Consider the following 144,179-nt stretch of genomic DNA (forward strand, 5'->3'; position numbering starts at 1 on the left):
AGTTACGATTCTAATTTTTCTAAAACCGGTTGCTATAGTTCGATTCTTAATTTACTCTAAAACTAAACAAATTCAATTCATGTACAACCTAGTAGAATATGCAGGAGGAAGAGAAGTAAATTTGTGTGTGAGATAGTTAGTCAGGCAAACATATTGTCAAGCAGGTGGTGTGCCTAATTTGGCTATATCCATACGTATAGAAGAAATACAAATCATGATGTCAGTATATCCATGACAAAGAAAAAGAAGCAAAAAAAAATATTAAATTACATACACCAGAATGTAGAGATTTTGCAGGTAACCCTGAGTATCAACCTAAAAACTTATAAAAGAAAAAAAAAATTAAGAGAAGAGACAACTTCAACAGACTGAGAGTATTGCCTATTGCAGACTGTCTTCGCTTGCACCAAATGACAAGCCGTCCTAGACAGCCAGGTCGGGTGTTAGACTCATGAACGAGACCCACCCACCTACTTACTTTGGAGGAAGCAATAGCTTGGTAAAGAGTAATGCTAGGAACCCTAAATGTTTGCGTCCCACATTCATATGAGGCATTGGATAGAATATTTAGTGAAATATTTTGGATCCCTATGTTTGATTGAAAGATTTAAGAAGAGATTTAGAAAGAAAAAAGAAAAAGATGTGTCAAATTAAATAAAGTATAAATATATTTTATTTTACTGTTATTGTTTATTTTACTATTTTTATTGTCTTAATTTTTGCTTTGTACTATCTTGCTTCTTTCTTGCTTCCGCCTTTTCTTTCTTGTTTCTTTTGTTATCTAGAAAAGTCAATTACTTTTTATAAAGACATCATCTTTCATCACCTGTCCATAGTCATCAAACCCATTCATGACCGAGTCAATGCTAGTAAAATCATTTACCATTCTTCATACATACACAATATTGTATCCATGGATGAATAGGGTCTCCCTTTTCTCTTTTGTGACCTTCCCAATCACAAGATTCAATATAGTTATTATGATTATATGGATGCCTGGTTTAAGATCCTTTTCCACCAAAATGAGTCATACAGTCACTTCTGGTTCTTCTTTTTTGACCATAAATTCAAGTCAGAATTTCCTTCATGGTTTCTGAGATGGTTGTCTCAACATGGTGTCATTCCAAAAATTATTCCTACTAATTTAATGAAACAAGTCAATTATTTCTCTTCAGTTTATAAATTAAGTCAACATAAAAGTCAATTCCCTATATTGCTCCATTTTATGTCCAAATATAAAGTCCCTTGGATATTTAAATGGCAATACAATATTTCCAGCAACCTAGTCAATCGCCAGCATTTTGTCAAATAGTGGGATGCCTTTAAACTCCAACGCATTATTGAGCAGGTCCAGCAAGAATTTCCAATCAATATTCATGTTCCTATTCTTGCAATGGTTAAATCTTCTTAGTAGAAGCCAACTGCTTCAGTCACTCAAGGAAGCCCACTTCCTTCTACCACAGTCAGACTTGGAAGCCCAACAGTCAGTTCTGGGCCTTCAAAATCCAAGTCATCCAAGTCAAAGCCCAAGTCAAAACCTAAGTCCAAGACCAATAATGAAGAACTTATTTAGATTGCAAAGTTACTATTGGCCCAAGCCAAGTCACAAGATGAAGATGATGCTTTAGATGGATCAGCCTCATTCGAAACCTCTACTAGTCATGATCAATATGGTCCACAATTTCAAGATGCTCAAGACCTATATGCCTAAAACAGTCATTGGATTCCATATATACATCAGTTTCAGTCACTACTCTTACTTTGAGAAAAGCTGTTGATATATATATTGATTCTTTTGATATATATATATATATATTGATTCTCCATCAGTTAACTATGCAGTCAAGAGAGAGAGAGAGAGAGCAAAAGGAGTTAAAAGTAAACAGTTTTCCATCAGTCACCAAAAGTTGCCCACACCAAATTAAGCCAAATTAGGAACTTAATTCCCAAACTAGGCCTAGTTTGGACGGAATTTCCAAACTAGGCTAAAACGCTATTACAAACCACGCTTTTCACTGTTTCTAGGACCCTCCCGCGAAAAATTTGTGAAATAGTAAAAGCGTGGTTACAAACCACGCTTTTAACAAAAAAAAAATTCTTCAGAAAATGTGATTAGGAACCGCACTTTTAATTAAATCATAAAAACGTGTTTTGAAAACACGTTTTCACTGTTGCACTCACTTTTCATTTTCATTCTCACACTCACACTCACACACACACACACACTCTCTCTCTCTCTCTCTCTCACACACACACACACACACATACACACACACCCACAACACTCACATTTTTTTAATATATATAAATTTTATTTTATAAATTTGGGACCAATATTAAATATATATAATAATAATTTATAATAGCAAATAATAATCAACTATATAATTTTTATAATTTTTGTAAATATAAATCATTTTTATATAACTTTTATTTTTTGAGTGGTTAAAAATAATTTTTTATAAATTAAATTGAAACAACCATACGTATATATATATAACCTGCCTAAAACTTAAAAGGATAATTATTTTTTACCCTTAAGTGATAGTTATTTTTTATTTTTTATTTCTTAAGCAAATTAATTTTTAATTTTTTTAAAAAAATTCTAAAAATCAAACCATACATAGCCTAAAAATCTTTTGATAAGTCATTTCTTACGTTGGTAACTTATTTAATTATTTGTTAATTTTACGACATTTTTACCATCTGAGGCATGTTTGATAACCATTTCGTTTTCAGTTTTCAATTTATATTTACAAAAATTTTTAAAACTATCATAAAAACTTGTTTGATAATTTTTTTGATTTGTAAATGGTTGTCTCAATTTGTAAATTTGAGGAAAAAAACGTAAATTCAAAAAATGAGTTTATATTGGTTTTTAAATAAAAATTTAAAAATTTTACTAATAAAATTTGTTTTCAATTAATTTTATTTGAAAAAAAGATTTTATTTACAAACTAATGTAAACTCATTTTTTGAATTTATTTGAAAAAAAAAATTGAAAAAAAAATTTTGTTAGTAAAATTTGTAAATTTTTGTTTAAAAACCAACATAAACTCATTTTTTGAATTTATGTTTTTTGTCAAATTTACAAATTGAGACAACCATTTATAAACAAAAAAAATTATCAAACAAGTTTTTATGATAGTTTTTAAAATTTTTGTAAATATAAATTGAAAACTGAAAACGAAATGGTTACCAAACATGTCTTAGATGGTAAAAATATCGTAAAATTAACAAATAATTAAATAAGTTAGCAACGTAAAAAATGACTTACCAAAAGATTTTTAGGCTATGTATGGTTTGATTTGTAGAATTTTTTTTAAAAAATTAAAAATTAATTTGGTTAAGAAATAAAAAATAAAAAATAATTATCATTTAAGGGTAAAAAATAATTATCATTTTAACTTTTGGGCAGGTTATATACATACGTATGGTTATTTCAATTTAATTTGTAAAAAATTATTTCTAACCACTCAAAAAATAAAAATTATATAAAAATGATTTATATTTACAAAAATTATAAAAATTATATGGTTGATTATTATTTGCTATTATAAATTATTATTATATATATTTAATATTGGTCCCAAATTTATAAAATAAAATTTATATATATTAAAAAAATGTGAGTGTGGTGGGTGTGTGTGTATGAGAGAGAGAGAGAGAGAGAGAGAGAGAGAGAGAGAGAGAGAGAGAGAGAGTGAGTGTGTGTGTGTGAGTGTGAGAATAAAAATGAAGAGTGAGTACAACAGTGAAAACGTGTTTTCAAAATACGTTTTTATGATTTAATTAAAAGCGCAGTTCCTAATCACGTTTTCTTAAAAGAAATTTTTTTTGTTAAAAACGTGGTTTGTAAACACGCTTTTACTATTTCACAAATTTTTCGCGGGAGGGTCCTAGAATTAGTGAAAACGTGGTTTGTAATAGTGCTTTAGCCTAGTTTGGGAATTCCGTCCAAACTAAGCCTAGTTTGGGAATTAAGTTTCTAATTTGGCTTAATTTGGAAAAAGCCCCGCACCTATGTGCCTCTTACTATCCAGCTTTTGAAGTCACAAGCTTCACAGTAAAACCTCTTACTTTCCAACTTTTGAAGTCACAAGCCTCATAGTCATCTGCTTAGCTTATAAAAGAGCTTCTCTAGTTTGGGAGAAGGCAAAATTTTTAAGAATTGAGAATTCACCTGCTTTTCACTCTCTTGCTTTTCACTCTCAAAAAATTGTGTTCAAGTTATATTTTGAAGTTAGGCTTTCAAGTTATTTCCAATAGACAATTTACGATTGTAAGTTAGTTTTATTTCAGTTATTTATCTTTTAATTTTTGTTACTGTTATTGTTTATTTTAGTATTTTTATTGTTTTAATTTATGCTTTATCCTGTCTTACTTCTGCCTTTTCTTTCTTGCTTCCGCTCTTTCTTTGGTATCAGAGCCAAGTTGATTGATGATAGTTAACTGTTTAGTTCTTTCTGTTTAATTCTTCTCATTTCTTTCTCTGTAATTTAATATTGCAATTTCTTCTTCTAATGATTTGTCTTTAGCTTTTAATTCTTTAATTGCTAATTTAATTTGGTGAATTTTGTTTCTATAAATCTTGTAAGGTTACTTCTTTATGATGAGCTTTTTTAAATCTTTCTAAAGTAGAAGTTTAACTGATAATTGGTTTATACGCAAAAATATTAGGTAATCCATTAATAATTTTTTCTTTCAAAAATGATTTAGTATAATCATCTCTAAGTATAACTCTAGAAGTAGAGATATCTTTATCCTAACAAAAATCACTTAATAAAAGATAAGTTAAATGATTATGTTGATCATGAATATGAGAATAAATATTAATTAATGCTTAATTATGATAAATATTAAAATATTAATACTTTCAAATTTACTTGTTTTTATGTCTTCATCAAATATAAAGAAGTCATTTTCATCAAACTCAATGTAACATTTTTCCTTAAACAACCCTCCCTCTATCAATTGTATTAGTTTGTGTACTTACGTAGGTATGTATGTATGTATGTATGTAGGTTGTTGTTAGGAAAGGAGGAAAGTCGGTTTGGGGGTTGCTGCGAGGTTGCATTCGCCTTCTTCCCCCATTTCACGAATAGCCTCTCATCTAATTTCATTAAAAGCTGTTGAAATTCAGCATTACCATTCAATTTCTTTTCTTCAATGAAATCCTCGGTCTTTCTTATTGCCGATGTTGTACAAGTGGAATTAATCGCTCTTCCACAAACTTATTTTTTATTTTATTTGGCCACATAAAAGAAGAAGAAATAGGTTTTTTTTTTCTTCCGTTTTTATTGGAAATTTGAGAGAAAGAGAGGAAAGGAAAGGAGAGAAAGAGAGAGCGAGCGAGGGAGATTGTGTTGGATTGAATGCCATAGAGAGAGAGAGAGAGAGAGGGAGAGAGAGTGTGTGGAAGATCGTTATGATAAAGAGGCAAAGCCTGCGTTCATCGTTATTATCATTGTTTGATCCGCAGCAGCACCGTAGTCGCTGCCGCCGCCATCGCTTGGGGGTTCGTAGTTTAATGGCTGCCGCCTCTTCACTGTTTCAAGGCGGAAACGATCCATTATTATTAATGCTATCCAAGAGATTGCAAGCCCAAGCCCATGCCCTCCTACATCACCATCATCGCAACCAACACTATCATTCTTATGCTTCTTCCTCCTCCTCCGCCTCCTCAAACCTAATTGGCCGCTTTCCTTTTCCTTCTTCTTCTGTCGGAGGAGGAGGAGGAGCTACGTTGCTACTAAATGGAAGATGTGTCAATGGGGGCCTGACTCTCAAGGGTTGCTCCTCCTCCGACAGTTGGGACTACATCCGCAAAAAAAGGATTGACGACAACAGCAGCAACAACAATCATCATCATCGTCATCATCATCATCAAAACCATAACAATGCATTTCAGAATGCTCAGGCATTTGCTCCGAGCCTGCCACAGCTAGTTCGTGATTCCGGGATTGGATTAGAAGAAGATGAATGCGATGCTGCTGCTAGATTTGCATCATGTGACCCTCGTAGCCCCCTTGGTTTCCCAGATCAACCATTCCCTGCCAAAATTGTTGTTGCTGTTGACGTGGACGAGGGTATCTCTACTGTGTGCATACATACATACATACATACATACATGCATACTCTTTCGATCTCTTCTTTACCATCCCCACCCCCCATTCATTCTCTTTAAAATTGCATTCTCGATTAATTTACGCCATTTCATTTCAAATGATCAACAATGTTTCAATATGATTAAAGGATTTGCACCCTCACTGATATACCTAGGTAATGAATCCACTTGCACACTCAATTCCTTGCCTGGATCATGCTTTTATAATCTCCCAGTGATCCTAGCCAGCCTTTTTTGTTGACAAGTACACTATTTTTTCGCACTCACAATCACAATTCAATTTCACAAGCAATTTATCATCTTCTCTTCTTGTCTCGGTTGCTATTTGCATCAAGTCTGGAACCCATTGATTTAGGTTTTATGAGGGTCGCTTGTGCATACTTTTTTTTTTTTTTTTTTTTTTTTTTTTTTTTTGGGTCTTAAAAATTTACCTCTTGATGTACTGCAGTTTCTTGTGAATGCTTCTCATTCTCCATTCAACCTCACTAAGATTTTCATGCTGACGCACATTTATCTCACGTTTCTTTGGCATGCAGTTCTCGGAAACTTTGTATCAGCTCTAAATAGGTTTATTGCGGATCGTTACTCTTTGAATCACTCAGTCTCAGAGTACCACGTCTATGAGTTCTTCAAGGTATATTATCCGCTGGCCTTAATATGGTTCATCTGTGAAAGTGAATTACCAAAATGTTAGTTATATTGCAATTGTTTTATGATTTTCTTATTCTTTAACTCGTAGCATTTACAAGCAGTGCCTCAAATCCACTATGGAGCAAGTTGCTTTCTATATCCGTTCTTTGCATTATATGTATTTTTCCCTTATTTTCTTGTTCTGTCTTTTCCTTCCTGACAAGGCCAATAAAATTTGCTTGAATTTAGCATTACAAATATTTCATATGCTGTTTTCCTTCTTCAGTGAAGCTCCTTGCTTCAATCTCCATTCATTCAGCATGATTTCGTTACCAACAACCAGTGGTTGAATGTGTCATGCAATGGTGCGAGAGTTTTGTAAAGAACATCTCAACTTAGAGCATAAGTCTTGAGTAAAACATGAAGATCTTTTATTCTTGGATCAAGACTACCATGGGTTTCTATTCTTTTCCTTCTTGTAAAATAAAGCTTCTCTTAACTCTCTCAAATGCTACTAGGGTCATGTGTGTCCTCTAGTAGATGCAAAAGCCACTTATTTATGTTTTGGAAAAAATAAAACAACCTGACGACCCTCCACATGACCACTTAAGCGGCTTTCTAGTGCACTTTGAGTGGAGCTCTCAGCATCTGTGTGTGCACCAGTGGCCTTTCGCGCACATTTTGGGTGGGTTTCTCTGTACTTCTACAGACGATCCTTTGCTTGAACGGCATTTTGGGTGCTGTTTCAAGTGGACCTCTTTGGATCTTGGCAGCCTTGCAGGTCTATAAGTTGTGTGCTCGAGCCGGTTCCTAAGGATTTTTATGAATTTTCAAGGCAAATATTTTAAATATAAAAGCAGGCTAAATTTGTCCATTTGAAAAACTGTGCCCCATGTCTAATGCAAGCTCATGCAATTGAAGTGAAGTTTTGCACAAACCTTGAACTAGTCTTCAATAGATATCTTCACAATACTAAAGTTAACCTTACAACCGTGCCCCCAAAAAATACACATATTTAACAATTTGTCTCATGGATATTGCGAATGTAATTTATCCTATAACAATCTCCCCTCTTTAGCATTTTTCTGACAAAACTCTATTACCAATAATGAAACCCAAAATATTCATACTAAGAGTAATAGCTAGCCTACGATCCCCACAAAAACTGATCTAACCAGACTCGTTGTTTGGATCAACTGGGAGAAACTGGATTAACTTGTAACCTTGTATCTAACACTCAACAAAACACGTCATGAAATGCATTAGATTTTTGTTAAGAACTATAAAGTAGTAAATAATAAAACATCCTGCATAAAGAGAGATAAGTATGTAAAGAACTAAGATAAAGCATGAAATAGCTAGACAATATTTGTTGATAAAAAAAAAAAAAAATAGCTATACAATATCAAACATGACGTGAATTAGAGCAAAAAATCCTTAAACAACAGATAGCCATGAACATGGCATCTATATTCTAAGTTCTCTCACCCTTTTTGTCACGAGATGTAAAATGGGAACAAATCTAACCAAAATAGAAACTAAAAAAACAAAAACAAATCTCTTCAGTTTTAGTATTTTCGTCATTTGGTCACTGACGGTCCATACTTCACATGTACACCAATCTTGTCTGAAGCCAATCAAGATGTGTGTCTAGGACATGAAGATACTCCAGAACTATCATATGTTTTCAGAACTCTATCAAATATGACGAGATCTGTTGCATCTGGACCTGGTATTGTTGCTAGTGGTGGTATGGTAGTGCGTGTTGAGGAGGAAGATCCTTATTGGAGTGAGGATGAAAATCAGAACTCTGAGACACTGTTGAGTATAAATGGGCCTAGAAAACTTGCCCATGGACGTAGAAGTAGACATGTGAACCTCATGGAGCATATCCAAGCTAGTAATGAATGACCCAAAAGGTAAGCAGCCAGTACTTTGTGGGTGAGAGAAGTTTACATAGATAAGAGCATCAACAATAGAATAGCCGTTCCATCCATTTGACTATTGTAGTTAGTCTTAGCTGTCAAAATCTGACTCTAGCGGCCTCGTGCCAGACTTGCTAAACTAACTTTGAGCTACAGTACCTCGCCAGGGGAGGCGGGGCACTGTTCAATAACTTCTTACTTTTTTATTAGTTTATTCATCTCTTGTACGCTCATTGGTGTCCTGTTTGTGGGAGGGATGTTATATGTCATGGAATTTGGGGGAAGGGTGCTATATATCATCAAAATATTTCACTCAAACAAACTCTTCACTATTTTTATTTATTTGTTTATTTATATATAGTTAGTCCTACATATACATGAATTTTATAGCATGAATACACATATAGAGGTGAAATAAATCAGGTGATAAATAGCATTTTCCAAAAAAAAACATGAGTGTTGCTATATGTCATCGGATTATTTCACCAAACTCTTTACCTCCTATTTTTTTTGTGCTGAACTCTTTACCGCCTATGTGGTATGGTAAATGTGACTATTTTTAAAATATATACGTTGTAAGAATTTATGTATTATTGATTGATTGATTTATTGATGTATTTACAATTCCTATATATAGAAGAAAATGTGGTAGTAGGTGTAGGAGTGAAGTGGAGGTGGTAGGTGGAGTGTGTGGTAGTGGAGGTGGTAGGTGGAGTGTAAATTCTAACAGCCCCCGCAAACTCAAGGAGGATAGAAACTAACCAACTTGAGTTTGAAGAGAGGAACAAAATAAGAAAATACATAAAAATAATAAAAAAAAAAGATAGGAGACACTGTATGGTCGTGTCAGACCGTTAGTGAAGGCACTGAATGGTGGTGTCATAACGTGGTAGAGGACACTGGATGGTGGTGTCATAACGTTGTAGAGGACACTGTATGGTGGTGTCATAACATTGTAGAGGACACTGTATGGTGGTGTCATAACGTTGTAGAGGACACTGTATGCTAACCGGAATCAATGTCGGGACAGTTTATGGGGTCTTGTCGGACCGTTGGAGAAGCTAACCGGAATCAAATGTCGGGACAGGTTATGGGGTCATGCCGGACCGTTGTAAAAGGCTAACCGGAATCAAATGTCGGGACAGTTTATAGGTTCATGTCGGACCGTTGGAGAAGTTGCACCCTCAAAAGGTGTGCCCAATTTTGTCAAAAGGCGTGCCATCAAAAGGCGTGCCCAATCCATAAAAAGGTGTGCCGGACATGATGGCGAGGCACGTGGGCGCCTTGGCTTGCGCGCCCGTTTGTCGGCTGGTGGCAAGAGGCGCGCGATGCGCGTGGCTGCCTTGGCTATTTAACCAAGGTTGATGCTGAGGCTGAGGCAGAGAAAAGCTGCGAAAAACCTCTGAAAAAAAAACTCTTCTTCGTTTTGCTGAGAGAGATAGTCTGTAACACTCTGTTGCCCAGAAAAATGGCCTCGTCCTCGTCTTCCCGTGGACTGCTCACCCTCTTTCCCGACCTCAACGAGTCAACAAGAGAGAGAACTGGTGCGGTGGCACTGGAACCTCAACCAAGCGCCCCGGAGTTTACTCCGTTGAATTTTCCGATGCGGTCTGTGGAGCAAAGAATGGCAGTGCAGTCGGATGTGGAGGCCAATCAGTATACTTTGAAGTCATGTGTGGAAACCATGACGGCGGTCACAAACTTGTCGAACCGGCTGCAGAGTAGGACAAATGAGGTGCAGCATTTAAACGCCCAACTGGCTCTGCTCCAACGCATGTATAAGGATGCGCGAGCAGAGATAAGTGTGCTTAAGACAGAAAACAAGGAGCTGAAGCGGAAGGCCACCGTGATGTTCCGATTTGGAGGTCCACCATATGCTGCAGTGGAGGAGTATGGGGGAGTGAACGTGCTCGGCGGCGTGGAAAACACGGAGGCAGCACCGTCAAGGGCCGCGCAGGACGGAGACAAGAAGAAGAGACCGGCGGTAGAGTAGAGAAGAAAAAATGCCACTGGTTTGGTTTGTTGTTGTGGTTTTTTTTTTTTTGTTTTTTTTGTTTTTTTTGTTTGTTTTTTTTTTTTTTGTTTTGTTTTTTTTTTTTTTTTGTGTAAAATTGTGATCGGGGTGATCCCTGAGATGAATAAAAGATGGGTTGTTGTGCAAATTTGAAATGTTGGTGTTGTGTTTTTTTTTTTTTTTTTTTTTTTTTTTGTGGGAAGAATAATAAGAATAATAAAAAAAAATAATAAGAAAAAGGTATTAATGGGAAAGCATGCGCTGGTGGGTGGAATAAAAAAAATGGGTGGAATAAGGAATCATAAAGTGCATGTGGGGCGGTGGGTTGGAAAGTAAAAAAAGAGAGAGAGAAAGTGGGGGACAAAAGTGGATGTAAATAGGAAAAAGAAAAAGAAAGGAAAAAAAAAGAGGGTTTAAAGTTTGGGTCCACAAATATAAATAAATTTGGTGGAAGCTGCTGCTTAATGTGGCCAGGGTTAATGATCCACCAGTTAGAAATTCACAGGAAACTTTCATGATGGAAATGCGTGCAGCTAGAATGGTTCAGGCAGCTGACTCATTACTTAAGTTGGTGTCGGAGTTGAAACAGACAGCAATCTTTTCTGGTTTTGCATCCCTCAACGACCATGTAGACCAAAGAATAGATGAATTTAACCAACAGGCGGAGAAAACAGATCACATGTTGGCTAGAATTGGAGAGGAGGCAGCTGCTAGCCTGAAGGAGCTTGAGTCGCATTACTATTCCTCTGCACAGAGGAGAAGCCAACTCACACAGCTATGAAGAAGGGCAGTGTATTTCTTGCTTCACTTAGTCTCGAAGTCAATTTCTATTGTGGAAGGATTCAAAGTTTCTAATCACCGTTCTTCATCAAGCAACAAGAATCCTGTGTTTCTTTTTGTGCTGCTGTGTCTCTCTTTCTGTGTAGAGAGAGAGATGCATGCCGAGAGGAAGAAGAGGTGCCGAGAGGGACTTTGAAGGAAGGACGAGGTAGATCCCGTGCTTGTGATCGACGGGGAAGGGTTTGGATCGGACGACGGAGGCGAAGATATTCAGTCCCTTCGGATGGAAGCTGAGTCGGCTGGGGAAGAAGCTGCATCTGCTTTGGAGCAGCTCCACGAGGCTTCGGTGGTGTTCATCGCCATGAGAGAGAGAAGAGACCCTCCTCCCGCAAAGTAATGGTGTGTGTTGGTAGCGGCGGCACGGTGCTTCTACGGAGGAGGAGCACGACTTGCTGACTGAGGAGCTAGATGAGGTTGATGATTAAACTGATGAGGGTGTTTTACGGTGGCAGATGTGGGGCTTCTGCGGCTGCTGAGTGAAGGTAGGTGTAGAGGTCCGGCGGGCGGCCAAGGCGAGACTGCCGCCCGCCGGTGAAGCAGAATGACTAGGTTGTTAACCTTACTCTGATACCATGTAAGAATTTATGTATTATTGATTGATTGATTTATTGATGTATTTACAATTCCTATATATAGAAGAAAATATGGTAGTAGGTGTAGGAGTGAAGTGGAGGTGGTAGGTGGAGTGTGTGGTAGTGGAGGTGGTAGGTGGAGTGTAAATTCTAACATACGTGCTATGAAGCACAGGTTCTCCAAAAATGGTGCCGTACAAGTATCGCGTACGTATTAGGTGAAATACGTACCGGGTACTTTTTATACATTCTTTGGCAATTGGGTACTCCATGAGTACATGAGTACACCAAGCTATGGGACATTGGGGGGATACATTTAATAGAGAGTTTTTATTTACTAGAAATTGCAAATCCTTTACTTGATGTGCCAGAGATGAAAGATGTATTATTCAAAAGTTGATGGAAGTGAAAATTAAAGTTTCAAATTTTTAAATTTTGCTTATCCTGCTTTTGGAATGAAACTTTGTTTTGTAATTTCTCCAATTTAATGGCATTAAAATAACTTATAGACTTTGCTTTGGTATTGGTATTGGTATTGTTGAACTATGATTTCTCTTTTGGTTTTATAATTTCTCTTTTTAATTTTGGTATTGAACTTTGATTTGTAGATTGAATCTCAAACTATAAATTATAAAAAATAAAAAATTTATTGACGTACTCCAACCGTACCCGTATTCTATTTTTTTTAGATCTTGTCGTATTGACGTACCTGTATTGTACCCGCACCCGCACCTGCGCTTTATAGCGTGTCTCCCACATGTCGTGTCCTGTATCTTTTAAAAATTATCATGTCAAAATGTTCGCATCGTGTTGCATGCTCGTGTCTGTGCTTCTTAGCTCTTGATAGCCTTAAGGATGTCCCAAGCTTTGTTAACAATTTCACAATTTGATATTCTGCTAAACTAACAAGTGTGACAGTACAAAATATAGCCTTAAGTGCCTTAGAGTTATGGCCCATGTTGTCTAGATCAGTCTTATCGCATTGTGTCTAAAGTTTAGGTTTTTGTTCACTAGATATGGTATCAATGATAGTGGGAGGCTGATAACCATATTTAATAGATAATCAAACGTGAACCATCAACAGATTTGAGGAATGCCCTCGCACAAGCTTTCCAGTATATAATTATACCCACTAAATAAAGGAGGTCTAATAATCAATCGGCTTCCTTTTGGCGAGGCTAACCATCAAAATGGATAGAATCCACTCAGGTGATTAAACAAACCTAATGAGCAACCAAAGCTCCAAACTTTGATCACTTATTAAGTTATTACCAATTCCAAATTTGTGATTAACCAATCATGGCATCCACACACAAATAGCATAAAGATAAAAAAGAAAGAGGTGATTTAGTATGGAAACCTCAAGGAAAACTCTCACCAAGGCAACAACCACAGACAAACCATCCCCAACAATATCCACTATGAAATCAGGGTTACAAGGCTCTAGACAAAAGGAATTACAACCCCCATCTGTTTCACCTAACTTTTCAAGTCTTTCGCAAAGTTCCTCACTTACTCCACTCCATGTGACTTTGGTCCACTCAAACTTTCTTGATTCGATAGCGAACCATGAAGCTCTTTGTTCTCTGTTCAATATAGATCCGTTACTAATGGCTAGTGGTTGAATGTGTTATGCAATGGTGACAGTTTTTGTAAAGAAGATCTCAATCAAGAGCTAAGTGTTCAGTAAAACATGAAGGTCTTTTGTTTTTAGATCAAGACTAACATGGGTTTCCAAATGTTTCCTTTAAGAAAAAGAAAAATAAAGCTACTCAAACTCTCTCAAAAGATGCGAGGTTCTTGTGTCCCCAATGGATGCGAAAACAGAGTTTATGTAAGTTTTGGAAAATAGGAAACAATAACCTAGTGAACCTCTTGTCTTCCTTTTGGGCTGCAATGTCTTCTTCTTTCAAGGGGATACCTTTTGCTTTTTCATTTTTAGAGATTGACGGACCGTATTTGACTTGTAATTTTTTGTTTTTTTCTTTTTTGGTGGACTTCTTGTCTGCCATGGTCCTTGTGTACCTCGTTTTGTTTTTAATCAATAAATGTTCTTGTTTCCAATAGAGCGCGGCCTGTTGAGTGCCCTTTCAGGTTGATGTCTCTGGAGTCTGGACTTCACAATCCTCCCTTCAAGTGGTCTTCCAGGTTCTGTTTTACGCGGTTCACTGTAGATCTCTACATGACTATGTGCAGTACACTTGAGCGGGCTAGATGTGCACTCAAGTGGGTCATCATACTTTTTTTTTTATGATTTTTCAAGGGGGAGTTTTTAAATATAAAATAGTTAAATATGTGCATTCAAAAAATTGCGTCGTGTCTGATGCAAGTTTTCGTGCAATTTATCTTTTGGTGTAATGGAGCAATGTCTTGCACAAACTGTGAACCAGTCTACCATCAGTATTGTTAACAACTGAAAACCTACTTGACCTAGCTTTAGCTTGACTGGTTTTGAGATTTAAGCCCTTCTGTTTGGGCTACAGTTGAGCACTGGGGACCCAGAAATCTTGTGAAGAGGGGTCTTAATTATACTACAAAATTTATTTTATTACATCCTTACCAAAGTTTTGTTTACTAAAATATTCATTTTTATAAACATAAAAATTGACGATTTTAAATTCACAAATAAAATTTTCAATCAATATTGAATTGACATTTACAAAACAAAAAATATCAATATAGGATAAAGTACTTTTTACAAATTGTACAAAATAAAAAAGATCAAAATATGATGACATGTAAGTACTTTTTTTAGATTGATCATAGGCACATTGGGCTGTAACACCAATTGGAGTCATAACTTAATACCACTTTGGTTGTAACCAAAGCCAACACAATGAGTCACATCATAATGGAACGTTACCAATTTTGATTTAATAATTTTGTTGGCCCCACCACGACAATGTTTCATGACCAACATCAATTTAGATCTTAACTTGCATGTGGTATACATGGGTATTGTAGCATTACCCTAGCTAAAAGGCTTCAAACAAATAGGGACTTCAGAGAAGACAAAAAATTTCGGGATGGGTTTTTCTTACGAGTTATAGACACAAGCAAATGAATTAAGGGCGTTGATTTTTTACATGTTTTTTTTTTAACAAACAAATTGGGTTATTTTTTTTACATGTCGTTTTTCTTTTTCTTTTTTTCTTTTTCTTTCTTTTCCCGCATTGTAGTCAAGGGTGTTGATTTTTCTTGTGTCATTGTGTGAAGGAAGTGATTTCCTCTCGTGACACTTGCATTGGCTGGTATTCTAGCCATGCCAAGTATGATTGACTTGAATATTTTCTAAGGTTTAGACTGTCGGTTAAGGTGCCAAATTTGTTGGCAAAGCTAATAAATTAAAAGGTAAATTACGCCTTCATCCCCTAAAGTAAGAAGCTTTTCTCATTTTGGTCCTTAAACTATCAAATTCTTCCCACTTTGGTTCAAATTCTAACGACGGTTATATACTTCTGTGACTGGAATAGAGCAATTATAATTTGTTAAAATCCACCTACTCTCCACCTACTTCACCCACTTAAACCTACTCCACTAAACCTAACCCACTACACCACTACCACCTCACCTACTCCACTAAACCTAACCAACTACACCACTACCACCTCCACTTCACCTACTCCTTACCTACTACACACTCACCCTCTTCTATATATAGGAATCATGAATCATTGTAATAGAAATCAATATATCAATCAATAATAATACATACAATTATTCTCTCTCTTTCTCTATACATTATTTCTTACATGGTATCAGAGCTGGTTTAAAACCTAGTATTTTCGCTTTCCCGGCGGGCGGCAACCTCACCTTAGCCGCCCGCCGGACCTCAACCTATTCCGCTGATAAAATCAACAAAGATTTGTGCAACTGTAGTCATGTGTGAGGCTGATGGAGAAGAATTCTTCACCTCATATGACGAGACAGTCTGGAACTGGAAACACTGCAACATTCTGCTCTGGAATTCTGCAGCAGCTAGATTATAGCTTGGTTGAGTGCCAAGCTTTGGTTCTTCCACCCACTCTTGAACTTGCCCAGCAAAGTGTGAAGGTTCATGCTTGTGTTGGAGGGACTAGTGTGCGCGAAGATCAGCGCATTCTCTCCAGTGGGGTTCATGTTGTTGTTGGTACTCCTGGTCGTGTGTTTGACATGTTGCGGAGACAATCACTTCGCCCTGTTTACATCAAAATGTTTGTCTTGGATGAAGCTGATGAAATGCTGTCACGAGGTTTTTAAAAATCAGATCTATGATATTTTCCAGTTGCTGCCACCCAAAATCCAGGTTGGGGTGTTCTCAGTTGCTGCCACCCAAAATCCAGGTTGGGGTGTTCTCTGCCACAATGCCACCAGAGGCTCTTGAAATCACCAGGAAATTCATGAATAAGCCTGGAAAGAGAAAAAGCTCATGCTAGGATTTGCGAAGTGATTCGCTGCAGGAATTTTGGCTTTGGATGAAACCCTTACCATACTCCACTCATTCTCTCCAACTGTTCTAACTTTTTATTTTTATTATTATTATTATTATATAAAATAATCAATGCACTCATGTTCCCCACTAACAGTGTCCACTTTTGACCCAAACCATTTTCAATCCATCATTTCTCCTTCACCTTTTGCACCCCACTCACCGACTCTCTCTCCACTTTATCACATGGGTTTGTCCCTCTCTCTCCTCCATTTGATTTCAAAAATCACTTATTTTTATTTATTTTTTCCAAGTCACTTTTCCTCTTTTTTAAATACCCCACTTTATTTTGAAACAATCGCACTGATGTTTTTCATATAATCCATCTATAAATATTTTTTATCTATTTTCTTTCTCCCTTGTTTTCTTTCATTTTATTTTTATTTTTTCAACAAAACACTCCAAAAAAAAAAAAAAAAAAAAAAAAACAACAACAACAACAACATTTTACAAACTTGTCATTTCTTCATGCCGGGGATCAACCCCGATCAGCATTTTACACCATAAAAAAAAAAAATAAAAAATAAAAAAATAAAAAAAAAAAAAAAAAAAACACAAAACAAAACAAAACACAACCAACACAAATCGGAACAGTGGGATTTTTCTTCTCGCCTATTCTGCCGGTCTTTTCTTCTTGCCACCGTCTTGGGCGGCCCTTGCCGGTGTTGCCTCCGTGTTTCCCACTCCACTGGGCATGATCACTACTCCATGCTCCTCCACTGCAGCATATGGCGGCCCTCCAAATCGGAACATAAAACTGGCCTTCCGCTTCAGCTCCTTGTTTTCCGCCTTTAGCACACTTATCTCTGCTCGCGCATCCTTATACATGCGTTGGAGCAGAGCTAGTTGGGCGTTTAACTGCTGCACCTCATTTGTCCTACTCTGCAGCCGGTTCAACAAATTTGTAACCGCAGTCATGGTTTCCACACATGACTTCAAGGTATACTGATTGGCCTCCACATCCGACTGCACCGCCATTTTTTGCTCCACCGACCGCATCGGAAAGTTCAACGGAGCAAAACCAGAGGTGTTTGGTTGAGGTTCACGGGCCACCGCACCTGTTATCTCTCCTGTTGACTCGTTGAGGTCGGGAAAGAGAGTGAGCAGACCACGGGAAGATGAGGCCATGTTCTGGGTAGCTGAACGGGAAGAAGAGGCCATGTTTTTTGGGTTGCTGAGTGTTTCCGAGAAGGGTTGGATACAGAGTATTTACATATTGTTTCAGAATGACAAGTTCAGAGGTTTCAGTCTGGTTTGGTTTCCTCCGCCTCCGCATTGGTTTATATTGACACTGACGACGCGGCCGACACGCCGCTCTGTCGCTCACGTGCCTCGCCGCGTCTCCGGCTCACCTTTTGATGGCTCGACGCTTTCTGTCGGGCACGACTTTTGATGAAGTGGGCGCGCCTTTTGAGGGCGCAACTTTTGATAGCACGTCTTTTCATGGATTGGGCACGCCTTTTGATGGCACGCCTTTTTTGAAAAATTAGGCACACCTTTTGAGGGTGCGACTTTTTAAGGGTCCGACAAGACTCTGTAAACTGTCCCGACATTGATTCCGGTTAGCTCCTTCATGGGTCCGACAAGACTCTGTAAACTGTCCCGACATTGATTCCGGTTAGCTCCTTTATGGGTCCGACAAGACTCTGTAAACTGTCCCGACATTGATTCCGGTTAGTTTCTACAAGGGTCCAGCAAGACTCCATAAACTGTCTTCTACAATGGTCCGACATGACCCCATAAACTGTCTTCTACATCGGTCTGACACCGCCATCCAGTGTCCTCTACACCGTTATGACACCACCATACAGTGTCCTCTACATGGTTATGACACCCCCATACAGTGTCCTCTACAACGTTATGACACCACCATCCAGTGTCTTCACCAATGGTCTGCCACGACCATACAGTGTCTCTTATGCTCTTTTATTTTTATGTATTTTCTTGTTTTGTTACTCTCTCCAAACTCAAGTTGGTTAGTTCCTATCCCCCTTGAGTTTGCGGGGGGCTGTTAAAATCCACCTACTCTCCACCTACTTCACCCACTTAAACCTACTCCACTAAACCTAACCCACTACACCACTACCACCTCACCTACTCCACTAAACCTAACCCACTACACCACTACCACCTCACCTACTCCACTAAATCTAACCAACTACACCACTACCACCTCCACTTCACCTACTCCTTACCTACTACACACTCACCCTCTTCTATATATAGGAATCATGAATCATTGTAATAGAAATCAATATATCAATCAATAATAATACATACAATTATTCTCTCTCTTTCTCTATACATTATTTCTCTATACATTATTTCTTACATAATTTTACCCCTCCTAAGTTTTTGGTCTTTTCACAGCTTGGTCCCTAACAACACCCACCCGACGGTTATATACTTCTGTGACTGGAATAGAGCAATTATAATTTTACCCCTCCTAAGTTTTTGGTCTTTTCACAGCTTGGCCCCTAACAACACCCCCCCTCCCCCCCGCGGGATCACAACACAAAATAAATAAATAAAAAGAAAAAATAAAGTTCTCCCAATCTCAACTTGCCACATCATCCACTAAAATGTTACCTCATAACAATTGAACCTTCGCTTTGCTTTTCTTTCCCATCTTCTTTCCTCCGTTATGCACCTTCCCACTCCCATAACTGACCAGTTTCCCACCCCACCCCACCCTCACAATGACCACTAGCCTCCACACTTTAATTTGCAGCATCTTTACTTCTTGACTGACTGACGCGTATCCATTGTAATTTTTCATGTTTGTCCTTACGATATGAAGTTGGCTTTTGGAATTGGGTGGGTTTGAGGTGGGGACCAAAGCGACAAAACTTAAGTCTTAGGGACTAAAATGAGAAAATTTTGAAAATCCAAAACTGCCCCGTTATGGTAACAGGAGTTGATAATTGGACCAAAAGTGAGAAACAACAAATAGTTTAGGGACCAAAGTGGGAGAATCTTTACTTTAAGGACCAAAGCCAGAAATGGCCTATACTTTGGGGGGTGAAATTATAATTTACCCTAAACTAAAATTAATTAAAATTTATTACATTTTCTCTTCATCCCATTCCCACTTTTCTTTTATTTTGGGCTTTGGGTATATTGATTTTATTTTTATGTAATCTGAATTATTTATTTTTGTCTTTGTTGCAGATATGGAACTGCTCCCGTGATGAAGGTATTACTTGTCTGTTTTTCTTTGAGTGATTCACTGAACAAAGAGACCATTTATCTTCTTGAAAAAAGCTTCTTCTATGATAATACATTAGACTTCACTGGCAAAAAGGCGAAGTATATGAAAAAATAATGTTCATAAAATGGTTTTGTTTTGTCTTGTACCTTTCTGAGTTAATTAATAATAAAAGAATTTTCTGTTTTCTATATGTTGTATATGTATATCTTGAGCTGAAGATCAGAGGTAATCAGTCTGTAACAGAGTTTAAAATGAGGAGACGGTTACTCTTTGTTAGAAATAATGTATAGAGAAAGAGAGAGAATAAATTGTATGTATTATTATTGATTGATTTTCTGTCTATTACAAATGGTTCCTTATATAGATGTAGGTGTAGTGGATGGTAGTAGTGGTGTAGTGGGTTAGGTTTAGTGGAATAGGTGAGGTGGTAGTGGTGTAGTGGGTTAGGTTTAGTGGAGTAGGTGAGGTGGTAGTGGTGGTAGGTGATGGTAAATTCTAACAGCCCCCCGCAAACTCAAGGAGGATAGAAACTAACCAACTTGAGTTTGAAGAGAGAAACAAAACAAGAAAATACATAAAAAATAAAAAAGGATAGGAGACACTGTATGGTCGTGTCAGACCGTTGGTGAAGACACTGAATGGTTGTGTCATAACGGTGTAGAGGACACTGTATGGGGGTGTCATAACCATGTAGAGGACAGTTTATCGGGTCATGTCGGACTGGTGTAGCAGACAGTTTACGGGGTCATGTCGGACCGTTGTAGCAGACACTATTGTGACAGTTGTGGTGACAGTTTACGGAGTCTTGCTGGACCCTTGTAGAAACTAACCGGAATCTATGTCGGGACAGTTTACAAAGTCTTGTCGGACCCATGAAGGAGCTAACCGGAATCAATGAGTCTTGTCGGACCCTTGTAGAAACTAACCGGAATCGATGTCGGGACAGTTTACAGAGTCTTGTCGGACCCTTGTAGAAACTAACCGGAATCTATGTCGGGACAGTTTACAGAGTCTTGTCGGACCCATAAAGGAGCTAACCGGAATCAATGTCGGGACAGTTTACAGAGTCTTGTCGGACCCTTAAAAAGTCGCACCCTCAAAAGGTGTGCCTAATCTTTCAAAAGGCGTGCCATCAAAAGGCGTGCCCAATCCATAAAAAGGCGTGCCATCAAAAGGCGTGCCCAATCCATAAAAAGGTGTGCCGGACATGATGGCGAGGCACGTGGGCGCCTTGGCTTGCATGCCTGTTTGTCGGCTGGTGGTAAGAGGCGCGCGATGCGCGTGGCTGCCTCAGCTATAAGACAGAGGCTGAGGCTGAGGCTGAGGCAAAAAACCTGCGAGAGATATTCTGAGAGAGATTTCTGAGAGAGATTCTGTAACACTCTGTTTTCTAGAAAATGGCTTCATCGTCTTCCCGCGGGCTGCTCACCCTCTTTCCCGACCTCAACGAGTCAACGAGAGAGATAACTGGTGCGGTGACACTGGAACCTCAACCAAGCGCCCCGGAGTTTGCTCCGTTGAACTTTCCGATGCGGTCTGCGGAGCAAAGAATGGCAGTGCAAACGGATGTGGAGGCCAATCAGTATACATTGAAGTCCTGTGTTGAAACTATGACTGCGGTGACAAACTTGTCGAACCGGCTGCAGAGTAGGGCAAATGAGGTGCAGCAGTTAAACTCCCAGCTGGCTCTGCTCCAACGCATGTATAAGGATGCGCGAGCAGAGATAAGTGTGCTAAAGGCGGAAAATAAGGAGCTGAAGCGGAAGGCCACCGTGATGTTCCGTTTTGGAGGTCCGCCATATGCTGCAGTGGAGGAGCAGGGAGTAGTGATCATGCCCAGTGGAGTGGGAAACACGGAGGCAATACCGGCAAGGGCCGCCCAGGACGGAGGCAAGAAGAAAAGACCGGCGGCAGAGTAGAGAAGAAAAAATCCCGTCTGTGGATGTGTTGTTTGTTTTTTTTTTTTTTTTTTTTTTTTTTTTTTTGTGTGTAAAATTGGGATCGGGGTTGATCCCAGAGAGGAATAAAATATGGTTTGTTGTGTAAATTGGTAAATTGTTTTTTTTTTTTTTTTTTTTTTTTTTGGAAAGATATATAATAATAATAATAATAATAATAATAATACAAAGAATGGGTCAAAGTGGGAGGGTGTGAAGAAATGTTATTGTAGAGGATGGTGGAAGACATGGGTGGAAAGATATTAAAATAAAAAATATATATATATATATATATATAATATATAAAAGCAATGCCTTCCATCTGTACAAAAGCAGTGATGTCGGCAAGCGTGGAAGGAGAAGAAAGCAAGTGCAGTAAACCGGCAGTGGAGGTGAGTGTGCAACACGTGAGTTGCACGGAGGATGCAGCTGTATTGCTGGCATTGTCAGCGGCCGTTGATCTAAGCATCGATGCTTGCAAGCTTTTCTCTCAAAAGCTCAGAAAAGAACTGTGCCAGTCACATGATTTGCTCAGCTGATCATGACTTGAATGTGAATTTCTCTATCATTTTCAAAAAAGTAGTGCCTTCCACCTCATAAGCACTGCTTATATATATATATATATAATATATAAAAGTAGTGCCTTCTATCTTTACACAAGCAGTGCCTTCCACCTCATAAGCACTTACGTCGGAGCTCTATTAGCTTGCGGTATAACCTTTGTGGGTTCAAATTTCTTTGCAATCTTTCCTGCCCGTGGAGGCTCGCAAGGACACGGCAGCGCTATGAACTTTGGCAGCCGATCTTCGGGCATCAACACCGGCAAGCTTTAGTTCCGGTCTTGCTTTGGGGAAGAGAAACCAAAAAAGAAAGAAAGAAACAATGCTTGTTTTAGATGTGTGTGTTTGAGGCAGCGGAGTGAAGGTATGTGTAGAGGTCCGGCGGACGGCTAAGGTGAGGTTGCCGCCCGCCGGGGAAGCAAAAAATAGTAGGTTCTAAACCTGCTCTGATAGAAACTAACCAACTTGAGTTTGAAGAGAGAAACAAAACAAGAAAATACATAAAAAATAAAAAGGATAGGAGACACTGTATGGTCGTGTCAGACCGTTGGTGAAGACACTGAATGGTTGTGTCATAACGGTGTAGAGGACACTGTATGGGGGTGTCATAACCATGTAGAGGACAGTTTATCGGGTCATGTCGGACCGGTGTAGCAGACAGTTTACGGGGTCATGTCGGACTGTTGTAGCAGACACTATTGTGACAGTTGTGGTGACAGTTTACGGAGTCTTGCTGGACCCTTGTAGAAACTAACCGGAATCTATGTCGGGACAGTTTACAAAGTCTTGTCCCGACATCGATTCCGGTTAGTTTCTACAAGGGTCCGACAAGACTCATTGATTCCGGTTAGCTGTATGTATTATTATTGATTGATTTTCTGTCTATTACAAATGGTTCCTTATATAGATGTAGGTGTAGTGGATGGTAGTAGTGGTGTAGTGGGTTAGGTTTAGTGGAATAGGTGAGGTGGTAGTGGTGTAGTGGGTTAGGTTTAGTGGAGTAGGTGAGGTGGTAGTGGTGGTAGGTGATGGTAAATTCTAACACTCTTCATGTTTCTTGCATTTGAAGAAAGAATGATGTTACAAATTTTGTTGGCATTTCCAATTAAAACTAAAAATTGGTGCTCAAGGGCTACTCTAGTTACATTAATGCCTTTCCTCTGTATTTGGAGTTTGGGTAGTTTGATCAACTATAACACTAAAAGGGTAACATGTTCCTGGTGGATTCAGTACTTAAATGCATGCTCCTACAAAAAAAAAAAAAAGAAAAAGATTTGGCTTGTTGTTGCCTCTCTGGAGAAGAGGAAGCAGAGTATTGTTTATTTTATTTTATTTGGACGCTAGATGTTTTCTATTGCAATTTTTAAGGTTGGGGCAATGGCACAGCTGATTAGATGTTTCCTCCATTGCAAACCATTCCTATTTTAGCTATTGGTATTGCGCAAAATTTTACCAAATAGTGCAGCAGAGCTTCTTTATGGTCATATATGGCGGATAACATCAAAATTTTGTTGTTCTGTGGCAGCTGATACCCGTGTTCATGAGTTCTTTAAGACGTCTTATTTCAAGACAGGGATTCATCCAATTCCAGGTGCTCGGCAGGCTCTCCAGAAGTTATCAAGATTTTGTAATTTATCAGTGGTGACGTACGTATGCCATTGATATTTGTTTTGACAAATGTTACTCTTATGCTGAGCGCTGAATAATTGATTAGGTCTTTATAGGTCCCGCCAGAATGCAATCAGAGACCACACGATCGAGTGGATTGAGAAGCATTACAAAGGGTTGTTCCAAGAGATTCACTTTGGAAACCACTTTGCTTTGGAAGGGCAGTCTAGACCTAAATCTGATATTTGCAGGTATATATATGCCCATTATTTTTCTTTGAGACATGCTAGTTATCATTGGATTTACTTCACCATTTTATCTCACCTCCTATGTGTGAAAAATCACATAGGAGGTGAAGAGCTTAGTCATGGTTATCTTTGTTCTGCCAGGTCATTAGGAGCAAAGGTTTTGATTGATGATAACCCTAGATATGCCATGGAGTGTGCTGAAGTTGGAATTAGGGTTCTACTTTTTGATTATGAGAATTCATACCCTTGGTGCAAGATAGAGTCTGTTAATCAACATCCCTTGGTCACTAAAGTGAACAGTTGGGAAGAGGTGGAGCATCAATTAGTTTCCTGGATTGTTTCATGAAAGTTTTTATCCCATAACTGGTTCAGAACTCACCATCACAGCATATATTGATTTGATTGGGTGAAAATGCTACACATGGTATTTTATGAAGTAGTGCTCCAAGGGAAGCCAAATAGGATAGGATTTTAGATTATAATGGTAGCAGTAATATGCAAATGTGAGTGAGAGAATGTTTTTCTTTTATCTACTCTCTCTCTCTCTCAATATATATATATATATATATATTCTCTGGCCCCACCCTTTTTTTTTTTTTTTTTTTTTTTTTTTTTTTTTTTTTTTGTTGTTGTGGAGGTTCATGAAGGGAAAAGGGCTTGCTTTCTGTATTTGTCAAATTGTCGTTAGAGCACCAACGTAATTTATTTCATGGTTTCATTTTGGATCACACAACCCCAACTTAATCTGAAATGCTTTTCTTTTGGTTGTATGGATTACATTATCGTACTGATTTTAGTACTTGGTTTCATTGTATTTTCTGTTATGCCAAATTACTTGACATTTTGGTTTCTTGTTGCCACTGTTCGTGTAAACAAAATTGCCCAAGAAGGCAATCCATACGGCAAATTAATCACCCGCCACTAAACTACTTCCTAAAATACCATGGGTAAGATTTATCAGAGCGTGTTTTGGGATTTGGCTTTTTTTAAGTGGTTTTTTATTTTTTATTTTTTATTTTTTATTTTTATGAGGTGAAGAAAAAAACAGAAGGTAAATGCTTTTAGAAATGATTTTTTAGAAATTTTTTTAGTTGTATAAAAATCATAGAAGATTGATGTGATATTTTAACTTCTTGCCTAAAATTCTTATTGTACACTTGTTTTGGTTGTATTGAAAATAATAATAATAATAATAATAATAATAATAATTGAGAGGGTATGCGTTTTTCTACGCTATTATGTTAAAGTCGCCTCCTTGACTTTGTTACTTTATGTTCTAATAATAAAATTTTATAAAAATACAAAAAAAATTCAGTTGTGTAACCTTCGCTACTAGCCAATTTTTTTTTTAATATTGTTAAAGTGGTATTAATTTAAATGATCTCTCTATCTGTTTTTGTTGTCATTAACGGAAGAAAAATATTTTTATTAGTTGTATCAGGTTTACATACAAAAACACCCTAAAAAACCACCCCCACACTCTTAACTCTCACCAATTAGCCATTCATCACCCTTTCATGCCACCAATTAGCCATCCTGCTATTACCCGCCTTCACCTACCCAAATACCCCCTCCCCTCCTTTCCATGCTATCGTCTTCTCCTACCTCCCCTTCCTTAGTGTGACACACCGGCAATGCAGAAGCCTTGTCAAGATATGCAAGTGTGTGTGGCGCTAGTTAACTCTCTTCACTAACCCGCCAATAATGCTCAAAAAGTTTGCAAAGACAAGCAAACACAATATTAATTAAGTTGATGAGCCACAAGATTGGAGACAAGCCACAAAATAGCAATCAACAAGCTAGAATTAAAGTAAACAACAATTGAAAGGCTTTACACAATTTAAAGACGAAATGAACTTTTCATTACTCAAAAGAAGGCATTACAATAGTTGAACAATGCACTAAAAGTGCTACAAAAGTTGCCTTACCATAAGCTAGGTTGGGGTACATTAAAGGCACAAGTGGTTTGGTTCAACACTTAGGTACCCCCTCCTTATATATAGCTTGTTAAGCCTTTTTTTAGCTGGTAGGAGGAAACATCTACTATGTTTGAGGAGTCATAATGGATTTTTAAAAATTCTACAAAAATAGAAAGATTACAACTCTTGGTCCCAAAACACCTTTAATACTAAGGTATTTACATAAAAATTTACAAGACAAAAAAGATTACATTTGACCCTCTAAAAGTTGGCCTAAAGTTGCTACTTGGTGGCTAGGTTGCTTCATGGCATGTCTTGGACTATCTTGCACTATGCCTTGGGCCTTTGCTTGCACTTGCACCAACAACTTCTTAAGCATGTCTTTGGCTCTCCAAAAGGCACAAATGTGTGTGGCTTCAAGGTGTTGACCCTTGGATGGGCGCACCTTGACACTTGGCCATTGCCTCTCTTTCCCTTCTCTTTCCACATCCACTGCAATTTCCGCCCTATCCCTTTCACCCTCCCTGACCAAAATAGATCACCCAAATCAAGTCCTCTCCCTTGATTTTAATTCATACTATTTGTGTGTGTGAGAGAGAAAGAGTGCCTCTCTTTCCCTTCTCTTCTTACATCCACTGCAATTTCCACCCTATGTCTTTTATTAGGAGTGATTGCGGATTGAGTTGGGTCTGATCAAGTGACATCTCATCCGTCATCAGTTTTAAATTAGGTGGATTAAAGAAAATCAATCTACATCCGTCTACCGGTTTGACGGACGCGGATTGAGCGGCGGTGAGAGTTAGCAAATGGATGTGATTGGTTTGACGGTTTGGACTTTACAAATTTTGAGCATTTTTTTGAATTATAATTCATAATTTTCACAATCTCAAATAACTAATAATCTGAAAAAATATGTATTATTTGTCTATAATAGACCGTGACAACGCATATATATATATTTTTTATTTTCATAAAAATATATATTTTAGTAATACTATTCTATGTTGTTACTTGTTAGTAGTTTTTTTTTTTTTTTTAAACTTATCTATGGGTATGCAAAGATAATATTTCATTCGCATTGCATTCGTCTGTTAAAGGACACGCATTCGCTCAAAATCAATCGAGTTGGGTCAATCCAGTCAATTGGACGGGTTGAACGGATCTACAGTCACCCTTGCCATTCGCCCTTCCTGACCACAACAAATCACCCAAATCAAGTCCTCTCCCTCGATTTTTATTAATACTGTATGTGTGTGAGAGAAAGAGAGCTCCTTTGATTTTAATTCATACCATCTGAGAGAGAGAGAGAGAGAGAGAGAGAGAGAGAAAGAGAGAGAGAGAGAGAGAGAGAGAGAGAGAGAGAGGAACCGTCAATTTGAAGAATTGGATAGAGGACGTGGACTGTAGTTAGCCCCTGTATTCTAATCCTGTTGTTGATCGTCATATTCTAAAGAGATTTTCAATTCTTTCGTCATTGATTATCATCACCCATTCGATAGTCAACATTACATACAATTTTTATCCCTTTGACATAGACTCAATCATCACCATCCCTTCAACGGGTGAGGGAGGTGACTGAGGAAAGGAGAAGAGCAAAGAGGTGGTGGCATGCTAAACGGGAGAGATATAAGAGGCAAGTATGATCAAATGTAGTAAGGTGCATGGTGGGGTTGATGACAAGTGGTTCTAAATTAGAACTTCTAATATGGTCGATGGTTGATAAGGTGGGGTGGGTTATGATCCAGTGTGACTAAATTCACAATTAGAATTTACACAAAGTTGAAAGAGTGAAAAAGATAGCGCTATGAACATTTTAAAGAAAAAAAAAATAATCTCAAAAGACAAAATAACACAAATGAATGGATGGCTTAGATTGATACTATATTAAAAGTGCCAGATTTAATATAAAAAATAAAAAATTCAAAGTCTGATAACCCATAGGAAGCGTGGTGGGCCCATAATCCACAGGTTTTAAGATCGGAATCTGGCTCTGATACTATGTAAAAATTCTGAATGAAATAATATGTATATTCCATTGTATTTGTAATACAAGAATACATCTGTTTATATAACAAGTCGAACCCTAAAGCCGAAAAGAAAACTAGAATATTTACTAAATTCCGAATATGTACAAAATATATACTATCATATATACATAAATCCAAATATTCTCACAACCAGGGTCAAACCTAGGAAGTCTTTATGTAAAGTTTTTTTTTTTTCAAACTTTATTAATTATCACACAGTAGGTGAATCATACAATATGATAGGGGATGCCAATACCATCAAAATTGTTGTAGATTTTAAAGGACAAGTAACCCATTTTTTCAGTTTTTGTGCCTTCTATTTCTTATCTTATTTTGGATCATAAATTTGTATAAAAACTTGTGGAGAGCAAAGAGCAAGAAACAGAAGCGGAAAAGTGACAAAAATCCTCTTATTTTTCCTCTTACAAACCCGTACTCAAATTCAAGATGCAATTATGGTTTTAAAGTTTGGTGTTCATATAAGGAGGATAAATCCATATATTAGAGTGCTGCTAACAGCACCCAATTATTACTTTGGACCCCCCACTTCTTTCATTTTTTTTTATTTCAATAATAACCTCAAATGAAATTAGTAAAAAGAATATGAATGCAACTGGACACCTTATCTCACAATTAAACCCTCCACCCAATCATAACTTAGGGTTTTGAGAACACCCACCTCCATCACCACCAACATACTTCAAAACCTACACAATCACAATACCCAATTTGTGCAAGCTTCTTCGGCAACAACGACAACAAGTATTCTCCAAAAAAACTTAGGTGGCTCGTACTTATCTGACAATAGCAATGAGTAAAATTTTTTGGGACAACCCCAATACCGTGAAAGGAATAGAATATCACAATTAGCTCAGAGGTGGTTCACAGCTTGGATCAGGTTCGAAGCTTAGAGAACGTTAACCTTGTAATGGTGAGTTTTTTCAAACACACCGAAAAAATTAATGAAAATGGTTCGACGTTTTTTCGATACTGAACTCTCAAACATATGCCAAAAAAAATGGCAACACAGAGCTAAATTAGAGGCAGTAATTTGGCAAGGTCTAACCGAACTAATTCCATTTATTTGGAAGTTCAATGTTGAATAGAGTTAGGAACAAATCTAATTTTGGTTCCATGAGGTCCAATGGCGAGGTCAACAGTAACCGATCGACATCAGAGAGTGATGAGAAAGATCAACGGTGCAGTGAGTTCGACAGTGAGACATCGATTTTCATATGGTTTTGGGAGGGGTGGACTGTTAGGGTTTTGGGAAATTGAAGGGTTTTTAGGAGGGAGTGTGCATTTTGGTAGGTGTAGTGTTTTTAGAATGATAGTTTTGGTTATGTGGGATGTCCTTAGAAATTTTTTCAATTTTGAATTTTGTAGGTAAGAATTCAAAGAAATAGGGGTCCAAAGTATTAATAGAGGTATTATTAGCAGCACGCATATATTATATCATGTTTGGAGTGCTCTTCCAAATCCCTACTCAGTTTTAGTCCAAAAAGTACTTCTTTATCCATGTAGGGAGTGGGAAGGCCTTGATCATGATTTGCTTCATCTTAGATGCAGGTTTTTAGAGTAACTGACAACCAGAGTCCTCTTCGTTGCCATGTTAGTCAAAGTTAATGATTTTACACCTGCACCAATTCATATGTAACTTTAATCACACCATCACTATCACTTTTATTAGATATCACAACCATATTCATCTTTAGAATGAATATATAGACCAGTATGAAATGTGCATATCTACACAGTATGATATAAAAAGCAATCCAAGTCAATCGATCTTCTCCAGCAACTTGATCCCATAAGCCTGTAAGATATCTAGTGCTGCAAACATGAATAAATAGTCAAGAAATGAAATATGAAATGAAGGATAGTTCCAAAGTAACCTTCGCTAAATTGTAGTTACTTAACGACAATGTTATGACAATAAATGAAAGCACAAAGAATGGCATGCCATTAAATGATTGACAATTTTCACCAGAGATAGCTCATGTGTGTTTATTGTATGTATCTAGAAAGTGTTGTTGGAAGTGCAATATATAACACCCATGTGTTGGCCTATGTTTTATGGCAAATATACCATGGATTGAAATGTTGGGAAAAATCCCCACACTAAAAAGGGCGGAAGCCATGGAATTGGACATAATTGTCTATTATAAACCAATAGAATCAGACACAAACAAGTGAATTGCAATTACCTGGCACATAAACTTCAGGCTCAATGGGCCTTAAGACACCCTTTGTCTTGATCTTGTTTGCAAGTAAGAGCTGTGACAATTGAAGTAACATAAATATAGTTCCAGCAATGATTCAGATCTTGGTGTGAAAAAAAAACACGGATATGAAACAAGTGGATACCAGAGCTCCAATGGCTGCTGGAACCCCAACGGTGAAAGCCATAGCAGTGGTTGTTTTCCCATCCTTAGTCCTCCCAAATTCCAGTAGAGTGGCGTGATGGTTCTCTGCAGGTTGGCCATCTGGGAAGTCTACCTCCACTTCATGGTGCAAAAGCACCATGTCCTGACCACAAAACATGGTAAAGTAAAATTTTCAAACATTGAGCTAAAAGATATTGCATATATATACCCGAACATGCTTTGTTCATCTAGCTTTGTTTACATGCAGGTGCTGACAAATGTTGCCGCCATCCCTCTCCTTCCGCCCACCCGATTGGCCCATCGGCCACCACTCACCATCGACACCCCTAGCCCTTTGGCAGCCACCGCCACTCCTAGCCCCTCCCCTGGCCTTTTTCTCCCCCCTCCCCTTCTCTCTTGTTGTCGCAGTGGTGGGGGAGGCCAGTTACGATAGTGGGGCTGGGTCATGGTGGTGGGGGTTGGACAAGGCTGGCAGTGCTGGGTCGTGGTGGTGGGGGTTGGATGGGGAGGAGGGACCGATCGTGTTGGAAGGGTGGCTGGGGGACTGGGTCATGGTGGTGTAAGTGTGGGGTTGCAGTGAAGGGGGCCTGGGTGGATGGGTTGTGGTGGTGGAAGGGCAAGAGGGAGCTGGGTCAGTGTAGAACAAGGCTGGTCACAGTGGTGGTTCTGGCTGTCAGAGGTGGTGGTGGTGTGGAGTTAGGATTTGAAATGTTAGGGGTTGTAAAGAGAGGATAGGAGGCTAGGAACGAGGATATATTAGGAATTATGAAGGGTGTATGAGATAAAATGATGATTTTGAAGTTTGGAGGATGGTGTAATAAGAAAATGGGTGTAAGGAGATAAAATGGTTGTGTAAATAGAAGCTCCCAAACACTTCATTGATTAAATCAGGGAGAGGAAGACGAGTGAGTCAAAGCTATTGGATAATGTACAAATGATGATGTAAGAAATAATGTATAGAGAAAGAGAGAGAATAAATTGTATGTATTATTATTGATTGATATATTGATATCTATTACAATGATTCATGATTCCTATATATAGAAGAGGGTGAGTGTGTAGTAGGTAAGGAGTAGGTGAAGTGGAGGTGGTAGTGGTGTAGTGGGTTAGGTTTAGTGGAGTAGGTGAGGTGGTAGTGGTGTAGTGGGTTAGGTTTAGTGGAGTAGGTTTAAGTGGGTGAAGTAGGTGGAGAGTAGGTGGATTTTAACAGCCCCCCGCAAACTCAAGGGGGATAGGAACTAACCAACTTGAGTTTGGAGAGAGTAACAAAACAAGAAAATACATAAAAATAAAAGAGGATAAGAGACACTGTATGGTCGTGTCAGACCATTGGTGAAGACACTGGATGGTGGTGTCATAACGTTGTAGAGGACACTGTATGGGGGTGTCATAACCATGTAGAGGACACTGTATGGTGGTGTCATAACTGTGTAGAGGACACTGGATGGCGGTGTCAGACCGATGTAGAAGACAGTTTATGGGGTCATGTCGGACCGTTGTAGCAGACACTGTGTGGTTGTGTCAGACCGATGTAGAAGACAGTTTATGGGGTCATGTCGGACCGATGTAGAAGACAGTTTACGGGGTCATGTCGGACCGTTGTAACAGACACTGTTGTGACAGTGGTTGTGACAGTTTACGGAGTCTTGCTGGACCCTTGTAGAAACTAACCGGAATCAATGTCGGGACAGTTTACAGAGTCTTGTCGGACCCTTTGAAGGAGCGAACCGGAATCAATGTCGGGACAGTTTACTGAGTCTTGTCGGACCCTTGAAGGAGCTAACCGGAATCAATGTCGGGACAGTTTACAGAGTCTTGTCGGACCCTTGAAGGAGCTAACCGGAATCAATGTCGGGACAGTTTATAGAGTCTTGTCGGACCCTTGAAGGAGCTAACCGGAATCAATGTCGGGACAGTTTACAGAGTCTTGTCGGACCCATAAAGGAGCTAACCGGAATCAATGTCGGGACAGTTTTACAGAGTCTTGTCGGACCCATGAAGGAGCTAACCGGAATCAATGTCGGGACAGTTTACAGAGTCTTGTCGGACCCTTTGAAAGTCGCACCCTCAAAAGGTGTGCCCAATCTTTCAAAAGGCGTGCCATCAAAAGGCGTGCCCAATTCATAAAAAGGCGTGCCATCAAAAGGCGAGCCCAAGTCATAAAAAGATGTGCCGGACATGATGGCGAGGCACGTGAGTGCCTTGACTGGCGCGCCCGTTTGTCGTCTGGCGTCAAGTGGCGCGCGATACGCGTGGCTGCCTCGCTATTTAACCAAGGTTGATGCTGAGGCTGAGGCTGAGGCAGACAAAAAAACTTCTGAAAATCCTCTGAAAACAACTCTTCCTTTGCTGAGAAAGAAACTCTGTAATACTCTGTAACCAACCCGTCTCTGAAACACTCAGCAACATGGCCTCTTCTTCCCGTCCAGCTACCCAGAACATGGCCTCCTCTTCCCGTGGTCTGCTCACGCTCTTTCCAGAACTGAACGAGTCCACAAGAGAAATAACTGGTGCGGTGGCCAGTGAACCTCAACCAAACACCTCGGGTTTTGCTCCGTTGAACTTTCCGATGCGGTCGGTGGAGCAAAAAATGGCGGTGCAGTCGGATGTGGAGGCCAATCAGTATACCTTGAAGTCATGTGTGGAAACCATGACTGCGGTTACAAATTTGTCGAACCGGCTGCAGAGTAGGACAAATGAGGTGCAGCAGTTAAACGCCCAACTGGCTCTGCTCCAACGCATGTATAAGGATGCGCGAGCAGAGATAAGTGTGCTAAAGGCGGAAAACAAGGAGCTGAAGCGGAAGGCCAGTTTTATGTTCCGATTTGGAGGGCCGCCATATGCTGCAGTGGAGGAGCAGGGAGTAGTGATCATGCCCAGTGGAGTGGGAAACACGGAGGCAACACCGGCAAGGGCCGCCCAAGACGGTGGCAAGAAGAAAAGACCGGCGGAATAGGCGAGAAGAAAAATCCCACTGTTCCGATTTGTGTTGGTTGTGTTTTGTTTTGTTTTGTGTTTTTTTATTTTTATTTTTATTTTTATTTTTATGGTGTAAAATGCTGATCGGGGTTGATCCCCGGCATGAAGAAATGACAAGTTTGTAAAATGTTGTTTTTTTTTTTTTTTTTTTTTTTTGTTTTTGTTTTGGGAGTGTTTTGTTGAAAAAATAAAAATAAAATGAAAGAAAACAAGGGAGAAAGAAAATAGATAAAAAATATTTATAGATGGATTATATGAAAAACATCAGTGCGATTGTTTCAAAATAAAGTGGGGTATTTAAAAAAGAGGAAAAGTGACTTGGAAAAAATAAATAAAAATAAGTGATTTTTGAAATCAAATGGAGGAGAGAGAGGGACAAACCCATGTGATAAAGTGGAGAGAGAGTCGGTGAGTGGGGTGTAAAAGGTGAAGGAGAAATGATGGATTGAAAATGGTTTGGGTCAAAAGTGGACACTGTTAGTGGGGAACATGAGTGCATTGATTATTTGATATAATAATAATAATAAAAATAAAAAATTAGAACAGTTGGAGAGAATGAGTGGAGTATGGTAAGGGTTTCATCCAAAGCCAAAATTCCTGCAGCGAATCACTTCGCAAATCCTAGCATGAGCTTTTTCTCTTTCCAGGCTTATTCATGAATTTCCTGGTGATTTCAAGAGCCTCTGGTGGCATTGTGGCAGAGAACACCCCAACCTGGATTTTGGGTGGCAGCAACTGGAAAATATCATAGATCTGATTTTTTAAAAACCTCGTGACAGCATTTCATCAGCTTCATCCAAGACAAACATTTTGATGTAAACAGGGCGAAGTGATTGTCTCCGCAACATGTCAAACACACGACCAGGAGTACCAACAACAACATGAACCCCACTGGAGAGAATGCGCTGATCTTCGCGCACACTAGTCCCTCCAACACAAGCATGAACCTTCACACTTTGCTGGGCAAGTTCAAGAGTGGGTGGAAGAACCAAAGCTTGGCACTCAACCAAGCTATAATCTAGCTGCTGCAGAATTCCAGAGCAGAATGTTGCAGTGTTTCCAGTTCCAGACTGTCTCGTCATATGAGGTGAAGAATTCTTCTCCATCAGCCTCACACATGACTACAGTTGCACAAATCTTTGTTGATTTTATCAGCGGAATAGGTTGAGGTCCGGCGGGCGGCTAAGGTGAGGTTGCCGCCCGCCGGGGAAGCGAAAATACTAGGTTTTAAACCAGCTCTGATACCATGTAAGAAATAATGTATAGAGAAAGAGAGAGAATAAATTGTATGTATTATTATTGATTGATATATTGATATCTATTACAATGATTCATGATTCCTATATATAGAAGAGGGTGAGTGTGTAGTAGGTAAGGAGTAGGTGAAGTGGAGGTGGTAGTGGTGTAGTGGGTTAGGTTTAGTGGAGTAGGTGAGGTGGTAGTGGTGTAGTGGGTTAGGTTTAGTGGAGTAGGTTTAAGTGGGTGAAGTAGGTGGAGAGTAGGTGGATTTTAACAGATGAAACTACCTGTTCATTGCTGCAGTATGCTAGCCTCTCTTCCATGCGGAGACAGGTAACATCAAATGCACTTTGACAGGATACAGGAATTTTAGTCTCCTCATGAAATCCCAAAAATCTGATCCAACATGAATCAAGAATTCTAGCAACTCAATTTTACATTCATTATAGCATAAAGAGAAGTAATGATTGACAAATACATAAAAAAATGAAATATTTTAAGACTTGAGAATGTTCTGAATATTAACACCCAATGGAACCATTGCATCTTACATGATGGTTTTGGCTGTCATCGCTGCCATTCCCTGCTCTTTGCAAAGTCCAAGTGCAATAACTCTTTCCATGACATCCTTCTCTCCCATCACAGTTCCTGCCAAATTCTGACTTTGAATACTGAGAAGTTCAAGCAGGAATGATACATATGTGGGTCTAATTTCATTTTTAAGCATTGGGTGAGCTTCTGTGTTAAAGAAACCAATTCTCGCCATTGTCCCCATTATTTCACCAAATCCTGCACATAAAATCGGCTGGTAAGTTGAATACATTTAGATGCCATCAAAATTGAAAATAATGAGAATGTAGCGAGCCCAAAAAGTCAACACTTCCGTATACCTAGAAACCATTTATATTTTTTGGTTTCCAAAGAATTATTTTCTTTTTCATTTTGCTTGTCTAGGTTACTAAGCTCCAGAAGAAAAAACCAAAAAAAAAAAAAAACACAAACTTTTGAATGCAAATGCCACTATTCACAATGATGCCAAATATCATGTTTATAAACCTTAGTCTCAAGAATAATGTAATTGAGAGTTCAATCAAACATCTTGCCTTCATAACGGAGGGTTCCACGAAATATGGTTAATGCTTCGTGTCCAATTCCATATAGGTCACCATAAACCAAAGAATTGCGATTTGGAATACACTCCAATGCAAAAGCTGGAAGATCAGGCATCCGGAATCTCACAGCTGAATCATAGAGATCATTCCCTGCAAGTTTATACCATTTCTGAAACATTTACAATTTTTTTTCCAGATAAAACAAAATATAATTCTTCCATGACAAATATAGTGGTCTTATTAGAAGCAACTAACTCGAATTACATGAAACTACAAAAGAACCCTTTCCTGTTTGTTAGTTTTGTTATGTTCTTTTTGGTTTTTAGTTGTTTTGTTAAACACAAAAACAAAAACAAAAACAAAAACTTGCTTGGTGTACAAAAATGATTTGAAAAAAATGAAAACAAAAATGGTTAATTACACGGACTTCCCTTGAGATTAACAATAAAGGTAAAATTACTCGTGTCCCTTTATAAAACCAAAATTTCATGATGCTATTTGTGACAAAAATAAAAACAAATCAACTTGAGTTAATTACATTGATCTCCCCTGAGGTTTTTGACAATTACAGGGACCTCCCTTTTGATTTCTTAAATTACATTGCCCTCCTTGTCAGAGTTGTCAACAACAAATGTTGACAGAAAATATACTACATTTTTATTCTTATACATATTTCGTTACACCTTTTTTTGAAAACATCATTTTTTGTTTCCAAAATTTGAATATTTTGGAATCAATTTCACTTTTTTTTAACACAAAAACAATTTACCAAACAAGTTTTCATTTACAATTTCCAAAAAAAAAAAAATGAAAATGAAAATGGAAGCATTTCCAAACGAGGCATCAGTGAGTGGTTCATATTATCCACATTGTGAGGGTGATAAAAATAAACGTGAGTAACCAACATACATATTGGTGGCATGAGCGTAACAAAATTATGAAAAGAATTAAACTCAGCACTTGTATAATTAGATCCCATCTCTTTTCAGATTTGTAACTTGTCCATGATTATTGGCAACTCACCATCGACATGTACAGTTACTCCATGAGATCTGTAGGTGGCTGGATTGCGTCCAGATCGGATAGCTCCTGCTGGATTCCAGCTGAAATAGTTTTTTAATAATAAGCTTAGTATCTGCCTGCTTCATTATGCTGTAGGACTTAAAGGTGAAACCAAAAACTCAATAATTCAGGAAGTAAGTTGAGGAACAGCTAGATATCATTGTCTACATGAGAAAACAACTCTGCCACTAAAGAATATTGCATTCATGAAACAGATACACAAATGAAATGGCAACCATTCAGAATTGTAGTAGATGACAATAACAATATGTATGCTGCTAATAACAGGTTCTATTGGAATCGTCAATTGTATTTCAATCATTAACATCGAAGGAGGGACATCATTTCCATTTTATAATAGAAAGGTAGGCACACTTTGATCAAGAGTTTTAACAAGATAGTACCCTATCCCAGCTCAACATGAAATTTACTGTTGAATTTCATTTAGAGATCTAGTGATACTCTCATTAGTTTTGGGAAATTCATAATTTGTGGACTTCAAGACATACCTGAATTTATAAGCTAAAGGGTTATTTGCAGCTGCTGGGGAAGGGAGGCCCCCACAATAAGAAGTAAAAGATCGAATTCTCCCCCTCCTGACATGTGCTTGGTTGATTATTTTCATTGCCATCATATGATCTGAAGCATCCAATTGGGAACTATTGATCACGACAAAGTTTTAGTAATGAAATTGCCAAGTTATGCCTTTCCAACAGTGACATTTTCCATCATACACAAATATTTGATAAGGATGGACACTGTTATACTGAAAACAATGACGAATCTTTTAACTTAACAAGATGAGACAAAAATGGTGGAAAAAAATACCCTGTTTATTGTAACGGCAGTTCTAATTTCAAAATACTGACCACCCTCAGCCCCCCTTCACCTTAAAGTGTGATGCTCTTTGTGGGGGTTAAAATTGCGGCTATGACTAGAAACATTATTCAGTAAAATATTCTGTGTATTACGAGGTAATAGAAAGTATAACAGCTAAACTTGTTCAAACCATTTCTACAAACTAGGCAATTCATCAAGCAATTTAACAACACTAAAGCTTGATTTATATGAACTTAAGGAAAGCTTTGATTGAACATAGCATATAGACAAAATATATATATTCTTTTTGAATAACATATTTCTTTTCTTAATGCCTTATAACTTGAGGTTAAATAATATTTCAAATAGATTTTAGGGCAAGGAACTGTCTGAAAGAACAAACATTGAGATCTATTTACTTCAACAGTCAATTTAGAGTTATAAAAAGAGAGAAATAAGTCTTTGTGAGGCTTTTGTTACATTTGATTGACGACAGGAAGCATCCATTTTTTATTTATTTATTTATTTATTTATTTTTATTTTGGATAAATAAACCAGAGGAAGCATCCATAAATTCAATAAACATCCAGAGGAATTCTGAAGAAGCCAATAGATAATCTTTAGCACACATTTGGACTTCAGAAAACTTTTAAGTAATAATATTTTATTTTTATGAAAATAGTAACTGAAAAACTCTTATTATTATTATTATTATTATTATGTGTCCAATATAAATGAAAAAAATATATATATATATATAAGATTGACTCTTAAAAAGTTCAAAAAATATTGGAAGTTAAATCAAGGAAGATAGAAATATGTGTGTCATTAAAGTTCTATGGTATCAAAATTGACTATAATTTCTCACCAACAAAAAGAAAATGGTCAGCATGTTACGTATGTTGATATTCTGTGATTTTCATGAAAACAACTGGAGAAGAGATAAGTTCATTTCCAATCAAATTTTCCATACATCAGGACTCAAGGTAAAGCCCATATCTATTTGTCTTCTTCATGATGATATGGATACCTATATACACAGAGTCTCCATGGCGCACTCCACCCACCCAGTATCTACAATATAGTTTTACACGATGAAACAAATCAGAAGTAAATGCTAGATAGGACTGTGGATGTATGTTTGAAATCAAATAGATTGAGATAAGTATGAAGAAGAGTTGATATGGAAAATGTTATATCAGTAAATAGCATAGTTGTCAAATCGGGATTTGAATCGTGAATTGAAATGGCCTTGTACCGAATCACAAATCGTGAATTGGAAAGATTCAGTCTTTTTTGCTAAATTACTTGAAAAAATATATCTACACACTTAGATGTTAAATATATCTTATGAATATGAAATATTTAAACTTAAATCAATAAAAATGTTGTTTTGAATGATGATAATGTGGTTTAATAGGCAAGAAGTTACCAAAGGTTCCTATGTAAGATCACCGTCGTACTTTTTCCCTTTTTTAGACATTTCTTATCAACCATTCTTAATAAAGACCGTAAATAAAGATAAACTCTCAATTTCCAAAGCAACAATAATTTAACAGCGATTTTAATATTTGGATAATAAGAATACATACTTTTTTTAAATAACAATGACCAAATAATAAGAAAACATTATTTAGAATCTTTTATTTTAAAGTCTAAAATCTTTTAAAATGTATAACTGACTTCACTCATGTAATATGCAACTATATTTAATTTAATAAAATAGTACTAGATAATTAATGGTGTAAGTTACATTAATCTTAAACATCTTTAGAAAATATATTATGATTATTTAAAGGAAAAAAATAAGAATAAAGGTTAAAAGCACGTTGGGTTTGATTGAATCTGATTGAATCCAATTAAAAACTCTATGATCATTAAAATAACAACAAATCATGTATATATATATATATATTGGTTATTTTGGTACTAGACGCTTAAAAGTTGTATTATGTCATTTTCAATAAAAACGTAGAGAAAGAAAATATGTCGGACTCAATAGTTTCAAGAATTGCATGAATCGTAAAAAGTTGATCGAATTGTGAATTGTGTGATTCACTATAGATTCACTTTCAAAATAGATTCACCCATAGATTCGTAATGATTTTGCAAAATTTGAGAATCGAATCTCAAATCGTAAGATTCTGATAACACAGATAAATAGAACTAAATTAAAGAGTGACGTCCAAGGGATACCAAAGTCACCAGCAGTGCTTTTTAAGGCGAAAAGCGAACTGACGTGACATGGCCTCCTAAGGCCTAAGTGTGAGGAGAGGCAAGGTGAGGGCTTCACCGAATCAAGGCCAACACTAAGGATATTTTTTAAAAAATAAATAATCTAGACAAAAACTTCAATATTTTCAATAACCATGATGCATCCAACATTCCAAATACTAAATATTCATTAAAAAACTTAAAACATCCAATAAATCCAATATCCAAATATCATATATTCATTAAAAAAAAAAACATAAAACATCTAACAAATTCAACATCCCAAATATCAAAATCCAACAAAAACACAAAACATTCAGAACACATTTCTTGAATTCATACTTTAAAGAGATTTGAATACATACAATATTGCTCACATTTTTTTAAAATCTCTGTTTTATGCAGCAAAAACTTGTCCAGAAACACAGCAAATGTCTTGGATATAACTTACCTATGCCTGGGTCCAAGCCCATCTCACCAAGAATAGTAATACCAGCATTCTTTGCCACTCCATCTAGCTTTGACATGGAATCATCAACATAGCTAGCAGTGACGAGATGTTTCCCAAGCTGCATTGAGAGACATGATCGTAGCATGTTCTTAGTAGGATAGAGAAAATGAGAAAAGCAATAAAGAACCCCCTAATTTTAGTGTTAATATTTCAATTTAGTTTTTAGTGTTAATATTTCAATTTAGTATATGTAGTAAGTACATGACCACACATCTATTTCTGTTGCCTACAGCTAGCACCTTTTGTTCAAGTTTGCCTATCTGTCTTTCGACTCTTTCCCACATTGCCTTTTTTAAATCACCTTGTCATTCATACTGTAGGCTAATATTGGCCGAATCACGTTAAACCTTTGTGTTATTTCTTTTCTCTTTTATATCTCTATTATCTCTCCATATTCAACTTTATTGCCTTATTATAAAATTCAACTTGGTATCAGAGCCTACTGAACCCTAGGCATGTTTCTCTATGGACTGCTTTCTCACTTTACATTTTTTTGTTATCAAGGTGTTTTTCCTCTTCCTTGTGCTGACAACTAGTTTGTTGATGTGGTAAGCAAACTTTGTGATGTTTACTTATTTTGGGACTGCTGGTGTGCTCGGTAGCATTATTCTGTGATACGCCGAGTTTTCCAGCTACTTCTCTACCCGTTTAGGGTCCCTGTATTGATGTGGTAAGCACATATTTGGTTCTTTTTTATTTTGGGACTACCGGTGTATGCGGTAGCATTCTTTTGGGACGCCGTTTTTTTCGACCTTTCTGTTTGTGGTGATTTCAAGTTTATTCGGCCTTGTTGCTTTCTCTCTCTCCGTTGGTTTCTCTTGTTGCCATCATAACTGATTCAATGCACGTTTCTCTGTTGCAAGATGTTAATTTCTTGAATATGTTATTTGAAGTTGTCATTGAAAGGAGCTATTGCAATTGTTGTTGTCTTTCGAAAACTTCATTGTAGTTGTTTGTAATGATCATCCTATTTTTGATTTCAAGTTAGATATTTCACTTCAACCGTCCCGTGTTCTAACTTGAGGGGGAGTATTGGAAATAATATTATATTGTCAAAGATATCAAAATATATGGAAGATATTAGAATATATGGAGATCCCATGATTTGTGCATATTATAATTCTTTTGTATCTTTGATTTATTTCAAACTTTAACTGAAGGGATTTGATTCTATCTCCCACTCTATATATATGGTGTATCATGTAAACAAGAGTATCAAGTTGTGTGAATGAAATATGAAGCCCATAAGGTTGTGTGTGTGGATGTAGGCCAATATTGGCTGAACCACGTCAAACCTTATGAAGTATGGGTGTAAGTACGGGTATGGGTACGGGTACGGATACGGATACGGATACGGCAAATTCTTAAAAAAGTAGAGTACGGGTGCGATTGGGGTATGTCAAATATATTTTTTTTTAAAATTTGTAGATAAACATCCAACATACAATTCAAAGTTTCAATAGTAAAACTAAAAATAGAACAGCTTGTCTAAAAAGTTATATAATTCTTTCTTCTTTTTTTTTGATTGTCTAAAATACGATGCAAAAGAGAGCAAAATCATGACTCGTGGGTAAAGGGTGTTGGAAATAAATTATTTTCAAAATTGAAAGAAGAATAATAAAGGTTGCAACAAATTCTAGCAGTTACAAAAAAATAAAAAAATAAAATCACCTCACCGTACCCCGTGCCATACCCACGACGTACTCATGCCGTACCCAAACATATTTGTCGTACTCGACATGTATTTGACATACCCGGTACTTGTACTGCCGTACCGATACGCGTACCCTCACCCGGTACTCGTACAACACCATTTTTGGAGTGCCCATGCTTCATATAGGTTAAACCTTTGTGTTCTTTCTTTTCTCTTTTCTGTCCCTATTATCTCTCCATATTCAACTTTATTGCCTTGTTACAAAATGCAACTCATACCACACACCTCAATTACCCTGTGGGCTTACTCAACAGACATGTACCCAATTATCCTAACATACCATGTTTCCAGCAAGCTACATATATAAATCTATATCACTATGGAAAGAGAATTGGACTAAAGACTTGCCAGTGATCACCCAGCGGTGAAATTAGACTGCTCATTCAAATAAAAATTGTTGTGAAATTAGGCCCAAAGCTCTTATATCACTTGTTTGTGCATGAGGAACAATAATAAATTTATGTAGGTTGTATTAGCAGCAAAAACAATATGGAAAAATAAAACAGAAAAGCAAATACAAAAGTAAAAATTTGCAAGGTCAACCCACTAAGGGGGCAATGTTCTTAGACCAAACTCAGTTTTTAATTAATTTGATTACAACTATGAATGTGCTACACCCCAAATGTTGGATCTTTTCTTTATCAGAAGAATTTCTAGTCAACCAAACTCTCTCTCTGATCAACCAAGTTTGATCAATATAAAATTTTCCTTAATTGGTTAACCCAAGATGTCTATTAACATTACTTAATTGTTCCCAGCAATGTTAATCACATACTTCATTCTCATCATTCATTCATTTAGAAATTAGCATATTCAATTGTACATTCATCTAATAAATTCAAAGCATGTAAATTAAATTGCAGATAAATTAAAGAAATGAACTTGTGCCTACATTCAATCTCAGCCTTCCTTGCATGTGTTACCCACTATATCAAATGGGTTTCCCTTAGGTTCACCCAAAACAGTTCCAACACCTTCAGATTTTCCCTAGGACAACCTAAAATCTTTACAATGTTCAGAGTCACAAACACAAGAATAGTGTTTTGTTGGCTCAACCCAAAACCAACGACCACAAAAAAACGAAACCTCCCACATCCAATTGAAAAGTCCAACTCACACTTCTCTTTAAAATCCAGATATTAAGGAGAGAGAAACTGGAGTCTTATAATCAACACAGATGGGGCAACTCCATGTGATGTAGGACACATTGCAACACAACCTCCTAGACTACAACATACAGTAACCGGACAAATGGCACACCAATCACAAGCCCAACTAAGCTTTAATACCAAATTGAAAAGCCCAGCTGACACTTCTCTTTAAAACCCAAGTATTAAAGAGAGAGAAACTAGAGCCTTATAACCAGCACAAATGGGGCAACTCCAGGTGATGTGGGACACATTCCAACACTTAACTAAGTTTCTTGCCAAGAGCCTAGGGTGTCTCAATGTGAGAATAGAGTATAGCGGTAGTAGGTGGCAATAGTTTTTACAAACAAGAATGCATAACACTAGGATGAGAAATTATACTTCCAACAAGAAATTCCAGGCTTCAAAAGAAGCAAGCTCTCCACACTAGGGTGCAATGATTATCTCTCAAGTTCATACTTACATAAGGAGGATACCTACCTTGAAGAGTTGTGATTGAGAGTGTATAAAAAGTGTATAGGCACTTTGAGAGTTTTTCTCATAAAAAATACCAAGTGACGTTTCCTTGTTATTTATACTTTCCCAAGAAAATGACTAGTTATTCAAAAATTTCCAAGCATAGGCTGATCCACTGTGAGCCTTGGTCAGCCCACAAACTAAGTGAAAGTTCGACAAAGATCTCAGCAGGTCAGCAAATCCCCATTGCAGAGTGATCCATACTACATACGTCAATGTAGGTCGGCCCAAACTATTTGTTGGGCCAACCCATGTGTGGGTTTGATAGACAGCCTAAAACTTGGACCCAACCTATTCAACCAACCTATTTGGCTGATCGCCAGTGACCTAACACCCTAGGTCAACCAGCCTCCACGGATGGTTGACCAAGATGATCCTGACCTTGTCCAAAGCAAACTTTATACCAATGATGCTCTCCCATGGCATCTTCTATGCTAATGAAGATCGCCCATAGCATCCATGCTTCAAAAGTTCTAAGGTTCTAAGGCTTGTCCAACTTGCTTTCCAAATGGTAATCGTTTGGTTTGGGCTCTACCTAAGGTGCATATTACATAGTCGTGAAATCACCAACCTATGATAGTCCTAGTAATAACAACTTCCATTAGAATAAGATAGTACAAGTAAATGGATTTTTTTTTCCAAAACCTCACCAAAAAGGTGTCTAGCCCCAAAACACCAAAAGTGAGTAGAAAAACCCAAAACCAAAATATGCACCTCTTACCTTGGGCTGCTGTAGCAATAGTAAAAACTTGAGAGAAGGGATATAGCCTATAGGAGAGGAGAGAAGGAAAAGACGAGAAGGATGATAGAAAAGAAGCAAGAAGAGAAGCGGAGAGAAAAGGAAGATTTTAGAGAAAATAAATGAAACTGCTGACAAACAGGCATTGGATATAAGGGCATAATCAATTATGCCCAAAAACAAATAAGATTCATTGCAATCAAGCGCTATATATAGGCCATGTTTGGACATATATCCGATGATGACATGTGTTAGACACAGATATGGCACTCTAGTAGGTAAGGAATAGGGTTCTCCCCCCCCCCCCCCCCCCCCCCCCCAACAAGAAGAAACTCCAAATGGAAATCTGGCAAACTTTGGAAATTGAAACAATTTTGAACGAAAATTCTTGAAAATTGCTCATCTACTACCCACTAAGAAAACCAAAGATGTATTTAGGATGTTGTTAATCTTATATAATTTGCATAAACCCTAACATTATTGCATCATTTTAGAGGACACTGTGCTCAAAATTTGAAATGGTATCTATCATTCTCAAGTTCATGGGCAGTCAAATGGCACTATTGAGAACCAAAATAACTCCAAGAAGAATATTTTAGCAATTATTCAGTTATCTAAAATTATTGGGTCAAACTGTCCTATATATCTCATTCCATTCAGTGCACATTTTTTAAGGATAGAGATTGCTAAAGTTGAATGGTGGAGAATGGAATGGAATTCATTGAAGAAATAGGGTTGAGTAATTAATTTTGATATCATTTATATTTTGGGATTTTTTTTTTTTTTTGGGGGGGGGGGGGGGGGTTTAACTTTTTCATTAGGGTTTCCTGATGCAATATGTTTATTTAGAGTTGATTAATAGAATTGTGAGTTTAAGGCTGTGGCCTTTTGTGTTTCTTCCTCTATTCCCTTTTGGATCAATTCTCCAAATCTTCTGCCTTTCGATAAATTGACTAATTGGATGAATTTCTTAATAGTCGTTTGACATCACTGAAGGTTGCACTCACCACAATAGGCTTGTGCAATAAAAGTTGTGGAAATCAATTACTACTGCATAAAGAATTTTGAAAAGAAGTGACACACTATTTCTCTGTTATTTTTCATGGTGTCTAATAGAAGAGAAAGGTATAGTGTTCATGAAAGTTATGCAGGGAAGCTTCAAGTGCAACCTGTTATTCTCTTGATTGCTCAGGCGTTTAAAAGTAGTGTAGTTGAATCTATGAAAAGGCAGTCTAATGGTGGAAGAATGTTGTAAACCTTGAAAAGGCAGTCTAAACGATTGTGTTTAGATGCATAAAAATGGGGTTGATTTCTGCAAATCCTGGAAAAAATTAATCTCTTTCCACTAAATCAGATGTTAATTCATGTACCATTTCTATCAATCACAAATCCAGTAATTTGTTGTAAGGATTTATCAGAGTCTGCATTGACTATGTTTATTGTGTATACAGCCTTAGGTTTGTTGGTGTGAAGCGAAGTCCCACATAGCTTGTGTACAAAGGGGATGTGTAGTGTATAAGCATGAAGGCATCCTAACTTCACAATCTAGCTTTTTGGGTTGAGTTAGGGTGCCTCGGTGGTATTTATCTTAGGCTGCAATTAGAGTGAGTTACTGACAAAAGTGAAATACATGATGGAAGAGTGTAATACCTCAATACATGCATGTGCTATGATGTTGTGGCAACTAGAAGGCAATAAACTGATAACCACCTCAACCTGCATCAGGCCAAGAAAATAGATTCACAATTTAAGATCACGATCAAGTCTGCCTGACCTTAAACACGATTGTTGAGAAAGGAGCAAATAGTTGACATTCAAGTATAATTAACAGAACTATTTGAACTTTAGTTTTCCCATGTTGGATAAACATCAGTGTCATAGGTGGGCATCAAGTGAGTTTCTGAGATCATAGGTGACACCAGTATGCCTGCACCTATGTCAGCATCCTTCTTCTAGAGGTTGATTGAGATCTTTACATGAGTTTTGTCCAAGGCATTAGTGAAAGCGATTGCTGATAGATTTTCCTATCTGATATATGCCATGCAAAATACATACCTGCGAAATGTACTCACAAAGACTTCCATGATCCATTATATCAAGTTGTACTGCTGTGGCATTTGGAATACCTTCAGTTATCTGCATTTGGTACCCTACTAACAGTGAGAATTTTTTAATATAACCAATGGACAGATGTTGGGTTAGTCAAATTACGCGTAACCACATACACAAACAAACACAAATTTATGTATAGATGATTACCATTACAAGAAGAAAATATGCATATACATATATCATAATAATACTAGAACCAGCAGTAATACTAGTATTACTGATAATCATAGTAACAACAACAACTATATTTGTAGTTGTTAATTCTTAATAGTAATATTACTATAGTAGACAATGTTGTTAACAGCATTGTTCTGCATTAACAAGAAAAAAAATGAAAAGCCCAGTTCACACTTCTCTTTAAAATCCAAGTATTAAAAGGAGGGAAACTATAGCCTTATAACCAACACAGATAGGAAAACTCCAGGTGATGTGGGACACATTCCAACACACCCTCTTGGACCACAACTTACAGTAGTCGGACAAACGGCACACCAATCACAGACCCAATCAAGCTCTGATACCAAATTGAAAAGCCCAGCCCAATCCACACTTCTCCTTAAAATCTAGGTGTTAAGGAGAGGGAAACTAGAGCCTTATAACTAGCACAGATGGGGCAACTCCAGGCGATGTGGGATACATTTCAACAAAGTGAAAAGCAAAGCCCACACTTCTCCTTAAAACCCTGTGTTAATGAGAGGGAAATTAGAGTCTTATAACCAGCACAGATAGGGCAATTCCAGGCGATATGGGACACATTCTAATACACCCTCCTGGACCACAACATACAGTAGCTGGACAAACGGCACACCAATCACAGGCCCAACCAAGCTTTGATACCAAATTGAAAAGCACAACCCACACTTCTCCTTAAAACCTCAATCACAGGTCCAACCAAGCTCTGATACCAAACTAAAAAGCCCAATCCACACTTTTCCTTAAAACCCAGGTGTTAAGGAGAGGAAAACTAGAGCTTTATAACCAATACAGATGGGGTAACTCCAGGCGATGTGAGACACATTCCAACAAAAAATACTACTAATAGAATTATCATTATAGTACAAAATTTTGTATAAGATACTATGTCTCTCAAGCTAATTTTAGAAAGATAGCCGTTGGCTTCTAAAGTAAATATGCAGCTTTTATTCTCTTGACTGTTTTATGTGACATAGCTAATACAGTAGTTCAAAAAAGAATTAAACATTCTCTTTTATGCAATACCTAAATTTATTACATTAGATGGATCCCCTAGCCTGGTGGTTTATTAACAAATGGATGAGAATTGAACTTGACTGTTAATCAAAAAATGACAGATGATATGTTAAACAGAATTGCATTGGCTTAAAATGCTTATGATATGTTCAAGTGTACCTCTTCTGCATCTTTTAGGTAAAGAGATGCAACAATAACGTGAACATCATTCTGCTCTTCCAAGTCAGCTTCCATGTATGTTTTTAACCATTGTTGAGATGAAATGCTTCCAATTGATGTTAAGAGTTCGGCAGCTGGTCGACAGACCCGGCCCGCGCCAAGAATTAGGACTACAGTTCTCTTTTTTGTATCGCATCTCTTCTCCTTATGAGTTCTACCAACCTTTAATGATATTGCATTCAGTTCTTTCCTTTGAAATCCATAATTTTCACTAGGATTGGCAATAGAAGTCAAAGAATCAATAATTTGATCCAGAACTGCACTATCATCTGCACCAACCTGTCCATAACAAAAAGAGCACTAATGATAAGATGTTGGAGGCACCTGGAATTATAATGAAAACCACAATTACACATGATTTGAAACATCAATAAAAAGAAATATAATAGGGCTCTAAACTTCATTTCAAATCAAAATGAATTGTGTCAAATATGGATGAGATCTGCTTTGAAAGTTTTGAAGTCAATCTATGGTGAGATAAATAACATACAGTCTACTTGGTCAAAGTTATAATCAAACCATACCACAGGATCTATGGTTTTAGCAGTGACTGGTAGATGTTATCTAACAACTTGTTGATTCTATGCATTCCTTTCCAGGTCACGTAAATAGAATGCTGCCAATATTTTCATGTGTTCCTCCAGAATTAAAGCCTCAATTTCATGTTTGATCTGGCTAACTTAAGTTGAATTTTGTAATGAGGCAATAAGGTTGAATATAGAGAGATAATAGAGACAGAAAAAAGAAAAGTAAGAACACAAAGGTTTAACATGGTTCAGCCAATATTGGCTTACATCTACACACGCAAAGCCCTAAAGGGATACATCTTTCATTCACTCAACTTAATACTCTTGTTTACATGATTCACCATATATATAGAATGAAAGATACAATCAAATCCCTTCAGTTAAGGAATTGACATAAACCAAAGATATAAAAAATCATAATAAGAACAAATCATGGGATCTCAATATATTCTGATATCTTCTAATATCTTTGACAATATAATATTATCTGCAACACTCCCCCTTAAGTTGGAACACGGAACAGTTAAAGTGAAGTGTCCAACTTTTGAAAATATAATGATCATTACAAACAACTACAATGAAGTTGCCGAAGGACAACAACAATTGTAATCACTCCCTTTAATGACAACTTCAAAGAACATAGGCAAGGAATCAGCACCTTGCAACAAAGAAACGTGCATGGAATCAGTCACAACGGCAGCAAGAGAAATCAACCGAGAGAGAGAAAGAAACAAGGCTGAGACAACGACAAATCACCACAAACAAAAAAACTGCAAAAGCAACGTCCCACAAAGAATGCTACGGAACACACCAGTGTTCCAAAAACAAAAAAGAACCAAATATGTGCTTGCCACATCAACATAGGGATCCTAAAAGAGTAGAGTAGTAGTCGGAAAACTTGGCATATCATAGAACAATGCTACCAAACACACCGATAGTCCCAAAATAAGTAAAAGTCACAAAGTTTGCTTACCACATCAGCAAACTATTGGTCAACTTAAGAGAGAAAAACACCTTGATAACAAAAAAAAAGTGGAGTAAGAAAGCACTCCAGAGAGAAACAAGCCTAGGGTTTGGTAGGCTTTGATACCAAGTTAAATTTTGTTATAAGGCAATAAGGTTGAATATAGAGAGATAATAGAGACAGAAAAAAGAAAAGTAAGAACACAAAGGTTTAACGTGGTTTGGCCAATATTGGCCTACATCCACACACACAAAGCCTTAAAGGGCTACATCTTTCATTCACTCAACTTATACTCTTGTTTACATAATACACCATACAATCAAATCCCTTCAATTAAGTGGTTGCAATAAATCAAAGATACAAAAAATCATAATAAAAATAAATCATGGGATCTCCATATATTCTGATGTCTTCTATATCTTCTAATATCTTTGATAATATAATATTATCTCCAACAACTTATAGGGATGGCAATTTTACCCGCAAAGTCAAGGACCCACCCCCACCTTATTAGGATGAGGATGGGACATTTGATACTGCAGTAGAGACAGGGGTGGGGCTAAGAAGATTAAACCATATTAGGTTTGGAATGGCCAGGATTTGACCACCCTGGCTTAACCCCACCCTGAGTAGGATGCTTCAAAAACTTTTAATCCTTTATTTATCATATACAAACAACAATCTTTTTCCATGTCTTCCCATTTGGTAGTATATAAACACTTCTATTATGTGTTACAAAATCAATGTGGGACGGGAAGCATGAAGGAATAGATCCTTGGTGAAGAATACAATGTATAATCAATTAATCCCACATCAGTTGGATACTAAGCCTCGTGGCATCCCACATGTTATTAGGGTAAGGTTCATGCACTATTGTGTGAAGAAAATCTTTGAATCCCATGAGATAGTGAGCTATGATTGCCGCCAAGCTAAGTAGTAAGGTTACGACACGGATACGTCAACATGTCAATTTTCAAAAAAATGCAGCACACAATATGCTTGACACACATTAAAATTTATATTTGTATAATTTATTATATGTCAAATATATGAAAAAAAGGCAACATAATAGTTACAAATATATGAAAAAATGAAACATAACACTAACTAAAATTAAAGAGTCATATATTTCATAATTTAAACATCAAGATATCAATTACGAAAAAATCGCAATCTAAAGAATGCAAAATAATTGTAGAACATTGAAATATAAAATAATGTATCATCTTATAAATGTTTCAAAACATATTTAAAGTACATAAGTTGCATTTTGAAGAATATAGAACAACGTTTCTATGAAGAGATTCATCAAATAGGTCATGTTCGGATAGTTCAAAAAGTGTCGCCAAAGTATCCGAGAAGTGTATGTAAAGAACAATATGAATTTATAGTTCAATTAAGACTTGTTGAAGAAGCGTCAAACACGCTTTTTAAAAGTGTCCGTAGGGTGTCGTATCCGGCATGGGTGTTTGACACGACACACCTCCGCCATAGAAGTGTCCATGCTTCTTAGCCACCAAGTAAAAAAGAACGTCTCATTACTGTTTAACAAAGCAAAGTTGTGGATGTCCTTGTGTATCATGTGACATATGGTGTGCTATGTGGCACATGGATTTAATAATAAAGATATTTATGCATGTCATATGTGTACATTTTGATGTTTAATGATAAAATTTGGAACACTTAAAACCCGTTGGAAACCAACCCTGGCCCTCTATATATTTTAGGTTGACTTTGTTAGGTTCTTGTAGACCGCGCATCATTACTCCTTGAACTTGTTTTTATCAAGAACAAAAAGAGAAATATTATTATAAAAAAAAAAATGTACAAAAATAGAAGGACAAGAAGTCTACCAAAAAGAGAGAATTTTTTAAAATATGAATCACATAACAAATCTTTCCGCAAATCCTCTTTGTATCCTCAAATTTGTTTTAAAAATCCTTGCATTCCTTTCGAATCAAATCTCCCAAAATATAGCTAAAGTGATGCAATCCTAAGGAACTTGCAGCTTTCTTTTTAGAGCCAAATAATCCCTTATAATCAATCAAAAGCATCTGTATGCAAGAGGGAGGAGCCACCCACTCCAGATCCACCATATGAAATAAGTTACACCACAATGATGAAGCCACAGGGTAATGCAAAAAAAGATGGTCAATGCTCTCTTCATTCCTTCTACACTAAATACATCATTGTGCAAGCAAAAAGTAATTTGATCTCCTTTTTTGAAACCAATCATTAGTATTAATTTATTATGAGCTAAGGATCATATTAACACTTTAATCTTAAGCGGAACATAAGCATTCCAAATCACTTTTTGAGGAGGAAAAAGAGGAACATTAGGATTATCATTTAGCTCATGGAATAAAGACTTGCAATAAACAAACCCGAGGAATGAATGGATCACATTCTTTTATCTATCATATCCCTTCTCAAAGAAACAACATGAAGAATAGTTAACTAGGCTGCCAACAAACTAGTTATGAATAAAGAAAGAAATACATTAAATGAATCTCTCTCTCTCTCCACAAACAAAAGTCAGAAAACGCGAATTATATACTCAAGCAATTGCTAGCATGGATCACCACAGAAATTTTGCATCAAAAAATACAATATAGAGACATTGGTGCATTGACATGAATAATATTCTAACCAGCTAACTGCAACAAACCTGGTATAACCACAATATAAAAGTTGATTGTTGATACATTCATGAATTTAACACCCCTTAAAATTAATGCTTAAAAAAATCAGTAAAGAAAATACGAAACATGCAATTAAATTAGGGGTACACTAAGAATGTTGTGTATAGAAGGATCCTGGTTAAGTTGAAAGGAAAGTTTTATAGGATATTTGTAAGACCTGTTGCGTTGTATGGTACAAAAGGTTAAGAAATCAAGAAATATGTTCAAAAGATTTGTGTAGAAGAAATGAGAATGTTGTAGAAAATTTAATGTATAAAGAGAAATAGAGAATTGTATTATTGATTGATCTAATGTTGTATATATTACAATGATTCATGATTCCTATATATAGAAGAGGGTGAAGAGAAATAGAGAATTGTATTATTGATTGATCTAATGTTGTATATATTACAATGATTCATGATTCCTATATATAGAAGAGGGTGAGTGTGTAGTAGGTAAGGAGTAGGTGAAGTGGAGGTGGTAGTGGTGTAGTGGGTTAGGTTTAGTGGAGTAGGTGAGGTGGTAGTGGTGTAATGGGTTAGGTTTAGTGGAGTAGGTGAGGTGGTAGTGGTGTAGTGGGTTAGGTTTAGTGGAGTAGGTTTAAGTGGGTGGAGAGTAGATGAATTTTAACAGCCCCCCGCAAACTCAAGGGGGATAGGAACTAACCAACTTGAGTTTGGAGAGAGTAACAAAACAAGAAAATACATAAAAATAAAAGAGGATAAGAGACACTGTATGGTCGTGTCAGACCATTGGTGAAGACACTGGATGGTGGTGTCATAACGTTGTAGAGGACACTGTATGGGGGTGTCATAACCATGTAGAGGACATTGTATGGTGGTGTCATAACGGTGTAGAGGACACTGGATGGCGGTGTCAGACCGATGTAGAAGACAGTTTATGGGGTCATGTCGGACCGTTGTAGCAGACACTGTGTGGTCGTGTCAAACCGATGTAGAAGACAGTTGATGGGGTCATGTCGGACCGATGTAGAAGACAGTTTACGGGGTCATGTCGGACCGTTGTAACAGACACTGTTCTGACAGTTGTTGTGACAGTTTACAGAGTCTTGCTGGACCCTTGTAGAAACTAACCGGAATCAATGTCGGGACAGTTTATAGAGTTTTGTCGGACCCATGAAGGAGCTAACCGGAATCAATGTCGGGACAGTTTACAGAGTCTTGTCGGACCCCTAAAAAGTCGCACCCTCAAAAGGTGTGCCCAATCTTTCAAAAGGCGTGCCATCAAAAGGCGTGCCCAATCCATAAAAAGACGTGCCATCAAAATGCGTGCCCAATCCATAAAAAGACGTGCCATCAAAAGTTGCGCCCTCAAAAGGCGCGCCCACTTCATCAAAAGTCGTGCCCGACAGAAAGCGTCGAGCCATCAAAAGGTGAGCCGGAGACGCGGCGAGGCACGTGAGCGACAGAGTGGCGTGTCGGCCGCGTCGTCAGTGTCGATATAAACCAATGCGGAGGCTGTGCTTGAGGCTGAAGCGAAGACAAAAAAATCTGGGAAAAAACTTCTGAAAAACTCTTCATTTTCTGAGAGAGATATTCGTTTTTCTGAGAGATTGCCTCTAAGAGCTGCAAATCTTGAAACACTCCCCTTCCGAACATTATCAGTCTGAAATTGCTATTTCGCTGAAACACTCAGCAACCCAAAAACATGGCCTCTTCTTCCCGTCCAGCTACCCAGAACATGGCCTCTTCTTCCCGTGGTCTGCTTACTCTCTTTCCCGACCTCAACGAGTCCACAAGAGAGATAACCGGTGCGGTTGCCCTTGAACCTCAACCAAACGCCCCTGAGTTTGCTCCGTTGACCTTTCCTATGCGGTCTGTGGAGCAAAGAATGGCAGCGCAATCAGATATTGAGGCGAATCAGTATACTTTGAAGTCATGTGTGGAAACCATGACTGCGGTCACAAACTTGTCGCACCGGCTGCAGAGTAGGACAAATGAGGTGCAGCAGTTAAACGCCCAACTGGCTCTGCTCCAACGCATGTATAAGGATGCGCGAGCAGAGTTAAGTGTGCTAAAGGCGGAAAATAAGGAGCTGAAGCGGAAGGCCACCGTGATGTTCCGATTTGGAGGTCCACCGTATGCTGTAGTGGAGGAGCAGGGAGGAGGCAACTTGCTTGGTGGTCTAGGAAGCACGGAGGCAACACCGTCAAGGGCCGCTCAGGACGGAGGCAAAAAGAAAAGACCGGCGGCAGAGTAGAGAAGAAATGAGGTCGGTGGGTGGCCGTCTGCAGCAAAGAAAACAAAGCTTTTGGTGTTGTGTGGTGGTTTGTTGTTGTTGTTGTTGTTGTTGTTTTTTTTTTTTTTTTTTTTTTTTTTTGTGTAAAATTGTGATCGGGGTTGATCCCTGAGATGAATAAAATATGGTTTGGTGTGCAAAGCTATATGGTATGAATGGAATTTGAAAAAGATTAAAAAAAATGTGAAAGAAAAATAAAGAAAGAAATAATAAAAATATATTTGAAATCAAAAATGAAAGATGGGGGAAATAAGGAAAGTGGTTTGGAAAAAATAAATAAAAATAATGGAGTTTGAAATCAAACGGAGGAGAGATGATGTTTTTTTTTTTTTTTTTTTTAATATAATATAATAAAAAGAGATATATATATATATATAAAAAATAAAGAAAGTGGGGAACAAGAGTGTAATGAAAAGAAAAAAGTATAGGTTGGAGAATCTGAGCATCGTGGGTCACATGGGTGAGTGTGTTGATGAGGATGGATTTCACCAATCAAAAAGAAATGAGAGAAAGACCCTCTGAGAGAGAGAGAGCGTTGCAAAGACGAAAACAGGGGGTTATGTGTAACACCAACAACACAAACATCTCTAGGCTTTATTGAATCTGCTGCCGCTGCTGGAGCCATGATGATATATGACAATCAATATCTCTCTGATTGCGATACGGCAGAATCAACAACAGTGAAGAGTGATGAGAGGTCCGGAATTGAGTTTGGGCCACCACTGGATTTTGGGTGCTTGTTTGGCTTGTTGGAAAGTTTCTGCTTGAGCTCAGAAAGCAATGTTTGATTTTCTTGGTTGAGAAGTTGGGCTTTCTTCCTAAGCCTCTCATTCTCTTGCATTATGTAACAGTTCTGCAAGTACAGCTCTGAGTTCAGCCTTTCCATCACTGTGAATACTAAACTTTTTCAACACTGCTGTAATAGCCCTTATTAAAGGTTGGTTAGGAGGAGGAGGTTTGGCCGAGGAAGCTTTGGGGGAGTGAAGGCATGTGTAGAGGTCCGGCGGGCGGCCAAGGCGAGGCTGCCGCCCGCCGGTGAAGCAGAATTACTAGCTTCTTAACCTTGCTCTGATACCATGTAGAAAATTTAATGTATAAAGAGAAATAGAGAATTGTATTATTGATTGATCTAATGTTGTATATATTACAATGATTCATGATTCCTATATATAGAAGAGGGTGAGTGTGTAGTAGGTAAGGAGTAGGTGAAGTGGAGGTGGTAGTGGTGTAGTGGGTTAGGTTTAGTGGAGTAGGTGAGGTGGTAGTGGTGTAATGGGTTAGGTTTAGTGGAGTAGGTGAGGTGGTAGTGGTGTAGTGGGTTAGGTTTAGTGGAGTAGGTTTAAGTGGGTGGAGAGTAGATGAATTTTAACAAATGTCTATCTGCCATCAGAAGTAGAGCGGCCATCGATTGATGAATTGAGAAAGATAGGACCGGGGATTCCATTAAATAGAGAAAGCTATCGATGGTCACATTGGGATGTGGCAAGAACAAATGTTGTTACAAGAAAATAAAATAAAGAATGTGTAATGGGGGAATTAAAAGTGTCACTAACTGAAGAAAAAATAAGGCGAAGTTATTTGTGATGGTATGGCCATGTGTAACATAAACCAATTGATGCATCCGTACAAAAAAGTGTAAATAGAGGAAGGCCAAGGAGTACATGGTTTGATCTAAAAGTGATATTCAATATGAAGAAAAATCACTTCCAAGCATCAATGGTTTTATATGTAATATCTATCTAAGTGAATTCCTAACATTCTCTTTTGTATGCCCTTTTTTGTCTGTTGAATTGCGTAGGACCCTGTTCAAATTTAAGATGATGTAGTTGCCCTATTTTGCAGACAAGATCCAGAGTTCATGGGAGGGTCACAAGGTAGAAAGGCATTTTGGTTTCATTTTAATCAGAAAGTGAAAACCTTTACAAGAGGAAATCAAGTGGTGGAATTATGAAGAACTTAGAAAGTATCTGTTTAGAAAAATGAAAATTTTGTGGACACCAAGAAGCTGGACATAAAAGAAGGATTAGAGGATTTGTATCCTAAGAGGCAGCAAGCAAAGAGAGGGAAACAGATATTTGTAAACTTGCCAAAAATGGAAGATATTAGTTAGTACTAGAAATTAAAGGAGTTGTGGCAGAGGGAAATAGTACCACTAAGTTCTTCCATCGAGTGGCTGTGGCTCAAATGAGACCCAACCAAACTGGTCAGGTTTGCATTGAGCAGGTAGAGAGGTTTTAGAAAAGATTAAAAATGACATCTTGGAGTTCTATAAGGCTTATACTAAGAAATGGAGAAGCCATGGCCAAGATTAGACATATTGGAATTTAGTACCACAAATGATGATGATAAAGACCAGTTAGAAAGGCCATTTTTAGAGGAAATTAGAAAGGCTTTAGGATCTCCTAATAGGATGACTAGTTATTGTGTATTCTTCTCTGGGATGAGTGAACAAAAAAAAAATTATCAAAAAGATTTGGTTTCCATGAAGGAGACAATTTCGTAAGTATTTGGAATACTTTTGATCACCACCAAGATCACAGCAGAGGATTGTCAGTCCCTTGATGATAGAGTAATTAAAAGGGTTCATTAATGGGAAAATAAAGATTTATCATAAGCTAGAAGGACTCAATTGGTAAACTCTTCTTTTCTCCATCCAAGTACATTGGAATTCACTGTTTATATTACCCATCAAGGTAATTAGGAAGGTTAACCTTGAGGCCCTTTTATGGAATAGTGTGAAAAGCACAGGTGCAAAAATAGCTTGGGATGATGTTTGCCTACCCCAAAATGAAGGGCTTGAAAACAGTTAGAAGAAATAATTGAGAGAAGAAGATGAAAAACAATATACAATGTTGAGAGAGAGACCCCAAAAGAATAATTAGGGTTAACTCTCATAAACACTCTTAACATGTATTGTCGGTACTATGATGTGGATGTTCATGTGTGTCCATATGTAATATTTTCCTTTTGGTCCCAATATCAAACTAAGCTAGAAGATTACTTACTTCAAGATCTGAATAAGACATAGCATCTGCACTTTGACCCACTTGACAATTAATTAAGTGAAAGGAGCCACCTGCAGCTTCGATAATATCCAAAGCCTCATTTATCAGAAATTGATCAAACAGATGACCACTCAAAGATACCTGTCAGTTTAAAAAATCAGCAAGGTTGAACAGGAAGAACTAGAATGATGGCTAATAATGATTGTAATTTGCATTACAATTGAAATCCTCACTAACGTAATTTACACATTAATAGCAGGTTATGTAGGTATGATAAGGAGAATCATACCAATAGATTGTATTTCTTCTTATTAGAGTGACAGCTTGCACGAGTTTTTGATAAATCTCTGCATATTAAGAGAGTAAAATCCACATCCATTAGTTAACACAGAACAGACGCATATTGGGTAAACTGATTCAATAACCCTCTACAGAAAATAAAAATTTAGGGCTTCAGTTGCCAAAATCGAAGCCCCAAAAACAGGTCACACAAACGTAATAATACAACTACATTAGCCCACAACAATTATACCAATTACCAACTATTCAAACTGAACCAAATAATGACAAAAGAGAAAATATAAGACTAAATATAGAACTCAACTCAAATCAACTAGTGCTTTACATGCGCTTGGGCTCGAGCACCTAAGTTGCCAGGGCTAATGCTCGACAGGTGCTTGACATGGGCTTGAGTGTCGTAGGTGCAACTGAGGTCTATTATATGACCATTTTGGTCTTGAACAAAGATCTTCTCATCTTTTCTTATCACTTATGACAATTATAGCAGCTTAAGATGCATTTTCTCTCTCTAGAATAGTTCTATGCTTGATCATCAAGACTCAGTTGATGAGTCTCATATGTTCTTCAATTTTAGAGTTCATAATTATAAGTTTGATTCAATGGTAAAACCTTAGCCTAATAACCTTGAGGTTACGGGTTTAAGTCTCGGGACAACCACTTTGTGTACTATTTATACTAAAGGTTAGGTGTGTATCCAATTTTTCCCCTCCCAACCACACATTAATGTGTACTATTTAGGCGTTGTTTTTTTTATGATGACTTTGATTCAATTAATTCATCTCAATTGAGTTTTCACAAAAACCTCCACACTACTCTTCATATCCTTACGACACCACGTCTGCGTTGAGCAACAGAATCATTGGGGATGGAGATTGGAGCTTCATGGTGATTGTTGAATCAACAGAGCTTGACTTGTCAAGGCCTCTTTGGAGTGGAAATCAAGCTTTTTGAAACTCGTGGCGGGCTCAATTGTAGATAAACTAGGGCAAGATGTTGTAAATCCTTTAATTATGTGTTAAAATTTACCATCACCTACCACACACTTACTATCACCTACCACACACTCACCTACTACACTCACCTACTCCTCACCTGCCACCACCTACTCCACTACACCTACATCTATATAAGGAACCATTTGTAATAGACAGATAGAACATTATATCAATCAATAATACAATTTCTCTATTTCTCTTTATACATTAAATTTCTACATGGTATCAGAGCAGGTTTAGAACCTAGTATTTTCGCTTCACCGGCGGGCGGCAACCTCACCTTAGCCGTCCGCCGGACTTCAACCTATTCCGCTTATTTTCTACACATACCTGCCATCACGCAAACTGAAGAGCTTAGTCAACTTCCTCAATTTTGGGACCAGCACCACTACCACCAGCAGGAGGAGCATCATCATCATCCATAGCAGCACCACCGGCACCCTGGTACATCTTGGCAATGATGGGGTTGCAGATGCCTTCCAGCTCCTTCATCTTGTCCTCAAACTTTCTTCTTGTGGTCCTCATCCTCAGCCTTGTATTTTTCGGCCTCTTGTACCATCTTCTCGATCACTGTAACTATGCTGTCAACAGCTACTTTCAGAAGAAGAGTCAAGTTACTGGCAGCTGTGATTTCACAGGCACTGCCACCACCACTCAGACCCTCACTAGCTCAACTTCTGGATGTGTTTATCCCAGCTCTGCAGGGAGTAGCACCACCCCATCAACAAGCACAACTCCATCCACAACCACAACTACTCCCTCCTCTATATTTGGCCTGGGCCCCACAGGAAGTGGCACCAGCATTACCAACACTGACAGCAAGGCCAGTGTGACCCTCCACCAAAACAAACACTTGTTTTTCTGCTCTTTAGCTCTAACCCTTTTGTTCTCAGGCCCTATCTTTTTTAGGCTTTGAAAGATTATTGGGGTTATTGATGTGAGGGGGGTACGATGTGTGGATGATATTCTGCCGTGACAGCTCGAGCAAAGCATGTGATATTCTGTTCCCCACTCCTCTTTCTTTTCTTTTCTTTTCTTTATTTTCCACTTTCAAACCCTTTATTTTTTTATTCTCTTTGATCACCCACGGGTAGGACCTTTACACCCAGCAGATTCTCCCCTTTCTTTTCTTTTCTTTATTTTCCACTTTCAAACCCTTTATTTTTTTATTCTCTTTGATCACCCCCATGTCTGACCAAACACCACTCTTCTTTTATTTCACACTTTTCTTTTATTTTAAGATATATATATATATATATATATTATTATAATCTATTTCTCCTCTCCCTACTTTTATTTTATTTCATTTTATTTTTTTTTCTATCTTTTTTTTTTCCATCAATATTTCATTATTATACCACTCGTTAGTGAGCATCACCCTTTTTCCATTATCTTATTATTATTTTTTTTTTATATTCCACAAAAAAAAAAAAAAAAAAACCATTTACCAATTTGCACAACAAACCATATTTTATTCATCTCAGGGGGTCACCCCGATCCACATTTTACACCACAACCAAAAAAAAAAAAAAAAAAAAAAAAACCACACAAGATCACCATCACAACAACAACAGATTTGTTTTCTTTTCTGCAGACGGCCACCCACCGACCTACTCTGCCGCCGGTCTCTTCTTTTTGCCTCCGTCCTGGGCGGTCCTTGACGGTGCTGCCTCCGTGTTTCCCACTCCACTGGGCACGATCACTAACCCCTGCTCCTCCACTGCAGCATATGGTGGACCTCCAAATCGGAACATCACGGTGGTCTTCCGTTTCAGCTCCTTGTTTTCCGCCTTTAGCACACTTATCTCTGCTCGCGCATCCTTATACATGCGTTGGAGCAGAGCCAGTTGGGCGTTTAACTGCTGCACCTCATTTGTCCTACTCTGCAGCCGGTTCGACAAATTTGTAACCGCAGTCATGGTTTCCACACATGACTTCAATGTATACTGATTGGCCTCCACATCCGACTGCACTGCCATTCTTTGCTCCACCGACCGCATCGGAAAGTTCAACGGAGCAAACTCCGGGGCGCTTGGTTGAGGTTCCAGTGCCACCGCACCAGTTATCTCTCTTGTTGACTCGTTGAGGTCGGGAAAGAGAGTGAGCAGACCACGGGAAGATGAAGCCATGTTCTGGGTAGCTGAACGGGAAGAAGAGGCCATGTTTTTTGGGTTGCTGAGTGTTTCCGAGAAGGGTTGGATACAGAGTATTTACAGATTGTTACAGAATGGCAACAGAGTGTTCCAGAATCTCTTTCTCAGAAATGGAAGAGTTTTTTCAAAGGATTTTCGGCGGTTTCAGACTGGTTTGCACAGCCTCCGCCTCAACCTTGGTTAAATAGCCGAGGCCGACACGCCACTCTGTCGCTCACGTGCCTCGCCGCGTCTCCGGCTCACCTTTTGATGGCTCGACACTTTCTGTCAGGCACGCCTTTTGATGAAGTGGGCGCGCCTTTTGAGGGCGCGACTTTTGAGGGCTCACTATATATCTCCATATATATATATATTTGGGCAGCTTATATACACCATCCTACAGTGTATTTTTTAAGGGTCCGACAAGACTCTGTAAACTGTCCCGACATTGATTCCGGTTAGCTCCTTCAAGGGTCCGACAAGACTCTGTAAACTGTCCCGACATTGATTCCGGTTAGTTTCTACAAGGGTCCGACAAGACTCTGTAAACTGTCCCGACATTGATTCCGGTTAGTTTCTACAAGGGTCCAGCAAGACTCCGTAAACTGTCACAACATTGTCTGCTACAACAGTCCGACATGACCCCATAAACTGTCTTCTACATCGGTCTGACACCCCCATACAGTGTCCTCTACAACGTTATGACACCACCATACAGTGTCCTCTACCACGTTATGACACCACCTTTCAGTGTCTTCACCAACGGTCTGACACGACCATACCGTGTCTCCTATCCTCTTTTATTTTTATGTATTTTCTTGTTTTGTTACTCTCTCCAAACTCAAGTTGGTTAGTTTCTATCATCCTTGAGTTTGCGGGGGGCTGTTAAAATTTACCATCACCTACCACACACTTACTATCACCTACCACACACTCACCTACTACACTCACCTACTCCTCACCTGCCACCACCTACTCCACTACACCTACATCTATATAAGGAACCATTTGTAATAGACAGATAGAACATTATATCAATCAATAATACAATTTCTCTATTTCTCTTTATACATTAAATTTCTACATTATGCCTTGTAACTATTTGAGTCAATAGTAAATTATTATCGGAGGTTGGATTGGAATTGTGATTTTCGTCCCGTAGGACAGTTTTCGCATAGGGTTTCCACAGTAACTCTTGAGTTTTGAGATTTGATTGCTCTCTATTGGATTGGATTGATAGAGTTGTTGGTTGAATTGCTCAATTGATGAATTGTTAGATTGATTGATCATGCTGGAACTATGTTATTGATTGATCATGATGGAACTGTGTTAAGTGTAACGCAGCATAGTTAATAAAAAATGTATTTACTATAGGCTACAACCAAAAAAGTTCATTTCCTTCTGAGGTAGGTAAATATATTTATCTTTAACGAAAAACTAAATCATGTTAATATATTCAAAATAAATAAGTAAATATATAAATAAAAGGAAAAGCAAACAGAGAAACCACACTTATCTTCTGCATCAATCCTCAAGATTAAGCACAACTAACTTCAACAGCATTTAACAAAAATAGGTTATCTCTTTCCTTCTCCCAAAGATAAAATACTAAAAGCAAGAACTGAAAGTTCTGAAGACACCCAGAGTTTTATGTGCCTGATACTTAACAACCAGCATAACCAAATCCAATTTCATTCCACAGAACTTATGGGAGTGACTCTATCCCTTAACCCCCTATCTCCATTCCCTATCCCCCTACCACTTCTCTGCAACTTCAAACTTTTACATGGGCAACTTTGATTGTTAAATGTGAATTTTATTTCTATCTATTCTCTTACACTAAAAATTGTTGAAGATAAGATTATCTTGTTAAAGATATTAGAATATACAAAGATCCCATGATTTGTGCTTATCATGATTTTTTATATCTTTGATTTATTGCAACCACTTAACTGAAGGGATTTGATTGTGTCTCCCATTCTATATATGGTGTATCATGTAAACAAGAATATCAAGTTGAGAGAATGAAAGATGTAGCCCATAGGGCTTTGTGTATGTGGATGTATGCCAATATTGGTCAAACCACGTTAAACCTTAGTGTTCTTTTTTTTTTTCTTTTTTCTATCTCTATTATCTCTCCATATTCAATCTTATTGCCTTATTACAAAATTCAACTTGGTATCAAAGCCTACCAAACCCTAGGCATGTTTCTCTAGAGTGCTTTCTTTCTCACTCCACATTTTTTGTTATCAAGGTGTTTTTCCCTCTTCCTTGAGTTGACCACTGATTTGTCGATGTGGTAAGCAAACTCTGTAATGTTTACTTGTTTCGGGGCTACCAGTGTGTCCGATATCATTATTTTGTGATATACCCGGCCTGTTTGTTTTCATTATTCTCGTTTACCTTGAGTAACCCTTTAGAGTTGTTGCTGATGTAGTAGGCAATGGTTTCGCTTTTTTCGGATATACGGGGCTACCGGTATGTTCAATACATTCTTTGTGGGACACTGCTTCTCCAACAATCTTGTTTGTTTTGTAATACGTCGTTCTTCCGACCTTTCTGTTTGTGGTAATTTGTCATTGTTTCGGTCTTGTTACTTTCTCTCTCTCAGTTGGTTTCTTTTGCTGCCATCATGACTAATTCCATGCATATTTCTCTATTACATGATGTTGATTCCTTACCTATGTTCTCCGAAGTTGTCATTGAGAGGAGTTATTACAATTATTGTCGTTTTTCAACAACTTAATTGTCGTTTTTCAATTTAATTATTGTGATGATCATTTTATTTTTGAGTTTAAGTTGGACACTTCACTTCAACCATTCTGCGTTCCAACTTGAGGGGAGTGTTGAAGATAAGATTATATTGGTAAAGATAGCAGAATATATAGAGATCCTATGATTTGTTCTTATTATGATTTTTTGTATCTTTGATTTGTTTCAACCCTTTAACTGAAGGAATTTGATTATATGTCCCACAATACATATGACATGACATGTAAACAAAAATATCAAGTTGAGTGAATTAAAGATGTAGCCCATAGGGTTTTGTGTGTGTTGATGTAGGCTCATATTGGTTGAATCACGTTAAACCTTTGTATTCTTTCTTTTATCTTTCATGTCTCTATTATCTGTCCATATTCAACCTTATTGCCTCATTACAAAATTTAACTAAAATGCTGTCGTAACTGTTAAAATGTTTTATCCAAATTTAAAATGTCATTTTTTTTTTTTGGCTTTGATTTGAGTTTAAAGCTTCAACCCTTTACACCTCTAACACTTAGCCAAGCATAAAGATAGTTCAAATAAATTTTATTTTGAAAAAAAAGTCAAACAGTACGAACAACTTACTCTGTGTCGGAGTTTCTCATTCGAGGAATATATTCATACAATGAAGTAAGGGCCCCTCCATGTGTTATACAAGCTCTCCCTAAGTGTGCAGGTAACTCTTCAATTTCTCTCACAGAAGCCAAACTGCCAATAAATTGGGATAGGATATCTCCAAAATATTGGGAAGCCTTCCTCACCATTAACAACATGTTAGATGTATAATTTTTAATTAAATTTTAGAAAGCATTAAAACACCTAAGGCATATAATATATATATAGATATATATTGTTTGATAAACAGAGTTCAAGGGCCACACCTCTTTCGCAAACTCAGTTGGGAGAATGTCAACAGCCAAACATATGAGACCATTTCCGTCCATGTCATGATGGTATGAATTATTAAAGGGATCATATCTACAAGAGATGATTTACTAGATTACCAAACAAGCCTTACATGTACTAAGATTTGTAGTTAGAAACACCATTGAAAGTGTATAAAACATGGCCAACATCAACAAATTCTCAGCAATATGAAAAAGCACATGATGCAGTTTGTAGGATGAAAGAAATGCTCATGACTCAAAAGATGAGATGGCATACATGCTATAAAAATAGCCTTATTCATTTCCTTATTGATGATACATAACAGCAAAATCAGACAGGCCATTGTTTGGTGCAATGATAGAAGCTCAAGCTGCCATGAGTGAGAGTGTAGGTTTGAGTCCGCAGGCAAATGCTTTTTGCAAATAATGAAAGATTAGCTATGTACTCAGTCCACCTCTCTCAGCACCCACATTTGTGGTACCAATAATTGGTAATGGCCTCTTAAAATTTCAGATAGAATCTGCTCTCTTTTTTTTTGGGATAAATAAAAAGCAACTTTTATTAGAAAAACGAGCATCAAGACGATGCTAACAAATACCACTGGAACTACATTCCAGACAAATAAAGAATCAACTAAATCCAAGAAATAAAATAAATCCGGCCCCACCCTCCCCAACACTCAACTAGACAACACCACCAAAAACTTATTCTTCAAACAAGGCACTGACACCTATAACCCTTGAAAAATCCGTCGATTACGCTCCAACCAAACCAGTCACATTAAACACAAAGGCGCCAAATTCCAAGCCTTCTGACACCTCTTCCCACCCAACCCCCCATCCAACTACACAACACCTCCTTCACAATTTCCTGCTGCACCCAATCCAAACCAAACACTGCAAAAATCAAACCCCAAAGTTAAAAGGCCACAGGACAATGAAGCAGTAGATGCGAGATGGATTCCACATCCTAACAACCCATAACACACCAATTGACCAAAATCTGATGATGTCAAATCAAATTATCCAAAGTCAAAATGCTGTCACACACAATCATCCACACAAAAAATGCCACTTTAGATGGCACACCAATAACCCAGACACTCCGCCACGGAAATGAGCGGTCCATAAGTCCCACCTGGACATGATTAAAAGAGGACACTAAGAAAACTCCTTTAGCACCTTATAACACCATCTCAATCCATCCTCCCCCAACCCCACCGCTTGAATGCCATACAGTAAAGCTAATAAATCCACCAATTGAGCAACCTCCTAATCAAAAACCTGCCTCAGAAACCTCACATCCCACACCACCATCACATCTTGAAAAGACATACAACGCTACCACAGCATCCTTATTTATCGCAAGACGAACATCAGAGGGAACAAAACCGCCAAAGTTTGATCACCACACCACATATCCTTCCAAAACGGCATCCGCTCACCCCTGCCCACCCGCTAACTAACCCACCACCAAAACTCCCTCATAACTAGCCAAATACCTTTCCACAAATCGCTTCCATGTGCGACCCTCACCTCATCAAAACACCAACCATCCCACCCAAACACAGAATCTGTCATAACCAAACTACGTAGGGCTGTTCAACATTTAAGCTCACTTGATAAATAACAATTTGCATAACTGAGTTCAGTGTTCAAATAGCAATTTGAGCCCCAAAAAGAGTAAGGCCAAGTTTGGGTACTTCCAAAAAAGCTAAAAAGTCAAAAAGTTACTCAAAAAGTTAAAAAGTTAACACTATTCATCAAAAGTCAACAATTACGGCTGCACAACTCCCAATTCAAATTTTTCCCTACAAATCAATTTTTACAATTTTTTATTACACATTTTTCAATAAAAAGTCAAAAAGTTAACCCAAACATCCATATTTTCAACCTCAATTTTTTAGTCCAAAAAGACGAAAAGTGCACTTTTTTAGTCTTCCCAAACTTGGCCTAAGTGTTATAGATGTAGAAACTTACATAATTAAATGTCAACCAACAATATAATACCTGAAGAAAGGTGAGTCAATTAATGTAGTTTGGTTAACAAACTCTATTGAGCCTCCAATATCACAAGTTATATCAGAGATTCCAACAAGTGGACATCCTTTCCTCATTAGATCTTGCAACTGCTTGGTAGTCAACAACCGAGGAAATCTTTCCTCCCAATACATGCAATTGACTGCAGACAAAAGTTCAAATACTTATGGCTATTTGTCATTGAAGTTTCAAAAGCACTGAGAAGAGAAAAATGTCATGGAGCTTAGCCACTTAACTTCCTAGTGGTGTTAAGTACAATAAAGACATAGAAAAAATGACAGAATACAATAGGAACACATTTATACCACCTTCTAAATGTTCACATGAGTTTAAAATTATATTTTGCATAATTTTGGAAATGTCATCACAGTTGGTAAACAAGCCAATAAGGCCATGATAAATTAGATATCTTATCATTCATTGGCCTACTAGTTTGGCGATGGTTCCTAAACCCCTACATTAAAAGTGTTAGGTTGCTATCTCTTGTCATTATCATATAGCGGCACTAGTAGTAAATGTTGAGAAGCATTTCTTTAATGTTCAGATATGTTGAGAAGTGTTTCCAAACCCCAACATTAAAAGAGTTAGGTTGCTTCTCAACTCTCCTCTTAGTGTATGGCTAAGAAGCATAGACACATCTAAGAAGGTAACATGTCATATCTGACACCGACACGACACAACCAGACACTCATCAAACACTTCCCAATACTTAGACAACATAAAAACACATTATAAGTTCAAATGAAAAAATTTAGAATCCAATGATAAAATAAAAACATCGTAAATTTATACATGTTTTCCTCTTTTAGACTTTAAAAATTATTATATTTGACTTAATATTTATAGATATGACATATAATACTTATTTATCCTTATATATGACATATAATAAATATATAAGATTATATAATTTGCATGTGTCCCCCACATGTTGTGTCCTACATATTTTGAAAATTTGCAAGTTGGCGTGTCCGTGATGTGTCACATGTCTGTGTTCATGGTTCTTAGGTGTATGGGTAGCAATAATTAATTCATCATTACCTTTCCTCTAAGAGCATTGCCCTAAATTGGTCCAATAAACTTGGTGTGTTGTGAGGGTGAAGTGGCCATTCACACACTCTTACCTAACTTCTCATGCTTTATAGCCTAAATTTTACCACTTAACCAAACCAAGAAATGACTCCCATCATTAATGGCTCCCATCATTACATACCTTGCTTCAATTTATTTTTAAAGAAAGAAGTAATGACAATAGATTATAGCAAGAAGTATAAAATTTTCTTTAACAATGTATGTCCTTAGCCAACCAGAATATGATAAATCCACCATTTAGTTTCCTTTCTCACTCTACAAGGTGAGATTCATTATCAAGACAAGCCAAACAGAACACCTCAAAAGAATATCAGCAGAAAATTGACAGCACACTCCAAGAATAAATGAAGCTTACTGATGGTGCAGCCCTTAACTGCCTGGAATCCAATTATTGGATTTAAAAGCCTAGGGTAAAACCCATGGACCCAAAGATCTTTTGGTCTAATAAATGTCATTGGTAGATTATTATTATTATTGGTGTTTAGTTTAATTATATAATTATTAGAAAGATATTCTTATTTTGTTTCCAAATAATAAGAAAGATAGTTTCCTATTTTGACTAGGGTTGATAGCATATATATGCTACGGTTTACAGTGTAATAATCAGCTTGGAGATGAAAAATATTGAGAGTGTTTAGGCTGTGGCCATATGTGAGTTTTTCTCCTCCTTCCCTACTGTCTTCTACATCACTTACTGCTTGGTACTGTTATTCTGCCACCTTCCGAACCCTTTCTCGGCATTGCCGCCACCCCCAAACACTTCCCCGTCACTTCCACCACCCTTAATCCTTACCCAGCTAACTGTTCTGGGCCACCACTTACTAGTGGGAACATTGACTGCAACAGTTTCTAGGACACTTTCATCAGCTTGGTCACACAGACTCTCTCTCTCTCTCTCTCTCTCTCTCTCCAATGTATAATAGTTATTTAGATGGAAATAAGGTAGCAAAAAAACTCCAAGGAAGTGTGAGGAAGTTATCAATAATTATTTATAAAGATTGTTCACAAAATCTTTTGGTACAGCAGAGCAGTGGGTTGAAGTACAATTGCAATGTAAATGCTACAAAACACTAAAGGTAGACTAGCAAGAACAAAATTATGTGAATATGGTGTTGAGTTATATGTCAATTAAGAGGAAAGTCAAGTAGATAGAAAGGAAGAGAAAGAAGAATTATGTAGAATCAGCTTTCCTTTCTCAAGGATAAGCCATGTATATATATTTATATCTATAGTGGAGTATAGGTTACCAAACCAAACCAAGCTAAGCCTTAAGTCCCATCAAATGGGTTTGTCTAAGTGGAGTATAGGTTACAGGTATAAAAATAAAAATCTCATACATAAGTCATGTTGGAAATAGGAAATAGTGATATTATAATTATGGTAGTGTTGGAATTAGGAAATAGTGATATTGTAATTATGGTAGTGTATATGAAATCTATGATTGTGTCAATCATAGATTTAATACCTTTTTTATCTTCGTTTCCTATTTTGTTCATTTCCTATTTTGTAATATTATTTCATTATAAATACAAGGCTCTACCTCATTCATAGATAAGCCAAAACAATTATTTTCATCTTTTTTGGTATCAGAGCCAAAACACATAAACCCTAGACCACTCTTCATCCCTGGTGGCCCCTATTTTTCACTACCCAGCAGTTTCTTCACCTTCTTTCTTCTTCCTCTAGCAGCCAATAGACCTCCTCTCCCCTCTAGACGACCCGACAGCCTAACCCACCACTTTTAGACCACCCGAAACCACTTACCCACCCTCCTATACCCCTTTGCAGGACTGTATTACACCTATCGAGGGCCTTGCTGTTGCCAACAAGGTCTCATCCTAGCCTAGAGTACTTTGACCATGTCTCCCTCTAGCCTAGATTGGTTCGACACCCTCTTTAGGGTGGTCTGAACCCTTTTTCTCCCTTTTACAGGGTGTAGTGCTGATACTTTAAGCACTTTTTTGTACCTCTTTTTTTCATTTTTTCTTTGTGGGCTACCATGTTTATTCGGTAGCATTTAGCCATTGAGTTTTTTCCGGCTTTTCTGGTTGTTTACTCAAACTGTGTTGCTGTATTGTTATCTATTTCAACCCTCATCATCTCCCCATGGATAACTCATCTTCTATCATTCCTACTGAGGTATCTACTGCGGTTTCCACCAAACCTAAGCCTGATCCAAGTACTTTTTTTTCTCTTTCCCATCACACTCCTATTCATCGTATTACGAGTGTAGTGTTGAATGGGAAAAAAATTGTTGCTTGGAGCCGTTTCCTTAAACTCTACCTTGGGGGAAAGGTAAAAGCCCATTGGCTTTTATCTACTACTACCCCGCCAGCTGCGACAGACCCTACACATGCTCAGTGGGATATCGATAACTGCACTATATTGGGATGGATGTTCAATTCCATGGAAGATCGGATTTATCATATGTTCCTCTATTGCGATACAGTTCCAAGTTTGTGGCAGGCATTGTCATAGATGTACGCTCATGCTCACAATGATGCATGTATCTTCGAGCTTTACCAAGATATAGCTCGTGCCTCTCAATCCTCTCTTGGCCTTTCTGTAGCTGAATTCTTTGGATATCTTCAGGTTCGTTGGGAGGAACTTGCTCAATATGAGCATTTAACTGACCTTCCGCCAGAAACCACCTCCCTTGTGTCTAAGAGGCTTGCCCGACAACACACTTATCAGTTTCTCGTGGGTTTAAACTCTGAATTTGAATATCTTCAAATTCAGATTCTAAACACATCACCCGTGCCATCTCTTTATGAGGCTTTTGCCATTATTGACAGTGATGAGCGTCGCTAGCGATTAGTTCAGCCTAGTGTTCCTCAGTACCTCCAGTTTTAGCAGATCAGATGGCTCTTGCTGCGAGTTCTGGTTCTCAGAGTTCCACCGGTTCTGTTACTTGTCATCATTGTGGTGCGCCTGGACATGTCAAAGCCTGTTGCTTCAAACTTCATCCTGAGTTGAGGCAACGCCCTTCCCGTCCTCGTGGTCCTGCTACACCTGGTTCTGGCTTTGCTAGCACCATTGTTTTAGTCCTACTTCTGAACCTCCTAATGTCCCTAATCTACAACAGTTACAAACTCAGATTGGTCAGTTTCAGGCCCAACTTGGGTCTCTCACCACTGGTTCTCTTAGTCCATCATTCTCTATTGCCACCCTTGCTACAGGTACTTCTACTGCCTTCCATGTTCAGTCTACTAGTCCTTCATGGATTCTAGGGCTAATGACTGGTGAGTTTTCTTTTATTTCCTCTCATGCACCCACCATTGCTGCCCAATCTGTGTGACTTGCTGATGGTTCTTGCTCTTCTATCCAACATAAGGGTGTTGTGTCTTTATCCCCTAATAGCACATTATCTTCTGTGTTGCATGTTCCCAAGTTTGCTTATAATCTCTTATCTATTAGTCGTCTTGCCAAAACCTTTAATTGCGCCATCATCTTCTTACCTTCTTCGTGTCTTTTATAGGACCTCAGTTCGAAGAGGATTTTTGGCAGGGGATATGAGCGCAATGGGCTATACAACTTTGGGGATCCACCTGACCAGCCTTCTTCGACTTTAACCAGTTTTCAAGTGTCTATTTTGCCTGCTTCTATATCTTGTGTTTTTTCTATTCAAACTTTAGAGTTGTAGTACGCCTGGGTCATGTTAACTTTCAATATTTATGTCAACTTTTCCCGTTATTAAATAAAGCTTGCAAGGATTCTAAATTTCATAGTGTTACTTGTGAGTTGTCTAAACATATCCATACTAGTTATATATCACATATGACACATGCCCCTAGTGCTTTTGACCTTATTCATTCTGATGTTTGGGGTCCCTCTCCTATTCCTACTTTTTCAGGTCATTGTTATTATGTAACTTTTATTGATGGTCACACTAGGTGCACTTGGGTCTATTTACTTCGCTGCAAGTCTGATGTGTTCCCCATCTTTGTTCAGTTTTTGCAAATGGTTAAGACACAATTTCGTACCATTGTTAGGAACATCCGCTCTGATAATTGTGGGGAATACATCTCCAATGAGTTTCGTTCTCACCTTAATCGAATGGGTATTCTTCAACAACTTACATGTCCTTGGACCCCTAAACAAAATGGTGTGGCTAAACGTAAAAACCATTAAATTATGTCTGTCGTGCGTTGTCTTCTTCCTGGTATGAGTGTGCCCAAGTCTAATTGGCACATAGCCGTTCTTACTGTTGTCTATCTCATTAATATGACACCTAGTTGTGTGTTACATAGCCTTACTCCATTCCATATTCTTATGCCTAATACTACCCTTTTTCCTCTTTTGCCTCGTGTTTTTGGGCGTACATGTTTTGTTCAGGACTGGCGTCCCACTCGCACTAAGTTAGATGACAAGTCTATTCATTGTGTCGTTGTGAAGACGGTGTTGAGTTATATGTCAATTAAGAGGAAAGTCAAGTACATAAAAAGGAAGAGAAAGAAGAATTGTGTAGAATCAGCTTTCCTTTCTCACGGATAGGCCATGTATATATATATATAGTGGAGTTTAGGTTATAGATATAAAAATAAAAATCTCATACATAAGTCGTTGATCCATGATTCGTCATGAGCCTCTAATTATTCTAATTCCAACAGAGAACACACGTACAAGCAAAGTGTAGGTGCCATCATGACCAAAAACATTTTGGTTTTATACAAAGGAGTTTAACTTATAATTTCGGGCTCACAGGTGCAGAAAATTAGATTAATGTTGTCTATAGAATAAGTTCTAACTCAAAAAACACCAACCATGTTAAATATTGTTTCTGTTCAGCAGAAGTTAGTAAATAAATGGATACTATTCCAAATTCTACTTACCATAAAAAAATATTATAAATTCTACCCATACCATGGTTTGCTTTCGTTAATCCAAAATTAACTACAAAATGCAAGTAGCATCATAAGTGCACTAGTGACTGGTAAACTGGAAAAAAATGCAAATGGCCAGCCATATCTCCAGTAAAATATATCTTCAACTTACTTTGTCTAATTAAATGGTAGACAAAAATAACAATTTTCACATTGTCAGATTGAATATCAATGAACAGCATAACTACGAAATACCTATAACAGATGCATAGGGAGCTATTTTTTCATGGAAAATGGGGCTGTAGTGCTCTGGATGTGCATAGTAGTCAACCTGAAATAGGATACGATATTCAGGGTTAGCAAACTTTGCATAAAGCTATCTCAAATAGGATTAAGGCATTGCTGATCTTAGTTTCAACTGAACTTGAATATTTCTGATCAAGCAAAAAGAAAATCACATCAACCTTATGTATTAAAATTTAAAAGCAGTATATTTTGAGACCAAAACAAGATAGCAAAAACTGTACTAAGACTAGTACAATGACTGTTGACTTCAAAGTCTTCACTGAAATCTAGCAATAAAAGATTCTTCTCTAGAGAAACATGACAAACTCAATTTCTTCCACATATCATACACACATTAGAGGTGTTCAAAGTTGACTCATGCCAAGAACTATAGTTATTGAGCAGAGATTGAGAGTTCAAACAATATTAGAAAACCAGTTTTGGATCTATGCCTACGAGGTCAGAAAATGAAGCCATTTATTTATAAATAAGTTATGTTATAGGAAAAAGAGGATTCTTGACTTCTTTTTTTTCTAATGTGAAAGAGGAGACTAATAGAGAATTACACAGAAAAGAAGAAAAATATTCATACGATTTTTGTGGCCTTAGAAAAAACTAATGACCATTCCCTACAAATAAGTGGACCTTGGGAGGGAAAAAATAGATAAATAAAAAAGAAAGATGTAAAGAAGAAGCTTTGAAATGACAAAACAGAGTGTTGAATGTTTTGATGTTAATACCAGATCCTTCTAACTGGTGAGAGGAGAAACCTGTCATTAATATCAACAGTTTCTAAAGAATGTTCATGTATTTAAATTCCATAATATCGGCCTATGCTTGTCCTCCGCAAGAATTGCCACCTCCTATTGTCATTATTCCCCACCATCAGTCTGATTGATATATATATATATATATATATATAAGTATTTTGAAGCTGGTATTATAAACAATGTAATTCTCATTATTACTACTACATGGTGAATCACGCAGACCTTTCCGGTTAGTTGTTCATCACCAAATAAATGCTGGGATTTCCATGTGTATCTAGGTGTCCATTACCCTTTTGTGCGTGGTCATTTTCAATGGTTTTTATAATTGCTGCTGTCTCAATTTTGGCATTCCATCAGACACATAAAAGATGAACTACAGTTGTTTCTTAACATAAGAAATTCACAAATCATCTACTACATGACAAATGTAATGGTATCAATTTAATTAAGCACAAATAAGTCAAAGCTTAGCATATAAAAATAAGTTCACATACTTTGTCAAAAAGTTTTGTAGGATCTTTAGGTTCAACTATGTCTTGACAAGTCACTACACAACCATATACTTGAAAGGCCCTCTTTGATGTCCGAGCAGATTGAGAATCCCTGGCCTAACCAATAAACAAATGGGATTAAATGAAATATGCAATTCATTGTAAGTTTCCTTTTGAGCTATAAAAAATAGAGAACCAAAAGGAGCATACATCTAAGTATCAAATCAATCAATAAAATGGAAATGAAAATTCAGATGCCAGCAAGACATGCATATGCCACAGCATGGGGGGCAACTAAACATTTCATAATCCCATCTGAGCCTCTTAGGTATATTCCTCATTGGTAGTTCCTGCCCTCAATACATAATCTACAAAAGAATGAGACAGTGACTTGCACAAATCACTACAAGGTTATTTCTTGAGCTAGCAGAAATTGCCGCTATCTTGTATTTATGACGAACCTTTCTTTGCATTTACGCAGGTACAACCATCATAAAACCAACACATTTTTGCATGATTTTGAAGCCCTGACAAGTTTTTGATGCAACTGATGCATCCATATAATGTTAAACTTCTAACACATTCTTCTATTTGAGGTTGAACAACAAAAATCTTGAGCCAGAGCAAGTTACAAGTTGATATTTTACACCCTTCTTATTTAAGTTCATATGATTAAATGAACTTTAAATTTTTAAGAATCGTAATAATGGAAGCATGAGAAGTAAAAATATTGCTTGTTAATCTCACATTCTATCAAAAAGCTTACAAGTGTGTGCAAGCATGTATTAGCATTTAGCACACATGAGAGGAAACCAGAAAGAAAAACTTGCAGCTTTGTTGAAACAGACAAATGTCCAAATCCACTATTTTAATTCACTTAATGCTGGTCCACCATATCCAAATTCAATGCTTAGGACAGGACCTCTTCCTGAATCTTAATTGAAATGACATTCACTGCAGCATAAACTTGTGGTTGAAACTTGAAGGTCAATTTGTTATACTGTAACACCCCAGCCCTGCATTGTACAATATTATCCACTTTGGCCTAGGCCAACACGGATTTAAAATAAATTAATAGTAAAAGTCCAAAGCTCACAGTTAGAAGACACTTCACACATACTTCACCAACCGATGTGGACAGAGTACATGGACTTGTTACCTTCACCTCAACTCATTCATCTTGGTCCTAAGTCTCAGGAATCTTGGTCCTTAAATCTGGATCACCACATATACAACCTGCTTTATACCTTTTAGAAATGAGACATATTTCTCCTCCCATATTTGACTAGAAATACAAAATTCAAATAAGTGTGATTCATTTCTGAAAGCTTAAATTAAACACAATGAAATCATAACTACAGGATACAATTGCCTACATTTGTGAAAGAATCAAATATGGTGCTAAAATAAAATAAAACTCAACATTACCATCGCAAATAGTTCTGGAAGACTACTTGGATCTACAAAAGTGTGAGGAAGAAGCTTGAATATTTCTTGGGCCCCAAGAGAAACTACAGAAAACACGTGAAGTATTTCAACCAAAGAATACTGGAAAAAGAAATATCTGATGTGAACAGTAAATAAATGAACAGGAGACTTTTATAATATTCAGCACTGAATATTCCTACGTGAGAACATGAAAACAAGCACTGTTTATTTCTGGCAATTGAAAGTTAAATTTATGCTCAAACACAGATAATATTTGGAGTGCAAATACAAAAATACTGGAATCAATCTGTACAGCCTACAGATCGTCATATTTATTAAATTTCACACACACACACACATATATATAGAGAGAGAGAGGATAACAGAAAATTCATGAAAGCATTGTTTTAGATTTTTTAATGGTACAATACCATTTCCAGAACCAGTGAAAACAAACACTAGAGGACAGATTCCAGATGATAGTCCAAAAGTTGCTATCTCTTCACCCACAGATATCACTGCAGACTTGGCAGCAGCCAAGGAAGGATACATGTAAGACGCACCCAGTGACAGGAAAGGTGTTGAATATCCAAGATTAAGATACCCTGAAATGACAAAAGTAATAGGTTAACTAAATTTCTTGATAGATACCTACTCGTGATGCATGAACTCCTGGTATCTGTACTTCAACATTACTGAGAAATGTACAATTTGAAGCTCTATATTGAAACAGTAAACAAGATGTGAAAAAACACCTGAAAATTACGTTATGTTTAATATTATAAAATCGAGTGCAAAAGTGCATACGCTGTCCCAATCCACGTAAAAAATCAATAAGTCCAGCTCTACCAGCAAATTTTCCGAATGCAAGTAGCCTTTTTCCATTGTCACCAACAATAAGCTCATAATCAAATAACGATGCCCTTTCGGCTATGATCTAAACATCGCGAAGAATGTCAGCAGTGGCCAAAATATGGTAACGTTATGATGACTGCTATGATGAACTGCACAGGGACGTACCTTATCTAACAATGGCATGTTTTCTTTCTGTGCCTTGTGAGTATGGGAGAAAAAGGCATAGGCTCTATCAGGAAGAATCTTCTCCAACTGCCCAGAAACAAAATAATTTTAGAGTTCGTGACTGTTAGAAGGAAAAAGAAAAAAAATGGTAAACAGAAATGTATAGCACCTTTGGTTGTTTGATACCCAAGATAAGACCACATTCTGACAAGTCATCTGATATGTCGCAGCCAACATCCTCATAGAGAGCATCATGATGCACACGCTTTGTTGATGGCTGCACAATAATGCGGGCTACTCCAGTTTTACCCTTGTCACTATGTAGCAGTCGAGCGCAGTGAGAGGGGGAAAGAGGTGCCCTTCGTTCCCACTTGTTTGTCGACTCAGAGAGGATTCCAACAATTCCATTTCCAAGCATCGTTCCTTTGTCAATATCCTTCTATTCTTCACCACAAAAATAAATAAATGACATAATGCCAACTATTCAAGATTACCAATCAAATAAGAGCACTGGTCTCTGACAGTGACAAGCATATGATCACACTTGATTCATGTCATTCCAATTCCAAGTAAGAAAAATGTAGGAGAATTTGTACGAAATGATGAAAGTGTAGTATTTATACAAACATAAGAGTCTGTCAAACCATCTAGTATCTAGTTCACAAAAGACAGCTTCTGATGCAAATATTAGTGTGTGTAGGCAGCTTCTTTGCATATTTTGATGTGTAATAATACTGGCACATGTACACAAACTTGCATTCTGTTTTCTTGGATTACTAAAAATATACGAGAACTAACAAACACACGAGTGACCTTCAAAACAAAAACCAGTTGATTGAAACGCTCTCATCAACCAATCCATTACTTGCTTCAAAAAATTTCTTGCAAGCGAATTATAGAATCATACAGTGGTTTATTATGTACGAGTACGATTATGGCACAGAATGGATTTGAGTTGCCTACAATTTGATCAAGATTTGTATTGCATACACTTTGATCGATGACCAGGGCAACCAACACACCACACATTTTAATTCTCTTATGCTGTGTTTGGTTCACAGGAATGAAGTGAAATTGATGTCCATTCTCTGGTTCATTCATTAAGACAAGTATTACAAATGGAATAATCATTCGATAGGATGCTAAGAAGTCATCATTTTATTCTATTCTATTGTATTCCATTCGATTCAAGTGAAGTGAACCAACAACTACGTTAGGGTTCTTCAGTAGCAAGATAATTTAATTGAACTTTACGAATCATTGAATTTTAACCCAAAAAAAAAAAAAACCAGCATAGAAGCATCCAATACAACCACATACAATACAATACAATACAATACAATTTTATTTTTATTTTTATTTTTTTATGGCAAGGAAAGGCGCCTTTTTCTTCAAAATTGTTTGATAAATTTAAGACGAAAACCTACAAGAAGAGAGATCAACGAAAACAAACGCCTTTAATTAATTTTGAAGTCCGAACAAAACAGAGGACAAGTGCGGACAAGGTTGTGTTCGTTTAGGCTTGCTTTGCTTTAGGATGATGATGATCAGCGGAACAACAACTCTTTGAGAAAAGGACAAACTACATACATTGTTACAACAATGATAATAATTATAGTTATAGTAACGTGTGATTAACAGTATAATATACAAGTCGAGGAAGATGATACTACCGTTTTTGATGATTTATGTAATGAATATCCGACTGCTCGCTTGTCTGCGATTCCTCTACTCTACTCAACCATCTGAGCCTCCTCTGCCCAGGCCAGTATTTATTGTTGTCGTGAACTGGAGAGAGACATAGAGACAGATTCACGTTTTATCAGCAGCCAACACAGCGCATCCATTTTTATTTGAAAAATTGCTATGTCCATCAAATAATTTATTTAATTTTTTATTATGTTAATTTACATATGGATAGATTTTACAATTTTTTATTATGTAAATTTACATATGTATAGATTTTACATTTATGTAAAAAATTTGATAAAATATTTAGCATATTTTTATTTTATTTTATTATTACACCCATGTACTTACGTAGGTTAAAATTGACGTGTACTCCCATTAAATTAGATTGATAATTACACAAAGACTTGTTTCATTTCAATCGTTAGTCATCCCAAAAACGATATAAAATTTTGAAAATGCAAGCCAACATCATCAACTGTCTTTTTGTATTATATAAAATAGAGTATTAAGGGATTAGGTTTTTGTAAAGTTTAAATTTAAATTTTGAAAGAATTAGTTATGCCCATGACATCCCAACAATTTTTGTTTCAATGATTTATTTTGTAGGAATTTTTCTATATATTATTTAAAATATATATATATATATATATTAAATTGATCTAATAATTTTAATATTTTTATTTTATATATTTTATTTTTTAAAATATAAATGATAAATGTAATTTTGAAAATATAATTATTTATTTTTTTCAAATAAATATGATAAAATAAAAAATTCTATATATGAAAAAATATTTTACAAAATAATCGATTTCAATACAAACTCAAATAATATTTTTACATATAAATTTAAATTTAAGAGAAATTTATCAGAATTCGATTTTATTTATATATTATTTATATAAAAGTAGTATTTTTCCCTTTCTTACGTGACATAGTCTAATTTTTTCTTTTTTTTCTAAAAAAACAACATTAGTATATTTTTTCCATTTATATATATAATTCCATACATATTTAATTTCAATTATGATAACTAATTTTATATAGACTCCATTTGAAAATGTTTTCTCTTTATTATGTGGCACATTCTAAGGATATACTTTTTTTAAAAAACAGAGCTACATAAGCATGCTTTTTTCATTTATACATAGACTTCTATACAAACTCAATTTTAATTATACTAACCAATTTTATATATTTTAAATTAATTATCACGATATTTGAAAATTGTTTTTTTATCTCAATATATAAATAAATAAATTAAGACAAAATGTGCTTGATTATGTACATCTTACGGATCAAATTAATTTTCTTTTATATTTTTATTTTTTGTCTATCTTATTGATGTCTTCATATTATTTTAGGAAAAATTAGTCTAAAGTCCCTCTCTCATTTTTAGTAATGAAAGACATCCACGATATTATTTTTTGATGTCTAAGGTCCCTCTCATCTATCACAGAGAAATTCAGCCCCGTTGATTGTTGTTTCTCTTCTTAAGCCACTTCGTTCAATGAACTACTGGCTAAAAAGCTGGGCAGAGTTGGGATTCCACCATCGGCAACAATAGGGGAAGTCATGGCTCCGGCGGTGTATCTATGACACCTTGAGTGAGGTCGGTGTATCCTGGTTCGTTTGGTCTGGGTGTCCAAGCTGGTAAATATGGAGATTCAGGTTCCATTGTTCCAGGTCGGTGGTTCCGCCATGCATGGTAGTGGTCCAGCAGTGCTGTTGATTTCCGTTCCAACGCAAGGTGAGGCGTGGGTTTATTCCTGCACATGCTAGCTGTTTGATGGCACCGTAGGAGACGATCCTTTTTTCTTGGGTTCAGCCAATCGCCAGTGGAATTCATAAATGCTTTGGTTGAATCGCAAAGTAGGGATCTGAAGCTTGTAATAGGGGAAGCAAGTCGTAGTGCCAAAAAGAGTTCAGATTTCTTCAATCAAACATGGTAAGCTCATTTGCTATTTGCTGCTGATTAAGTTTGTGATTGGTCTTATATAGGAGTCATGATTATTTATTTATTTATTTTGTGTGGATTAAACAGGGTTGAAGATGTTATTCATTATCTGAATCACAAGCCAGTTACAGATGGTCCTGGAGGCACATGAATTAGGGATCATGGAACTATTGATGGGAACTTCCTCCGAGCTCACTCACATTAGTCAATTTTTTTGACATCCCTTTTGGAAGCACTTTGCGTATACACTGACATTTCCATCTCTTTGCGAATTTCTCTGGGTTTGGGGTATTTATCTGGTTTGAGTGAATTTCTTTGGGTTTGGAAAAGGGAAATTTCTCTAGAGAGAAGGGAAAGCTAGGAAGGCCAGAGAAATTTCTTTGATGATGGCCAGAGAAAATCACAGGGGTGAGTATGTGATTTGGTCAGAGAAATTTGGGAATTTCTCTGTGAACCAGAATTCTCTGTGAAGTTCAGAGAAAATTCGACCAGAGTGAATTTCTCTGAATTGAATTTTCTTTGGTTTGGACTAGAGAATTTCTCTGGATTAAATTGAATTTTCTCTGATTTTGGACTAAAGAATTTCACTGAATTGAATTTTCTCTGGTTTGGACCTGAGAATTTCTCTGGATTAAATTGAATTTTCTCTGGGTTTGGACCAAAGAATTTCACTGGATTGAATTTTCTCCGGTTGAATTTTCTCTGAATCGAATTTTCTCTGAATTGATGTTGAGAGGCCTTAGACATTATAAAAATATTAAGGGTCCTTTATGCTATAAAATCATAATACCAGGGGCCTTAAAAAAAACCCCATTATTTTATATTTAATTTTTTAATTAACATTACATTATTTATTATGAAATATTTATATTTAATTTAAATTTTATATACCTATATACAATATGTATGAATAATTCAAAAAAAAAAATATTAAAGGAAAAATCATACTCTACATAATTAACTTATGTATTTTCTTCTTCATCCAATCACAACATATTTATATTTAATATTTTAAATAAATTTTGTGTAATTCTATTTTTACATATTTTCATTTTCAAAATAAATATAAAAATAAAATTAGATAATTAGAATCACTTTTAAATTTATATTACCAATTCTCTTTCTAATTTAACTATTATTTTTAAGGAGCATTTTTTTTAAAGTCCCTAATAATAGTAATTTAGAGAATAAAGGACGCCCAAAAAAAAGGGTGATGCATCAGGTCCCTCAACAATATCGCGCGCATTTTTAATTATTTCATGGACCAAAATACCATTCACAAATCAATGTAGAAATTAAATTGAATTCTGACGACTAAGTTCCATTCCAAACATCCAACCATCTTCACAAGCAAGAGAACAGCAGAATTAGGATTTCAATATCATCTTTACCATCGACATGAGAGTTTCATTATCTTCTGCAAAAATCTTTCCCGTTCCTTCCTTACAAATTTCTTTGACCTCATTTTCACTGTTCATTGTCATCTTAGTTCATCTTCGTCACATTGCATCTTCATCTCAGGGCATATCAGTTAGTAATTAGCGTTTCATCCTAACTCTGGTAAGTTTTTCTACAATCTAACGAGTTTTTCTCTGAAAACACAGTTAATTGCATTTTATATTAACCTTTCATTAATTAGGGTTTCAATTTCATAATAAAAAGTTACATGAATTTACAAAAAGTTATTTCTTTGTGTTTTGAACTTATTCTTGAATATGTTTGTGTGATTTGATCTGTAAATTTCTCTGACATTTGAATTTCTCTAGTATTTTCTTGATGTATGTTTTTTCTTTGAATTTTCTCTAACATGTTTATTTTGAAAAAATTTATTTATCTGTGTTTTGATCTTATTTTTGAACATGTTTGTCTGATTTTGTCTGTAAATTTCTCTGCGCTATAAATTTCTCTGGAATGTTTATTGTTAATCATATTATTTAATTTTGATGATGTCTAAAATATTATTTACAAAAATTTAGATTTTTAATATACATATTATTTGACACAAAATATTATCAGTTTAAAATATATATATATATATATTTGTTAAATATTATTTAAATAAAAATATTTTTAAAAACTCTACTATTCACTTTTTGAAAATTTAGGCTGATCACTATTCACTTTTTGACAAAATTAAAATTGATAAATTATATTATTTTGACAAAATTAATTGATTGGTTGTATTATCTTGACAAATGTGATATTGATGAGTTGTCTTCTTTTGACAAAAGTGATATATCCAAATGAAGTGGTAGGTTTTGTTTAGTTAAAAATCTCTACAAAAATTTAAAAAGGGTTTGATCAGATCTATTATAAATATTACTTAAAGGGATTTTACTATATATGCAAATTGTTTATTAGAAAATTATATAGAATGTATATAATATAAATAGAATACATCACGTGAGCAATTAAATTTTTTACACTACATTGATTATATCATATTATAATAAAACAAGAAGAAAAATATGGAGTTATATATATATATATATATATGTATATATATATATTATAAACAAGATGGAGCAAATCATTTGTTTGTTTGAAAGTTATAAACTTTGTATTAAATTGTCTACAAAAACGATGGCTCCATGTTTGAAAAAACAAAAAAGAAAAAGAAAAAAATTAGTCTTACTTTTATCTTTTTAATTATTAACATTTGCTGACTATTTAAAATCAAGGAGCGTGCTTATGTAAGTCATGACATCAGGAGCGTGCTTATGTAAGCCATGACATCAGCAAAGAGCGTCCTAACGGGTATATTTTTGTGTATAAATAGAAGTGTTATGTATGGAGAAAAATCAAGAACTTGAAGAGAAAATTTTCTGTGAGCTCCAAAATTCTGAGTATATTGTATTCTGCTCTTTCACTTTCAGATCTAAGTCTAGTCTTTGTTCTTACACTTTCATATCTACTATTTGTGAGAGAATTATTGTAAAAGAGGGTTTAAGTACCACTTATTCTTATTCCTTATTTTTGTAAGAGATTTTGTAAGGGTAAGGCATTTACTGTTGAGTAAGACTCAATAGATAAGAGCAAGTCCTGTGCCAAATCCACAAGCTTGGTGGTGTATTTATTCAATTGATAGTAAAGAAATTCTCAAGGAGGTTCCTTGGGAAATGGACGTAGGCCTGGCGTGCCAAACCACTATAAATCTCAGTGTTTGATTTTCTCTCTTTATCTCTCTTACTTTTATATTGATAATTATTATTCTGTTTTTTTTATTTATAAAAATTCTGAATATTGTGTTAATTTTAATATTGTGAAATTTTAAATAACTCAATTCACCCCCCCTCTTGGGTTGCCTACCTGGGATAACAATTGGTATCAGAGCCTAAACTCTAGTTTGTGTGACTTAACCGTCTTAGAGTAGATCATGACAACCTCTAATTATTCTTTACCCAAGGGACAAGCATCCAATAGGCCACCATTATTTAGTAGCACAAATTTTAGTTATTGGAAAACTAGGATGACCATACATGTTCAATATAATGATTATGAATGCTGAAAAATTATTTGCAATGGTCCAAAAATTCTTACCAAAACCGTAGATGGACTTAGGGTACCAAAACCTGAAGATGAGTAGGATGAATCAGATACTAGAATAACCCAAATTAATGACAAAGGTACAAACATGTTGTACTGCGCGTTAGATGCCAACGAGTTCAACAGAATTTCCACATGTAAAACCGCAAAAGAAATTTGGGACAAACTTATAGTGACTCATGAGGGAATCGAACAAGTTAAAGAATCTAGAGTCAGTTTGCTAGTCCATAATTATGAACTCTTTAAAATGAAGCATGATGAGACTATTCCTCAAATGTTTACTCGCTTTACTGATATTATTAATGGTTTAACTTCTCTTAGAAAAATATATACTAATGTTGAAATTGTAAAAAAAGTGCTTAGGTCATTGCCAAAAAGTTGGGAGACAAAAGTCATTGCCATTACCGAAACAAAGGATTTATCAAAGCTAAGTCTAGATAAGTTAATAAGATCTCTCTTAACTCATGAGCTCATAATGCAAGAAGAAAAAAAAGAGAAGGACAACAATAAGAAGAAATGAATAGCCTTCAAATCCACCTTGAAACATCAAGAGGATAAGGAAGATGATTCAGATGAGGATGAGGAAATGGTATTCATCACTAGTTCCAAAGGTTTGTGAGAAAGAAACAAGGCGTACGGAATTTTTTCAGAAAAGACTTCAACAACGGGGATTTTCAAAGAGGAGAAAATCACAAAAAATCTGAAGTAACCTGCTACGAATGCAACAAACCTGGACACTACAAATCAGAATGTCCAGAACTTAAGAAAAAATTCAGGAAGGACAAGAAGAAAGCTATGGATGCAGCATGGGGAGAAAATAGTGATGAAAGCGACACAGAAACCGAAGTTTACAAAAATAAGGTTGCTAACCTATGTTTAATGGCACTTGGAAACGAAAATGAGGCAAATGACGAATCCTTTACATTTGATGAATTACAATTAGCTTTTGATGAATTACATGCTGAATTTAAGAAACTTAGTTTGAAAAGTAATTGTCAAAAGAAAGTAATTTCAAGTTTATCAAAAGAAAATGAATCATTGACTTCCAAGATAAATGTTTTAGAAAATGAAGCCATGAAAATGAAAAAGAAAAATGAGATTTTAACTCGAAAAGAGTCTTCAATTTTTGAAAAACATTTAGTTGTCTTGCAAAAAGAAAACGATTCTTTAAAAAAGGAACAAATTATTTTGAAAGAAAATATTGAAGACTTAAAAAATACTCTTTTAAAATTCACTCAAGGTAGAGAAACTTTAGATAAAATTCTTAAAAATCAAAATCGTACTTTTGGTAGAGCCGGAATTGGATATAAACCTTTTTCAAAAGTAAAAACTGTCAAAAATGGCTTTGTATATGCATCTTCTAATCACTCTCATCTCACATGTCATTTTTGTGGTACAAAAGGTCATATTTCACCTTCATGTCCTATTAAAAGAAATCCTTTTGCTAAAATAAAAAAGATGTGGGTCCCTAAGGACATTTCAAGAGTATCAAATTCTAACTTTTATGGACCCAAGAAAAAATGGGTACCAATAGAAAAATCAAATTTTTGTAGGTATGTTTCAAGACAAAATCCAGTAACGATAGATGGTATCTCGATAGTGCATGTTCGAGGCACATGACTGGAAATAAAACTATGTTCACCACACTTCAACCAAAGGATGGCAGATATGTGACTTTTGGCGACACTGGCAAGGGTAAAATCATTGGTGTAGGAAGTATTGGTAAAAATCCCTTTCCTATTATTGAAAATGTTTTATTTGTTGAAGGTTTAAAACATAACTTGCTTAGCATTAGTCAATTATGTGATAAAGGTTATAGAGTTATTTTTGAGAAAACTCATTGCACTATTGAAAACACCCTAGAAAACAAAACTTTATTTGTAGGTTATAGACATGAGAATGCATATGTGCTTGATTTACATGATTTATCTTCTCATTTTAACATTAAATGTTTATCTGCTATAAATGATAATGGTTGGCTTTGGCATAGAAGATTAGGACATGCTCATTTTGATTTAATTTCCAAACTTTCAAAAAATGAGTTAATCATAGGTTTGCCAAAAATTGTTTTTGAAAAAGATAAACTTTGTGATGCATGTCAATTTGGAAAACAAACTAGAATTTTTTTAAATCCAAAAATATCGTTTCAACTACTAGACCGCTTCAACTCTTGTATATTGATCTATTCGAACCATCTAGAACATTAAGTTTAGGAGGAAAATCTTATGCCCTTGTTTGTGTTGATGATTATACTAGATATGCATGGGTATTATTTTTAGCACACAAAAATGAAGCTTTTTATAATTTCTCAAAACTTTGTAAAAGAATTCAAAATGAGAAAAATCTTAATATTTGTAGTATTAGAAGTGACCATGGTAGAGAATTTGAAAATGATGATTTTATTATGTTTTGTGATGACTTAATTAGGAATAGATCATAATTTCTCAGCCCCTAGGACTCGTCAACAAAATGGTGTGGTTGAAAGAAAAAATAAAACTCTTGAAGGAATGGCCCGTACTATGCTTTGTGAAAATAATTTGCCTAAATATTTTTGGGCGGAAGCTGTTAACACTGCACGCTATGTTATAAACCGTGCCATGATTAGACCTATTCTTAAGAAAACCCCTTATGAACTTTGGAAAAGTAGATAACCTAATATTAGTCACTTGCGTGCTTTTGGTTGTAAATGCTTTGTATTAAATAACAATAAAGATAACTTAGAAAAATTTGATACTAAATCGAATGAAGTTATATTTCTTGGTTATTCTATGTCCAGTAAAGCTTATAGAGTATTCAATAAAAGAACTCTACTTGTTGAAGAATCTGTGCATGTTGTTTTTGATGAATCTCACGACATTATTTCCAAGAATCTTGTAAGTAATGATATTGTAGAAAATCAACCAAGCACGGAGAGCATTTACAAAAAGGAAAATGAAGAAAATCTATTACGCGAACATGAAGAAGAAATGACAATGGAGAAACTTTAACAAATATATGTTCTTCTAGAAAGTGACTCAAATCTACCAAAAGAATGGAAGTATGCTCATGGCCACCCCAAAGACCTCATCATAGGTGATGCGGCGGAAGGTATAAAAACTCGTTCCTCTGTTAGAAATATTTGTGGTAACTTAGCGTTTGTTTCACAAATTGAACCAAAATTATTTTTAGAAGTTGAAAATGATGAAAACTGGATTTTAGCAATACAAGAAGAATTAAATCAATTTGAAAGAAATGAAATTTAGTTTTTGACTCCTCGACGTAAGAATCATCCCGTTATTGGTACAAAATGGGTTTTTCAAAATAAAATGGACGAATCTGGAGTTGTTACTAGAAATAAAGCTAGATTAGTAGCTCAAGACTATAATCAAGGAGAGGGAATTGATTTTGATGAAACTTTTGCACCAGTTACTAGAATTGAAGCTATTAGAATGTTATTTGCTTTTGCGTGTTTTAAAGATTTAAAATTATATCAAATGGATATTAAAAGTGCTTTTTTAAATGGGTACATTTCGGAGGAAGTTTATGTTGAACAACCTCCTGGTTTTGAAAATCATAAATACCCAGATCATGTTTTCAAACTTTCAAAAGTTTTATATGGCTTGAAACAAGCTCCTAGAGCATGGTATGAAAGATTGAGTAATTTTTTATTTGACAAAGGTTTTTGTAAAGGAAAAATTGATACAACACTTTTTATAAAAATCAAAAAAGAAGATATGCTAATTGTTCAAATTTATGTTGATGATATCATTTTTGGTGCTACTAATGAAAATTTGTGCAAAGAGTTTGCTATAGATATGTAGGGTGAATTTGAAATGAGTATGATAGGGGAGTTAAATTACTTTCTTGGTCTACAAATTAAACAAACTAATGATGGGATCCATTTAAATCAAACGAAATATATCAAGGATTTACTCAAAAGGTTTGAAATGGAATCATCAAAGCCTGCAGCAACTCCAATGAGCACATCAATAAAAATCGACAAAGAAGAGCAAGGTAAACCTGTAGATGAAAAAAAATATCGAGGTATGATTGGTTCTTTACTCTATCTTACTGCAAGTAGGCTTGACATAATGTTTAGTATTTGTATATGTGCATGTTTTCATTCCGCCCCGAAAGAGTCACGCATCACCGCAGTCAAACGTATTTTCAGATATCTTGTTGGCACTCCAAATTTGGGATTATGGTATCCTAAGGGAACCACCTTTGAACTTTTTGGTTACTCATATGCTGACTTTGCGGGATGTAGACTTGACCGAAAAAGTACTAGTGGCACTTGTCATTTTCTTGGACACTCACTCACTTCTTGGTTTTGTAAAAAACAAAACTCAGTGGCTCTGTCAACTGCTAAAGCAGAATACATTGCTGCCACTGGGTGTTGTGCACAATTTCTTTGGATGAAACAACAACTTCAAGATTTTGGACTTCACTATGATCATATTCCTATAAAATGTGATAACACAAGTGCCATTAACCTTTCAAAAAATCCTATTCAGCACTCACGCACTAAACACATTGAAATAAGGGATCATTTTCTAAGAGATTATGTACTCAAAGGTGACATTGAACTCGAATTTATGCCTACAAATCGTCAAGTAGCTGACATATTTACCAAGCCTCTAAATGAAGAACAATTTTGTTATATTAGAACAGAACTTGATATGATGAATACTCCAATATAATGTTTATATTAAAAAATAATTTTTTAAAATAAATAATTAAATAATAATAATTATTATAAAAAATAATAACAATAACAATAATAATAATATACATATATATATATATAATTTCTCTCTCTTTCTCTCCCGTTCCGTCTCTATCTCTCACCCACTCTCTCCCTTACTCTTTTTTTTTCTCTTTCTCTTGGTCTCTCGCTCTCCCCTTTTTCCTCACATCCTCAGCCGACTCCATCTCCATGCTCACCATCGTCTACAATCATCTTCACCATCCACAAAATCATCCATCACTTTCATCACTACCATCATCCACCCAAATCCCTCACCAATCCACGGAACTCCATCACTTCTCTATCCAAAATCTGCATCACCACCTTTACCGATCCATCAAGTTCCATCATCGATTCATCAAGTTCCGTGACTGATCTATCAAGATCCGTGACTGATTCATCAAAATCCATTGTCGATCTACACAAATTCGTCACCGATCTACCCAATCTTCTCCATTTCTTCCGATCATCAAGGTTATCACCGATCAACATGTTAAAATTCTTGTTGCACTGCGTTATATTTTTTTACTTATTGTATGTGCTCCAAATTCTCTTGGATTTAATAATGGTTGCTTCTACCTTATCTGAAGAAATTGTTTTTATTTTTATTTTCTCCTTTTATGTTAGTGCACTTGGTGTAGTTATTTATGGCCGGATCTTAATGGCCCTTGGTATTATAGATTGGTGATTTGTTTCTTCAAATTTATGTAATTTTTAGTGCATTAATTTAGGAGGAGACTCATATATTTTGAGATCAACAATTATTAAAAAAATATATATATAAAAAAAGGGGCGTGTGTATATTATGTGCATAATTTTAAGGGGATTATATATACATTTTTTTTTCTCCTTATCTGCAATACTCCTTATCTGCACCAACAAACAATTTTTTTTTGTGCAAAGGAAGAATTAAATAAATAAATAAATAAATAAATGAAAAGGAAGAAATGCTTGCAATTTTATTTCAGAAGAAGAAAATATTACTCGATTACATGTAAATTTTCAGAAGGCTTCACAGATTTTTTTCGTTTCACTTCTCTCAATAATTTTTCATGAGCCTTTTTTACATGTTTCTCTCTATTTTCGACTTCTGTGAGTCTTAGCATTATAACCGTTGCATAATATTGCACCGCATTTTCCAACTGTGCATTTTTCCTTTTTAGCTCTTTCTTCTCCTTACACATATTAATCAGTTGTTGTTTTAACAAGCACACCTCATCTCTCTATTGCTGATTTTCTTGTACTATTGCTTGTAATCGTCGCGCCATATTGGAAACTGCAGTCATGACCTGTTTACTAAGAGCCATAGTGTTATTAATAGCATCGATATCATTTCGATTACCAATAACACTAGAACCCTCATTTACAGGCATAACATGTGCCTGCACCACTGGTACTCTCTCATTTGCCTACATTACAGGCACCTCATGCAGGTTCGACTCATTGATAGATAAGGTAAGAAATGACATGATTACAAAAGAAGGTAAAACAAAATTTTCTCTCCAACACTTGATATTTTCGTCTCTTTTCCTTTCATCCTTGTCACTTTTTATACACTCCATCAATCCAATTCTTGATGCATATCTGCTCAAATCTTTTGTTTGTTAACATTTTGTGAGCTCGAGATGCTCTAAAATCCCCACAATTATCTCGACAAGACTTATGAACCATTATTATATTTTTGGCATCTCAAATTATTTTACCAAATGTGTTTGTTTCCTATCTTCATATTTTATTTTGATGATGTCAAAGGGAGAGAAAAAAATATAACTTTGAATTGTTGTGCATGCATGCGCTTTAAATATTTCATGTTGCAAAATTATCAAATATTTTGTTAATTTTATTATGTGTCAAATCCATACAAATATTGTCATCATCAAAAAGGGGGAGATTGTTAATCATATTATTTAATTTTGATGATGTCTAAAATATTATTTGTAAAAATTTAGATTTTTAATATACATATTATTTGACACAAAATATTATCAGTTTAAAAAATATATATATATATATATGTTAAATATTATTTAAATAAAAATATTTTTAAAAACTCTACTATTCACTTTTTGAAAATTTAGGCTGATCACTATTCACTTTTTGACAAAATTAAAATTGATAAATTATATTATTTTGAAAAAATTAATTGATTGGTTGTATTATCTTGACAAATGTGATATTGATGAGTTGTCTTCTTTTGACAAAAGTGATATATCCAAATGAAGTGGCAGGTTTTGTTTAGTTGAAAATCTCTACAAAAATTTAAAAAGGGTTTGATCAGATCTATTATAAATATTACTTAAATGAATTTTACTATACGTGCAAATTGTTTATTAGAAAATTATATAGAATGTATATAATATAAATAGAATACATCACGTGAGTAATTAAATTTTTTACAGTACATTGATTATATCATATTATAATAAAACAAGAAGAAAAATATGGAGTTATATATATATATATATATATATATAAACAAGATGGAGCAAATCATTTGTTTGTTTGAAATTTGTGAACTTTGTATTAAATTATTTACAAAAACGGTGGCTCCATGTTTGAAAAAACAAAAAAAGAAAAGAAAAAAATTAGTCTTACTTTTATCTTTTTAATTATTAACATTTGCTAACTATTTAAAATCAAGGAGCGTGCTTATGTAAGTCATGACATCAGGAGCGTGCTTATGTAAGCCATGACGTCAGCAAAGAGCGTCCTAACGGGTATATTTTTGTGTATAAATAGAAATGTTATGTGTGGAAAAAAATCAAGAACTTGAAGAGAAAATTTTCTGTGAGCTCCAAAATTCTGAGTATATTGTATTCTGCTCTTTCACTTTCAGATCTAAGTCTAGCCTTTGTTCTTACACTTTCATATCTACTCTTTTTGAGAGAATTATTGTAAAAGAGGGTTTAAGTACCACTTATTCTTATTCCTTATTTTTGTGAGAGATTTTGTAAGGGTAAGGTATTTATTGTTGAGTGAGACTCAATAGATAAGAGTAAGTCGTGTGCCAAATTCACAAGCTTGGTGGTGTATTTATTCAATTGAAAGTAAAGAAATTCTCAAAGAGGTTCCTTGGGGAGTGGACGTAGGCCTGGTGTGCCGAATCACTATAAATCTCAGTGTTTGATTTTCTCTCCCTATCTCTCTTACTTTTATATTGATAATTATTATTCTGTTTTTTTTTATTTATTAAAATTCTGAATATTGTGTTAATTTTAATATTGTGAAATTTTTAATAACCCAATTCACACCCCTCTTGGGTTGCCTACTTGGGATAGCATCTATTTTTCTCTAGAATGTGTAATTTTCTCAGGCATTTTTATTTTTTGTGCTTGCTAAATTTATGTTTCTTTTTTGAATTTTCTCTGGCTATATTTGGCATCTATATGTAATATTACTCTCTTGTCTGTGTCTAAGTTTCTCTGGCATTTATAATTTTCTCTAGCCACATCACTTTTCTCCCTTGTGTGTCTCTATTATGTTTAATTTTCTCTACAATGGAAATTTTTTCTAGAATGTGTAATTTTCTCTGGAATATGTAATTTTCTCTGGCATTTTCATTTTCTGTGCTTGCTAGGTTTAGGTTTCTTTCTTAAATTTTCTCTGGCTATATTTTACATCTATATGTAATTTGTAACAATTTTTAAAAATTTCTCTGTCATATTTATGTTGCTTTGATTATTTTCTCTGGGAATGAAAAGTAGCTATGGCCACATGTATTCCATACGAAAACACCTAGTATTCTCTTGTTAGTGTCTAAGTTTCTCTAGAATTTATAATTTTCTCTGGCTACATTAGTTTTCTCCCTTGTGTCTGTCTGCTATGTTCAATTTTCTCTGGTACATTTATTTTGTTCAATTCTTGGTTTCAATGTTATGTAATTTTCTGTGGCATGTTTATGTTGCTTTGTTTATTTTATCTTGCTAATTGTGGAATAGAAATTTTCTTTGGCTTGTCATGTTTACTTTTCTTTGTCATAATCATTTTCTGTGCTTGCTAGATATATGTTTCTTTTTTGAATTTTCTTTGACTATATTTTACTTCTATATGTAACTTTAACAATTATTGAAAATTTCTCTAGCATCTTTATGTTGCTTTGTTGATTTTCTCTAGGAATGGAAATTTTTTGCGACTAGATGTATTCCACAGGAAAACAATTAGCACTCTGACATTTAATTTTCAGTGTCTAATTTTCTCTGACATTTATAATTTTCCCTGGCCACCTTAGTTTTCTCCCTTATGTGTAATTTTCTCTAACATGTCTAATTTTCTCTAGCATGTTTAGTTTTCTCTCGAATTTTTTAATATTGACATCTTTATGTTTTCATCATTGTCTAGAAATGGAGAAACGTAAAAGCAACAAAACACCAGAAAATACCGAGCAAGAAACAGAAGCTCTCTTAGACTTCTTATAATCTAAGATCAAAAAGTAGCAAAACACCACAAACTCCTTGCCAAAACACACAAGTTCAAGGTGGTGAAGCAACTAGCATCAAGATGAATACCCCAACTTCAAAAGACTCAAGCTCAAGGGGGAAAAACCTGTTAAACTCCAAAGAAAGAGAGCTTATTACAACATTCAATACCGATCCAACCTCTCATATGTTGTCTCTTTTTTTCAAACACTTAAATTCAATTCAAACTAACTTAAAGAGCTTCAAAAGACCCATTCTGGTATTTGATCCAAGCTCTAACCATTGGAAGGATGGATCCAAAGAAATCTAGGAAATCTGATGATGATGTAGTTGCAATAATCCAACGTTACAATGAAAAAATGAAAGCATTCACAGTTAGTAAAATGAACTTGACCTTTACAACCAATGACATGACCTTGATTTTTGGTTTGCAAGGAGGTAAAGGAGCTATGTCATTAAGATACTTTAAAAAGCCAAAATCTACATTCCTAAGGAGAAGATTCCCAAAGGACACAAGGCTCACTGGTTCTGTTCTTAAAAATGCCTTGGTCAAAGCAATAAAAGGCAAGCAACCAACTGACTTCAAAGATGTAGCAATCATTGTTACTTTGTACTTGTGTCTCACTCTATTTTTTACAACAAGTGGGAATTCAATAGGGTGCGTTTTTATAAAGTACGTGGAACCTCTTGAATCAATGAAGCAGTATGATTGGCCAGAAGTAATCACATCAACATTGATCGATTCTATCATAGTATTGCATAAACTCTAGAAAAAGTTACGGGGTGTGTTATTGCATTGCTGGTAAGTATAATTTTCTTTCAAATTTACAGTTATGATACTTACAAATTTGTTTGTTTAGCAAAATTTAGTTACTTTAATTTCCATCACAGTATTGGCTATGCGAACATGTGAATATCATTGACTCGGAAAACAGTAACACAACTGACTTCCCAAGATGTGCCAAGTGGAACCTGCAAAGCCTGACCAAACAGTTGCAGAAGACACCAGTCCACTCTTTTGCACCTCGATAGGTTAGATTTCTATCGCCACTGAAATCTTAATGAAATTCCAAAATTTCTTTGACCACTGGTTTGTTTCCCTCCTTGTGCCTTGATTAATTAAGATCAATTTTCTTAGAATTTTCAATTTATGTTTCTTTTTTGATTTCCACTGGTTTATTTCTGCCATTGTAATAAATTTTCTCTGGAATCCAAATTTCTCTGACCACAATTGTAACACATTAACTTATATACCCTAATTGACTTTCTCTGATATCTGAATTATGTTGGTTGTTTCATAATTTTCTCTGGCACATAACTTATGTGCCTTGATTAATTGAGATCAATTTTCTCTAAAATTTCAATTTATGTTGCTTCTTTGATTAACACTATTTATTTCTGCCCTTGTAATGAATTTTCTCTAGAATCCAAATTTCTCTTGCCATAATTATAGTGACATTATTTTATCTACCTTGATTGATTTTCTCTGATATCTGAATTATGTTGCTTGTTTTATAATTTTCTCTGGTCCATAACTTATGTGCCTTAATTGATTGAGATCAATTTTCTCTAAAATTTCAATTTATGTTGCTTCTTTGATTAACACTGTTTATTTCTGCTCTTGTAATGAACTTTTTCTGGAATCCAAATTTCTCCTACCATAATTATAGTGACATTATTTTATCTACCTTGATTGATTTTCTCTAATATCTAAATTATGTTGCTTGTTTCATAATTTTCTCTGGCTCATAAAATTAATTGTCCTTGTGTGTAATTTTCTGTAACCCATAAAATTTTCTCTAAAATTTGTATCCTATTAGTATGATTTAGATGAATTTTATCTAGCCCATAACTTATGTGCCTTGACTGATTAAGATCAATTTTCTTTGAAATTTTAATTTATGTTGCTTTTTTGATTACCATTGTTTATTTCTGTCCTTGTAATGAATTTTCTCTGAAATCCAAATTTCACTGACGCAATTATAGTAACATTAACTTATATGCCCTAATTGATTTTCTCTGATATCTAAATTATGTTGCTTGTTTCATAATTTTATCTGACTCATAAAATTATCTCCTTGTCTGTAATTTTCTCTGGCCCATACAATTTTCTCTAAAGTTTGTTTCCCATTAGTATGATTTAGATAAATTTTATCTGCCTTATTTGAATTTTTTCTATCAGTGAATTTTGTAACATTTGTCTAATAAAAGAGGCTCCTGCTGTAGATAGATAACAATGAGCTAGTTAAAAGCTCATCTGATGAGTTTTGTCTTGGTAAAAAGAAGAAGAAAGAATCAAAAAAGGCAATTGTCAAATTCAAGGAGATATTAGAAGATTCATTTGAAGAAAAATGAGAAGGCAACACAGAAGAACAAGAAGCAAGCAATGAAGAAGAAGATCAAGCAAGCAGTGCAGAAACGGAAGCCAGAGAAAAAAGTGAAGAAGTAGAAGACAAAGAAGAAAATGAATAGAAAGAAGAAGACAATAAAGAAGAAGATGAAGGCACTGAATCTAAAGAGGAAGAAGAAAACAATGAGGAAAGTGATGAAGAAGAACATAATGAGCCGATGGACCAACATCATGATAGCATTTGTGGCTCAACAATGCATCATCCTCAAGAATATGAGGAATTAAAGGATGCTCAAATTGCTGATCTACATCAAATACTAAAGGCACTTTCTAAATCCAGAATAGAAGAAAAAAAAAATTCGAATGAATTACTAGCAAAAAAGGACATTGCAATAAGAACCTTGACATCACATAACTCAGAACTTCAAGAAAGAGACAGCACAAACCAAATCAAACTAAGGATGTTGGAGGTTCAAAAACAAGATGATACAAAAACAATTCAACAGTTGAAGTATTCAATTTTAGAGCTTGAAACTGAAAATGTTAGATTGCATGAACAAATTCAAGAACTATCCGTCCAATTAGCAACACAACCTTATCGAACACAAACACAAGTTCAATCCCAAGGTCAGTGAAAATCTTGAGGCACAAAAAGTTATGTCTTTGTGTCAACATAACTCAAAGAAATTTTTATTTATTATAATTTTCTCTATTAATGGTAATTTTCTCTAGAAGTTAAATTTCTCTGACCACATTAGTTTCTACTGCTTATTTATATTGATTTCTGTTGCTTATTTGATTTTCTCTGTCTATTTGCTTATTTGATTTTCACTATTTATAGTTGGAATAGAAATGGAACAACAACCAACAACCCAGCAAGAACAAGTGGCACACAAAGAACAACCAAAACAAAAGACAAAAGTCTATGGTAACTGGAAAATATTGAATCAAATAAATTTACATTTTGAAATATCATGTGTTACTTCAGAGAAATTTAAATTTTATTGATATTTTCACTGTCTACAGTGAAAAAAGATCCTACATCAATGATAAAGAATTTAAAAGCAAGAGAAATGAAAGAAAAGCAGCAAGATTCAGAGTTTCAATATCCCAAAGTTGCGAAGGTGACTAGAGGTTCAAAGCAAGCTGCAAAGCAAATAGAGCAAACCACCAAAGACAAAGAAGTACTTGATGCCAATGAGTACGTCTTGCCTTAACCAACAAGCATTAGAAAATCTTGGGTTTTTCCACAAAATCTACCAGTTTCAAAATTGGTAAAAGAACATTTAAATGACATCTTGCAGCACATATCAAATGTGTCTGGACTCGAGTAAGTACAACAAATAAAATAGAAGATAACAAATAACAATTTACTAACTTATATTGTATTAACAACTATTAAATCCATTCTTTGTCATCTTGTAGGGCTTTATTCCAGACAAGTGAGTTGAATCTCATTACCTTTGAAGATATTGGAAACCTAATAAAGATAAAAGAAATTGCCAACAATGAAAGTCTTTTATAAAAATTTCTCTGTAATGTTTCATCAGCCTTTATAAACCAATGTTACAATTATAAATGGTATTTTTCAGGTCATTGATGGCTATGAAGAGATCCTATTTGTTGACCAAAAGAGAAAAAGACAACAACCAGCTTTATTTTTTTTCACATGCATGAGCTTAGTATATTACTACTTTTTTATTTGATTTTCTCTGGAATTTACTTACTACTTTCTCTTATTAAGATACTTCTTGAAGCCAGTTGTGTCACTAGTCTAATTTTCTCTAGCTAGTTGTGTACATTTAAAATTTCTCTGTATGTATATTTCTTAAATTCCTGTCATTTCAACTTTCTCATAACCATTTTTTGATTTTCTTTGACTGTAGAACTTCATCAAGATGATAGAAAATCAAATTTTTCGAGTCTCATTATTTGACAAGCATCTTGAAACAGCATGGGGGAACTACAAGTTCCTCCATTTCCCAATAAATACCGGGGGCAATGAGAAGTCAATAGATGGAAATCATTGGACCTTGTTAGTCATGGACAAACAAGACAATTTATGGAGGTTCTATAACTCACTAAGGCTAATGAGGGATGATGTATAAGACAAATATATCAAAGATGCAAAATAATTGGTAATAAGTGCAAATTTCTCTGATCCATGATAATGTTTATGTGATGATAATTTTCATAGAATCCCATTGATTTGTGTGTAACTTTCTCTGTTATTTAAAAATTATTTTTTTGCAGCAAGATTATGTGGAGAATTTTTTGAAAACTTGCCTTGAAAGAGAGGCACAATCACAACCCTCTTTCAAATTGATAGACTTACAAAACACAAATTATGACTTTGAATATGTCAACAATGCTCCACAACAAGACAGCGATTCGTAAGTTTCATACAACATCTATAAACAAGACAATCTAATTTGAATGTTTCTTAAAACTAAATATACCTATAATTTGTATGCAATGTGGATTGTGACCTCTTTGTATGCTATATAATGAGACAATATAGCAACCATGAACCTATCAGCTCGAAATTGTCGACACAAGACGTAAGGTTGATGAGGGCAAAAATCATAGCGAGATTTGTAACCGAAGTTGGCAGGTCATGGACAGAACCAATTCAAATACCACTAGAAGAAGAATTAAAAGTATAATAGTGAAAGCACACTTGTGAAAGGAAGACAATGCACACAATGTAATTAGGAATAACCCTTCAATTTTTTATTTTTTATTTTTTTTATACATTGAAGGAATGATGATGTTTGACATATATGTATATATCTTTTTTTTTAATAATGTAAATTTCATAGCTATCAATGGTTAAATATATATATTTTTTATAATGCATGCTAAGTTGTGATTGTTAACACAATCCACATAGAGAAAATTGTCTGCAGAAATTTTTCTGGTATGATGTTACCATAAATTCACAGAGAAATTTAACTCGTATCATACCAAAAGGGTGCCTATATGATCATGTAATCTGTAATGCTATGTGTTGGTACAAAACAATCATCAAATTCAAAAAACACAAAGCGCACAGTAATTTTCTCTGCTATTGGCAAATATCTCTAGATGAATTTGAAGCTTCAAAACACAATGCACAGAGAATTTTCTTTGCTAGTGGCAAATTTCTCTGGATGAATTTGACTGGTATTATAAACACACTGTCTATAGTATGTTTCAACAAACATAATACACACTGTAATTTTCAATGCTATTGGCAAATTTCTCTGGATGAATTTGACCTCACAAAACACAATGCACATTTCAATAAATACAATGCCCATAGTAAATTTCTTTTCTATTGACAAATTTCTTTGGATGAATTTGACTGGTATGAAGTTACCAGAAATTCACAGAGAATTTAACTCGTATCGTGCCAAGAGAGTGCCTATATGATCATGTAATCTATAATGCACTATGTTAGTACAAAAAAATCATCAAATTCAAAAAACAAAATGCACACAGTAATTTTCTTTGCTATTAGCAAATTTCTCTAGATGAATTTGACCTAACAAAACATAATGCACAGAGAATTTTCTCTGCTAGTGGCAAATTTCTCTAGATGAATTTGACTGGTATTATAAATACACTGCCTATAGTATGTATTAACAAACACAATGCACACTGTAATTTTCTCTGCAATTGGCAAATTTTTCTGGATAAATTTGATCTCACAAAACACAATGCACATTTCAACAAAAACAATTCCTATTGTAAATTTCTCTGCTTTTAGCAAATTTCTCTAGATGAATATGACTGGTATTATAAAGGCACTCCCAAAGTATGTTTCTAAAAACACAATACAAAAAGTAATTTTCACTATTATTGGAAAATTTCTCTTGATGAATTTGATTGGTATTATTATATACACACTACCCAAAAAATACATTTCACAAAACAAAATACACAAAGTAATCATCAAATATATTATTCAATCAATAAAATATATTATCCTCAACTATTTAACAAAGGTTCCTTATATGTCCTCTTATTATGGCAACCAATACTCTCACATCGACTACAATTAATCACCCTTTTAAACTCTCCAGTAGAAGCAATTTTGTTCTTGTTTGGCCTCCTAGCTGGTCTCTTACTCAATGGAGGTAAAATCATAGCATCATCAATGTTACACACAGGTTTTTCAATAGTTGGAACTGGGCCAATCGAAAACGAGTATGCTTGACGATACATATCAGCATGAAAAAATGGTTCAACAAATGAATTCAAATTCTTTCAATTCCTAAAAATTGCAGCAACAACATGTTGACATGGATACCAATTTACTTTCCATTTTCAACATGAACAAGTTCTCAACCTAAGATCAACTATAACCGATGGAAAACAATGTACTTCAAAGACATTATCAGATGATAAACTCACATTCCATGTCCTCACATCCATGAAAGCCTTCTTCAATACACTATCCATACGAGGATAAAGAACTTTATTCCATTTACTAGAGAGTAGCCTCCTATCAGACCTCATATTCATGATTTACAACCGTATCATGTCCACTAAATTTGTTATTGGCAAGTGCCGAGCTTCTCGTATCCATGAATTGAATGACTTAGCAATATTTGAATACATCTCACTATAACGTTTCCTCTTAAAATATGCATCACTCCAATTTTCATATAGTAAACTTCTCAAGAAAACACTCACAATGTCTTCTCCCTCACTTTTTAATTCATTTAACTTGAAAACGGAATGATGCCTTTGTTGGCGCATATGCACATTTTGAAAATTTGGACACAATCATCTCCCTAACCAAATTTGTGTTTCCACATGACAACCTATCCCTCGAATTTCTCTTTAGATGTTCAAGACAAAATCCATGAAAGCAATTAGGGAAAAACTTAGCAATTCCTTCCACAATATCACAATGTCGATCTGATATGAAACTTATCACCCTCTCTAATCCCAATACTTCATATAATGTTCAAGGAACCAACACCATTTGTCTTTATTTTCAACATCAACAACAACAAAAGCTATAGGAAAAAAAAACCTACGAAACAAATAGGAACAAGCATATTAGATATACACATGTAGAGAAAATTAGAATAATAAACAACAAGAGAAATTTGACATTGCCAACATCTAAAGAAACTTCACACAGTGGCCAAATCTAGAGAAAATTCACACAATGGCAACCTCCCGAGAAAATTCACTTAGTGATCAACTCCAGAGAAAATTCACACATTGGCAACATCTAGAGAAAATTCACTTAGTGACCAACTGCAGAGAAAATTCACACATTGATAACATCCAGAGAAAATTCACTTAGTGGCCAACTACAGAGAAAATTCACACAATGACAATATCCAAAGAAAATTCACTTAGTGACCAACTACATATAAAATTCACACAATGACAACATCCAGAGAAAATTCACAAACTGACCAAAATCCAGAGAAAATTCACACAGTGGCCACAACCAGAGAAAATTCACATAGTGACCAAAACCAGAGAAAATTCAAAGTGTCAGAGAAAAATCATAATCACTCAATTCCCACATGTATAGAAAATTCACATACTTAGATAAAATTAAATATATTTACAATTACCTTCATTCCCATCTTTTCTCGTCGCAGCAAGCATAAATCTATTGTATCGTCCTTTCAAAAATGTTCCATCAAGAAATAGCAATGACCGACAATATTTGAAACCAGCAATGCATGCATGAAAAGTCACAAACACTCTTTTGAAACGCTTGTTATCTTCAAAATCTAACTCAAAACGACTACCTAGATTGTTCTTTAATGCCTGATCAAAATACCACTGTAATTGATCGAATGACAAACAAGAATCTCCATATGTACTGCAGTTTGCTTTTTTAACCCCCATCCAATCACAGTTATAACTGATTGAGACCCTATACTTGTCTTTTATTTCTTTGACAACATCCACTGGACGAGTTAAAGGTTTTGCACTTACCTCTTCAAGTATCAACCCCAAAACTAAGCTGGAAGTCATCCTACCGTGTTTACTAGTACAAACCGCCACACCACAAGTATGTTCATTGTTCAAAGTTCTTATGTAAAAAATCCCATTTGTTTTTTCAACTGAAGCATGTACACGCCACATACATCCCCTTGATTCCTTATATGTACATTCTGTCGTAAATCTCAGCTTGTCATTTTAACCACACGTAAATTGAAAACCAACCTCAATAGCATACTTGCATAAAACAATACGGAACTTAATCACACCACCCTTAAACTTTTGTCTGACACTCGTAATATTATTTTGCCAACCAGCTGACAATAACACCTTTTCTTGGTGAGAACAAAACTTAGAGAGTGAATTCTTTTCACTATCCACTAGCTTATCACATTCACCATGCACAACATCTACCCAATTAGACCCCACTTCATCCTCTTGATCAGAAGTACTACACCTAATAACTGAAACATCAACTATATTAACACCAAGTGCACAAACAATCCTCAACATATTCAGAAAATCAATATTATTTCGAACCATACAATTTGGATGGCCACAATAGAATATGAAATACACATCGTCTCAGGTTTCAAATTCTTTCATGTTTTATACAGAATGCCAACCAATTCCTCAAAATTCAATTCAGTTGGAACATTAATAACAATAGTATCATTCCCATATTTGCACAGTAACAACACTGCACTGTCCATCGAAACTAAAAGAAAAAACAAAAAAAATAATAATTTGTTTAATATAAAAACACATCACAAGAACAACATAAAAGTCTAGAGAAATTTCTATTAATTATAATTTTCTCTGGATTACAATAACAAGCTTATAATTTTCTCTAGACTCAAATAAAAGTTTAAAGACATTTACAAACTTATATTCATCTTCAAAATAACAAAAACAAAATCACAAAAAACTTAATGAATCCAGAGAGAATCACAGAGAAATTTACTGCTAACTATTAAACATAATCATAGACAAAAATCACACAGAAGATCTGTTATAAAATTATAAGCTGTGATTTTCACTGAACTACAAGCTCACAATTTTCTCTGTGTAATTGTGTAATATTGCACTCATATCAAAATCCATAGAAATTTACAAACTTATATACATCTTCAAGATAACAAAAAACACTGCACTATCCATCTAAGCTGAAAGAAAAAATACAAAAAATAACTTCTGCTCAGAGAAACAAAAACTTATATTCACTTTGAAATACAAACTTATAATTTTCTCTGAACTACAAACTAAAAGTGAATAACAAACTTATTTCTCTGAACTACAAATAAAAGTCCAAAAAAATTTAAGAACTTATATTTACTTTCAAGATCACAAAAACAAAAACACATTAACATCAAATTAATAAAAATGCTAACTATTCCACACAAAAGCAGAGAAACTCATAGAGAAGGTTTGTTATGCTCTCAAAACATTCAATTGAGAAAAATAAGAAATAAAAAATAACAAACTTATAATAACTTGTCCATAACAAATTACAATTTTCTTTCTGATTTTCTCTGGACTACAAACTTACAATTTTCTTTATGATTTTCACTGAACTACAAACTTACAAATTTCTCGGAGATTCTATCTGCATTAGAAACTTATAATAATATGTCCATATGAACTTATAATTTTCTCTGTGATTTTCGTTGGATTATAATAACAAACTTATAATTTTCTCTAGACTATACCAACAGAAGTGCAAAAAAAACAGAAAACAAAACTTAGAGAACAAAAAATGATAAGAAATTTACACTTATCTCTGGTTTAAAGAAATTTCTCTGGTTTGAAAAAATAGAGAACAAAACTTATCATTGATAAGCATATTGATGAAAAACAGAGTACGAAAAATAAACTCTAAACATCAAAATCAACTCCATTGTCAACTCTCTTTGAAATTGATCAAAAAACAGATAATGAAAAATAAACTGCAAAAATCAAAATCAACTCTATCGAGCTAGCCTCTCTCTAAAATTGATCAATAACAGAGAATGAAAAATCAACTCCAAAAATCATAAATAACTTCACTGAACTAGCCTCTCTTTTAAATTGATCAAAATTGAAAACAAAAACCTAATACAAAAATACACTCGAAAAACTAATGTGAAATTGAAATCCTTACATAAAATTCAAAACAAAAAACGAAATCCATGTGGAATCTCCATCGAAAACATACCTAATTCAACTCCACTGAGAAACCTACACGATCAACACACTGTAACACCTACATGATCGTAGCAATCTCTATCGTCAAGTTCACTGCAACACTTGCAAAATCCCTACGAAATCTCCACCGCAAAGTCAGTTTCCAAAATCTCCACGATGAAGTCAATAATAAAATATTCAGTTTTGCCAAAATCCAAACAAACTTATGTTATAAAGAAGGGTAAATTAGGTATTTTATAACGTAAAATAAGTTTGAGAGATCTTTGCTATCAAAACATATTATTGTGGACCTCTCCTTCTATCAAAAATTGGGCATGGATCTTAGACTAATTTTCTCTATTTTTAATATCAAAATGAGTGTTTATTTTACTATCTTATAATTTAATGTATCATATAAAATCATTATATGATAATTGAATTAGCATATATTTATGTTTAATTTTTTAAATAAATTTTATACGGTTTTTATTTGTACATATTCTTATTTTCCAAATCACTATAAAAAAAATTAAATAATTAGAACACTTTTAATTTTATGTTACTAATTCTCCTTCTAATGTAATTATTATTTTTAATATCAAAATTAGTGTTTATTTTATCTATCTTATAAAAATTTAAGGTAAACTACCAATAAGTCTTAATAGTTGAATTTATTTTCCATCAAGTTCTATTGAAAATAAGTCATAGTAAAATCATCAATAAAAATAATTTTTTATGAAATTTTTTTGCATATGTCGCTAAAATTGACAATTAGTAACTTTTTTTGCCATGATTTTTATAAATTGTCGTTAAAACTTACAATTAATGACTTTTTCTGTGATAATTTTTTAAACTATCGCTAAAAGTTTAAAATAAGTGACTTTTTTGTGACGATTTTTTAAAACTGTCGCTAAAACTTATAATTAGTAACATTTTTTGTGATAAAATTTTCAAACGATCGCTGAAAATTAATAATTAATAATATTTTTTAATAGTGTTTGATGAAAAACTCTAATAATTATCATAGGACTTATTGAACAATAAATTCACCTATTAGCAATTACAATATATCATATAAAATTATTATATGATAATTACACTTTTATAATACAACAGAACTAAAATAATTAAAATAAATAAATAATTTAATTAAATTTATTACATATATAAGTATTCAAATAATACTTTTATAACGATAAGGCTAAGATTATTAAAATAAATAATTTAAATTAAAATTTTATTTTGAATTAAAATTAAAATAATTCTTTTGTAACATATCATAATATAAAATATCATTTTGAAAGAAAAAAAAATTAATCAGTGCATCGCATGAGTCAACTACTAGTATGATTTTAAAAATAGACCATTTAATTATTATTATTATTTTTGAAAAACAAATATAAGAAAAACATGTAAATTTTGATTATGGAATTATTCTATTTTTTTTAATAAATAATATTCACATAAAATGTAAAATTAATAAAAAATAAATAAAGACCAAAATAATTGCAACTATTTTATAATTCGAGAATTATGACAATTCAAAAAATAGAATGAGTTACAAATTTGTATAAAAGTAGAGTTAAAACAAAAATTTCCAAAATTTCCTATATAAGTTAATCAACACAGCTATTTAAATGATTAAAAGTTAAATTTAAAAAAAAATCCCTAATGATGTAAACAGTTAAATGTAACTTACTTAAGAATTAAATAAAATTTAACCCCGGCTACATCAATATAAATAAATTTAAAATAATATTTTAAAAGTCCCTATTATCACTAAGTATTATATTTTAGGCAACACATTGTTTAAATAAACAATTATTTAATTTATCAATATAAAAAGACGTCAATGATAAAAACAGCCTTTATAAAATCATTTTAACTGGATCACTCTTGCTTGCGTGTTTACTACTTTGTATAGAGTTTACGATGGAGACTTTGCGTCCATTCAGTGGTGGTAGCTTGAAAAATCAGAAGTATAAACAAATTAGTATTTTTTCACCTCGCTTTCCCTGTATAGATAATTTCACCTCCCCACCACACACACATATATTATCAAAAGTAGTATTTTTTTCTATGTTTAGGTAGCACATTATATGGACTTATTTTTTTTTAAAGAGAGTCACATCGGCATGTATTTTCTTAATTACATATAGAGCTCTACACAAACTCAAACCTAATTTAAATTAGGCTAACTTTACCTATTTTATATGGACTCAATTTGACAAATATTTATTTTCCATATATGTTTCATGGTAAATTAAGATAATTCACAAACTCAATATCAATTTTGAGTGTCACGTTTTCCTTCTTAATTCTTTCAAGGATATTAAGATTTTTTTTTAATGCTAAATTGTCTTTTATTTCTTCTTATTTTTCCGTATATTATTTTATGCCTAATACCAATTATATATTATTTTATATTATGGATTTGTAACTTAAATTTTGTAGTGATTCTATACTCTCAAGAAACCTCTAAAATTTACATTTACTACTTGAGTTACTTTTTCAATTGTTCAATAGTAAATTCTTTTATATTTTGACATCATATTATAGATGATTAATCACTTCACACACTGAGATATATCTATCGTTTGGATATTTTCATTATTTTTTTTTCTTTTAGGTTTAGATGTTGTTATGTGATTCTTTGTTAATTAGTCATTATTTAATTTATTTTGTATATGTGTTTAGGTCCCCACATTTATATAAGAGGTTTGATAAAAAAAAATTAATAAATTATTTAAAATACCTAAGATAACTCTTCTTATTTTATGAGTACACCCATGGGCTTACGTTTGTTCAAATTGACGTGTACCCATTAAATTAGATTGATAATTACACTCTAATTACACAAAGACTTGTGTATTTTATTTCAATTGTTAGTCATTCTAAATACTAAGATAAAATTTTGAAAATGTAAGTCAACATCAACTGCCTTTTTTATATTATCTATATAAAATAGACTATTAATGGATTAGGTTTTGTGAAGTTTAAATTTAAATTTGAAAGAATTAGTTATACCCATGACTTTCCAACAAGTTTTGTTTCAATGATTTCAACATTCATTTTGTAGGGATTTTTCTATATATTATTTTAAAAAACATATATTAAATTAATCTGATAATTTTAGTTTTTTAATTTTATATCTTTTATTTTTGAAAACATAGACTACTAATGTAACTTTAAAAATAAAATTATTTGTTTTTTTTCTATATATAAATATGATAAAATAAAATTTTATATATACAAAAAAATATTTTAAAAAATAATCGATTTCAATACAAACTCAAATAATATTTTTAAATATAAATTTAAATTTAAGAGAAATTTATCATTATTTGATTTTATTTATATATTATCATATATATATAAGAAGCATTTTTTCCTTTTTTATGTGCATATTATAATTTTTTATTTTTTCTAAAAAACCACATCGGTATCTCTTTTCCATTTATATATAGAATTCTATATATATTGAATTTCAATTATACTAATCAATTTTATATAGACTCCGTTGGAGAATGTTTTGTCTTTATTGTGTGTCACTTTCTAAAGGTTTACTTTTTATAAAAAAAACTACATTGGCATGATTTTTTCATTTATATATGGAATTCTATATAAATTCAATTTTAATTATACTAACCAATTTTAGATATTTCAATTTAATTATCATGATATTTGAAAATCATTTTCTATCTCGATGTACAAATAAATAAATAAGACTGCTTGATTATGTACATCTCACGGTTCAAATTAATTTTCTTTTATATTTTATATTTTTTGTCTATCTTATTAATGTCTTAATATTATTTTATATTTAATTTTTTATTTAACATTACATTATTTATTATGAAATATTTATATTTAATTTAAATTTTATATACCTATATACAATATGTATGAATAATTCAAAAAAAAAATAATAATAAAGGAAAAATCAATACTCTACATAATTAATGTATATATTTTCTTCTTAATCCAATCACAACATATTTATATTTAATCTTTTAAATAAATTTTGTGTAGTTCTATTTCTACAGATTTTTATCTTTCAAATAAATATAAAAATAAAATTAGGTAATTAGAATCAGTTTTAAATTTGTATTACTAATTCTCTTTATAATTTAACTATTATTTTTAATACCAAAATGAGTGCTTATTTTACTATCTTATAATTTAATATATATATCATATAAAATTATTATATGTTAATTAAATTATAACATATTTATATTTAATTTTTTAAATAAATTTTATACGGTCTCTATTTCTACATATTCTTATTTTCCAAATGACTCTAAAAAATTTAAATAATTAGAACACTTTTGATTTATATTACAAATTCTCCTTTTAGTTTAATTATTATTTTTAATATCAAAATGAGTGTTTATTTTATCTATCTTATAAAAATTTAAGGTAAACTACCAATAAGTCCAAATAATTAGTCATAATTCCCATCAAGTCCTATTGAAAATAAGTTTTAGTATAATAATCATTAAAAATATTTTTTTGTGACGAATTTTTGCATGTCGCTGAAAATTGACTATTAGTAATTTTTTTGTCATGATTTTTATAACTTGTCTCAAAAACTTACAATTAGTGATGTTTTATGTAATAAATTTTTAAATGGTCACTGAAAGTTTAAAATTAGTGACATTATTTGTAACGATCTTTTTAAACTATCGCTAAAAATTAGTGACATTTTTTGTAATAAAATTGAAAATTAATAATTAATAATGTTTGATGAAAAATACCATTAATTATCATAAGGCTTATTGGACAATAAGCTTACCTATTAGGATTTACATGCAAGTCTCAGTAAAACTTAATATATATCATATAAAATCATTATATGATCATTACAGTTTTATAGTACAATAGAACTAAAATGATCAAAATAAACAAATAATTTAATTAAATTTATTATATAAATAAGTATTCAAATAATACTTTTATAACGATAGGGTTAAGATTATTAAAATAAATAATTTAAATTTAAATTTTATTTTGAATTAAAATTAAAATTATTGTTTTGTAACCTATCATAATATAAAATATCATTTTGAAAGGGAAAAAAAAATTTAACCTGTGGATCGCACGAGTCAACTACTAGTATGATTTTAAAAATAGATTATTTTTTTTTATTTTTTTTTGAAAACAAATATGAGAAAAGCATGTAAAATTTGATTATGGAATTATTCTATTTTTTAAATAAATAATCTTTACATAAAATGTTAAATTAATAAAAAACAAATAAAGACCAAAATAATTGCAACTATTTTATAATTGGAGGATTATGACGATTCAAAAAATAGAATGAGTTACAAATTTGTATAAGAGTTGAGTTAAAACAAAAATTTCCAAAATTTCCTATATAAGTTAATCAATACAATTATTTAAATGATTAAAAAGTAAATTAAAAAAAAATCCCAAATGATGTTAAACGGTTAAATGTAAATTATTTAAGAATTAAATACAATTTAACCCCGGCTACATTAATATAAATAAATATAAAAATAATATTTTAAAAGTCCCTATTATTACTAAGTATTATATTTTAGGCAACACATTGTTTAAACAAAAAATTATTTAACTCATCAATATAAAAGGACGTCAATGATAAAAACAACCTTTATAAAATCATTTTAACCGTATCGCTCTTGCTTGCGTGTTTACTACTTTAACGTCATGTTTGATTCACAAGACTAATAGTGAAGTATTAATAATCCTATAAAATTAGTGTAGTATTCACTATCCAATTGGATTAATATCCATTGGATTAATAATCCCACCCCTACTCTATTACTAATAATCCTACAAATTTGTTGGATTAATTATCCATTGGATTAATAATCCTAAATCAAAATATTAAAACAAACATAGGATAATTGGGCCCACGGATTAATAATCCTAATCCTATGCTCTAATCCACCCAATCAAACATGCCCTGAATGTATGAGTTTACGATGGAGACTTTGCGTCCATTCTCAAGCGGTGGTAGCTTGAAAAATAACTAGTACAAACAAATTTGATCTACGAAACTTACTTTCATTTTTGTGCAATACAATGGGAAATACAGTTTCATTATTATAATCTAATGCTCAAATGGACACATCAATAACATATTTTGAATAATCATATAAAATTGATATCAACTTTCTCAAATCATATATATTGTGGGGGGAAAAAAATGAGCTCAGCTCCCAAACCTAGTCACCACAACCCAAACTAAAAGTGATAAGTTTACACACATCCCTTAAAGCCCACAAAGAACTAGTAACATCTTGTCATCAGACCTAGGTGCATGGGGAAACAAACAATCATAAAAGATAGCCTTCTAGAAGGCCAAATCTATTAAGTAAAGGAGAGGCGTCAAATAAACCTTCATCCAATGGTAGAAAGCATATAATAGATAAGATTAGGATGTATGATGGGCTTGATTAGAAGTAGAATCGTCTGATCAAGTTTAATCTTACGGACGAGATGCTTGGCAAGTTGGCCACTGACATCTGATATTATCTAAATCATCCATATATTAATAATGATCCTGAAAGTTTGCAGAAAAATAATTTATTTAAAAAAACACTTTTTAAAGAAACACCACCTGATTACACAATCTAAAATATCTCAATCCAAACGTGTTGTTGATAATACCTCACCAAGTGATCCAAGTGTCTCGCTTCCAAAGTGATTCACCTTGCACCCTCTTTGATTTATCTTTGTGTATATATTTTCTACAGACCTTAAAATTCTGATGGCCAATTTTTGTATCAAATACATCTGATATATATACACAACACATGATAGAGTTTGCATGTAGGTGGGATCCTTAGGGATCTCTATCTTTTAGTTGTGGGGATAAAATAAAAGATGTATCTTTCATCTTAAATATGCAGGATACAACTTATCCAATTTTTCATTAATTATCTTTTAAACAAATAATATAGAACTTCCACTAATTGCAATAATGTCCATCAACACATTGCAATTAAACCCCGAAAAGTAGAGAATTACAAGTGAGGCCCTTTCTTACAATTAATCACAAATTTCCTTCCACCAAACTATATTCCACATGAACTATTAGGTATGGAAAAATTTATCACTATCAAAAGCCCTAACTCATGTAACCGAATTCTAAATTTTTCCGTCTTCTAATTGGACGCTAAAAGCATTTTCCAAAAAATAGTATTTTTACAATTATATATGTATAAAATATTTTTATGAAAAAGTAACCGGCCGGTTTTCTTTTGGTCCAATGTTAATAGGAAAAATTGCTTGAATATGCTTTCTCACTTTGAGAATGGTGGATTCCATGTTAAGCACCTATATAAATCAATTACCACTCACATGACCCAACATGTCCGTGGATAGCCTTTGGTTCGGCGTCACCGATTGACAATGTCAAAGTTAAATGAATAGTTAATTCATTTATACAAGCCTCTCAGGTCAAAGGAAAACAAGTGTATAGTAATAGAACTACCTTTTAAACTGACAGTGATCATTCCATAGGTGTTCTCAAAACCGATCATGTTCAGTGCATGTACTTATTGCATAACACCCACCTATTTGCCTAAGGTCACTACCTCAATGATGGAGTTAATCATTCTATCATATAGTAGCAAAACAGGTGTAGGCCATAGTAGTGTGGCGCCCAATTAACACCCATAGCCTAGAACATTAATTGGGTCTACAAGGCACCGAAAAATCATAACTCCCAGCTTTTGGTTCATTAACCATCAGCATGTTTTTCTACAATGTTACCCAAGGGACTTTATATTCACATCATATGTAACATTAAATATAACATTACCCATAATAATATACAAAGTGCAAAATAAAATGCCAAGCAATTTATTTAATCAGTCAATAAAGTCAACAAATTGGTTTTTGAGGGCACAAATGCTAACATTCTCTCACTTGCACTCAAAACCAATTACACATGTATTTAATACGATTCTCTTTTAAATAATTTCGAAAATCATCTAAAAGGTATTCTCCCCATGATCTGATCGAAGAGCTTTGATACTTTTTCCAAGTTGCTACGAAATTCCTTGAACTTTTCAAAGGATTTAGACTTATATTAGGTACAAATAATCATACCTAGAATAATCATCGGTGAATGTAATGAAATAGTAAAAACCACTTCTTGTTATGTGATTTATTGGACCACAAACATCTGTGTGTATTAATTCCAAAACTTCTGTGGCTCTAATTCCTTTTCCCAGAAATGGAATTTTAGACATTTTTCCTTGCAAGCAAGGCTCACAAATTGGATAAGGCTCAATTTTCAAAAAATCTAAAGGCCCATCCTTAACCAATCTATTTAGACGTTCTAAATTGATATGACCAAGTTTCCAGTGCCACATGTGAGTTTGATTAACCTCCCTTTTTCTTTTAAGGGGTAACATACCAATGGATATATCATTCTCACCACAATTAATGGAATTATCAATAGGACTAATAAAGTAAAGACCATCTATTAAAATGCCAGAAACCACAAATTTATTATTGTGCTTAATAACAACTTTTGAAGAAAAGGAAAAACAATATCCCAACGAAAATAAATTTGAAACAAAAATTAAATTTCTATGGATATCTGGCACAAATAGACAATCTTCTAAAACTAAAGTCTTATTATAATTTCAAATAAAAAGTTCCTATGGAAACTGCAGCAACTGTTGCACTTGTTCCCAACTTTATTAGCATCTCCCCTTCATTAAGCCTTTTGGTCTCCTTGAACCCCTGCAACATATTGCAAATATGTGAGGTTACACCAGAGTCTACACACCAAGCATTAGGAGGACCAATCAATAAATTGGTTTCAATAACAAAACAGATTTAACATACCTTCCGAAGGTTTGCCCTTTTTCAGTGTTGCCGAATACTGACGACAGTTTCTCTTCCAATGGCCAGGCTTTCCGCAATGGAAACAATTTCCTTTGCTTTTCTTCTTATCTATGCCCTTTTTAAGAACACCTAGTGTTTTTCTAGAGAATTTGGAACCCGTAGGTTTCTTATTAAAATTATTCTTGCCCTTAGGCTTGAATTTTCTAGGACCTTCCTTCTCACCCATCATCACAGTGGGTTGGCTCTTTTTAATAAGATCCTTTGCTGCTTGCAACATATTGAGCAGCTTTGATGGTGCAACAATCATCTTATTCATATTGTAATTCAAAATAAACTGATTATAAGAATTTGGTAAAGATGAAACTATCGGCATCAATTTTAGTTTCACCGTCAATATCTACATCCAAAGTTTCCAGTATGTTAATGAATGATATCATTTTTAGAACATGTTCCCGTGCTGGAGTACCTTCCACTATTTTGGTGGACATCAAACCTTTCATGGCTGTTTGGCGTGCACTTCTGCTCTGTTCTCCAAACATTTCTTTCAAGTTAACCATCATGTCTTTTGCAGTAGGAACACTCTCATGCTGCTTTTGCAACACATTGGTCATTGAGGCCAATATGTAGCATTTTGCAACATCATTTGCCTCATGCCACTTCCTAACAGCCTCACGTTGTTCATCAGTGGCATCCGCCTCAGGAAGCGCAGGCGGATCAGTGGTTAAGACATGGTTCAATTTTTCAACAGTGAGGACAATTGTTAAATTTCTCTTCCAATCCACATAGTTTGATCCAGTCAAACGATTATCATCAAGAATTTTGGACAAAGGATTAAAGTTGGTCATTTTTAACTGTATATGTTAAAAAATTAAAACATGTGTCAGAAGAATATAAGTATTGCATTGTACATAAATCCATAGGATGTGAGATTTTGAATCTACTATGGTAATGCTCACTAGAATTATTATTCAAACAATTTATAACCCCACAAATATAACACTTATATTTAAAACATTCATAGTGAGCATTGGGAAACCAATCCTGTATGTACAAAAATTTCTTTTGAAATAAGTGAACATACCTTGAATGGATGGGTAGCTACTACCCATCATAATATCATCTCATGTTACCATTTTTCTTTTTTCTTTTTTCTTTTTCTTTTAGAAAAATTGAATTTATTTATGACTCCCAATTTTTCTTTTGGCCTCCAAATCAACTCATATGACACCTTTTGGTTACCATATACTATTTGTTTAAGTGCAAACCATTGTTTAGTTACATAGCATGAACATGTAAGATTATGCCTTCATTTTAGCCGACACTCCCACTAGTCACACTTATACTCTTTACAAAATAAATAAAACAAACTAATTAATTAAAACTCAACTGTCCCTTTTGGTATCATTTGAATCTCAATTAATCAGAATTTTTATTTACCAACAATGGAGGGCCATAGGCATTATTTTTCTTAAAATAATCCTATTTAACACTTAATTATTAAAATGGGGTACCAATAACATTTATAACTAATTTATCTCCATAAATTAGCAAATTAATTTTCATGTTATCATAAGTAACATGAAACCCACAAAAAAAAAAAAAAAATATATATATATATATATATATAATCATGAATATGGTTATATGCCATCAACAGTAAAATAATTTTCAGGAGAAAAAACTACAAAGATTTTTATCAACTGAACAACCTCCCACTAACTATGACATGTCTAAAGTATGATAAAACATTAATTACACATGATAACATCTCAATGTATTTCATAAAATAAAACATGTTAGAATATTTAATCATGGAATTAAAATTCATCAACATAAATAAATCATGTTATTTAAAATAACAATATACTACAAGTTCTAATCATTTAAAAGATCTTAACATGTTGTGTACAATATTTACATAATGCCATAGCATATTTCTATGATTTTTGTAATTTTCTAAAATTTTCTAGAATTATAAGGTGCCGTTTGGTAACACTTACATTTTCAGTTTTCTGTTTATATTTACAAAAATTTAAAAAACTCAAATAAAAACTTGTTTGATAAAATTTTTGATTTATAAATCAGTGGTCTCAATTTATAAATTTGGCCAAAAAATGAAAACACAAAAAATGTGTTTCCATTTTGAGTTTTCAGTTTTTTTTTTTTTTACCACCCAACACTAGCCACCACCCGCCACCATTTTCTACCACCGTCTTCCGCTACCACCACCCACCACCCACCCCCCACCACTACCTGCCACCACCACTCACCACCCACCTACCACCACCACCCACCACCCGCCACCTGCCACCCACTCGCCACCACTACCCATTCCTTGCCACTACCACCACCACCACCACCACCCACTTGCCATCCACCACCCACCACCCGCCACTACCATCCACCGCCCGCCACCTACTTGCCATCACCACTCACCAGCCACCTGCCACCACCATCCACCACCAGCCACCCACCGCCACCAGCCACCTGTCACCCACCCAGCCGCCACCACCACCCGCCACCCACCACCGCTACCACCTACCTGCCACCACTACCCACTCGCTACCACCTACCACCCGCCACCGTCGGCCACCCACCCACCACCACCACCACCACCACCACCCGCCATCCGCCACCCACTTGCCACCACCACAAACCACCCACCGCCGCCGCCGCCACCACCACCACCACTACTACCCACTCGCTACCACCCAACACTCGCCACCATCACCTACCCAACCACCATCACCACCCACCATCCACCCGTCACCACCCGCCACCACTACCCACCACCACCCGCCATCCACCTCCCACTACCACCCACCACCCGCCACCGTCACCCACCCACCCACTACTAACACCTGCCACCACCACCAACACCCACCACCCGCCACCGCCACCGCCACCGCCACCGCCACCGCCACCACCCACTCGCTACCACCCACCACTCGCCACCGTCACCCAGCTACCTGCCCGCCACCACCGACCACCACCAGCAACCCACCACCCACTGTCACCACTTTCCACCACCGTCTTCCACCGCCACTTGCCATTTTTCACTTTTTTTATATTTTTAAATTTTTTTTAAACATGTTATCAATTACCAAACGCGTTTGTAGTTTATGTTTTTCTAAAAATAAACAAAAAATAAATAAAAACCAGTTTATAAAATTTTTGTAAATATAAACTGAAAACGTAAACGTTACCAAACACAAGTAATTAATAATTACACAGAAAATTAGAAATAAATATTACAGAATCTGAAAAATACAAAAATTATACCAGTAAATAAAATTACATAGCATTAGTCTACTGTAAAAATTTCAGGTCCAAAATCCAAGTCATGCTCCACCAAGAGCAATTTAACATAAAAAATTGAATTATTCATTAATGAAAAAATATTTTATTTTTCATAAAATTCTTAAACTTTATAATCTTGTAGAAAAAATAATTACGAGTCCAATGGTAAAAGTCATGTTTCAAACAGAATTACGACGAATAATATAGAAGCAATTAACTTAATTTTAAATTAAAAAACCAAACAAACAGGACTTTAATAAGTCCACGCCTGTACCAGCGCGTGATAAAAACAGATGACATCGTTACACGTGTCAGCGCGTGGTAAAAATAGATGACATCGTTACACGTATCAGTGAGGTCAGCACACGGGTCAGCAGCCCTCTCATTATTATTATTATTATTATTATTATTATGTATTTATTTTATTTATTTTTTTATTAATTTTTTTCTCAAAAACTATAATCATGGGAAACTGCAATCATGGATATGTACATGCCATCAACAGTAATAATAACAATTGCATGTGAAAGTTTGCTTTAGCCAATCCAACAATAAAAACAAAAACTTAGGCTGCACCTTTATCATCGAATTTAAACAGTAACCTTTTTTTTTTTAATCATGACAGAGGGGTTTTGGTGAACCAACCCTCTAGAACTGGGCCACGTGACATCAATCAATAAAGAGGAAAAATAAAATAAAATAATAATTATTTTTTTTTTTAGATCAATCTAATAATTAAACAAAAATCGGGTGCACTTGCACCGATTAAACAATAACTTTTATTTTATTTTATTTTATGGCGCCTGTTCTTTTCACCGTTTTGGTCCCCCTTTTTTTTTATTACAAGAAAAATATAGATTATATATTCACAAGTTATATAATTAACTATTACGCAAGATAACATTGAATATCCAAATATGAAAAACAAAATATAGATTCATGCAATCAAAGTGGCCGGCTCTGATACCAATGAAAGTTTGCGAAAAAATAATTTATTTAAAAAAACACTTTTTAAAGAAACATCACGTGATTGCACAATCTAAAATACCTAATACCTCACCAAGCGATCCAAGTGTCTCACCTCCAAAGTGATTCACCTTGCACCCTCTTTGATTTATCTTTGTGTATATATATTTTTTACAGACCTTAAAATTCTGATGGCCAAGTTTTATATCAAATACATCTGATATATATACACAACACATGATAGAGTTTGCATGTAGGTGAGATACTTAGCGATTTCTATCTTTTAGTTATGGGGATAAAATAAAAGATGTATCTTTTATCTTAAATATGCAGGATACAACTTATCCAATTTTGCATGTAGGTGAGATACTTAGCGATTTCTATCTTTTAGTTATGGGGATAAAATAAAAGATGTATCTTTTATCTTAAATATGCAGGATACAACTTATCCAATTTTTCATTAATTATCTTTTAAACAAATAATATAGAACTTCCACTAATTGCAATAATGTCTATCAACACATTACAATTAAACCCCTAAAAGTAGAGAATTACAAGTGAGGCCCTTTCTTACAATTAATCACAAATTTCCTTCCACCAAACCATATTCCACATGAGCTATTAGGTATGGACAAATTTATCACTATCAAAAGCCCTAACTCATGTAACCGAATTCTAAATTTTTCCGTCTTCTAATTGGACCCTAAAAGCATTTTCCAAAAAATAGTATTTTTACAATTTTATATATATGTATAAAATATTTTTATGAAAAAGTAACCGGCCGGTTTTCTTTTGGTCCAATGTTCACTACAACAAAAGTAACCTATGGTGACGAAAAGTAGTGAAGAAAATAAATTTTGTCACTAAATAAGAATAATCTGTGACGAATTATAAAATTTTGTCACATATAATAAAAAAATAAAAATAATAGGTGACGAAATTTATTTTCGTCAACAAATATTTCTTTTTAGGTGAGAAAAAATTAAGTTTCGTCACCAAAGGTTTTCCCACTAATTTTTTTTGGTGGCGCCAAAATTTTGACACTTTTGGTGAGAAAAAAATTTGTCACCAATTATAAAATTATTAGTGAGGAATATATTTTCGTCACCAATAATTTTATATATATATTTTTTTGAGAAACTTGATTTTAAATATTTTAAGACCATTTGGTGATAAATATATTTTTGTTACTAATAATTTTAATATTTTGAGACTTTTTAGTGAGGAAATTATTTTGTTACTAATTTTGAAGGGAAAGTTTTGAAATATTGGGCAGTAATGAAAAAAAATATACTACTAACTTTCCCCCCTTTCATTTTTTGTTTATCAGTTTTCCTCCCCCTCTTTCTCTCTCTCTTTAAAAACAAAACACAAGTTAATTAGCTCTCTAAGTAACCTACGGTGACGAAATGTAGTGAAGAAAATAAATTTCGTCACTAAATAAGAATAATCCGTGACGAATTATAAAATTTTGTCACATATAATAAAAAAGTAAAAATAATAGGTGACGAAATTTACTTTCGTTAATAAATACTTCATTTTAGGTGAGGAAAAATTAAATTTCGTCACCAAAGGTTTTCTCTCTAATTTTTTTGGGTGGGGGCCAAAATTTTGAAACTTTTGGTGAGAAAAACAATTTGCCACAAATTATAAAATTATTAGTGAGGAATATATTTTCGGCACCAATAATTTTAAATATTGTTTTTTTGAAAAATTTGATTTAAAATATTTTGAAACTATTGGATGAAGAATATACATTACAACAAAAACACATTTTAGTGGCACTACACTAGTGGCATGTTTTTAGAAAATGTTACAAAAATAATATTTGGTAACATGTTTAAGAAAAAAAAAAAACTGCAGAACCACAAACATATAAGACTTTAGTGACATTTCAATAAAAAAATGTCACATCAATTTTATGGCATTTTATAAAAGAATGGCACAAGAAATTGTTTCAGTGACATTTATCAACAGATGACACTAAACTTTAGTAGCAATGATATTTTTTAAAAAATGTCACTAAACTAGGTAGGTACAAGTTACTTTTTATGGCATTAAGTGAAAAGTGTCCTAAACAAATATTTTATAGCATTTTGGAAAATGCCACTAAGTCAAAAACTTTCCAAGCTATTTAATGACATTTTTTGAAAAAGTAAAAAATGCTAATATATTTTCAAAATTTTTTAAATGCACAAAATAAATAAAAACAAATAAGTTAAACTGAATATACACTACAATAAAGCTGAGTTTTTACGGCTCCACATCAACGACATACAGTAAATGCAAGCTGTGGTTTCTCACTTTTACGACTTGTTTTTTGCATGTCGTAAATAATTTCCCAACCACGACTTGTCTATTGCGTAAGTCGTGAATGCTAATAACGATGATTTTTTTACGACTTGCAACATGAGCTGTAAATAATAAAATTTTCTATTACGTGCATACGGCATGCCGTTAATACATTAATTATACACGACATGCATACACCAGTTATTAAAAATATTAAAGATTTCACGGCGTACAAAAAGTCAGCCGTTAAAAATTACACTTTTCACGACACACAAAAAACCAATCGTTTAAAATATTAAACTTTTCATGACACACAATTACTACCGTAAAAAATATGACCCAAAACAAAAATAGCGCCAAAATAAAAATTTCGAGTGCCAAACACCAAAAATTTAAAAAAACAAAACAAAAAAGAAACGATCAAAACTCCTACTCCAGCCCCAACATCAATTTTATACATGTACACTATCTCTTTAGCTCTCAAGAAGAAGAAATGTAATGGGTTAGAGAGAGAAGCTCTGACATCTCTCTAGAAAACTAGTTGTTTTCTAGGGTTTTAATATCTCATTGATTTTTTGATGTCTGTAGCTACCATTACCATTGATGATAAAAATTTGGGGGTTTTTACTCAGAATTGTTTGGGCAATCTAGGGTTTGAGAACTGTACACTGTGTGTGCTTGCGATTAAGACGGTGGAACATTATGGTTCCCCTTCTAAATCGATAGAAGAAATTAGAGAGAGATTGAATGTGATGAAAGCTATTATTGCTGGGGTAAATCAGGATGATCTAATCCCTCAAGTGTTTCTTCAAGATGAGTTATCGACGCTGGCTAAGAAGGCTTTCAATCTTCTCCAACCTCGGTGGTCAGACATTGTTGAATACGAAGGTAGTGAGAAGGCTGTGTTGAATCGTTTCAGAGACATTCCGGATAGCCTCATCTAGGGCTAGAAATCAGGTTTCGGCACTGTATCCGGTGAAAAATATGTTGGAAGGTGTAGATCGGCTGAATATACCCTCGTCTGTTGCTGAGTTGTATACATCTGATGTGAATATGTCCATTGCTGAGGGAGAAATTTCCTGTAGGGGGTTAAGATTGTGTTAACTAACTAGATTTCGTAATCAATATTTTTGGTTTTTATTTTAACTGCATCAGGCGGGGCTTTCAGGTGTGCCATCTTATTTCAGGTGAAATATTATATTTCTTCTATTACATAATAATAATAAAAATTTAATTGCCTTTTTTACTTAGGTTATTTTTGTAGAAGCAATGGGCTCTGATTAAACTTTCTCATAAGAAACTGTCAAAACTACTGCGTGTAATTCTTCTCATTATAAAATGTCTTACAGTGGCAGTGTTTGTTTCATTAGTAAGTTGATTACTTGATTATCTTCTCTTAAAAGAATTATATGTTACGTAAATGGCCACGATTCCATCCAATTTCATTTGTAACGTAACAAGAAATCCAAACAAGTACTAGGCATGTTTTCTTTGTTTTTGAGATTCTTCAATTCCTCACAGTTGTAAGTTGGTGCTTTACAGACATTGGACATAGTTGCGGAGAATCCAGAAAAGTTCACAATTTTGGCACTGGCTACAGGTTCAAATGTGACTCTTCTTGCTGATCAGGTGTTCAATCTATAGTTTCTATTGTTGTATGGTACTGGACATGCTCTCATATTTTGAAATTGCAGAACTCTTGAATTGGAGCTGCTTAAACTTTCTTTTTGTGGTCATGGGAGAAACCATTTTTTTAGTAAATCTAGCATTGAAGCTGCTAAAATTTGACTGAATTTAATTAACCAAATTAGGTTGACTGGGATAGGAAGTATGGTGGATTTGAGTGATGAGATTATTAGTGTGATGATATTAAGTTGGAGCATAAGATAAATGCGTTTGTTTGTTTGTTTGTTTGTTTGTTTGTATACTAGTGTGGTGCTATTTCTTGGTTAGTCCTCATTACATAAAAAGTGGCTTTCTTATTTTTGTAAATTGGGGGCAAATTACTCTTTTCACATTCAATCCCATGAGATTGGATTAGCAATCCCAACCCTGCCATGGGAATGCTAATTTCGCCCTTGAGGGGGATTGTAGTCCCATGGTATTTTATCACAACCAGGCATGATTTTGGTGGGGCCCCTAGATTGTTAATCAGTCCCACCCTCTAAGAGGCCAAACAAATGTTTCCTAAAAGGCTAGTCCCTTAATCTGTCAATTAAGTCTCTCTTTTAGATTTGATAAGCTTTCATTCAGAAACTAACTTTAGCTGCTACATGGAGTTGCATATATGTCATTAAATTCCTGCAGTGCACGCATAAAAAGGAAGAAAAAAGTGGAACAGAGTCCAAGCCTAGTAGATTAAAGAGTTTCAAGAAATTGGCTATAGCATTTCTAATAGACAGTTATCATACGTAATGATTGGTGCTCTTCTATTGTTAATTTGTAAGTACTATTTATTCCATTTATAAAAAAGACATTCTCTTGAAGCTAACATGATCCAACAATGGGTTCTACAAGTGCCAACCCTTTTCTTAATAAATTGCATTCCTGGTTCTATTCTCATTATTGTTTCATCACAAGTCATGCACTAGATATAGGTTTTTGTTCACTGCAGAAACTTTGTTGATAAAACATTTTTCATCGTGTAGGTCAAGACATTCAAACCTTAATTAGTTGTTGTTAGGAATGAATCATTGGTTGATGAGCTCAAAGAGGCTTTGGCAGATGTTGAAGACAAGCTTGAATTTATTGCTAGCGAGCAAGGTGCCATTGAGGTTAGCCTATCTAGTTTCCTCACCGCTCACTCCTTACTTGTTTTTCTGAAGAAAGTTGTAATTCTCATTACTATATGGATATTACATGTAATTTGTTTCTAAGTTGCTCGCCACCCAGATGCTATCACTGTAGTCACAAAATAGTAGGTTGCGCAGGTTTAAAGATAAATTCACAAATCGTTTGGTTTAATTGTTTTTCCTTTTATCTTTCATTCTGGACTATTTTAGCCGTAACATATAGAGCCCATCTTTGATCATGATACTGAGATCTTCTGGTTTAACTTTGATTTATGTATGTGAAATGCATCACATAAAGTAAGAGTATTAACTTTTGGGGCAATTACTTACCAGTTGGACAGATAAAAAAAAAAAAATTAAAAAACCCAAAATATGGAGGGTTGCAAGTGAGATTTGCAGTCGCACAGTTTTTCACTTACACCCCATCACATAATCATTTGTACCGCCAATGTTTTTGTAATTTTTTTTTTTGTGCAACTGTTAAGTAATTCCCCCTTAACTTTTTATGTACAAAAGGACATGAGGGATGGCTTTTTATTCACTAACACATATATTTTGTGTTTCAGATAGATTATGCCTGTCAAATTCGTAGTTTCCAAATAGGAATAGTTTAGGAGCTCTTAAACGTCCATGTATAGTTGGACCCAATCCTACGTGTGTGTGCTATCCAATTTATGCTTCTACTTCTCTACTGCAATGAGTTAGCATTTAAACCCCCAAAACCATATCTACCTTATCATTTCTCCTAACCCAAAATCATATCTTACCAACCTTAAACCTTTCCTTTTAAATCCTTCAACTCTAACCACTACACATCATTGAAATCAACTGCTTATTAATATTCACGGCCGTACTATCACAGCTCCAAACTGTTGCCTCTCTTTGTAAAATCATAGCCCTAAACTCTTCCCCTTCTCTTGTATCCAAACAAACCCTTAAACTCTATTGTTTTGCCCACTAGTTGCAACAAAATCTTAGCATAATCAGTCTCTAAAAAACTTTTCTCATCACTGCCCAACATGAATTTTTTGGCATCAGAATTGTTGAAATCTGCCTCCGCCCTGCTCATACTTCATACATCAAATGGTTAGTAAGTTCATCATGTCAATGTGCAACTTATGATATGGTAAGGACGGATTGTTGATCCTAATGTAGGTGTTGCCTTGTTAACATTGATAAACATTAATCTAAATACAGTAATACATAATTATGGTACTTTTCAACAAACTTTAGTACCTTAAAGAAGATAGAACATAAACACCAGAAACTCTTAACAATTTGATGCTGCCAAAAATAAGAGACCAAATAATTGAAGAGCTTCATTTATCAAACTTACCAAAAACAAATTACAGAGGAACTTGAAGGATTTGTTTCTTAAACAATTGGAATTTGTTTTTAGATAATAACAGATGCTTGTATGACTAACAGCTAGAGAAGTGCTCAATATTAACACAGGGCATAAGCTTAAAAGCATAGAACATGACTTTTTACATCAAATAAATATACGCATAGCAGCTACATCCATAATTTATCAACCAAAGCACATCAAATGTAAACCTGGTTTCAGATGCTAAACTAATTTTTCTATAGCAGACAGAGGTATTAAATTAAAAAGATGATAAGTGGCATAACAGAAAAAGACTCACATCCTGATCCATTTGTATGTTGGCATCATCAAGCATTTTGTCCAAATCATTCATCAAGGCATGTTTTCGGCGGCCATAATAGTCCCAAATCCATACCTGCGCCAGAGGATTCTATTAACCGAACTTATGGTTTTCTATTAAGTAATTTGACATTTATCAAGACAATTGCTTCCGGAATTCTTGTTCCCAAGTCTTATATATGGCTTGTAGATAATCTATATTTACAGCCTCATACCTCAGTTGTTTGTTGTTTGTTTTGGATGCTCATAAAGAAGGTCTAGAAGTTTTTGCGTCAGATTTTGCAAATGACGTACCTTTTGCCTACAATTTCAGTTATAACCCTGTAGCTGAGTATCTATCTTTTATTGACAATGGAAACTTCTCTGTGGATGGTGTGCTTTCTAACTTCCCAATAACTCCATCAGCGGCCATAGGTATGTAGCTCATTCGTATCATTTTATCTGTCTCAGTCAATAGAATGTAAATCAGTGCTGATTGAGAAACTGTTTTTGTATACAAGTCTACATGTGTTAAATAATTCACATCGGCCAACCCCTTTATTTAAAGAGATAAAAACCAAATATTTATTTGAAGGCATGTAGCTCAATTTGATTGGAAGAAATATTTATTTCCTTTTCCTGTAGGTCCCATGTGCTAAAGTGGCTTATTTTAATTAGCCCGCTTATTATCTTTGAAACTGCATCATTTTGACACATGTGATTCAGCCATTTTTGTAACTGTGAATTGAAACTTTTAGACACATGGCAATATTTTACTTGCCAATGAGTAGTTGTTCCTTGGGTGCATGCCAGATTTCATTTGTCAAAGTTTCTTTATGAAAGTTTTTGACCATTTCTACATAAATACTTAAATTTACTACTAGATTCATACTAATTGCTTAATCTCATAATCATTTCTTCAGATGTTAATTTTTTCTCTCTTTTCTAATATTGCAGCTTGTTTCTCTCACAGAGGCAGAAATTTGTCAGGACAAGGTATGCTACTATTATGTAGTGCTTCTTCGTTGCGACAGATTTTGTTCTTCCTGTTTTGCTTGTGGGTGGTATTAATGTCTGTGTAGTTTCTTTCTTGTGTATCTTTCGATGTACCATTATGAATTATTGGTTAAATAATTTGTTTTGCCGTGTCCATGGTTCAGAAAAACCTTCGGTTATCTTATCAAAAGGATCGAGTGGGGACTACCCTGGTTGTACTGATTTGTGTAGACATTTGAATGGAATATATTACTTATTCAAGAAAATAAATTAGTGATTGGGGTTTTTTTGAGCAAATAATATACTAGTAATCATAGACACAAAAATCTAGTGAGACAAACCATTAATGTAAATGGGATAAGCGATAAGCCCTATCCTGTAAACCAAACTCAATCAAAGAAGGCACCATGTGATTGAATTGTTTAAATAAATAAACTATTTAACCCCATTATAAATAGTTTAGAGTAATTGAATTGTTTAAATAAATAAAAAAAATCTACCATCTATATATTTGTCCAAATCCAAAAACCAATTTCTGCCATCTTTACCATTAGCTTAAATCTGATTGGTACTTTTTGAATCAAAAAAAAAATCTGATTGGTACTTAAGTCGGTTGAATATCTCGATCTATATATCTGAATGATCATTTCATTAATTGTTGCTATTTTGAGTTACCGATCATATATTCTCAAATCTCTTTGTTCTTTTGTATCAAACCACTTGTAAATATTAAATTATATGAGAGTCGAGATATATAAAAATTTCAAGATATATACAAGTATTTGGAAATGAATAATGCTATATATATCAATTGATATATCAATTAATGTACTAACGAATGATGTGACATAATTTTAGAAATTTTGAACCTTTGTAATTTGTATAATGTATGTTAATCATAACTATGTTAATACACTAATTAGTATATCAATCAATGTATATAGCACTACCGATTTTGAAATAGAAAAAACAAATAAATTTAAGACAGAGGACGCAAGCCGACATTCTAGATACCAAATTAGGATATATGTATATATAAATATATACATATATATATATATATATATATATATGCTACATCAGTGTTAAATGGTGCCATTTGAGAATGTAAAACCAATGCATGATGATCACGTTTATCATATATATTAAGGATCTTCTTATGTTCAACTTGCTATTCCATGTACATAGATATTACTGTGACATGTGAGGTCACTCTCAAACAATGATAAATGCTTTACTGTTTTGGAAATGTTAATAATGAACTATCTATCTTTTAGAATATATTTTTCCCACCACCTTAGTCCTCTCTCTATATATAGCTTCTCATCATACCTCAAGTTCTTCACAGCCAAATCTCAACTCTCTTCACTACACAGAAACATGAAATTCAAGTACAAAGAGAGGAAATTCAAGCACAAAATAAAGAGATAGGGAAGATGAATGGGTCGATTGACGAGCATTTTGAGATCACATCAAGCATCATGGAGTTTCTTAAGAAGCAAGGTTTCAAAGGACAATTTAGAGGATGAGGTATCCCATGAACTCGTACATCACCTTTTTGGTAAGTCTCGCTCGCTTTATCATTTTATTTTTCTCATGTTGGTTAGTATATACTAGTTAAAGTACAATAGTTTGACTACTTATTAACTAAGATTTAACAAGTTTGAAGATGTATTTAATAAAAATAAATTCATTATCAAAATTCTTACTTAGCATGACTCTAGTTAAAATACACACGAACCAAAGTAGAGACAAAACTAAGTCAGATAATAGCCTGCTGTTAGGTGTGTTTCTATCTGTGGATGTTGGTATCTGTATAGCCTAAGTCACAAGTATCTGTATGCTCTGCTGTTGGTATCTGTATGCTCTGCTGTTGGTATCATTCTGCTTTGCTGGTTGTATCTCTATGCTGTGTGAGTGGACAGATCTGCTGGGCAGCTGGTCTGGGTAATTTTGCTTCAGTTTTGCTTCAGTTTTGGATGTGAATCTAATTGTAGGCCTGGTGATGTATATTTTCTATATACCTTTGCTGGGATGGGTAGCTTGCTGTGTGTGTTTTATCCTGCTGTCTGTTGTGTTTTTTGTATTCTTGTTGGTCTGTCACCAACAGTTTGGTTTTGGTGCTGTGCATCATCCCCCTCTCCCCTGTCCTTTCTTGTTCCCTTTATTGATGTATTTTCTCCTTCTTGTAAGGTTCTTTCATCAATAAAGTTTTTGTTGATCAAAAAAAAAAAAAAAAAAAAAAGGAAGCAATCAATGTTAAAACAAAATAATACGTATAGCAGTGTGTATTATTTTCTAAATTTAGAAGGGAGCTGTTTTTAGGTTTTGTGCGTGGCCTTTTAATGCTAATGTTAAAAATAATAAGCTTATTATCTACATCCATTTTGGTCATTGCTGTCACAACTCACCAAGCTAATGGTTCAGTTTTCCATTTTTTGCATTGTAGGTTGTTGCTCTCTCTCTCTCTCTCTTCAAAATTTTTTAAAATCCCATTTTTGCAGCATCCACAATATTTGTTCCTTCCCATTCTCATTGACTGCATGCTTTGGTTCTTACCATGAGATGTTGTAGTGTTATAACTGGTTTGGCTGCTGTCCGTGGGTCACAGCCAGTTTTTGATCCGAGCATAATTCTAGGGATACAGTGAATTGCCATGTTAAGGTGATCATTGCAAAGCCCATGGGTGGGAATGAGCATGGTATTCATCTTTTTAGTTAATCTCTGTTAATTTCTATTCAAATAACTTCAAGCTTGTGATCTTGAGAACAGTTCTGTATATTTGTTAAGTTTCTGATATTTGGCTTTAAGTTTATAATAAAACTTTGCTATTATAATAAACTTTATATATATACATTCTATGCTAATGTTTGCTTTGTTTATTTTTTTTGTAGATTGGTTTTGATGACGTTTGGAAGCATACTTGCAAATGAAGATCAACTGTTGAATTTTTTTCCTAAACTGATGCTTAGTTGTAGTTGCAAATTAAAATTGAGTGTTGATTTTTTTTGGTGGACTCCACGTTAGTTTATTTTGGGATTTACTTTGATGGTTTTTTTGTGATACTTAATGGATTATTATTAAGGTTGTTTGATGGATATATTTTGATTTATAAAATAAATTGTTTAGTGAATTTTTTTGTGGAGTGCTGTATAATAGTTAGTGGATTTCTTAGTACAATTAAAAGGCTATTGGGATATGAGCAGGGATATTTGTGAAATAATAATTTAAATTGAATATAAAATATGGAACAAGTTTAGTGATGAATTTGTTTCGTCATTTGTACTTGTTATTATGACAAAGTGATTATTCGTCACTAATAAACTTTTTTTGTGACAAAATTTATTGCAGTTTATATATGAAAGTTTTTATTTATTTTGTTGTTTGGTGACTAAAAATTTCGTCACGTATATATATATTTGTGACGAAATATATTTTGTCACCCATGTATGACTTTTAAAGACGAAAAATTTCGTCACCTTTACATCTTATTGTGACGAAATTATTTCCTCATCAATGATCAACATGCGTGACAAATTTATTCGTCAACTAAAATTATAAATATGGTACTGAATAACTATTTGGTGACGAAAATGAGAATTTTTGGCAACAAAATGTTGTTTTATTGGTGACAAAATTATGACTTTTGAAGACGAAAAATTTCGTCACCTTTACATCTTATTGTGACGAAATTATTTCCTCATCAATGATCAACATGCGTGGCAAATTTATTCGTCAACTAAAGTTATAAATATGGTACTGAATAACTATTTGGTGACGAAAATGAGAATTTTTGGCGACAAAATATTGTTTTATTGGTGACAAAATTATGACTTTTGAAGACGAAAAATTTCGTCATCTTTACATCTTATTGTGACGAAATTATTTCTTCATCAATGATCAACATGCGTGACAAATTTATTCGTCAACTAAAGTTATAAATATGGTATTGAAAAACTATTTGGTGACGAAAATGAGAATTTTTGGCGACAAAATGTTGTTTTATTGGTGACAAAAAATTTCGTCGCTGAAGTAATTTCATTGGTGACGAAATTATTTTTCGTCACGTTGGTTTTTAGTGACAAACATTCAATGACGAAACCGGTGACGAAAATATTTCCTCACAAATATCTATAGTGACGAAATTAACTCTTTGAAGACAAAAAAATTTCGTCACTCAAGGCCCAACTTGTTGTAGTGGTTAATAGGAAAAATTGCTTGAATATACTTTCTCACTTTGAGAATGGTGGATTCCATGTTAAGCACCTATATAAATCAATTGCCACTCACATAACCCAACATGTCCGTGTATAGCCTTTGATTCGGCGTCACCGATTGACAATGTCAAAGTTAAATGAATAGTTAATTCATTTATACAAGCCTCTCAGGTCAAAAGAAAATAAGTGTATTGTAATAGAACTATCTTTTAAACTGACAGTGATCATTCCATAGGTGTTCTCAAAATCGATCATGTTCAGTGTCTGTACTTATTGCATAACACCCACCTATTTGCCTAAGGTCACTACCTCAATGATGGAGTTAATCATTCTATTATATAGCAGCAAAACAGATGTAGGTCATAGTAGTGTGATGCCCAATTAACACCTATAGCCTAGAACATTAATTGGGTCTACAAGGCATCGAAAAATCATAACTCCCAGCTTTTGGCTCATTAACCATTAGAATGTTTTTCTACAATGTTACCCAAGGGACTTTATGTTCAGATCATATGTAACATTAAATATAACATTACCCATAATAATAATATACAACGTGCAAAACAAAATGCCAAGCAATTTATTTAATTAGTCAACAAAGTCAACAAATTGATTTTTGAGGGCACAAATGCTAACATTCCAACGATCAAAGGCAAAGCATACTTGGCAAGTTGCTCGACCAAAGTCAGCTTTGGGCAAAACCCTTCGATCAAAGCAAAATCCAACGGATGAGGTAAGAGCCAGAATAGCTATAAAAAGGGAAAGCGAACAAGGCATAGGGGACAAGTAAGTGGATTCTATCTAACCCAACAAAAACTCACTCAAATTATATACAAGTAATATTTTTCTTTTATGTTATATTATGGCTGATCATTGTGTTGATTTGATTGTTGGAGGGTCATCTTGGCCAACCCTGGTGTCACGACCCAAACCCGGCCCTATGGGTTTAGCACCGTAACCGGCCAGTAATCCGAGATTACCGAAGGCCTGCAGAATAGTAATACAGTAAAACAGAGTACAGGGCCTGGCGGAAGCCAATACAGTAGTTAAACAATGTCCAATGAGCTGTGACAGTCTGTATGCAAAAAGATTTTTCATGCATTCATACATAAACAGTACAGAACAGTATGCACAATATTTACATTCATTCAAACTAGGGACTCTACCCTAGATAGCGGTACAGTGAACAGTCAGTCTATACAAAACAGTGAAACAGTACAGAAGACAGGCGGGGGAAAACAAACAAAACACCCCCAAGCCATAGCATGGCGACTCGGGACCTCGCAGTGAGGCACAAAGGCTGGCTGGACAAAACTGGAGTTACCCTGACGCTCCTAGCTCCGGTCTGGTGCCTGTACACCTACATATATATATGAGCAGTGAGCTAAAGCCCAGTGAATAACATAAAGCGTAAAGGGGTTTAGAATGAATGTCCTTACAGTAATGAAAACAGTTCAATTCAATCAGTATTTCAGTTGTTCAGTACAGTAAACAGTCATATGTGGTACATCCATTAGCATAACAGTAACAGTAGGTCTTAAAAGACCGAACAGTAATGATGGCCATCAGTCAGTAAACAGTAGTGGTTCCACGAGGGAACCGACAGAGATCTCTGTAACAGTAACAGTAACAGTAAACCGTAGGTACTAAGGATGCCACAGTACAGTTCAGAAATAAAGGACATACATTCATTCAGTAATACCAGTTCAGTAAACAGTTCAGTTCAGTATTCAAAAGATATCAGTTGAACATATCTTTACACAATGGTTACTCACAGAGTTCTGGGCTACAGTATGCTAGAGCGTGTCTCCCCAGTTGCCAACCTTACACAGTTCACAGGTTGAACACACACTAAGCTACACAGTTGGGAAAATATCATAACTTAATCCCTAATTTGCCTTGGTGTGTTCTACAACGATATCCTCATATAAATGTCTTAAACTAGGCCTAAGAATGCCTAGGATGGGATGAGGATGCAAAAATACACTTAGAAAACATTTTGCAAAGTTTGCTGAAAATAGGAGCTTCGCTCGAGCTAAACTCTCTACGCTCGAGCGTAAGTCCAAAATCAAAGGCTTCGCTCGAGCGAGGAATCCTTCGCTCGAGCGGTCTGCAAAACAGTAAAAGTACTGGATGCTGTGATTTTACGCGCGATGGTCGCTCGATGGTCGCTCGAGCGTAGCCCTGGACAAAGGTGCTCGCTCGAGCGGGGAATCCTTCGCTCGAGCGAGGAAGCCAAATCTGGAATTTCCAGATCTGCCTCCCAAGCTCAAACCAAGCATTCTACCACTCCAAACTCGACCTCTTGGGCCCAAATTCTGGAAAACATCACTAAATTCAATGTATAACGAGTTTCAAAGCTCAATTTACGAATTCAAGCCCCAAAGGTGAGTCAATTAAAACCACATTCAAACCCATTTTCAAGAATATGAAGAACATGCAAACATGCATGAATTCAAATCAATTCAAAGCTTCAATTTGATGCTCTAAGGAGCCAATTGATCCAAAAACAAGTTGAAAACATGGACCATTACAAAATTATGAACATGCATGTGAGGAATTATGAACTACAACCTCAAAACTTCAATATATGTACATGCATGCAACAATCAAGCTTCAATTCAACATGTATGCACCAAAACATGGCTTAACTCTACAATTCAAGCATGAATTGTGCAAGAATGGATTCTAAGACAACAACAAGAAGATGATGATGACCTACCTTAGTCTTGTGTTCAAGGTCTAGGAGCTCAAAGTAGCAATCAATACTTCAATTCCAAGCAAGATCAAGCAAATCTCTCAAGAACAACTCAACTCTCTCTCACTCTCTAGCTTGGGTCGGTTGAGGCAAGAAGAAATGGCTGAGCAAATGTGTTTTGATTCAAGTATAAGGCTCAAGTGTGTGTCTTTGAGATAGTGGCCCACTCAAGGGCATAACGGTAAATAAGTCCAACTCTTTAATTAGCTTATTTAATCTAATTTAATCATACCTAATCAATTTTCAGATAATTGTACAATAAAATCACATCAATTATGTTGATCATTAAACATCAGTCAATTTTGGATTCGGCCGCCGATAAGGCCTCCAATTAGCAGTTTAAACACATAAGTATGGACAGATAATCATACAGTCAAACAGATAGAATGAAATTTTAACTAACATATACTCAATCAATTCGGTTTCCAATTTCAGTCAGTCGTTGCAGTACTTTAATCAGTTCAATTATCAGTCAGTTATCAGTCATTATCCGTTTCGTTTAACAGTAATCGGTGATTATCGGTAATCAATCAGTCATTAATCAGTAAACAGTACGGGGGTTGTTACAGTCTCCCCTCCTTATAAAGAGTTTAGTCCTCTAAACTCGAGTTACCTTCATTCTGGAAGAAAACAGGATTCAGTGGAAACAGTTCAGGATATCGTTTGGCCATGTCATCTTCCCTTTCCCAAGTGGCATACACGCCACCGTGGTTTTGCCAGTCAACTTTCACTAACGAGATCTCTTTGTTCCTCAGTTTCTTGATTCGTCGGTTTACAATCTGTATAGGCCGTTCCTCGTAAGTGTAGTCATCACTCAACACTATCCGAGTAGGCTCAATCACATGGAAGGGATCCCGGAGGTAATCTCTTAACATAGAAATGTGGAAGACGTTATGCATATGCTCCATTTCAGGAGGAAGCGCAACTTGATACGCCACCGGATTGATTTTCTCAATGATCTCATATGGTCTGACGTATCTCGGTGCTAACTTGCCTTTGACTCCAAAACGAGTCTGGCCTTTCATTGGTGTCACTTTCACAAAAACGTGATCACCCACCTCATATTCTCTGTCCCGTCTTCTGACATCTGCATAACTTTTCTGTCTACTCTGTGCAGTTTTCAGTCTTTGCTGTATCAATTTCACTTTCTCAGTTGTTTCATACACAATCTCGGGCCCAAGCAAAGGCCCATCTCCAACTTCTGCCCAGCAAATTGGAGACCTACATTTCCTGTCATACAATGCCTCAAAAGGCGCCATACCTATACTCGAATGGTAGCTGTTATTGTAGGCGAATTCAACTAATGGCAGATGACTTTCCCAGTCTCCCTGAAAATCAAGGATACACATTCTCAGTAAATCCTCCAGAGTTTGGATGGTCCTTTCTGATTGGCCATCTGTCTGAGGATGATAGGCACTACTCAGTCTCAGTTCAGTACCCAGTGCAGTTTGTAGGCTTTGCCAAAACCTCGATGTAAACTTCGAATCCCTGTCAGAAACAATAGACACAGGAACTCCATGCAGTCTTACAATTTCATCAATATAGATAACAGCCAATTTATCCGCATTATAGATTGTCTTGACAGGTAAGAAGTGAACAGATTTGGTTAGTCTATCAACAATAACCCAAATTGAATCCATACCTTTTCTGGAGCGAGGTAATCCCACAATAAAATCCATGGTGATATGCTCCCATTTCCACTCTGGTATGGATAAAGGCTGCAATAATCCGGCAGGTCGTTGATGTTCAGCTTTGACCTGTTGGCAATGAAAACATTTGGATACAAAATCAGCAATTTCTTTCTTCATTCCCGGCCACCAGAAAGTCTGTTTCAGATCTTGGTACATTTTCGTATTCCCCGGATGGATAGACAATTTCGAATTGTGGCCTTCTTGCAGAACTCTTCTTTTCAGTTCAGTATCATTTGGTACACACAGTCTTTCTTGAAATTTCAGTACATTATTCTCAAATTTGAATCCCGGTCTCGGTTTAGATTCTCTTTCTTCGATGATCTTCTTCAAGAAGTCATCCAGTTGCTGTTTCTCTTTAATCTCTTCAATCAGTGCCGGTTGAGCAGAAATAGCAGCCAAGGTTCCACCTTGTTCTCGTAAAACAATTTCAATTTCAGATTTTTCAAGGTCACAAAGCAACTCTTTCTGTCCGGTGAGCAAACATGCTAGATTTCCAATCGATTTCCGGCTCAATGCATCGGCAACGGTATTGGCTTTTCCCGGATGGTACAGTATCTGTAGGTCATAATCTTTAATCAGTTCTAGCCATCTCCGCTGTCTCATGTTCAGTTCTTTCTGTGTGAAGAAATACTTTAAACTCTTATGGTCGGTGTATACTTCACATGTCACCCCGTACAGATAGTGACGCCAGATTTTCAGTGCAAATACTACTGCAGCAAGTTCCAGATCATGGGTCGGGTAGTTCTTTTCATGTGGTCTCAGTTGACGGGAAGCATAAGCGATAACTTTCCCATTCTGCATTAAAACACATCCCAAACCCTTATGAGAAGCATCACTAAATACAGTATAACCATCCGTACCTGAAGGTAAGGTAAGAACCGGTGCAGTCACTAATCGAGTTTTCAACTCCTGGAAAGCAGATTCTCTTTGGTCAGTCCAGTCAAATGATGTCCCCTTCTGTGTTAACTGAGTCAATGGTAGGGCAATTTTGGAGAAATCTTTGACAAATCTTCTGTAATATCCAGCCAATCCCAAAAAGCTTCGGACTTCAGTCACATTTGTTGGTCTAGGCCAGTTCACTACAGCTTCAATTTTCTGCGGATCAACAGAAATTCCGTTTTTGCTAACAACATGCCCCAGAAACATAACATGGTCAAGCCAGAATTCACATTTAGACAGTTTAGCATACAGTTTCTGTTCTCTTAAGGTTTGTAGGGCAAGTCTCAGATGTTGTTCATGCTGTTCTATACTTTTGGAGTAAATCAATATGTCATCGATAAATACAACAATAAAGTCATCAAGGTATGGTTTAAAAATTCTGTTCATGAGGTCCATAAAAGCGGCTGGTGCGTTCGTGACTCCAAAAGGCATAACTGGAAATTCATAATGTCCATACCTCGTTCTAAAAGCAATTTTATCAATGTCTTCTGGTTTAACCTTCAGTTGATGATACCCCGATCTGAGATCGATTCTGGAAAACACTTGTGCACCCTGTAACTGGTCAAATAAATCATCAATACGCGGTAATGGGTATTTATTCTTTACAGTTACCTTGTTCAGCTCACGGTAGTCTATACACAATCTCAGTGAGCCATCTTTCTTCTTGACGAACAAAACAGGAGCACCCCAGGGCGAAGTGCTAGGTCTGATAAACTTCTTATCCAGCAGTTCCTGCAGTTGTACTTTCAATTCTTTCAGTTCAGTTGGAGCCATTCTGTATGGAGCTTTAGAAACTGGTTGTGTTCCGGGAATCACATCAACGGTAAATTTAATCTCCCTGTCAGTCAAATCTCCTGGAAGATTATCTGGAAAAACATCTGGGAATTCTCTAACTATAGGAATACAATTCACATCAGTTTTAACACTATCATCAGTAGTCACAGTCAGTACAGAACACAGATATCCTTTACACCCCTTTCTAATTAATTTAACAGCTTTCACTGACGAAATCAAATACGGAGGAGGTACTACTCCACTCCCATTAAACACAAATTCAGGCAAACCAGGTGGACGGAAAACAACTTGCTTGGTCACACAGTCAATAGTGGCATGATATTTTTGTAACCAATCCATCCCCAATATTACGTCAAAATGATCAATGTTCAATGGCAGTAAATCAATAAACAGATGCATATCCCCAACAATAATTTCACATGCGGGGTACATATAAGCACATGTCATGGATCCTCCTACGGGTGATGATACAGCTAACAGATAGTTCATGGGTTCCAAGGGTCTATTCAATTTCCGTGAGAAAGCATGCGATACATAAGAATGTGTAGACCCCGAATCAATCAGTACATATGCATTTTGAGTACAGATAGAGAGAATACCTGACACAACGGTCTCGGTATTCTGCACATCTCCCGGTACTAGTGCGAACACTCGGCCTTGCCTCACAGGCTCTTTCCCGGTAGCTCTAGGGTTGGGCTTTGGTGCTACAGTTGATGCTGCTGCGCTTGGTGCAGCTTTACTACTGGCTTGTGGAGCAGAGGGGCAGTCTTTGACCATGTGGCCCACCTTGCCACACCTGTAGCAGGCTCCAGATATTCTGTAGCAAACCCCTTTGTGCTTCTTGCCACATTCAGAACAGGGTGGTATGAAACCACTCCCTTGGCTGGGGCTAGTTGTCGACCCCGTATTCTGTTTCTTGTTGGCTGGGTTGTGCTTGCCTTTCTTAACCTTGAAACCCTGCCTTTTACCATGCCATTCAGTTGTTGGTGTTTCAGATTGTTTCACCGCTGCAATGTTCGACTCGGCCATCAATGCCCGGTCGAGAACACCCACAAAAGTCGGTAATTTCAAAACATTTATTCGATCAAGGATTGCAACATTAAGGCCACCTTCGAATTTCCTGGCCTTCTTATACTCAGTATCCACCATATGCGGTGCATAACGGGCAAGTTCAGTAAATTTCGTCTCATATTCTGCAACGGACATTGTGCCCTGCTTCAGCTATTCAAATTCAGTCACTTTTCTATCCCTGACACACTGAGGGAAGTACTTTTCAAAGAAGGACTCCTTGAACTGAGCCCAAGTCATAACAGTATTTGTTTCACGGATTAACATCCACCACCTTCTAGCCTCTTCTTGTAGGGTGAAGGTAGCTAACAATACTTTGTTCGCTTCTGAGCACGGAAACACTTCGAACAATTTTTCCGTTTCCAGAACCCAAGCTTCAGCTTTTAACGGTTCAAGGCCTCCCTGAAAGGATGGCGGTTTCATCTTGCTGAATTTATGGGTAAGAGCAATAATATCCCCATCATCCACATTCGCATTAGGTTCCGGCTGTACCGGAGGAGGAGGAGGAGGTGGGGGCGGTTGGTTCTGTTGTTGTTCAAGTCTAGCAGTTATCAGTTCTATCATTCTTTCCATTCTTTCCATTCTTGCCTCGGTAGACGAGGACTCAGGTTCATTTGCATTGTCCATTTCACTATAAGCAGTTATAACAGTTTTAAACATAAGCAGTCATTTGTTTAACAGTTTACCACATTAGCATGTATTCAGTCATAACATAACCACACACTTATCATGCTCATGAGATGCCCTAATAACTTTTCTAGGACACCCTATAGCTCATTTGGACACGTGTGTGCGGTATAACTCGTGGTAAGTATCGCTCTGATACCACTCTGTCACGACCCAAACCCGGCCCTATGGGTTTAGCACCGTAACCGGCCAGTAATCCGAGATTACCGAAGGCCTGCAGAACAGTAATACAGTAAAACAGAGTATAGGGCCTGGCGGAAGCCAATACAGTAGTTAAACAATGTCCAATGAGCTGTGACAGTCTGTATGCAAAAAGATTTTTCATGCATTCATACATAAACAGTACAGAACAGTATGCACAATATTTACATTCATTCAAACTAGGGACTCTACCCTAGATAGCGGTACAGTGAACAGTCAGTCTATACAAAACAGTGAAACAGTACAGAAGACAGGCGGGGGAAAACAAACAAAACACCCTCAAGCCATAGCATGGCGACTCGGGACCTCGCAGTGAGGCACAAAGGCTGGCTGGACAAAACTGGAGTTACCCTGACGCTCCTAGCTCCGGTCTGGTGCCTGTACACCTACATATATATATGAGCAGTGAGCTAAAGCCCAGTGAATAACATAAAGCGTAAAGGGGTTTAGAATGAATGTCCTTACAGTAATGAAAACAGTTCAATTCAATCAGTATTTCAGTTGTTCAGTACAGTAAACAGTCATATGTGGTACATCCATTAGCATAACAGTAACAGTAGGTCTTAAAAGACCGAACAGTAATGATGGCCATCAGTCAGTAAACAGTAGTGGTTCCACGAGGAAACCGACAGAGATCTCTGTAACAGTAACAGTAACAGTAAACCGTAGGTACTAAGGATGCCACAGTACAGTTCAGAAATAAAGGACATACATTCATTCAGTAATACCAGCTCAGTAAACAGTTCAGTTCAGTATTCAAAAGATATCAGTTGAACATATCTTTACACAATGGTTACTCACAGAGTTCTGGGCTACAGTATGCTAGAGTGTGTCTCCCCAGTTGCCAACCCTACACAGTTCACAGGTTGAACACACACTAAGCTACACAGTTGGGAAAATATCATAACTTAATCCCTAATTTGCCTTGGTGTGTTCTACAACGATATCCTCATCTAAATGTCTTAAACTAGGCCTAAGAATGCCTAGGATGGGATGAGGATGCAAAAATACACTTAGAAAACATTTTGCAAAGTTTGCTGAAAATAGGAGCTTCGCTCGAGCTAAACTCTCTACGCTCGAGCGTAAGTCCAAAATCAAAGGCTTCGCTCGAGCGAGGAATCCTTCGCTCGAGCGGTCTGCAAAACAGTAAAAGTACTGGATGCTGTGATTTTACGCGCGATGGTCGCTCGATGGTCGCTCGAGCGTAGCCCTGGACAAAGGTGCTCGCTCGAGCGGGGAATCCTTCGCTCGAGCGAGGAAGCCAAATCTGGAATTTCCAGATCTGCCTCCCAAGCTCAAACCAAGCATTCTACCACTCCAAACTCGACCTCTTGGGCCCAAATTCTGGAAAACATCACTAAATTCAATGTATAACGAGTTTCAAAGCTCAATTTACGAATTCAAGCCCCAAAGGTGAGTCAATTAAAACCACATTCAAACCCATTTTCAAGAATATGAAGAACATGCAAACATGCATGAATTCAAATCAATTCAAAGCTTCAATTTGATGCTCTAAGGAGCCAATTGATCCAAAAACAAGTTGAAAACATGGACCATTACAAAATTATGAACATGCATGTGAGGAATTATGAACTACAACCTCAAAACTTCAATATATGTACATGCATGCAACAATCAAGCTTCAATTCAACATGTATGCACCAAAACATGGCTTAACTCTACAATTCAAGCATGAATTGTGCAAGAATGGATTCTAAGACAACAACAAGAAGATGATGATGACCTACCTTAGTCTTGTGTTCAAGGTCTAGGAGCTCAAAGTAGCAATCAATACTTCAATTCCAAGCAAGATCAAGCAAATCTCTCAAGAACAACTCAACTCTCTCTCACTCTCTAGCTTGGGTCGGTTGAGGCAAGAAGAAATGGCTGAGCAAATGTGTTTTGATTCAAGTATAAGGCTCAAGTGTGTGTCTTTGAGATAGTGGCCCACTCAAGGGCATAACGGTAAATAAGTCCAACTCTTTAATTAGCTTATTTAATCTAATTTAATCATACCTAATCAATTTTCAGATAATTGTACAATAAAATCACATCAATTATGTTGATCATTAAACATCAGTCAATTTTGGATTCGGCCGCCGATAAGGCCTCCAATTAGCAGTTTAAACACATAAGCATGGACAGATAATCATACAGTCAAACAGATAGAATGAAATTTTAACTAACATATACTCAATCAATTCGGTTTCCAATTTCAGTCAGTCGTTGCAGTACTTTAATCAGTTCAATTATCAGTCAGTTATCAGTCATTATCCGTTTCGTTTAACAGTAATCGGTGATTATCGGTAATCAATCAGTCATTAATCAGTAAACAGTACGGGGGTTGTTACACCTGGTCAGGAGTGATCACTGATATTCGGTTTCTCTTCACAGAGCGTGACGGATTTGGCGTATCATCTCGCTTTCCCTGTGGAGATAATTTTACCTTCAACACACACACACACACACACACACACATCATATACATATTATTAAAATAAATATTTTTTTCATACTTAGGTGACACATTATAAAGATTTACTTTCTTTCTTTTTTTTAAAAAAATAGAGCCACATCAGTATGTATTTTCTTAATTACATATAGAGTTCTACACAAACTCAAACCTAATTTAAATTAGACTAACTTTAACTATTTGAAATAGATTTTATTTGACAAATATTTATTTTCCATATATGTTTCATGATAAATTGAGATAATCCACAAATTCAATACCAATTTTGAGTTTCACGTTTTTTTTCCCTTAATTCTTTAGGATTTTTTTTAATGCTAAATTGCCTTTTATTTCTTCTTTTTTTTTTTTGTGTGTATTATTCTATACCCAATTGCAATTATATATTATTCTATATTATGGATTTGTAACTTAAATTTTATAATGATTCTATACTCTCTGGAACCTCTAAAATTTGTATTTACTACTTGAATTACTTTTTAATTATTGAATAGTAAATTCTTTTATATTTTCACATCATATTACTGATGATTAATTACTTCACACATCAAAATGTATCTATCGTTTGGATATTTTTATTAGGTTTAGATATTTTTATGTGATTCTTTCTTGATTAGTTGTTATTTAATTTTTTTATATAAGTGTATGGATCCTACATAAGAGGTTTGATAAAAAAATTTAGTAAATTATTTGAAATTCCTAACATAACTCTTTTTGCTTTCGTTTGGGATGTGTGTTGGTTTTTTAATTTTTTGACTTTTTAACTATTTTAACCTGGGGCTAAAAAGCTTTGTTTGAAATAGGCTTTTTGGCCTTTTTGACTTTTGTGAGAGAAAAAATAAAATGATTATCGTTTGAATATAACATTTTGTCTTATTAAATTAAAAAATCTATTTTATCTTTTTATGACTAAAATAACCGCAACTCAATCTAAACTTTCATGCTAAACGAACCCTTTGTTTTATTATTACACTCATGGACTTACGTGGGTTCAAATTGGTGTGTACCCCCATTAGATTAGATTGATAATTACACAAAGACTAGTATATTTTCATTTCAATTGTTAGTGATCCTAAACACTAATTTGCTTGCTTGGTTATAGTTTTCACAAAACAGTTTTTAAAAAATTCTATTTTTTTTTATTTTTCGTATTTTAATGTTTTCAATGATTTTTTTAATATTTTAAGTAATTTTTTTTAATTTTTAGTCACACCTAACATAAATACACTTAAAAAGTATAATATTTGTGAAAAAATCTTTAAAAAATACACTAAATACCAAAAAATATAAATAAATAAAAAAACAAAAATTTAATACATTTTTCGTATTTATTAATTTTTTAAAATATTTTTTCGTAAATATTTACTATTTAGATACATCTAAGTAAAGTGCATTAAAAAAGTAAAAAGATTACTTACAATTTAAAAAATATTCACTAAAAATAAAAAAATACAAACAATAAAAAACTCAATTTTTAAAAAATTATATTCAAAAAATTGAAACCAAACACACTAAATAAAATTTTGAAAATGTTAGTCAACATCAACTGGCTTTTTGTATTGTCTATATAAAATAGACTATTAATGGATTAGGCTTTTGTAAAGTTTAAATTTAAATTTGAAAGAATTAGTTATGTTCATGACATCCCACCGAGTTTTGTTTCAATGATTTCTACGATTCATTTTGTAGGGATTTTTCTATATATTATTTAAATATATATATATATATATATATATATATATATATTAAATTGATCTAATAATTTTAATATTTTTATCTTATATCTTTTATTTTTGAAAAAAAAAACGACTAATGTAATTTTAAAAATAAAATTATTTATTTTTTTCAAATAAATATGATAAAATAAAAATTTATATATACAAAAAAATATTTTACAAAATAATCAATTTCAAAAAAAACTCAAATAATATTTTTAAATATAAATTTAAATTTAAGAGAAATTTATCATTATTCGATTTTATTTGTATATTATCATATATATAAAAGTAGTGTTTTTTTCTTTCTTATGTGCATATTCTAATTTTTTATTTTTTCTGAAAAAACCACATTAGTATCCCTTTTCCATTTATAAATAGAATTCTACACATATTCAATTTCAATTATACTAATCAATTTTATATAGACTCCATTTGACAATGTTTTCTCTTTATTGTGTGGCACATTCTAAGGATTTACTTTTTATAAGAAAAAACCACATCCGCATGCTTTTTTCATTTATATATAAAGTTTTATATAAACTCAATTTTAATTATAATAATCAATTTTATATATTTTAATTTAATTAACATGATATTTGAAAATTATTTTTCAAAATTTACCTATAAATCTCATCTTGAGGAATGGTGATCCATTAGATTTAATATATTATTTAAAAATCAGATTTACAGTTATACCCTTATTTCTATTATGTTCATTCTCTCTTCTTTTTTTTCTTTTCTTTTTTTTCTTTTTTTTTTTCCTTTTTGTCCTAGAAAGGTAAGGTACACAATATATGAGAATCAAATTTGAGATGAATTTTTATGTAAAAATCTTTTTTATTTGGAAAACATTTCAAAAGGAATACAAAAATAACTTAGAATATAGAATTCTTCAAACATTCCAAAAGAATGTGAGATTTTTCAAACATTTCAAAAGAAGTATGAAAACTACTTGTTAAGTTTTGGCTAAATGTATAATTTTAAATTGTAATACTCCAATATAATACTCAAACGTCACACTCCAATGTAACACTAAAAAAAAAAAAACTTAGTGCAATACCCTAATATAACATATAAAAACTTCTTACTATAATTTTCACAAACGTAACACTTCAATATAACACTCTAAAAAACTCATTAACGTAGCACTCTAATGTAACACACAAAACATTTCCTTATTGTAACACACAAAATAACTCATTAGTGTATTTTTCCCAATTAGCGTAGCACTTTAATGTAACATACAAAAACTCCTTAGTGTAATATTCTAATATAATACAAAAAAAAATCCTTAGTGTACTTTTTCCAAACGTTACACTTCAATATAACACTCCAAAAAAATTCCTTAGTGTAACACTTTAATGTAACACACGAAAAAAACTCTTTAATATATTTTTCCTAAACGTAACGCTCTAATGTAACACAAAAAATACTTCTTAGCGTATTTTTCCTAAATATAACACTCCAATGTAACATTAAAAAAGAAAGAATGTGAGATTTTTCAAACCATTCCAAAATGAGTACAAATATTCCTTAGTAAGTTTTGGACAAATGTATAATTTCAAACTGTGAGTGTTACGTTTGAAAAAAAATACACTAAAAAGTTTTTTTTAGTGTTTTTGTGTGTTATATTAAAGTTTGTTACATTGGAGTGTTACGTTTGGGATTACACTGATTAAAATGTTACGTTTGGGAAAAATACACTAAGGAATTTTTATTTTTATTTTTTTTTTTGTGTTACATTGGAGCGTTATGTTTGAAAAAAGTACACGAAAGAGTTTTTTTTGAGTGTTATGGTGTTACGTTTGGAAAAATTACACCAATGAATTTTTTAGTGTGTTACATTAAAATGCTACGTTATTGGAGACTTACATTAAAGTTTTAGGTTTTTGTTCATAATGTGGGATTTGTTCTAGAATGAGGGAAAATCCAAAACTTCTATAGTGCAACTTGCCCAAATGTATAATTTTACATTTTGAGAAACCCACTTTTATCCCTAAAAAATTAAACTCAAACATGCAAGTAACTACCTTTTTATGTAATTTCTACTTTAACGGGATCTTTGGCATTCATAAGAAAAAATGAAGGACTAAACAGTTTATAAAATTACATTCTGGGACTTATTGGTGCTTCACCCAATTGTTTTTTATCTCGATATACAAATAAATAAATAAGACAGAATGTGCTTAATTATGTACATCTCACGGTTCAAATTAATTTTTTTTATATTTCATATTTTTTGTCTATCATATTGATGTCTTAATATTATTTTTATTTAATTTTTTATTTAAAATTACATTATTTATTACGAAATGTTTATATTTAATTTAAATTTTATATACTTATATACAATATGTATGAATAATTCAAAAAAAATATTAAAAGAAAAATCAATAATCTACATAATTAATCTATGTATTTTTTTTTCTTAATCACAACATATTTATATTTAATCTTTTAAATAAATTTTGTATAATTCTTGTACGAGCACGAAATAATCTTCTCGTATAATCCTGTTGATCAAGATTGCACTCTTTTAAACGTTGTCACTTTGCTACCTAAAAACACAAATGTGAGCTAACCGGCGGGGGTGTGCCGAAAACTTCTCTGATACCTAAGTCAGCAAAGTAGACAATAGTCACAAAAGCTCTCTGTATTTAGGAATAAAAAATGTGATACCTATATATAGGTCTTGCTATGAGATTTTATGGACTCTACTTGGCACAATTCTAGTAGGACTCTAACGGTTCTTAGCAAAGTCTTGCTAGGAATCACACTCCCAAGGATAATGCCTATCTTGATAACATCCTACTCACTGCCAACCAAGTGAGATGGTTGTAACTCTTACTTCGTCTGGTACTACACTCAACCGAGCTTACATAGCTCGACGTTGCTTTAGGCAACATTGTCGTAGTCCTGACTGTGAGATGACGCCTGTAGAGCTACCCTTAGCTTGGTCCTCCTTCCACTAATACCTCAGTCTTCTACAGGGTTTAGCCTGGGATAGCTAGGTCAGGCCCCTGGCAGCCCATCTCTGACCGACTTGACGCCTAGATGATCCAAGACTGTGCTATCCAAACATTTACTTCGGCCCGTAGTTCGGCCCAACGTCTAAGATAAATGGACTTAGCTCGGCCCAAACTATACACATAAATTACCCTCTCAATTGCCTCTTAATTTCATCTGTGTAGCATGATTAAGATTAGTCTTTTCAAGCTATGCTAAGATATTCCATCTACACGTCCGTTAGTAGGTAGCTCGGTCTTCAAGAATTGCGCCAGCCATACAGCCCGTCATCCTATGCAACTGACATCGTGTCCTTACTGGGACACATGGCATGCACCCATTGCCCTTCCGTATTACGACAGCTGTCTCACACTTACCAAAAAATTTGAAAAGGCCCGCCGCTTTGCCTCTATTATAAACGCAGCCCCTTAATTTCGAATAGTC

The 144,179-nt window shown here is 34.8% G+C and overlaps 3 protein-coding genes across 5 annotated transcripts; 1 reads left to right on the top strand and 2 right to left on the bottom strand.

Annotated features, from left to right (window-relative positions):
* The first annotated feature begins 4,157 nt into the window (after positions 1-4,157).
* On the top strand, positions 4,158-24,868 carry LOC114261918 (Haloacid dehalogenase-like hydrolase (HAD) superfamily protein). Of its 2 annotated transcripts, none has more exons than XM_028202243.2 (6): positions 4,158-6,089; positions 6,664-6,761; positions 19,748-19,772; positions 23,810-23,930; positions 24,009-24,143; positions 24,282-24,868. In XM_028202243.2, the coding sequence occupies exons 1-6, from the start codon at positions 5,429-5,431 to the stop codon at positions 24,484-24,486; spliced, it is 1,245 nt and encodes a 414-aa protein (XP_028058044.1). In that variant the 5' UTR covers positions 4,158-5,428; the 3' UTR covers positions 24,487-24,868. The 2 variants fall into 2 exon arrangements, with proteins under 2 accessions (XP_028058044.1, XP_028058046.1); XM_028202245.2 differs by having other exon boundaries at positions 4,385-6,089; positions 23,810-23,875; positions 23,999-24,143.
* A 4,870-nt stretch (positions 24,869-29,738) lies between these two features.
* On the bottom strand, positions 29,739-78,629 carry LOC114261914 (lysine-ketoglutarate reductase/saccharopine dehydrogenase bifunctional enzyme). 2 transcript variants are annotated; one of them, XM_082924183.1, is made up of 25 exons: positions 78,205-78,629; positions 76,701-76,975; positions 76,532-76,618; positions 76,319-76,448; positions 75,943-76,116; positions 75,512-75,594; positions 74,087-74,200; positions 72,793-72,868; positions 66,593-66,764; positions 64,577-64,673; positions 64,281-64,447; positions 57,795-57,852; positions 57,506-57,646; positions 48,007-48,345; positions 46,582-46,662; positions 46,177-46,242; positions 40,350-40,467; positions 37,375-37,504; positions 36,827-36,906; positions 35,795-35,953; positions 35,243-35,480; positions 34,979-35,087; positions 30,454-30,615; positions 30,294-30,363; positions 29,739-29,919 (listed from the first exon to the last, which is right to left on the bottom strand). In XM_082924183.1, the coding sequence occupies exons 2-25, from the start codon at positions 76,947-76,949 to the stop codon at positions 29,867-29,869; spliced, it is 3,153 nt and encodes a 1,050-aa protein (XP_082780309.1). In that variant the 5' UTR covers positions 76,950-76,975; positions 78,205-78,629; the 3' UTR covers positions 29,739-29,866. The 2 variants fall into 2 exon arrangements, with proteins under 2 accessions (XP_082780309.1, XP_028058042.2); XM_028202241.2 differs by having other exon boundaries at positions 76,701-76,970; positions 78,205-78,415.
* A 33,434-nt stretch (positions 78,630-112,063) lies between these two features.
* LOC114261896 (uncharacterized) lies at positions 112,064-113,039 on the bottom strand. Its single transcript, XM_082922832.1, has 3 exons — positions 112,641-113,039; positions 112,195-112,591; positions 112,064-112,089 (listed from the first exon to the last, which is right to left on the bottom strand). The coding sequence occupies exons 1-3, from the start codon at positions 113,037-113,039 to the stop codon at positions 112,064-112,066; spliced, it is 822 nt and encodes a 273-aa protein (XP_082778958.1).
* Between the last annotated feature and the right edge of the window lie 31,140 nt (positions 113,040-144,179).

This window comes from Camellia sinensis, chromosome 4 (assembly GCF_055761805.1).
Source record: "Camellia sinensis isolate YWXY chromosome 4, ASM5576180v1, whole genome shotgun sequence".
NCBI classification, from domain to species: Eukaryota; Viridiplantae; Streptophyta; class Magnoliopsida; order Ericales; family Theaceae; genus Camellia; species Camellia sinensis.

What these genes read in the sequence shown, in the direction of transcription:
- LOC114261918 (XM_028202243.2), top strand. Translation starts at nt 5,429, where the DNA reads ATGATAAAGAGGCAAAGCCTGCGTTCATCGTTATTATCATTGTTTGAT. An exon ending in TGCTGTTGACGTGGACGAGG is followed by an intron (nt 6,090 to 6,663) that starts GTATCTCTACTG and finishes TTTGGCATGCAG; the next exon opens with TTCTCGGAAACTTTGTATCA. An exon ending in GAACTGCTCCCGTGATGAAG is followed by an intron (nt 19,773 to 23,809) that starts GTATTACTTGTC and finishes GTTCTGTGGCAG; the next exon opens with CTGATACCCGTGTTCATGAG.
- LOC114261914 (XM_082924183.1), bottom strand. Translation starts at nt 76,949, where the DNA reads ATGCTTGGAAATGGAATTGTTGGAATCCTCTCTGAGTCGACAAACAAG. An exon ending in TTTCACTGGTTCTGGAAATG is followed by an intron (nt 75,595 to 75,942) that starts GTATTGTACCAT and finishes TGTTTTCTGTAG; the next exon opens with TTTCTCTTGGGGCCCAAGAA. An exon ending in ATGACAGCCAAAACCATCAT is followed by an intron (nt 35,088 to 35,242) that starts GTAAGATGCAAT and finishes ATGTTGGATCAG; the next exon opens with ATTTTTGGGATTTCATGAGG.
- LOC114261896 (XM_082922832.1), bottom strand. Translation starts at nt 113,039, where the DNA reads ATGACCAACTTTAATCCTTTGTCCAAAATTCTTGATGATAATCGTTTG. An exon ending in GTACTCCAGCACGGGAACAT is followed by an intron (nt 112,592 to 112,640) that starts GTTCTAAAAATG and finishes CTTTGGATGTAG; the next exon opens with ATATTGACGGTGAAACTAAA. An exon ending in AAAGGGCAAACCTTCGGAAG is followed by an intron (nt 112,090 to 112,194) that starts GTATGTTAAATC and finishes AATATGTTGCAG; the next exon opens with GGGTTCAAGGAGACCAAAAG.